We start from the raw sequence: 144,179 nt of genomic DNA on the forward strand, positions 1-144,179 counted from the left end.
AGGGTAGTTCAGGTGTATGTGAAGTAGGAACTTACATTTCAAGGGAAAGGAGTCAGGCCTCTAGCTGTGTGCACTTTCTTTCCTGCTCTGCTACTAATCCCTGCGCCTTGGATCAAGGTGTTAAATGCCTCCCCTAAGATTTGTGAGGAGGGAACAATCCCTCAATTACATTGAAAGTATCAATGTCTGCCATTAGCTCAGCCATAAACTTAGTGTCAGACAGCAACTATACACTCACTCTCCACCCTTTCTGTGCTCTTTGCCTACTAGGGCAAGCCTGAGTGTCAGTGGGGAATACTCTGACCTGTCTTTGGCAAAAACATGTGTTGTTATAATGCATCCACATATGAAGAGTGGCTTTGGAAAGTAGTCGGGTAGAAAAAGCTTTGTGAGGGGGGCAGAGTAAACATAAACTATTTTTCATTGTTGTGAAAGACACCAAAAGTAACCAGGGTATCTATGCAAAGCAATCTTGTTTTACGAAAATTTAATTTCTCCTTGTGGTCAGAGGTTCGAATTTCGGAGAGTCTAGTCAGCCTCTTATCCTTCTGAGTTCTCTCAAATGAATACCATTGAGCTTGGAAACAGTAACCTTATGCTAATCCTTGCCGATATACCTCAAGTGGTGAACATGCGCTTGTAAAAATACATGTTATGTGTGCATGTGATTACACGAGTGTGAGCACAAGTATTTGTGTATGTGTTTGTCACAATGGCTGAAGCAGCACCCAGCCTTTCAAATGGAGTACATTGGTAGAAACATTGGTTTGTCAGTCATGAATAGTTAAATGGCTTCTCCAGTTTCGATATTATGTGCATTTGGTGAGGTACGTGTGTATGTCAAATTTAGAGGAGTGCAAAATTTTAATAATTTGTGTTAGACCTCGCCCTTTTTACAGGGTCATCCCCAAACATTTTGCCTTCCTCCTCCCATTTATTCTGACCCTTTTTGTTGACGTTAGCACTCTGGGCACTTTATCACTGCTTATCAGTGCTAAAGGGCATGTGCTCTCCCTTCTAAACTTGGTATGATTGGCTCACACCTGATTGGCACATTTAATTTACCTGTAAGTCCCTTGTACGGTGGTATTCCTATATCCAAGGGCTGTAAATTAAATGCTACTAGTGGGCCTGCAGCCCAGCTTGCGCTATCCATAGAGGTAGTCCTTCAAATCTGTCTCAGGCCTGATACCACAGAGCCTGCGTGCGCAGTTAACTGCCACAGGGACCTGACATCTAATTTCCCTTGCCAGGCCTGGAACTCCCCTTTTACTACATATAAGTCACCCTAAGGTAGACCCTAGCTAGCCCTATGGGCAGGGTGCTGTGTATGTAAAAGGTAGGACATATGTCTATATGTACTACATGTCCTAGTAGTGACAAACAGCCTATTTGGTTCCTCACTACCGCGAGTACTGCCTCTCTCATAGGATTGCATTGGAAATGCCCTAATATATGTTTAAGTGGTATTGGCTGATCTATGAGGGGTGGCGTAGCTATGTTTGATATGGTTATAATGGTAGTGAGAAATGATGCTTACTGGTTTAGGTGGATTTTTTATTACCATTATAGAAATGCCGTTTTTAGAAAGTGAGCATTTCTATGTGCTTATGACTCTGGTGTTTTGCAGCTTGACTCCAATCCATGTCTGGGGCAGAGTGACAGCTAGGCTTTGTGCATACCTTTCAGACAGCCTGTACACAGGGAGAGTGGAAGTGTCACAAGACTGCATCTGCATATTGAATGGTCTTCCTGGGCTGGGAGAGGAAGAGGCAGGACACACCTGCATTTGTAAAATCTGTGCCTTTGCCTCACACAAAGGGCTCGTTTACCCCCCACTGATGCCTGGAGCTGGAGGAGAGAGGGGACATACCTGAAACCAGTTAGTGCTGGTTGGAACCCCCTCTTCTCCTTTTGTGGAGGCTATGCAAAATGAGTATAGGTACAGGGGTTGTCCCCCACATGGGATACAAGAAGAGAACACTTTTTAGGAACTGGGACTGAATCTCTGCCAGAAGGACTGCTGGACGGCACCAAAGGACTCATCTGGACTGCTCTTCAGTTTGTTGCCCTGCTGCCTGGTGTCTGCTGGGTGGCACAAAGGACTCATCTGGATTGCTTGTCTGCTTGTTGCCTCCCTAACTATCTTCTCCCTCAGTGTGGGGTCCCTAGCTCCTGTGGAGGCTGACAGGAGGAGCCGCCATCTTGGAAAACTTGCTTGGTTGTGCTGACCGGCTGGTGACTATATTGCAGAAGGTACTGCCACTCTAACCAGTGACACAATGTGCTGGCCAGCCTGACTGCCTACTACCCTAAGTGTTCTCTAGGGAGTGCTGCTCTGGCTCTCTGGCTGTAGAACATAGCGTGGGGAGCACTGCTACGACAGCTGCTGGATGCCCCACGGACCCTAAGGAGTACTGAGGCACTAACTTTCCCTTCAGAGCTAGACACCAGGGGTCAGACATATTGCAGAACAAGAGAGTGTCAGGGAGATTAATAAAGGTCCAGTGTACGGCCTCCCAAATAGCTAAACACATCAAAAAGAGTACACAGTTCCTAAATATCAAATGTAAAGGCACAGGTTCAGCACCGACAATTCTAGTACTCAGAAGTACAAGCCCTCAGACATCCATGGGATGTCATGCTTCATCTTAGGGCCCACTCCACGTCAGACCGGCACTGCAATGTCTTATGGGCCCCCGAAGGGGACACTTTGCCGGAGATCTTTAACAACAGTGTGTGCCAGGGTAAGGGTTAGGAATATATTCAAACCTACCCTTAAAGAAAGGGAAAGCAGAAGAGAACAAAGGAAAACAGAATAACATTGGCTCAAGGGCCTCCTAACAGTTAGTTTTAATTGAAGTGGAAGGCCTTGGACAATATTAAAAACAAAAATGGGGAGTGAGTACGGAATAAGGTTCCCCCACTCTCAAAGAGTAGAAAGAGGAATGCTCTTAAGGACACTTTTCTCTACAGCTAATATGTGATGTCAACATGTTTTGCGCCCTCTTTGTCCCTATGGATCGTGCGGCACTTCTTCAGGACCAGCAATCGCATAAATTCTTCTGCTGAGCTACATACCTCAATGGGTTATTAGAGTGTGGAAGTTACTTATATAAACACTGCACCGTGAATGGCCTAAATAAGTGAACCTGTATAAGGAAAGGGCAAAGTGTTATGTATAAACATCATCAGAACACCCTTGTCACCTATTGAAAATATCCGGTGGTGTTGTGATAAACAGTGTCACAGGTGTGGACAACCAAAACCATGCACCATTAGGCACAATAATGTACTCCTTACCCTCCCCTCTTAGGGAACGAGTTCCTTGGGATCAAGTGGACCTTAGGACTCACAACTCTGAATAAAGAGATGAATGAGTATATGTGTAAATAGTCACAATCATAATCTGGGATCAATAATAAATACAGTGGTAATCCATTACCTCGAATAAATTCCCCAAAGTTACATAATACCGTGAATGGAGACTAATTGACAATGGTAAACACAAACAGAAGTCATGTGGTGGAGGAAACAGAAAATTTGAATAGTAAAAAGAGTCCAACCAAAAAGGCGGGGCAAAAATATGCAAGAACGCCGGTGATAAAGTTTACACGAAAAAGTAGTAATACATTGAATCTTCTGATACTATTCTTTCTCATGCCCAGAACAACATAGGTCAATGTCATCATTTCTCAATTTCTCTGCAAATAATTGGACAGAGACAGCAAGTGAAAATATGAGAGAAGAAACAATCCGGTCGCCACCGGAGGCATCAATATGCGCGGCCACAGGTCTTGGTGTCATGAAGGTATGTGACCGTAAAGCTATATAAGATAAACGTGAGTGAAGGCATCGCATAAGATTTAGTATATACAGCGTTTATCAATGTAATCGCAGGGCCCCCACCCATAATCATATCAGGAGCGTTTCAAACTACGGAGTGTACCGGGTTTGGCAAGGAAAAACACAAGGCAGGGAGGCACTTACATAATCGATGTGGTCCCGAAGCCAGAGGCCTACTCAGCGTGCGCTGTCCCAGAAATGGTAAACGGGACACCAGCGCATCAATTAAGAGGTCTCTGGCGATACGCGGACCAATAGGAAGAGGGGAAAAACCTCTGAGACAGGGGCAGGACGAGAATAGTGACGTCCGAGTAGCTGAGTAAAGGAAGGACTAAAAAATACTCTTTTTGATGTGTCAGACATGTTGCCACATCAATGCCCAGGGGTGTTAGCTCGGTTCGTATTGTGCCTCTGTCGGGCACGTCTTCCCATTGACGGAGGATTCCTTTGGGCCCGCGTCAGCTGTCCTGAGAAGAAGAGTCCAGCCTCTACGACGGCGGCTAGCCCCAGCGGGTACAGCGTGAGCCACCAGGGAAAACCAAAGGCGATCTTCCTCTGCTGCACTCGGATGTAGTTTCTTCAGTCAGTGCCGTGAGGCGGGGGTGGGGGCAGACCGAAGGAGGTCTTCCCCACACCAGCTCCTAAAGTTTTTAAGCAAACCACCATACATCCACTAGTAGGATTTGCCAGATCACCTCCCATCCGGATTACCCAATTTCCTATGTTAGGAGCACAGGAGCTCCTGAGCTAGAGATAGTGGACTCTGCTACCTACTGTATAATCACTAAAAGAAGCTCTGTAAGAGGTGCTGTGACCTTTGGGCAGAGGGTGTTCTGTGATGATCATCATATATTCTGAATGTCCGTTTGTGTTTTGCCTTCATTAGAGAGGCTGCCATGCTTTTCATGACCTGATCAAGGCTACCTTTCCTGCTTGCCCCATTGGGGGAGAATATGCGTGCTTTCAGGGCCTATTTGGTATGCATTGGGAGGGTTTGCCTGTGATCTGCCATTTGGGGGACGTTTTTCTTCTAGGTGCCGTCAGGATTATGTCATGGTCATCATACTACTGTGTTTATGCTGACATGTACCTGATGGGAATGGTTCCTCTTATGTGCATCCATGATGTGCCTTTGCCTTGCTGAGAATGTGTTTATTGAGCCATGTGCATTGTTGGTAACAATGTTGACCTGTGTTGGGGGAGTAATATTCTATGACAGTGGTTCCCAACCTGTGGTCCGTGGACCCCCAGGGGTCTGTGACACATTCCCAGGGGGTCCGCAGGCCTAGGCTGGGAGGAAGACACTTCTCCAGCTGAGGTCTCTGACAAACACGTGCGTGTGTGTTTTCATATTTATTCCTTCCTTTGTTGAGCAGTTCTAAACGCACTGCAAAGCACCTTGTACTACAAAAATAAAAATGTCAAGCTAACTATAGTGATTAATGTATCTGCTGGAGAGAGATGGGAGTTTCGTGCAGTGGCAGTTTTGACTCAAAGGTAGCGCAGATGGTTAATATGAATATGCCTGCTGCAAAGAACGTGTATCATGCAAAGAACAGTATTTTATGTGCATGGCACAGTGTGTTACTGCTTTTGTCACAGAGATTCTTTTGTTACTGTGCAGTTCATAATCGTAATCTAGCACAGTGAGCTGTGAACTGCCATTAAAGAGCTGCATGCAAACCGCAAGGCACAAATTAGAAAGTTTTTTTTTCCTATTCTTTTATTTTCCTTATGCTGCTAAAAAAGGTTTGCTTGTGTAGAAATACATTCTTATTGCTAGCGCAGTGCTTAATTTGTGCTTTTTGTTTCCGGTGCTGAGTACCGGCACTTATTTTTGAGGGCCGGGGCTTATTCTTCTCCCTCAAGCATTTGCTGCGAGCAAAAGACACATATGGGAAAGACGGAGGAGGGGAAAAACAAAAAAGTGTCACAAAGGGAGAAAGCAGAAAGCTGCTAGAGTGAGCTGATGCTATCTTGGCATCTTTGATTGATAAAGTGCTTATACTGACGTGCATTTTCGGTGATAATGACAACCTGACTTCTACTTGTTTTCGCAGACTACCAGTAACCCATGTAATGTTCTGCCAACTGCTTGTGTAGCAGGGTACTACTGATATATGTTGTGTTTAGTCGAGTGATGTCTTATGCATTACAGTTTATTTTTATATAACTTGCTGTTGTGTTTCCTTTGTGGTGTATTTATTGTGCCATGTGTGTTGTGCGTGTTGTGCAAACGTGTTACACATTGCCTCTGTGATAGGCCTGACTGCTCGTGCCAAGCTACCAAGGGGGTGAGCAGGGGTTATCTTGGGTGTGTAACACCTTCGCTGTGACTAAAGTGGGTGGGTTCTGCCTATCTTAGGTCATACCCTAGCCAGCCAGAAACCCCATTTCTAACAATTTGCTTTTGCATAATTATGTGAAAGTTTGACAAAATTATGCAACATGGAAGTCCATCACTTTGCACTACATTTTAGCACAAAATGCGTCCCCTAGTTAATTTTTGACACATGGGCTCATTTTACTCTGATAATACTGCAAAAACCCCAAAGCACCTTGAACATCAGCTGCTCATGTTCAGTTGTTCCTGTTCATTCGTGGTAAATATTTAGGCGAAAGCTTTTAGCGCCCCAATGGCACATTTATGGTAATTGTTTCTGAAACTGTCACATAATTACATAAATGGGAGTCATAGCGTAATTTCATGTAACAAGCATAACATAATATTACCAAAACTAATCAAATTACGCCTGTGCAATTTATACTTTGTCCTGGCCTAATGGCAATTAGGAGTAGAATAGTAGAGGGCACTGTACGTCAAGAGACTATTGGCAAAACACCTTGTGAGACACTGATTGTTATGTGTTGCTATGAATTTGTCAGTTTGCTGCCTGGGGCTGCTCTTAAGCCTGCTCTTGCTGCCTATAGCTCACCCCCTCCTCAGCCCAGTCTACTCTTGCTAGGCTAAGACTAGTACTGATGTTACCCTCCTTGGGCTAAAAAGCTGTGTCGAGGAGCAGACCTTGAGTGGACAACATTGTCCACCATTGGCCACTATCATCCACCATTTCACTCTGGTCCTTTCCTGGCTGGCTTTTCAATGGTCAAACTCTGATCTTTGATGTAGACTCATATAAACTGATTTAGTTCAGGCAAAAGGAGAGTCCACTGATCTGCCTCCAGTACAACTATATCTAAATTGTATTTAAACATTTAAACTTGTCTTATGGTGAATATCAGGTAGGACTGAATGCATGGCTCTCTACCTACCTTCTCTACCAGTGCTAGTAGTAGCAGAGTCAAGGCAACAGAGATGAGATACTATTTTTACTTTTTGTACTTCTTTAAATTTAATTTTGTACACATCTGTATTCCATTAAGTCCCTTCATAATTGTTTTGCCTGTGACATTGCATTGTTTTTTTTTTTTTAATAGGACCAGATTTAAAGAATCTATTTGAACAAAGTGCACATTTCAGTGACCAATGCCAAACACACAAGATAGTTCTGAAGTGGCACACTGTAAATGCGAATGTGCATACATACTGGTGAACGTGATGTGAATGTGGCATTGCATTGTGAAACACTTTCATGTGCTTAACTTATCGTATTGTCTTGCATGTGTTCCTTCTACAACTGGACTTTATAGTATGTTATTTCTTAGGGATGTGCAAAGTTGTTGTTGCCTGTGGGTGAGACTTTCTGTATAATAATGACACCAAGAATATTCCTTAACTTCACAAGCTCCAAACTAATTTCTCTAACTTTGCTCATTCAAACCCATGCCCCAGCACCACTACAAGTCCTTTTTAGTTGGGTAAATTGTGTTGCTTGAAATCTCAGACTCACACCCCTCAAACATTATTGATTAAACTACAACCCTGATTCTGTTTGGTATTATATTAGCCATTTATACACTGCACAAACTGAATTGTCTTTATTGCATTCTGTAATAGGCACCAGTGCCATGGACGTGATCATCAAGAAATGGAGTAGGTGCATCAGCACTGGGGTGATGCGCCTACTACATCTAAATGATGGGTGTTTTTTCTACCAACCAAGGGTCATGAAGGGTCCTTGCCTCATTTAGAGCCCATGGCACACTTACTATTCAACTGATTCACTGATTGTTATCCATTTTATTGACTTCACATGGGTGACAGGATGAGTTTGGCATGGCTTGAACCTTTGTTGCTCAACTTCGTGAGCTATCCTACATACAGTTATGAAGTCATGTTATTGGCTTATAAAGGGGATGCACCCATTTCATACGGGATGGAGATAGTGACTACCTCCAAACCCAGTTTGAAACTGACCTAATTTGACACTGTTGGGTTTGCCAGTGACTCCCAAGAGCTACTATAAAGTGCAAGAGATTGTTAGATGTGTGAAAATGTTTCCATTATACCATTTTCAAGTAGGATCTAAAATTACTCGAAATGGGCAGGATGGAATAAAGAAGTGAAGAAGGATGAAGTATGCATTTTGAGAAGGCTTAGTCCAAATGAGTTTCCATCATCAGTTTGATTAACTGTCTGTAATACATGTAGCTCCTTAGCCAATTTTTAGGAAAACTGGTCTGAAATGTCCACTGTATGCCACCATTTTATAAAGACGTCCCAGAGAAGGTAGGTCCCAGTAGTCTTTGAGAGGTACACCACAATAGTATTGGAATATTTCATTAGTGTAGCTTCAGTATATATGGCTATTGGTTAGAAATCAGTGCTATGAAATTCACTGTTTTGTACAAAAATGTGGAAGGAGAACTCCCTGAAACCACCGCCAAAAACGTGGGGCTGACGCAAACCTATCTATTCATGCCATCACTTTGCAGGTTTACCAGCCCTCGCTGTTTGATGGTCAGTCTACTGCTAACACCGAAGACACTGGGCAGCGCAGCTCTCAGTATATTGTTAGACCTGGGTTGAGACTACCTAAGAAACATTTATGGATCTGCACTTATTTTAATTTCTCTCTTTATCTTTTTGCTAACAAACTAGGCACTTGGAAGGCCTACAACTACGTTTCTCACTAATCTATGTAATTCCCACTTTTAGCAGCCTCAACCAATTTACCTTTTATATCATGGCCTTCTTTTTTGGACATTTTGGACCTTCATGTTTACAATTATTTTCATGTGGGGCCGACATGTCTGTTCCAACTAGCTCAAACTTTCTAAATATCCTGCAGTAAAGCAACTTCCACACCAGGCATGGGCAGACTAAGCAACGTTTTCCAGTTGAAACAATATAAGAGTTGAGGGAGGATTTTCAATAGTACATTAACCATTCTCTCATCATCCCACTAAATTAATTTATTTCCAATTTCAATGAAGTACCAGCTGGGTCCTGACAATGGTCATGGCTTGGTTCTAAATAAGGGGTATATTCTCTCACTCTTCATGCATTCAGAATTAAGGGAGGATGATGACTCTTCACCCATTGGTCAAACACCTTATCCAGCATTTTGTTCCTACGAGAACTAAAAATAAAATGATATAATATAGTCTCATTGTCTCTGTTTTTAAAAGTGCTACTTACAACTATCTAAGTTCTCTTATCATTCTTCTGTGATGGGTTCATGTGTATCAGCAGAGCCTTGGGTCCCACTTGGTGCTATTTGGTCTTAACAAAACATGAATGCTGTCATTATTACACATATTCAACTTCAGTCAGATTCCTATTTATCAAATACGTTTTTAATGGACATCTTTCATGTAATCATTTATTTCAGAATACTTATGAAGTACAAAAGTACGAAAAATTTGTTTTTTCAAAATAATTATACCAAATACAAAGGGGGTGATTCTGACCCCGGCGGTCTTAGACCGCCGGGGCCAGGGTCGGCGGGAGCACCGCCGACAGGCCGGCGGTGCCCCGCAGGGCATTCTGACCGCAGCGGTAAAGCCGCGGTCAGACCGGCAACACTGGCGGTCTCCCGCCAGTGTGCCGCCGCCCGTTTGAATCCTCCAAGGCGGCGCAGCTAGCTGCGCCGCCGAGGGGATTCCGACCCCCCCTACCGCCATCCAGTTCCCGGCGGTAGGGGGGGTTGGGGGCCCCTGGGGGCCCCTGCAGTGCCCATGCCACTGGCATGGGCACTGCAGGGGCCCCCGTAAGAGGGCCCCTACGAGTATTTCACTGTCTGCTTGGCAGACAGTGAAATACGCGACGGGTGCAACAGCACCCGTCGCACCTTCCCACTCCGCCGGCTCGATTACGAGGCGGCTTCATCGTGGGAAGGACGGTTTCCCCTGGGCTGGCGGGCGGCCTTTTGGAGGCCGCCCGCCAGCCCAGGGGAAACCTCAAAATACCCACTGCGGTCTTCCGACCGCGGTACGGTATTTTGGCGGCTCCCGCCGGGCGCGCGGTGACCGCGCCCGGAGGGAGTCAGAATGACCCCCAAAGTGTGATATTTCATCATAGTACAGTTGAATACAATAAAATCATTCATGCCTCCATCTAAACGAAAATTGATTCTTAATATAGGAAATTCCCTGTCTCAGCCTATTTCCTATGTCAGATGAGTGACAAAGAACATGACATTTAAAACAATGTCGCCTTAGGTTTTGATGGAGTTTTATTATTCTTCCAAAATCACTTTCTTCGGGGCTAAACTACATTTTCTTTGGCTCTAGGGAATGTTGTAAATCACCACATTTTAAGAGTCACTGTACTAATGAAATAATATAATACCCTTACTTTAGTATACATATGATTTATACAAACAATAACAGTCCATCTTCCACAAACAGACAAAATATTCTAATATAGGTCTAGAACAATAAAGACTAAGGGACTGATTTAGATATTGGCATACAAGTTACTTCGTCACAACAGTGATGAATAGCCCGCCTGCCAAATTTAGATTTCTGCGTGTGGGATAACATGGCCCTCAATATTGTTCAAAACAGATGTCAGTCAATGTATGCAAAGTTTCACCAAATCCTGCTCTGAAATCAGAAGGTAGAGCCATCAGGCTCTCAATGTCTCTTATTCATTTGAACTGAAACTTGTAGCATGAACAAAATGAGCATAATTAATTAATTTTTCTCAAGGTTTAGTTTCAAAATTGGAAAGCATAAAAGACATAATTCAGTGAGGATACAGGCAACAAAGATCTTACGAAAACCTTCAATATCTTGTTTTTTGTTGCAGACAGGTACATGAATTTTAACAGTATTTGATAACCGGCTTGCAGTATAACAACTTGGCCAAGGCGCATAAAATTGAGCACTTATTGAGGTATATCAAATCTAATATAAACCTTAACTTTAAATCTTGACAAACATTATTCCAATTGTTCTAAATGTTATTGTGCTCTAGGTATTGAATCCTGCTAAAGAAGGATAATAGCTCAGAACAAACGCTTACTGGAATAAGGTGCATTCCACAAGTTATCTATTTGTAAGATAAACATATGAAGAGCATTCTGAATATTCTGATACAGGGAGAGATTAGAGAGTGTTCTTCTGTCAGAGACGTAACTAGCACAATTATGTTATTGAGACAGTGGGTGGTGTGAAGAGAAGGTTGCACAACATGAGACAGCCATAGAAAAATGTATAGTCAATTTCCGTAGAGATGCAATTCCTATGCATCCACACCAGGCAAGAGCAGACATATCTAACCCTTTGCATTCTGCAAGATTTTGCCAGGAAACATTCACAGATGGATTATACTTCATATTACCTAATGACCATGAATCAGGTTTCTATCACGGTTATGTGACCTCCTGTAATAACTTGTATTTGATAATTTAATTGCTAGGAAATTAACCTTTCAACCCCTTGCAGTTTATATATAATTAAAAGGGCACCAATATTGCAAAAAAACATAATTGAAGTTGCTGTCATCATGCAGGTGGGGGACCAGAAAATTGTAATTTTAATTAAATCATGGAAACTAATATGACAACCCAAACGTGGTGTGTTATTAGCTTTATACAAGCATAGGCCTTTATCCTACTCCCTCAAAATGGCTGCCTTATGCATAGCATACGGCAGCCTTATTAAAGCTCGACTGACATAACTCAGACATTCTACCAGTGGGGCTAGAACGTCCTCAGCACAGTAAACAGGTGTGCACTACTGCCCTGAGTGACCCAATTGAAACTGATAGCCTGACAGTTTACCAGCCCAGCTAATACACAAATTTATCATGCATGCTTTGGCCTAGTCGAGCCCGCTATAATTCCTAGATCTAGAAATGGTTCTGTGACCTGGAGGGAGGCACCAATCATGCCCTCTTTTGTTGACATGGAGCTATTGTCCATGTCCTCGGTTGTTAGTGTGAAGCAGTAGTAGTAGCAGACTGAATTTTGTAAATTTATACTCCTGAACCGACTTTTATTCTCTCTCAGAGAAAAGAGTGGCCAACCGACCTCCCCCGGGTAAATACTCAGCTTCAATGTGACATTGAGACCCTACCAGTAATATACTCTAAATCTGTTGAGTTTGTGTATGTGTGGAACATACATGACGTAAAGACATTCTGAGCCACGTAAATATGTTTTCTGAGACCAGTGGGATCTATTTTAGATGGTCACTGGTTTAATTTGGGACAAGACAGAGGATGAAAACAGTTTATACAGGCAGTGGAAGTTTATTGATTGCAATTATATTGAAGTGGGGAGGGATGGTGTTAGGGCTTCATGTAGAAATCCTATGAGGTCAGATTAAATTTTTCTGAGCTCTTTGGTTTGGGATATGGAAGGAGAGTGTAGGTCAGCAGATTCTTTTGTTAAACTTGAAGAAGTTAATATACAAGGTCTGTCCTTCTGTCTGTACTGACTGCTACTTCAGGAAGGCTGATAGCCAGGTGCAGAGTCTTCACGCTTTATTGTGCCTATGTGTTTGATACCCCTGCTGGGACCAGTATCATGCCTACCTGTTGTGAGAGTCATTGCCTGAACTACAGCCAGAAAATCACATTTTAAATTGAAACCCGTGAATATAGGACCCTAAACAGTGAATCTGCATCCCCTATTATGAAAATGAACATAAAATGGGACACAAACCACATAACTTTGTTACAGTTCCAAATTCTTCTTGACCAAGGAAGGTACTTCTCCACAGAGTACCTAAACAGCTGCTGTGAAGTTGGGGATGGTGTCTGCATGACAGCCATTCTGCCAGAGGTCAGGGAGCACCATCTGTAGTGTGCACAATTTGCTGGAGAAGCTGTGGGTTTGTCAATGTGCCTAGGATCCTGCCTGGCTGTCCAGAAAGGGAAGGAGAGTGCCTGGTTATGCAGGAAAAGAACACTGACCAGAAGGAGAACATCATCCATGTTTCTGGCCTGTGGTGCACCCAGAAGCCAACTCCCAAGTGGGAGCATTGATGATACTAATGTGATTCATGAGGGGGTCATCTGGTCTTCCAGAATGTGGTTTATGTAGTCAACTGCATAAAGACATTTAAAGAAAATGTACAAGGTGTCATCCTCCACGCCTGCCACGTGGCATATTCCCTGGGAGGCCGTTATTTCTGATGAAGCAGAAGACAAGCCACTGCCTAAATGCCACATCTGGTTAAGACGAGAACCCATTGATCTGGCCTGCTGAACTGATCCCATTAGAGGCTGTAGTGAGGACTGCTACTGCTGTCGAATGCAGCGGTCGAAGACACTCATGGTGCAAGCCCAACAAGCAAACGGTCTAGTGCCAGACAAGCTTAGTCTCCACTAAACTGGTAACATTAGACACAATCTTAAAAGGCTGAAAAACTTTATCAGAAAGGTATTAAGATAGGACTACCATAGGAAGTTGCCATTGCGGGTGAGAATGCTTTGGGCTTAAGATGTGTTTGAAATGACATGTAAATTGCAGATGTGGCGGTGGTTTAATCTAATCCTACCTAAGAATGAGTCATCGGGAAGTCACCATGTATACTGGGGGACACTGCTGAGGTCCCCTATATCTATTTGTATAGTATACTGTTGTCTTGTGACTTTCTTTTTCTACAGGATGAGGAAGGGACTGGACAGTAAATTATTGTTTCTGCTGTTTGTTTCCTTGAACTCTGAGGCTCTGCCCCACCACTACCTCCCTGAGAAGCATTTGGCTTCTCGCCCTCAATACCAATGAGAGTCAAAAAGTGTACAAAAAGTGTACTTGGACTAGTTTATGGAGCTGTACTAGCCCACACCCCAAGGTACCGGAGGCAATGGTCCCTAATAACCATTTATAGCCTAGTTCCCCTCGCTGCCCTCTGATCTACCCAAATGGGTCTGGCACATCCATACTTCTTACTGCATGAATTGCCACCTCAGAAACCAGCATGCTTGTTCAACATTCGAGTAGACCAAGTGGCAGACTCGAATCTTGACCTCCGCTTGTATTGTAGCTCATAATCTCAAGAAGTAGGGTCTGCCACGAGAGCGACAGGAAGCAAGCAGGTCAGTTGTTTAACTTTCCATCCAGGGAAGCTGAGTCTGGGCCTTTTGGTAGCAGGAGACTAATGTATCCTTATCACACCTGGTTGTATGTGTCAAGAAAAATATTTGAGCATCAGAATTACATTAAATATTCAAAGCTTGAAGAGCTTGGGTTAGGTTAGGATATAGAAACTGAAATGTGTGTACCAGAACATAAGCACGGGTACTGGAGCAAAGAACTCGGATGCCAAAGGAGAAACAAGTGCAGCCATGATGCAATGGGTTCCAGCAGAGGATCCATGGATGGCAAAAGAAGTATAACCCAAGTAAGAACACTACAATAACTCTCCCTCTGCAGCACCAGGCATGTTAAATTGCGTTTTAATATATATCAGGGCATCATGATTTGCAGGAGCTGGCTAGAATGAACTGTGATCAGGCCAGACACAGAATCAAAGTTTCCCACCACCCATATTCTTGTTAAGGACCATGAATCTTCTGAATACGTTTTCACAAAAAACCTTTGGGCCTTATTTAGGTCTTGGCGGAGGGAATACATCATCACAAATGTGATGGATATCAAGTCTGCCCTATTACGATCCCCATAGGAAATAATGGATTCATACAATGGCGGATGGGATATCCGTCACGTTTGTAACAGAGTATTTCTCTCCACCAAGACCTAAATTAAGCCCTTTGTCTTCAAAATAGTGGACAGGTCGATCAACGCCATTTAAAAAAATCTGTGGGCAGCAAGAACAACCTTAGCTCCACAAACGCTGTCATACTAGAAATCTTTAAGGGTTATTGCGTACTACAAGAAATTCCCTGAGGGACCCTAGAGAGGGAACCAAGGTAACAAAGTTGCCTGATGTGAGTGGCAGCATATTAACAAGTGCGAGAATACTCTTCTAACCATAGGTATGAAAGAGGGATCCATAAATAGTGCTCCAAGCCATGGTCATGACTGGTTACCAGCTAGCCAGACCCTTGGAGCCTAACCTGACAGAAAGCACCTCTGCTCCTTCTAGAAGGTGGGTTCTCACGCACTTCAGTCACGAAATGGGGTGGGCATGTGGTTCCTATTTACCCACACAGTTCTCTTAACTAAAATCCAGGTACATCAAGCAATGCATCTCACCCCACACCTCAAACCTCTTTGAGTCAACAAAGTCTTCCACTTTACAAGTGCTAATTCAGATATATGTGATATGGAAACGAGGCATATATGCAGAAACAGTCATCTGGCTAATAATAGTACAAATGAGCAATCAACTGTATTTTCAATACAGCAGGCACACCAAGCTGCATGACTACTCAATTTAGTGCATTTTTCTCAGTGAAAGGTTGGACGAATTTTCCGTGAAATCCCATAATGACAACACTCATTACTCCCTATTTGCTTGTGTTCTGCGCATGCGACCCTTGCATAAGCACATACAAAATGTATTAATTTTTGCACATTTAAGCAGCGGTATTACCATTGCATCCTTTGCTTAAGATCCTGGAAATTGGAGAAAGCAGTTGCATGAACAGCAGAGAAATGCACAGTCCGTGCCTAAAGCTTAGTAGAACAATAGTTAAGATGTTTTGGATCATAATTTAGGTGCGTCAGCAGAGTTTTCGTTACCAGCTATATGAGCGTGTCAGTTCTGTGGTGCATCAGCAGAACTGTGAGTGAGAATACTGAAAAAACAAGTGTGCTTCAGGTTAAAACTAATTAATGGGGATTCTTATTTTGAAGTTAACAGGTTTAGCTTTTTCTCCAAGAAAACCGGTTTTTAGACAACATTCTTAGCATGGGTTTGGACAACAGTGGATTACGTTTGACAGGCTGTGTTTTTTAGGAAGTGGTTTCATTTTTAGCTAAAGTAGTTCACAATAGATTTGTTTGAGGTAGTTTACTGGTAGACAGATCAGTGGCGATTTGTCAGTTGATTAGCCGTGGAGGTCTAAGTGTAGTGAAGAGTCTCCAGTGGAGGTAAGGGAGCAGTACCTGAATTGACAAACCATCAGCAAAAAGTAGCTACATTATAGTTGGTGACAGTATGGGCAAGTGTAGGCAGGAGAGCACATTTTGCTAGCAGTATTCCAAGACCTTGAGTGGGACCCTCTGATGTTGTGAGAGCAAAGCACCAGTCAAAAGTGGAAGTACCTTAGAGGACACAGCATGCACGATGTGTACAACCTTCTGGTCTGCAGCGGGTGACACCTTTGGTACGACAGAGTCACAGGGGAGTGGGCAAAACATATGGAAATATAGTTGAATAGTATCCCTACAACTCTGACCAATTTTGCTTCTTTTATTCTTAGTGTAGTTTTCAAAATGAATAGAAGTGGTGTCATCTGTTGGAAGAATCTTAAGTCAAGAAAGCAATACCATGGGTGTGATTACAATTAATCTTCCTCCGTGTCAGCTGCATGTACAGTGAGACGCATGGTCAAGGATGATAGAAGCTATCGTAAATGAATTAGGTATCTCAGAACATGTCCCCACATAACGATATAAACAGACCAACGTTAGTCTTGAATTTATGCACAAATATCTGGAAAACATAACACTCCTCTAAATCCTTGGACAGTCACATAACAGCTAGCAGGGTGAATGAATAAACTTGATAAAAGTGAGGAAATAAATAGGATTTATATGGGATTTAACATCTCTGTGCACCATACTTTCGAATGACTATACACAAGAAGAACAATATATTGCTCAAGTTTTAAAAATCTGTTGAGAAATTGATACACACGCTTGAAAACAATCTTCAGAAATGTGTAAATGTTTGACTCCTGGGAACACTACAGGAGATAATATCTTATACATGTAACAGATGATGGGTGGTTTTATAGAAGGCAGAGCAGTCTGAAACAATATTAGAGAAATGTTGGGGTTGGCAGAGTGCCTGGCTCAAAGATTGTTGTAATCATGTAAGGCTCATTGTGTTAGGTCCAGAATCCGTCCCAAACAGAGTGAATCGGGGCATGTTTGGCCAACTTGAGACTAGTTGCATTAATTGGGAAGATTCAACATCAGAGACCCATGAAAGAAATCCATATTAGGGTTCCAAATGTATTGAAAAAAAGCTGCACTTCCTCCAAGGGAGTTATCCAAAAGATGGTGAACGTGCGGGCCTGCTGCGAACACTCGCATAGCATTCTGGAGGCTGAATTGCCATCTAAAGGTGAAAGGCTGTGGCAGAATAGAACATTTTCTAGCATATACAACAAGAATTTTAGATTCTATTAAGTACACTGAGGCGAGGATTATGCTTTCTCTAGCTTTACTACTCCAAACAGCAGCCAATCAAAATATAGTAAACAAAAAACAGACATTTCACAAAAGGCTTTGAACCTCACCTCAATAATACACCAATCACATATAGTTTTCATGTACAAGAGAGCCACCATCTTGATTGCCTCTCTTTGTTTGAAAGATTAAAAGTCCAATTTAATCAGAAAGAAGTTCATAAACAACAGGAGCTGAACCATCCATCTGGATAAACGGAACTTCTCTTGACACCGGAGACCGGCAGCATCAGGAAACAAACCTTCCTCAAGACTTCATTCTTATTTTGAATTGGAGCCTAAAATGAGATAGTAAATACAGCCCAGTGTCCCTAATAATGAAAGCAACAAGGGTGGGCAAAACGTGACTGAATACAGTAATGAACCAAAATTACATCATCAAAGATGACACAACAGTTTACCTGTCCCACTGGGTGGTATAATCCTCGCCTCCGTGCCTTTAATAGAATCTAAAATTCTTGTCTCATATGCTAGAAAATGTTCCATTCTTTGTCAGGGCCAGAGGCTTCTGATTATGCTTGTTCAAAGTTGACTTATCACAACAGTAAAAGCATGCACAATAGGTTTATAGTAAAAAGCTTTAAATACAGTCATAATACCAATCTGTAACACGTAAAATATGTTCTAGTCTTGATTCTAACACAAAAGCATTAGAGGCCATAGCTCCACGAGCAGAATGAGCTCCATACATAGGAACATCAATACCAGCTTCTGCAATGACCCAACGACCAACGACCTAGGGTCACTGCTGAGACAGGCTTAAAAGGTTTCTGAAGTGCTAGAAGCAAAGGACACAATGGATCTTCTGACAAGATACTGTACATAAGTCTTTAAGCATTTGACTATGCATCATTTCTCATTATAAGGAAAAGCAGAATTATCAATAGATCTTGGCATAGTCTTTGTTCTCTTGGATATGATAAAAGAAACACCTTCAGGAGAAAAAAAACCTACCTGCTAAATCCAGAGCCTTCACATCTGATACCCTCCAACAGAAAACTGAGCAAAGGAGCATGGTTAATTTATCAGAAAGCTGTTTCATGGATAAATCTGCATTATTCGGCCAAGCATTAAAGATGGACAGAACACAATTTACATCCCATACTTGAGCGTATCTAGGTTTAGGAGGATTATCAACTCTAATGCCTTTGAGCAATTTGCACACCAAAGAATACATACCCACTGGATTGCCTTCAATATATTCATGACCTGATAAAGCTGCTAGAAGGTGTTTACAGACCTGTACCACAATCCAGAATACACACAATCGAAAAGAAAATTCAGAACATCCTTCAGGATATCTGAGCCCATGAGACCCACATTCCATTGATGGTACAAACCCATCCATCTGTTCCATGCTGAAGAGGATCGCTTGTGGGTGGATGGATCCCAAGTTTGTTGAATAAAAGTGACAGCTGCTGTTGAAATGCCTTCTATCTGCCCATGTCTCCCGATATCTTCCGGCCATGAGTACTAACTTACCTTGAAGAAGTAGAAAGTGCAGCGACCCTACTGGATCTACCAAAAGGTTCAGAAAAATGTGAAACAGAAGAGGAAGAGAGACCGACAATTTCAGAATATCTGGGAACCACTGCTGAGTCTTCCAAACAGGAGTTACTAGAACCACTGTTGCCAATTGTCTCCAGAGCTGAGCCACAACTCTGGGGATCATTGCAATCGGAGGGAAGGCATAATTAATTTGCCAGGACCAATCCTGCAGGAAAGCATCTGTAGGCAGCACTGCAGGGTCCACTTTCCTCTGTAAAACTTGCTTAACTAACAATTCAGTCTGGATGGAAAGAGATCCACTTGGCATGGCCCGAGTGATCGAAGGATCATCTGAAAAACGTGGAGTTTCCAGGTGCGTGAGCCCACCAAAAATCTGGAATTCCAATCTGCCACAATGTTGTCCTTGCCCAGAAGATATTCCGTCATGACGGTAATCTTCTGACAAAGACAGAAATGCCAAAACTTCTTAATGATGTTTGCCAGGAGACACGACCTGGTTCCTCCCAGACAGTTGATGTATTTGACCGCGGACACATTGTCCATCCAAAGGAGGACGCAACAGTTGCTTTTTTCAGGAAAGAGGGACTTTATTGCAAAGGACCCCAAAAGAAGTTCCAAGCAATTTATGTGCATAGCAAGTTTGTCTGAAGAACATCGACCTGTGGTAGAAAAGTCCCCACACATTTCTTCCCCACCCCAATGGCTGGCTTCAGATTCTATGACGATATCTGTGATGGTCTTGAAAATAGCTCTACCGTTCCATGCTTCTGTGTGTTGAAGCCACCACTCGAGTTCCTCGTGAGCCTTAGGGGATGATGGAACTACACAATTGTATGTTAAGCCTTTCTGAAGATAATAGATCTTTAATCTCTACAGTGCCTTGTAGTCCAGCGGGTACGGAAAGACCACCTAAACAGAAAAGGCTAGCAGACCCACAATCAGAGCTAAGGTTCCCAAAGACACCTTCTGTTTGCACAAGCCGTCTTCAATTCCCGCTTGATAGATTTTATTTTTGAAGTCGGGAGAAGCAACTGTGTCTTGAGTGAATTGACTTGAAACCCTAGGAATTCTATTTGTTGAGACAGAATCCTTATTGACTTTTTGGTATTGATCACAAAGCTTAGCTATTGCAGTAAATGTGTTGCCTGAGAAGCAGATTTTTCTCCTGAACCACCAAAATCATGTTGTCTGGATAGATGATCATCCAAACACTTGTTTCCCTGAGATGTTCGACCAATGGTTTGAGAAGCTTCGTAAACACCCAGGGGGCCGAAGAAAGTCAGAAGAGAGGACACAGATATTCAAACCATTTGTTTCGCCATTGGATCTGAAGAAATATCCAATGGGGGGGCGGAGAGGAGGGGAAATGGGGACTGTGACATAGGCATCTGTGAGACCTAGACACACAGTCCAGTTGTTTTCTTGAAATACTTTTAGAAGAAAGTGAAAACCTTCCATCTTGAAATGGTGGTACCCAGTGTTCCCTCTAATTATTTTCATGTTTGTGCTTTAGTGACTTCTTTCTGTGTGCACATTTTGTGTTTGTGTGCGCAACTGTGTGAAACTAGCAAAAATGATACAACTTTCTATTGAGACTAGAAGGGACACTTACCCAAACATTGCAATTTTACAGGCACACCACTCATCCTGCACTGGCAATACACTCTGAGAACATGGACTCAGGCATAATCCTCACCCAGCACTCACACAGCACATCACTTACCCTACACTTATAAAGACACACCACTTACCCTACACTCACGCTGACACATTGCTTACCTTATTTAGACGCTTTGCTAACCTTGCAGAGATGTACTTAGAAACATACTGAACCTCTGCATTCAGGCGCATTGTTCACTGTACACAAACAGCGACACACCACACTTTCTGCTCTCACGCAGACCAGACTCACCATACACTCACACATGCACGCCACTCATTCTAATAAGCAATCCCTTAACCCTGAACTCCCAATACAACACTCACCTGCCTCACATTACTCACACTGCATTCATACAGGCAAGCCAATCATTTTATACTCACAAAGATACACCTCAACCCTACACTCACAATACACACCATTCAACCTGCACTCAAAATACACTTTGCTTACAGACTGAATATTTTTCATTCTCACACAGGCAGACTTCTGACCCTAAACTCACACAGCTTACCCTGCAATTATACAGACAATCCCTTTACCTAGCAGTTCTATTGACTTGCACATCCTCCGAAATACTCTGTACACATCACTAACCCTGCACTCACTGTAAATTGACAATAGCACACCCCTCACCCTCCACCCAAGACGTTGCTTCCCTCACACTATACTCCAACAGGTATACTACTCACCCTGCCCTCAAACATGCACGCTGCTCATGTGCACTCACCAAGAAGCAACTCTCTTCCTACACTAAGATAGACATACCCGTCCCCTCTGTACGTAGAGGCACAGACCTAACCTTGCACCCAGGAAAAGTTTTTGTTAAGAACTAGACACAGAATAGAACCTGCAAAGCCCAACCTGTAGGAGTGGAAGTGCTGCCAAGAAGAAGGCAATATCACCCCTTGAAATGAAAGTACAGGGTGGCTTCAATATAATTGGCATAAGGAAGTACAGTGTCAGCGGGGCAAGTAGGTAGTTTGAAGGTAACCTACCAAACTATGGGAAGAAAGCATTACACAAAAGAAGAGACTGTGCTGGGATGGAGACTGCCTGGTGGGACACTGGTGGCAGAGGGAATTGTGGCTGAGAGCTGCGCAGAGAAGAAAGAGACTGTTTCCCATCTCTGGCAAGATGGGCGGAGCTGCTACCTGTTACATTTACATATCAGAGGCATTGCCTGAGCTCACGCACAAAGCATATCACACTAACATATTGTGTTTGCAGACAGACTGGAACCAGGAAATGAAGGCAGGCAATTCAAGACACTTCTGTAGGGGAAGGCTCTAGACGTTTCTTCCTCTTCAAAGTGGGCACCAGTTATAAAAAGAGGATCCTCAGACCCACTCTTCAGACCACTGTTGGACCTGTGGTACTACAAAAGGACTGCCCTGCTGCCAGAGGACTGTCCTGCTGCAGTGACAGTCAACATGAATCTCCAACAATGGCTGTCCGCAACGCCTAACATTATCTTCTCGCTACCTCGAAGACTGACCATGACGCCCGGCCTGCTCTTCGTGCTACAGCGATGACCATCAACAACACTCTCCCTGTTCCTTGTGGCCTCCTCCACCTTCAAAGAAACTGTTTGACTGAAATTTAGAACATAACTTTCAGCTAGAGTAACCTGGTCCATGCATCTAGCCTATGCTCCATCGTGGTTGGCCTCAACTTGAATCGTTCACACGTTCTTGCTTTCTTGTTTTAGGCTTTGTGCTTATCTTAAATTTTTGATATTGCAAATCTCCAGCTTTACTGATTGAATTTTTCTAAATTGGTATGGGATTTTTCTCGTGTTGTGTTTTCACTTCATTTCTGTTTGTGTGCTGCAAAAATAAAATACAAATTGCCTCTAAGTTAAGCGTGACTCAGTTTGTGCCAAGGTACCCAATGATTAAGCAGGGGTTAATTTAGTGATTTTTGTGGTGCACAAGATTTGTGGCTGTTGCTTGAGAAGAGTTCACACTCCCCTTAACAAACAGCCTAATATCTCACACATGTACTCAGTGTTCCCTGGGGCCCAGGCCCCCCAACCATGTGTAGTGCCTCACCCAATCATTGCAAACTATTTAACTTCAGAGTCAGTATTACAGTGCTGTGAATGGTGCAAGAGAAGCAAACATTAACACACGAGGGCTCACCTTTATCTTCCCTGATTTCACCATGGCTGTTCAGGAGAAATGCTGTGAGTATTTACCTCTTAAACAGAAACTGCATCAAGTAGGAATTCAGTTTGCTACGTTGTACCTGGAGCAGTACAAAATCACCCACTGCACAAAGTCACTTTATTTTCCACTCGGCAAGATACATCGCCCTTATTCAAGAAGCTTATACAGGAAACCAGTGGGAGATCGTACCACTACTTGGTGGTGCCAGATTTGGGACAGAGATGTATAGAACAGGCTGCAGTGTGGACTGCTTCAGCTTAGTTCTAGTGCAGGTGTAGTTGTGACCAGCTGGCTCAGTACCACAGGTTCCCCTGTTGAGCACTGATGTAAACATGGTTTGAAACAGAGTCTGCATGATTAGCAAACTGAGGGATCTCTATAGTGGTGCTACCCTGTTTAAGCACTTCTACCCTGATGGTCTATATGCCTTAGTCTGAATCTCAGCCATATGATAGTTCACACCATTAGTTTTGTTGATGTCTATGATGTCCCATGGAGGCCAACACCATATAGATGCTGTTCACCTTCTATCCGTAGTACCAATTACTGCGGCATGTTCAGCCTATATGCCCAGCAGGCACTGTCCTTTTAGGCGGTGTTGAAAGGTTAGCTCTTTGAATGCAAATCCCTTCCTCTCATGTAAGCCCACTATTGTTGTTAGGAAAATAACTGAACTTAAATATTCTGATGGTGTTGGGGTGAAATTCAATGGCATATTGAGTGGCTGGTGTGGGTGGATGAATCGGTGTTAGAGCTGTACTTGTGACATGCAGACCTATTGTGAATGTGGTCTGACTATAGGATTTTGGCAAACTACTCCTCCTATGCTCTTGTTATGACCTTGCTAATCATACGTGGACTCCTGTTCATACTGTTACATGAAGATAACTGCCTAGACTGGTATCATTTACTCTAAGAACGTATTGGTGGGAAATATTTAACGCTCATCAATACATATGGCCCTAACACAGACGATCTCGAATCTGGCAGATCTGGAATAAATATCTTACTCTATCTCCCTAGACAGTACTGTGGGGTGGGATCTTTAACGTAGTCCTTGATAGACTGTGAGTGTTCAAATGCTGAAATACATACATACCATGCTGACGCTAATTCATTCACTCAAATCATGTACACGCACAGACTTACTAATATATGGCAACATGGATTCCCCACCACCAAAGAGGGTACACACATATTAACTGCACATGGGTCCTGTGCAATACTTTACTACCGAAAAGGTTCACATGATACATATAGAACACCTACCATGCGCGTTCTCTGACCAATTCAAGCTCAATCGAAACACCTACATCCAAACATCATGGGTTCACTTGGCATCTCTACTAGAGTGAGATATTCAGGAGCTAGAAAGACAATACATGCATGATTAGAACCAAGACATCAGAGCTCGCAGAAGTCCATAAGGCTTTTTCACCCACCGACCTCCTCGAGTGTAAAATGAGGTGCTGGAACAGAGCACTTTTCCTTCCTAATTTAGAGAAACTGTCCTCATTACCCTCTTAAAACCTTCTAAATCACCAACACAAACTGACTACTCTTGCTTATCAACACTGATGCAAAAATCAGCGAGAAGCCAGGCACATCTTTCCCTCTTGTTCCTTCCTGACCAGGCAGGTTTCATTCTGGGAAGATCAACAACTCATAAACTTAGGACACTCTTTGCCTTGCTGCATTAACTAAACCCTGATGAAGAGCTAGTAGTGGTATTTTTAGACGACACAAAGGCTTTTGATTCCTTGGAGTGGCCCTTCCTATTTGCCATATTGTGTCATTTAGGATTAACAAGTTTTGTTAATTTAGTAGGATTACTATACACAAGCCACACATTTCCCTGAGAGAAGGGCACCTGCCAAGGGTGCCAACAGTCCTCTCTATTGAACACCTTGTTGTCAGAGACCGTAGCCTGCCAAATCAGACTGTTTCACGGACATAGAGGTATTTTCTTTTCTCCCTGTAATATCATTGTATCCCGTTACACAGATGTCATTACTCTCTGTGCAGGTTGGCCCACAGTCTCGACCTGGTTATCAGGGAATTCACTCTCTTCAAAGCATCGTCAAGTATAATAATTAATCAAATTAAGTCAACTATTTTCCCACTCACAAAGGCCATTTGGACCCGTGAGTTGGACTTCCCATTAACATGGTCTACAGGCTCTGTCAAACTTTTAGGTATATGGATTTGTAAAGATAAGGCCACAGTACTTAACAGAAAAACAATGGTGTTACCATTGTAAAAATAGAGTACCAAATACATACATGGAATAAATTCTCAATATCGCTAATTGGCAGGATCGTACTGATCAAAATGATCATACTCCCCAAAATACTCCACCTCTTCTACAGTTTGCCTCTACCTCTATCACGACAATTCCTCACACACTTCAATCACAAATGTCCACTCTGGGAAACAGTAACACCACTATACGAACAAGGGGCCATATTTACAAAAGCTTTTTCCCATAGACACAGAATGGGCAAAATCCTTTGGTACATCTGGCCCAAGGTTACTTGGCAGCTACAGACTTTGAAATGTATTATCAGTGCCCCCAGGGACACCTTGCTCACTACTGGCTGAGACCACACCCGTAAATGGCCCACATAGCAGTAGAGCACGGCTTAACACATCCTGTTCCTCTTGGGGCAATGATTGGACAACTACCGCAGGGTCAGGTATGGAGATCAATTCTGTGGTAAGCACTCAGCTGGCATGGGGGGGTTCAGCAAAAGCCTGGTGTGTTAATTATTGTACTCCCGCTCAATCTATAACCCACTTTCCACTGTCCCTTCTCACTAGTGAAGGAACTCTCTGCTTGAGACTGCACAGATGGGGAGTTCACTCGATGGTCAGTGCCTGGAGTGCCCCACCTATGGAGATGTGTACTTGATACGTTCACATACTTGCTGTGAGGACCGCTATGCCACAGTCGCTCAAGAGTCTGCATTTCCCAGTCCATATTATTATTGCCTCTACCCGAAGACAGAGACGGAAGCCCAGATGGTGGTACCAGGTGCTAGAGCAAAATGGGAAACTGACCTAGGAGATCAGATCTCGGATCACGACTGGTTATATTGCTGTAGTCAGCTGGGGGCCTTGTCCGCTAACGCCGTTTACACCTAGAGGTAATTGTGTATGTAAAGTAGAATATGCCCATTTACCACTATCAATTCATATGGTCCGGAGGTTAAGCGTTTCTTGACCACGTTCTGTAAGATCACATGGGATCAATGCATTGCATTATCGCATTTGGCACGAACAATTTTTGTAACAAATATATTGTGCGGCTAACACTTTTTCCTGCATTCCATTGGCGATTACCTTAGTGTCATTCGGCTTTGTAAGCATGTACGCTGTATGCTGTTTGTCTTTTTTTTTCCTGGTGAAATTAAAATTAAATAAAAAATATTAGAGGCGCGTTTTGCAAAGTATAAACTCACAAAAGCCTTCGTTGAGATTAGAGACAGAAAGGCAAACTGATGTTCAGTCATACCTTTTTAATACCTTTGCAAATTAAACTCTGGGGACTTGTGAACCAAGATCATTAACCCATTGTATAACATTTTCAGGCTAATTTTAACCCTTTATCTGCACAAGAGAAACCAAACAAGGGAGCCCACTTTAACCTTTCATGTTAGCACTTATTTTTTCTTTACATTATATTGGGGGCATTTATAAAGTGCAAACTGAGCCCCAGATAGCAGCATGATGCTGTACACAAAAATATGTAGCAATCATATAAGGACAGAACAACATCTACATATATTTATAATAAGGAGAACTCAGGACAGCATATGTATATTATTAAGTGTATAAATACAGAAAAAACACAGTGTTACAGTGGGGTGAGGCAGGCAAGGAAAAGGATATTTATTACATGAGGGGCTATAATATTGTGAAAAGGCATGATTTGCTACATTTCCTGAACAGCAGCACAGAAGGAGCACTTCTGTTGTGTAAATGGAAGTCATTCCATAATATTGGCCCATTATAAAGCATTTTGGTGTGGGAATTCATTGGAAGTCTTTTGGATTTCCAGCCTTGCCAGAGATGTGCCTGTAGAAGTTCAAGTGCACACCAACACACAGAACACTTGAGCATCTATCGGTTTCCATCAGGGCATGTAATCGGAGCTCATGAATTAAGTCGGAAACCAAAAATACAAATGCTCATTATTTTCAGATGACTTGATGCTCACACCGTCCTCCCAGCAAGAATACAACTGAGAACTACTCAGTTTAGTGAACGAATTAAGGGGCAGATGTAGAAAGCCTTTTGCACATCGCAAACTGCGAAAAACCCAGTTTGCGACGAGCAAAAGGCCTAACGCGATGCACAACCTCAAATTGTGAGTCGGTACCGACTCGCAATTTGAGGCTGCGACTCGCAAATAGGAAGGGGCGTTCCCTTCCTATTTGCGACTGCATTGCCATGCTGAGTTGCTTTGTGACCGCGAATGCGGTCGCAAACCAACTCGCAGTTACCATCCACTTGAAGTGGGTGGTAACGCATTTGCAAAAGGGAAGGGGTCCCCGTGGGACCCCTTCCCCTTTGTGAATGTCGACAAAAATGTTTTTTCAGAGCAGGAAGTGGTCCTATGGACCACTGCCTACTCTGAAAAAACCGAAACCAAATGGTTTCGGAAGTTTTTTCATTTTGCAGCTCGTTTTCCTTTAAGGAAAACGAGCTGCAAAAAGAAAAAAAAAGCTGCTTTATTAAAAAAGCAGTCACAGACATGGAGGTCTGCTGACTCCAGCAGGCCACCATCCCTGTGAGGGCATGGACTCGCTATGGGGTCGCAAACTGCGACCCACCTCATTAATATTAATGAGGTGGGTCTTTGCAACCACATAGCAAGTCGCAGAAGGTGTCTGAGACACCTTTCTGCATTTGGTTTTGCGAGTTGCAATTTGCGAGTCGCTGTGACTCGCAAATTGCAAGTCGCAAAATTATACTTACCTACATCTGGCCCTATGACTCTTTTTCTGCTACTTATTTACTAGATAAAATTCACAATTCTTACAGTTTCTAAAATAGTAAATACAAAAAATGAAATGGCCATGTCGATGAGAGACATAGCAACTGGGCTATGTAGGAATAGGGGTGCCAAGGAAAGCATTCTCTCCTTGTTAAGAAATTGAAAATGTAGTGATTGCAGCTTTTATAACACAGACACATGGAATGCTGTTACATCACCTTTATTACCTGGTCAGACTTACCAGCAGACACGCGCATCAAGATGTTGGTGTGCAGTGAACACACAGCAGAGCGCCTTCTCCCTCCGGTGCTCACGCCCGCCTTCTCCCACCCACGCACACCTCTTCAATGCAGGCGCCATCTTTCCTGTGCCATGGAAATGGCACCCGGGCCGGCAGATGCCAGGACGCAACGTCACCTCACCTCACCCCAACGCTAGCCCCACATAAATAGAGACGTATCATTCCAAGACAGCAATGAGTCCTTCAGAAGTCTTTACAGATCGTCATCCGATAAGGCAATTAAGGGAGAAACAGGAAAAGCGGTAGCTGTCACTATCGTGTCACCAATATCAACTTACCTTGCTGTGTCTTAGATGCTCGAGCTTTCCTCTTCTCGTTGGCATTGCATTTCATCTTGCTCAACCCAGGACATGAGAAGGGTTGGTAAGAAGCTGTGGGATTTCAGTACTCAGCCGTCTTAGCTACACATGCGCCACACTGGTGGTGTCGTGTGTGTTGTCTGTAATCTCTCAAGGCCTGACAGAGCACAATGTGCACAGACAATGTGGTGGCTTTGGCCACCTCCAGCACCTAAGGTTTAGCCATAAATCTCTTAAGGATGCAATTTTCCTGTGTCCACAAGGTGTTATTTTCTGGTGCTTGAAGTCCAAATAGTTCCAATAGTCCAAACATTCCTTGAGCTCCTTTCTATAGAATGGAGGTTCACTTTTGTATTTGACTATGGAAGGAATGGCAAATATGTTATTGCGTACTGTGCTGACAGGAGTGCCCTGTAATAGGAATGGCCATCATGTGGGGAAATCAAAAACATTCATCAATTGTCACCAATAGATACTTTCCTGTGGCAATGGGTCCAGAATAGTCAAAGGCAACTTCCGTCCACAGATTCTCGTTATCAGTGTTAAGCTTCTTAATAAATGCATGAGTGGGCAGTTGTTCAATAGCATGGTACAACAGTAGCTTTGTTGTGCCTCTGAGCTACAGTGAGGAGATTGTGCCAATATCTCACACTAAACTAGTTCTGCAAGGATTAATTGAGAGAGATGTCTGTGTTTACATACAATATGGGATGGCTCTTCTCAGATGTAGGAGTATTTAGCTCATTTCAGTCTGAAAATGCAGTTGATGAGTGTACAGGCCTTAATGAACCCATTCTTTACATATGTTAAAATTGCACAAGGACGGGCTTAGATTAGTTAATTAGGAAAGGTCAATATGTTTCAGACGCCACTGAAATCTGGCGATTTCATCTGGACACAAGGACAGGTGTAAGGAAATGGCTCCCTGTTGCAGTTACCCCCCACTTTTTGCCTGATACTGATGCTGACTTGACTGAGAAGTGTGCTGGGACCCTACTAACCAGGCCCCAGCACCAGTGTTCTTTCACCTAAAATGTACCATTGTTTCCACAATTGGCACACTCCTGGCACACAGATAAGTCCCTTGTAAAAGGTACCAGTGGTACCAAGGGTCCTGTGACCAGGGAAGGTCCCTAAGGGCTGCAGCATATGTTGGGCCACCCTAAGGAACGCCTCACCTAACACATGCACACTGCCATTGCAGATTGTGTGTGTTGGTGGGGAGAAAAAGACAACGTCGACATGGCATCCCCCTCAGGATGCCATTCACACAAAATACTGCCTGTGTCATAGGTAAATCACCCCTCTAGCAGGCCTTACAGCCCTAAGGCAGGGTGCACTATACCACAAGTGGGGGCATAGCTGCATGAGCAATATGCCCCTACAGTGTCTAAGTCTATTCTTAGACATTGTAAGTACTGTTGTGGCCATATTAAGTATATGGTCTGGGAGTTTGTCAAAAACGAACTCCACAGCTCCACATTGGCTACACTGAATACTGGGAAGTTTGGTATCAAACTTCTCAGAATAATAAACCCACACTGATGCCAGTGTTGGATTTTTGAAAAAATGTACACAGAGGGCATCTTAGAGATGCCCCCTGTATTTTACCCAATTGTTCAGTGCAGGACTGACTGGTCTGTGCCAGCCTGCTGCTGAGAGATGAGTTTCTGACCCCATGTGGTGAGGGCCTTTGTGCTCTCTGAGGACAGAAACAGAAGCCTGCTTTGGGTGGAGGTGCTTCACACCTCCCCCCTGCAGGAACTGTAACACCTAGCAGTGAGCCTCAAAGGCTCAGGCTTCGTGTTACAATGCCCCAGGGCACTCCAGCTAGTGGAGATGCCCGCCCCCTGGACAAAGCCCCCACTTTTGGCAGCAAGTCCAGGGGAGATAATGAGAAAAACAAGGAGGAGTTACCCACCAGTCAGGACAGCCCCTAAGGTGTCCTGAGCTGAGGTGACCCCCTACCTTTAAAAATCCTCCATCTTGGTTTTGGAGGATTCCCCCAATAGGATTAGGGATGTGCCCCCCTCCCCACAGGGAGGAGGCCCAAAGAGGGTGTTGCCTCCTCAAGGACAGTAGCCATTGGCTACTGCCCTCCCAGACCTAAACACACCCCTAAATTCAGTATTTAGGGGCTCCCAGAACCTAGGAAATCAGATTCCTGCAACCTGACGACGAAGAAGGACTGCTGACCTGAAGCCCTTCAGAGAAGACGGAGACACCAACTGCTTTGGCCCCAGCCCTACCGGCCTGTCTCCCCACTTCAAGAAAAACTGCAAAGCAACGCATCCCCCAGGGTCCAGCGACCTCTGAAGCCTCAGAGGACTACCCTGCATCTAAAAGGACCAAGAAGCTCCCGAGGACATAGGCCCTATTCACCAAAACTGCAACTTTGCAACAAAGAAGCAACTTTTAAAGACCACAGGTTTCCGCCGGAAGCGTGAGACTTTCCACTCTGCACCCGACGCCCCCGGCTCGACCTGCGGAAAACTAACTCTACAGGGAGGACTCCCCGGCGACTGTGAGCCCGTGAGTAGCCAGAGTTGACCCCCCTGACCCCCTACAGTGACGCCTGCAGAGGGAATCCAGAGGCTCCCGCTGACCGCGACTGCCTGCTTCAAGGAACCCGACGCCTGGAAAACACAATGCACCCGCAGCCCCCAGGAGCTGAAGGAACCAAACTCCAGTGCAGGAGCAACCCCCAGGTGGCCCTCTTCCTATCCCAGGTGGTGGCTACCCCGAGGAGCCCCCCCCCCCCCGGCCTGCCTGTTTCATTGAAGAGACCCCCGGATCTCCCCATTGAATCCTATTACAAACCCAACGCCTGTTTGCACTCTACACCCGATCGCCCCTGTGCCGCTGAGGGTGTACTTTCTGTGCCTGCTTGTGTCCCCCCCGGTACCTTATAAAACCCCCCTGGTCTGCCCTCCGAAGGCGCGGGTACTTACCTGCTGGCAGACTCGAACCTGGGCACCACTTTGACCTCTGCACCTGACCGACCCTAAGCTGCTGATGTGGTAACTTTGGGGTTGCCTTGAACCCCCAGCGGTGGGCTACCTTGGACCCAACTTTGAACCCTGTAAGTGTTTTACTTACCTGTGAACTTAACAATTACTTACCTCCCCCAGGAATTGTTGATTTTTGCACTGTGTCCACGTTTAAAATAGCTTATTGCCATTTTTGCCAAAACTGTACATGCTATTGTGATAATTCAAAGTTACTAAGATACCTGAGTGACATACCTTTCATTTAAAGTATTGTTTGTAAATCTTGAACCTGTGGTTCTTAAAATAAACTAAGAAAATATATTTTTCTATATAAAAACCTATTGGCCTGGAATTGTCTTTGAGTGTGTGTTCCTCATTTATTGCTTGTGTGTGTACAACAAATGCTTAACACTACCCTCTGATAAGCCTACTGTTCGACCACACTACCACAAAATACACATTAGAATTATCTCTTTTTGCCACTATCTTACCTCTAAGGGGAACCCTTGGACTCTGTGAATGCTATTTCTTACTTTGAAATAGTACATACAGAGCCAACTTCCTACATTGGTGGATCATCGGTGGGGTCGAAGACTTTGCATTTGCTGGACTACTCAGCCAATACCTGATCGCACGACTAAATTCCAAAAATTGTCATTAGAAACCGATTTTTGAAATTTGAGCTATTTTTCTAATTTTGTAAAAGTCCTGCTAGGGCCCTGTATAAGTCCCTGTTAGCATTTCCTTTAGAGTTTAAAAGTTTGGATTTAAATTCTAGAAGTAGTTTTTAGATTATTAAAAAATAATCCCAACATTTAGAGAAATAATGTCTAGCACAGATGAGATGGTGGTAGAACTCAACCTCACCCCTTACCTGCATCTAAGGATGTCAGAGTTGAGGCGTCTCTGTAAGCTAAAAATGATAAAAACTGGGTCCAACCCTACCAAAGTACAGCTCCAGGAGCTTTTGGCAGAGTTCAAAAAGGACCACCCCTCTGAGGATAATCCTTCAGATGGGGAAATTAGTGAACAGGAGGATGACTTCCCCCCTCCTGTCCTAAATAGGGAGAATAGGGTCCCTCAAACCCTGACTTCTCAAATCCTAGTCATAGAAACTGGTTCTTCCATAGGGGAGATCAGTACCGCTGGAAGCATTGAGGGCAGCCTCAATGAAGATGACTTCCTGTTAGCCAGGATGGCCAAAAGATTGGCTTTGGGGAAACAGCTCCTAGCCATAGAAAGGGAAAGAAAAGAGATGGGTTTAGCTCCCATCAATGGTGGCAGCAACTTAAATAGGGTCAGAGAAACTACTGACATGCTAAAAATTCCCAAAGGGATTGTAACAAAATATGAAGATGGTGATGATATCACCAAATGGTTCACAGCTTTTGAGAGGGCTTGTGCAACCAGAAAAGTAAACAGATCTCACTGGGGAGCTCTTCTTTAGGAAATGTTCACTGGAAAGTGTAGGGATAGACTTCTCACACTCTCTGGTAAAGATGCAGAATCCTATGACCTCATGAAGGCTACCCTGATTGAGAGCTTTAGATTCTCCACTGAGAAGTACAGGATTAGGTTCAGGGGGGCTCAAAAATCCTCGAGCCAGACCTTGGTTGATTTTGTAGACTACTCAGTGAAAACACTGGATAGTTGGGTAACTGGAAATTAAGTGCATGACTATGTTGGGCTTTATAATTTGTTTATGAAAGAACACATTTTAAGTAACTGCTTCAATGAAAAGTTGCATCAGTATCTGGTAGACCTAGGTCCAATTGCTCCCCAAGATTTGGGAAAGAAGGCAGACCACTGGGTCAAGACTAGGGTAACCAAAACTTCCACTGGGGGTGACCAAAAGAAAGGGGTTACAAAGCCTCCCCAGGAGAAAGTGGGTGACACTAGGAATAAAGAAAAAGAGTCCTCTGTAGGCCCCCAAAAACCAGACCAGGTGGGTGGGCCCCAAGACACAACCCAAAACAAAGGTGGGTACCAGGGTAAGAACTGGGATGCAACTAAGGCATGGTGCCACAACTGGAGACAGAGAGGGCACCACACCAAGGACACTTCTTGTCCCAAAAACTAACCCCCTAGCTAAATCCCAGGGGTGACCAGTGTAGCCATTGGGGATGACTCCTCAGATGAGGAGGTCTTCATAGCCTTGAACTGGAAAAAGGGCACAACAGGTGAGTTGGAGATTCCAGAGGGAAGTAGACACTTCCACCACCTACTGGTGAATGGAATCCCAGCCACTGCCCTGAGAGACACTTGTGCCAGTCACACTATTGTGCATGACAGGCTGCTGTTCTCAAACCAGTACATCCCAGGTGAGACTGCCAGAGTAAGAGTTAGCCCAGACAGGGTCACTGATAGGGCTGTGGCTTTTGTGCCCATAGAAGTGGGTGCGACCTTTAGCTGGAGAAGGGTGGTAGTCAGTACAGAACTCCCCCTTGATTGTCTCCTTGGAAATGACTACCCAGAGGTTAGTCAGAGCCCAAGAGAGGAACTGGTCCAGTGCCAGTCCTCTCCCAAGAATTCTGGAGGTGCTACCCCTGCAGTAACTGCAAGTAGGCCCCAAAAGAAAAAGAAAGGAAAACAGAATAGGGAAGGTGGATAACCTTTCGCCAAGGTTCCAGCAAGCCAAGGAGATTCTGCTCCAGTAGGGGAGAACTCCAAAAATGGCACTGGTAAAGTCCAACCTGACCCACAAGAAGTCCTGGCTAGTCAGGCAACTGTTAAACCTGAGTGGGTGGCTCCTCGGTTAACAGAAGAAAGAGTGGAAGAAGGGTGTTTACTACAAGATCTAGTAACCCCCCACTCTCACACAGCAGACAGGCACCCTGAACCCAAAGAAGCCTGTAACGTAGCTCCTTCCCTTGCAGGTGAAGAGCTAAAGGTGTGGTTCTGGGCACTGACAGCTGTCAGTGGCCTCTGCTGGGTGTTTGTCTTTATGGCTGCACTATCCTTGGCATGGTGGTCTGACCCCATGCCAAATAGCAAGTTAGGCCCCCTGACCCTGTTGGTCATGGTGGGGTTACTCCAGCTCTGGGTAACCTCTTTGGGTAAGCTAGGGGTGACCCTGGCTAAGATAAGATTAGAAGAGGTGGATACCTCTAACCCCAAACTAGAGAGAATGGGTGAAGACATTAAAAGCACAGACAAGAGGCAATTCAGACTAGGGCCTATCACTGTGGAAGTGGGTCAGTTCCCCAGAAGGAATGACCTGAACAGGAGGATGTAAGGCAGAGTAGGCACTGCAACAAACCAGCCTATTTCCTCTACTCTTCCTCGCCTGACAGACTAGGAAGACTCTCCCAGCTTTGGCTGAGTCTCCTGTCCTGTGGGCTGGGGGGGTGGGGGGGGGGGAGCTTGTGTAAGGAAATGGCTCCCTGTTGCAGTTACCCCCCACTTTTTGCCTGATACTGATGCTGACTTGACTGAGAAGTGTGCTGGGACCCTGCTAACCAGGCCCCAGCACCAGTGTTCTTTCACCTAAAATGTACCATTGTTTCCACAATTGGCACACCCCTGGCACACAGATAAGTCCCTTGTAAAAGGTACCAGTGGTACCAAGGGCCCTGTGACCAGGGAAGTTCCCTAAGGGCTGCAGCATATGTTGTGCCACCCTAAGGAACCCCTCACCTAACACATGCACACTGCCATTGCAGATTGTGTGTGTTGGTGGGGAGGAAAAGGCAACATTGAGATGGCATCCCCCTCAGGATGCCATGCACACAAAATACTGCCTGTGGCATAGGTAAGTCACCCCTCTAGCAGGCCTTACAGCCCTAAGGCAGGGTGCACTATACCACAGGTGAGGGCATAGTTGCATGAGCAATATGCCCCTACAATGTTTAAGTCTATTCTTAGACTGACTGGTCTGTGCCACCCTGCTGCTGAGAGACGAGTTTCTGACCCCATGTGGTGAGGGCCTTTGTGCTCTCTGAGGACAGAAACAAAAGCCTGCTCTGGGTGGAGGTGCTTAACACCTCCCCCCTGCAGGAACTGTAATAGCAGTGAGCCTCAAAGGCTCAGGCTTTGTTTTACAATGCCCCAGGACACTCCAGCTAGTGGAGATGCCCGCCTCCTGGACACAGCCCCCACTTTTGGCCGCAAGTCCAGGCGAGATAATGAGAAAAACATGGAGGAGTCACCCACCAGTCAGGACAGCCCCTAAGGTGTCCTGAGCTGAGGTTACCCCTACCTTTAGAAATCCTCCATCTTGGTTTTGGAGGATTCCCCCAATAGGATTAGGGATGTGCCCCCCTCCCCACAGGGAGGAGGCACAAAGAGGGTGTAGCCACCCTCAATGACAGTAGCCATTGGCTACTGCCCTCCCAGACCTAACACACCCCTAAATTCAGTATTTAGGGGCTCACAGAACCTAGGAAATCAGATTCCTGCAACCTGACGATGAAGGACTGCTGACCTGAAACCCTGCAGAGAAGACGGAGACACCAACTGCTTCGGCCCCAGCCCTACCGGCCTGTCTCCCCACATCGAGAAAAACTGCAAAAGCGACGCATCCCCCAGGGTCCAGCGACCTCTGAAGCCTCAGAGGACTACCCTGCATCTAAAAGGACCAAGAAGCTCCAGGGGACACGGTCCCTGTTCACCAAAACTGCAACTTTGCAACAAAGAAGCAACTTTTAAAGACCACATGTTTCCCGCCGGAAGCGTGAGACTTTCCACTCTGCAACCGACGCCCCCGGCTCGACCTGTGGAAAACTAACTCTACAGGGAGGACTCCGCGGTGACTGCGAGCCCGTGAGTAGCCAATTTGATCTCCCTGAGCCCCCACAGTGACGCCTGCAGAGGGAATCCAGAGGCTCCCCCTGACTGTGACTGCCTGCTTTAAGGAACCCGACGCCTGGAAAACACACTGCACCCCCAGCCCCCAGGACCTGAAGGAACCGAACTCCAGTGCAGGAGCGACCCCCAGGCGGCCCTCTTCCTAGTCCAGGTGGTGGCTCCCCCGAGGAGCCCCCCCTTGCCTGCCTGCATCGTTGAAGAGACCCCCGGGTCTCCCCATTGAATCCTATTACAAACCCGACGCCTGTTTGCACTCTGCACCCGGCCGCCCCTGTGCCGCTGAGGGTGTACTTTCTGTGCCTGCTTGTTTCCCCCCGGTGCCCTACAAAACCCCCCTGGTCTGCCCTCCGAAGTCATGGGTACTTACCTGCTGGCAGACTGGAACCGGGGCACCCCTATTTCCATTGAAGCCTATGTGTTTTGGGCACCACTTTGACCTCTGCACCTGACTGGCCCTGAGCTGCTGGTGTGGTAACTTTGGGGTTGCCTTGAATCCCCAACGGTGTGCTACCTTGGACTCAACTTTGAACCCTGTAAGTGCTTTACTTACCTGTGAACTTAACAATTACTTACCTCCCCCAGGAACTGTTGATTTGTGCAGTGTCCACTTTTAACTGTACATGCTATTGTGACAATTCAAAGTTCCTAAGATACCTGAGTGAAATACCTTTCATTTAAAGTATTGTTTGTAAATCTTGAACCTGTGGTTCTTAAAATAAACTAAGAAAATATGTTTTTCTATATAAAAACCTATTGGCCTGGAATTGTCTTGGAGTGTGTGTTCCTCATTTATTGCTTGTGTGTGTACAACAAATGCTTAACACTACCCTCTGATAAGCCTATTGCTCGACCACACTACCACAAAATAGAGCATTAGAATTATCTCTTTTTGCCACTATCTTACCTCTAAGGGGAACCCTTGGACTCTCTGCATGTTATTTCTTACTTTGAAATAGTACATACAGAGCCAACTTCCTACAACAGGTCAGCAAACAGTGTCACCTAATATATTCACCTTGACCCACACTTAAGTAGTCATAGGAGGTCAAACCCTGAATCCTCAGGTAGATACAAGGTTGTGGCAGTGGGCCTTATTTCACCAACCATGTGCTAAAAACACCAGGCCAGAAGTCTGGGGATACTGCTGTTTGAACTTCACAGCAGAGTATGGCAAAAAGGGCCAATTGTAGGAGAGTTGGTTCCTTTTTTCATGGAAGATAAAATACTCTGGGGACAAGGGGCATCACCTCAAACTAATCTCCTACCAAAAATTATTTACGGTGTCCAGAATGTATGTGCTTTGGGTAAAAACTCCATAATCTCTAAACCTAAAGAAATCTTGATTTGCTTTCTCTGATGTCCTAATAATTCTTCAAATTCCATAAGGAAATGAAAAGCCTTTGACATCATTTGAGACAAGGAATTGGTTGAAAACAACCCAAAAGAGAAACAGCAAAATGGGCCAGAATTAAAGCGCAGACCATAGTAGAGATACTTTCCACATTTACGAAAAACAAGGGTTTTCCAATTGGTGAATAACTATTTTTACCAAAAATTAGTAATGGTGTAAAAATATAAATTACTTTAAAGGAGTGGCGCCATATTCCTGCTCTCTGAATTAATTTGTCTTTTTTAGACCGTATGGATGGGATGAGTTAGGCTCAAGCTGCACTTTCAACAAGCATAGGCACAGTCAATAGGTCTGACTTTGATTTGAATTAAAGTGCTTCTTCGTTGACTGGCAATTTTGTTTGTCTAATTGTGTGGATTGCTGAGTAGGTAAATGAGAAAATGAGTCCCAAGGTAGATGAGTGGATGGATTAGTGATAGGATGTGTAGTAAATGGAGGACTGAAATAGGGTATGCAAATGAATCAGTGATTGTGTGGGTGGATGGGTGAATGTGTCAGGGAATATGTGAACGGATGATTGGATGAATAATGGAGTACATTAGTAGATTAATTGGTAGGACAATGGTCAGTGCATGAACAACTACAGTCACGTTGGTGGCAGGAGGCTGTTTTCCACCCCTGCAGCTACTGCCCCCTCACCCATTCATGGACCTATTCATTTATCCATTTCAAGAGACATCCCTTTGAGGTAACTGTTGGTGTACTGTTCAGGCTTGTTCACTCGAGGCACGAATCAGTGACATGGAATGCGCACACTGAAGAATTATGTACAACCTGAGACATGAATCACACCATGCTCTCATTTCTACTACCATTTCTCTTAACTCTTTTCTGCTGAAGGCAAAGAGTAAATAGGGCAGTAAAGCACAGGAAATAGAAATAGCTTATTATTGCACGCTGAAAGGAAGGGTACTAGTATGGAACCTTGTTTAAAATATGTGACTCAAGCAACTCTGTCAGTGCAAAATTGCAGATGACCTCGCAATTTTAGAATTTATCGCAGAAGAAACTTACTGCATGCTCAGGTGAGAAACACTAATCTACTGTGCATGCTCAGGGAAGAATGCAAGCACTGGACATAAGCAGGCCTCTAGGACCTCATTTAGATGTCAGTGGAGGGAATGCTCCATCACAAACGTGACGGATATTCCATGCACCGTATTACGATTCCCAAAGGATAAAATAGGATCGTGATACGGCGGTCAGGATATCTGTCACATTTGTGACGGAGTATTCCCCTCCGCCGACTTCTAAAACAGGCCCTCAGTCTTTACAGTTAATTTCAGTTTGTTTTGTGGGAATGCTGTTTCACAAGGCACATTTTTATGATCAGTGGCTATGTTCTGCCCATGCAGATTCACTCCTGCCGTAAATCACTGGTAATTATCTAATTCTGTTGCAGGCCTCTTGGTATATTTTCTTCGGTCCATAGCATGGAAGAATAAACTCCAACAGCAATTTGGCATCGGTGAACATGCAGCGATTAGTCCACTGATGATGCACATTTATTAACACACACTCTGAGCAGTGGCGGCTGCTACCATCCTAAGGTGGTTGGGGAGGGGGTGGTGTTAGGGGGAATAACAATGAAAAAACATACCTGCCGCTCTTGGTCTCGCTGCCAGCCGCCTTAGTGGTCTCTCCTCCCGGCAGTCACAGGGTCACAGGTTCACCACCCAATCCAGATGCTGTTCTCATGCTATACCAAGCGTGAGAGAAGCGCCAGGGTTGGCCTGAGTAGGCTAATCTGACACTCGCTCAGGCACAGGGAGCCTGTGCCATTTCTCCACCCAGCTGTACAACACAGCTCAGGTTGAAGAAATGTAAGTGCGTTTGTCGGTTTGGCTATCCTAAGATAGCCAGCCAAACAGGCATGCACACTTACAGTGCCCATCATTCCTCCTCCCTGCCATGACCCAGCCCCACCCTACATTCCATGGCTCAGTCAATCAGTGGAAAGTAAAATGATAATCAATTGTTTTACTATCATTTCATTTTTCTCTCACTGACTTTGAGCAGGGGGGGTGACGCTCCTCCGCTGTATGAAGGAGCAGCCCCTGACTCCTGGTAGAGATGATAATCATTAACCCAGGCTCAAAATTAGCACCTCAAGCAACTCTGATCAGGCTGAAAAATTACTCGCTCAACCTTTTGCTGCAACTTGACAAGTGAGGTTTTAGGGTGTGCTTTCAGGCACTCTAACCAGTGGTGGCTAGTGGAACTTGAAAGGGATGAGGCACCTCTTAACATGAAGGAGCATTTCACTTAGTACATAAGTTTACATCACTATAGTGAGACATTTATTAAGTCTGTTAATAAATGCCTCTCAATATAGTGATATTAACTGATGTACTAAAGTGAAATGCTCATACATGTCAAAAGTATACAATAGACTAGGTCATTTTTGAATATGTGAGTTCAGGATGCTCAACTTATGCAACTATATTAAGGGCCATTTATTGCAACTGCTAATGAATGCCTCCCAATATAATGAGGTAAACTGATCTAAAGTGAAACAAGCCTTTATATTAAAAGCATACAGGAGTCTAGACCCTTTTAAATATGTCACATTAGGATGCACACATGCTGAACTCACATATTTAAAAGTGCTCTCTTGTTTGCTTTTAAATGCCGTTTACATCGCTATGTTGAGAGGCACTCAATATAGAGATATAAACTGATGTACTAAAGTAAAACACCCACAAAGGAAACACTTTTAAATACATGAGTTCCGGATGTGTGCTCTGCTGTGCCAACCTGCGGTTTGTTTTTATTGTTTCAAAAACAGTGAAAACGAACTACAGACTGGCAGGCATTATGGATGTCCTCCATCCCCACGGCCCCCCTTACCTGGAAAATGCTGCTCTGGAACATGCATGGCGGGCCACAACAGGGTATGCTGCTGCTGCTCTAGTGCAGGATGGGAGGCTTCTTAGTGCCAAGTGTGCTCTCTTGGCCTCCAATGCACGAGCAGGCATGTGACCCGAGGTCACAGAGTCTCACGACTCTGTGACCTCGGGTCACATGCCTACAATCTTTCACAGGTGTCGAGTTGGGAAAGGGTGTTGCTTGCTGCCTGTGAAAGTGATTGACAGGCATTCCCGGGAATACAGGGCTTATGCCTAGATGCCTGGGACTGCATGTAAATATGACGCTGCTGGCGTCATGAATGGGAGGTCTTTTCAGACCCCCGAACAATGCAGGCCAGGGCTGGCACTAGGTCAGACCTAGCCTGCAAAGGGATTTTTTAACAGGAAAATGCTGAGGGACACATGCTCAATAGAGCATATGTCCCACTCGAAAGTGCCTGGCTGCCTGACTCTCATCGCCAGGCAGCCAGGCACTTAAGCAGCACCCCATGGGCTTAAAGCCCTTATTTAATAAAAAAAAACAAAAAAAAAAACTTTATGTTGATTGTAATTGCAAAGAGCAATTGCCATCTATATAACTTGAAAAATGAGTTGGGCGGCACTCTGGCGCCTTTAACTGTCAGCCACTGCTGACTCCAACATTGACTTAGGCGGGAGAGTCCTGTCTTTTTTAAACCTCAAAATCAGTGCCCAATTTAAGCCGGTGGTTGTAGGTCCGGCCCACTGGCACTGTTTTATGGGCACCGGGAAATATTTTTCATCACCTGCATTTGACCCAGAGCAATAAAGAGAGGCAACTAAGAGGAATGGAGGAGGATACAAAAGGTGGAAAAACAGAGAAAAATTTAAAAAGCCGGAATAAATAAAGAAACTGAAAAAGTGAGATTAGAGGTAGTAGAGAGGTAGAAGACAGAGACATGAGGTGTCATCACTACTAGAAAGCCCTGGTATTAAGCCCGACACTTGCAACTTAAGCACTGCTCAGAATGACATTATTTAAGCTTTCTGAGGCCTTCTGAAGCTCCATGTTTGAAGCACACTGCAAGGGCACTGGAACGAGGAGTGCTGGAGGTAATGCAGCACCCTAGATGAGCTGCTTTTTAAAATTTTTTTTCAATTTTAAACGTATACTGGCATCAAAAACAGCCTGAGGATTTATCAACAGCAGTCCAAACGACATTTGGAGATCCAGCAGTTTATACAATATTTACAGCCATGTATTGGTCGTCCCTCAATAATACCACTAGAGTTAAATTCCCAGAGCCAAGAAACTGTTTGAGGTGGTCGAGCTGTAATGTGTCTCTAGAACATAATGGTGGATGAAAAAAGGGTAAATACTGTAAAGAAAGGGGGCCACTGCTAATTTTTCGACTTCCAACATAGGGGAAAAAACATAAAAGTGTTAGGACCTATGACACTCTGCCCTAAGTTACATACACAACTTAAATAGAATAATAACTAGGAAAGGGCAGACACAAATGTGCAAAGGAATACTGCTTGTACATATGTATTATTTATTATCTGTCATATATTAGTTGTATAAACGTAGAAAAACTATTTATTAAAATGAGACACAATATATACATATACATTGGATTCATATTCTTTTTGCATCCACATTCACCCACCACACTGAAACCAAGCTAACCAAACGGTTATGTGCAGAAATGACAAGAAATCAATTTCAAAAACAATTTTTATTTCCATAAACAATGATATACATTATAATCACTTCAAACATGATGTTGCGTATATTCATCTCCATAAATTCTCTTTATAGCTTATCTTCATATTAGAATCTATCAATTATTTCACAAGATGTCATATTATCTTTTAGATGGAATCACAATAATCAGTGATTGGATCATTATTTCTTCTCGATGGAAACGCAATAATCTTTAATCAAATCGACGTGCGTTTCGGTGCAAAAGCGCATTCTTCAGGACATCCACCTGTTAGCCATTCCCCATAATTTGGATAGCGATGTCTATAATGATGTATTTATGGGTAATGTATAATTCAATATGAACAAGTACCCAGGCACCTAGACCTCAAGGGATGGTGGACCCATGGCTGCAAAATGTACAGGAACAGCTCAGAGTGCTGTAACAATTACTGGACGGGCATTTACGAAACCCAGCCTTTACTGCAGTTTAAATGAATCATGCGTCCTTGAAGTTCAAACTTGCTCCCCATACTGCAAAGCCTGCATAAATGTTTGGCAATCCCCATGCTCCTGGTGCGAGGCCAAACGATTATATCGGCTCAAACACTTTTATCGGCAACTTGATTGACGTCAATGATAATTGCAATTCCAACTAGAAGATATTATGACATTTTATGAAATAATTGATAGATTCTAGTTTTAGGCCATGCTATTCTGGGCTGCCAGCCAGTCCAAACCAGCGTGTTTATAAGGGATCTGAGCTGCTCAACCTCCGTAACCTTAAAGTTGAGATGATCAAAGAGCAAAAAAAGCGAGGTAACTATTTTAACACAGACATATATTTTTCCTTCAGCCTAGTGACTGTGTCTGTGGTACAGTGCAGTGTGAAAAAGGCATGAAAAGTCAAGGATATTCCAACATCCACGTATACATAAAATACCTGTTTACTTTACAAAGTAAACATTAAGGTTTTTCCAAATAATCCTGCTACATGATCCTGCTACATGCAATGCACGCAAGACACGTTGACTCAATTCCGAAGTTTGATGGGAACAAGTGTTGGTTCAGACAACACAAAAAAACATTACATTTCTTTTACGTGGTACATACAGCTGTAAATAAACTCTTTAAACACTCTTCGGTACACTCCCGCTATAAGTAGCGGTTTGATTTTTCACATCCTCTAATCCTTTCGCAATATGATGTTAGGACCAGCACTCGAGAAATTGTTCCAGCATATCTAGCACACTGTGCTTTGCAATTTTTTTTTTACAAGACGTGTTATGTTACTTTTCCTAGTCTGGTCCTGTTTTTCAAAGTAACTCTGTTTCGATCAATGAACTCTGCCCGCATTCTGCTATAAAATGAATAAAATTATCAGCAGACAGTCTGGCCAGAGCTATATTGGAGCCTCAGAACTGCATTTTTATGGTCTTGCTTAACAGCGCAGCTGTCACCAGGCAATTTTGCACGCATCATTAGAGAGGGACCTCCGGCTTCACCAAATGTTGGGAGTCAGGAGAACATGTTTTGATTGGGCAGGGAGGTGTGCTTCCTCAAAAAAAAGGGCTTGCCCTCAACACAGCTCTGATCGTTTTGTTTGGTTATCCAGCTCCTGAGCTTGAACTTTCAGGGCACACACAGGGCATTGTAATGCTATTAAAGTGTCTTTGATGACTAGATCATTTATATTGTTTTACTGTTGCTGCAGCACAGCTGGGAGGAGAGCAGGCATTAACCTACATAGATGTTTAGGTCTTGTTTAAAAGAGTAACTATTACCTGACCTTTTAACATACACCTATATAATTCTACAGTTCTTTACTTCCACACAAATACATATCCATTCCCAAGCTATTTTCTTGCAATGCTTCACACTACCATATACCATTCCTTTAAAGCCAGACCTACTGGCATTACCAATGCTTGTAAGTAGTACATGGCACACAGGCGCAAAGCAACCAAGATGGGTTGGTTGTGAAACCCAATCACACCTCTTCCCTTAAGACGTGTCTCACCTGCCAAAAGTGGCAGATTTGAGTTAGGTATGCCTAAACAGCAGGAAACCGCATGATAGTGCATTCCTAACAGTAGAAATTTGCTGCTGCATTCTCATTGGCGAAACATTAATCACCAGTGCATGCTAAAAGGATACTTAAAGCTCAATAAAAGTCACGCTGTTTCATGAGGCATTCTGTTTGTTCGTTTTTGTAGCAATTACCAAAACGTGACCTTTGGGTCTGTTGTCTCTCTAGGTGGCCGGCAAGCCTACAGTCAGATCCTCTGATCTACAACTCATATGGACGAGGCTGAGCCTCCCAATGGAAGCCTTTGAAACAATTTTATCTGCTGGTCGCTTTTCTGACCAAACAGAATGGATGAAGTTTCTGGCCCTTGCATGCTACTGCGTGGGAAAGGTAAGCTTTTGTATTTAATTCACACACATAAAGCATGACAGACCGCCTACAAAGCCATGGAAGGCCACACCAAATTAATTTCTTCATTTATGGATTTTTTTGAACCTGGTATCAGCAGGCTGTGGGATTTTGTTTTGTTTCCTGCGAGCACCGCGGTGAGAGAGGAGCTTCACTTCATAGCAGAGGCAGAGTGTAATAGAAAACTGGCATTTTGCCCGACAGGCCTGTTTTTCTGACAGACTCCGTTGGGTGGAACACTGTCAAACACAAGTCAGACATTGCCTGACATACGACTGATTCTACCAAAGTCTCGCTGGACTTTAGTAAGCATGGCCATGCAGGTAAGACCTGCAGGTCTATAACCTCTGCTTTGAGCATGAGAGATAGGGAGTGACCAATGCAATGAGAGAGGGAGCTGAAGGGTGAGGGCGGGGATCACATGGGAATTAGTCCTCTGTAATGGAATTTGAGATTCTCAAAATGTTCCATTCCTCCAATGATAGAATAAATAGATTAATGGTATATTTATGGAGTATGGCAGGTGCCTAGAAAGGACCTCCAGGTGCCAAAACCGGCTAAGGAATGATAGCAGGGGCAGGTTAATTTGAATGGGAAAGACACGTGTTGGGTTTTTTAAAATAGCAGAAAGGAGTCCTTGTGTCCAAGGGAAGAGTGTTTAGATGTTTAGCAGACAAATAGCAGAAAGAAGAGCTCCCAGAACATGCACAGTGGAATCTGGTGGGACAGATCAGTTTATCACCTAAGGATCTCAAAACATGTGAAGGAGTATATGGCTGAATACGTTTTTGGATACAGATAGGTTCCAGATAGGACCAATTCAGGACAATGCTCTAAAAGTAACTCAGAGAGCTTTTAATATGATCCGCTTACTTATGGGGAGTCAGTACAGCTCTTTAAGATGAGAAGGGATAGCTTGTCTGGGGGAAGGTTCAAAATCATTCGAGCAGCAGAATTCTGGACAGTCTGAAGGTGATGCAGCAGGTAGTTGGGAAGTCCTAGGTAGAGTGACTTACCTGTCCTTATAAGAGCATGGACCACAATCTTGTGTGTTGAAGTCTGGAGATGTTTGACTACTTTCCTGAGTGCTCTCAGTAAAGAAAATCAAGTTGCAGATACTGTGTCGACCTGAGAGGTGAAAGGTTGGTATGTTTAGGGAAAATGACTGAAATATTATGAGGTGGAATCGAGTCCCATTCATTTTAAAGTTAATCCCCTGAAGACAAACTTTTTAAATTATTAACTTTTCCACTCCTATGTATCCTTTTCTGACTTCTTCCTCATCTACTCCACTCTCCTCTTCTACAACCTCATTCTATTTCTTTTCAGTGTTTATATGTGTAGGAGGCATTGCCAAATGAATCTCCTGTAGGCATTGTCAATTTCAGCATATTAGGAAACAAAGGCAGGAGGAAGCAGTATCCCCAAGATCACCTTTAATTCTGGCTGTCGGGATTAGAAACCATGAATGCGTAATTTTGAGCAACATATATATGTGTCAGTGGTGATAACAACCAAGGTAGCTGTGTTTCTCCAGTGGAAATACTTACATACGTAGTTTCAGGAGATTTGCAAAGGCACAGAAAGTCTCCACAGCTTTATATGAGATGGTTGCACTACTGAATATCGATCTCCAGAACATTGACCTACAAGAATATTGTGGACAGAATATAGACAAACAAACTATCTAAAGGTGGGTGCATCTAGGGAAGTATAGATTTACTAGTCCTAAATGCACATCTAAATACCATGAATGAAGAGTTATGTGTTTATATATATAATCTTATCATATGTGTGTGTGTGGGTGTGCATATATTATATATTTGGAGCTAGGCATAGAAAATCTATACTTTTTTACCTCTCGATATTTTGGTTTCAATAATTTGTCCTCAGTATTCTGTGCCATATATTCTGATGTCGATATTCAGGGTGCACACCATATGAGATTGACTCCTTATTCATATTTGTGATAAGAGAAGCTGAGTAGTTTTTTAAATGAACGTCAGTCTCTTCTAGCATTTTAAGTTTGTATATAATGAATCAGAAACTAGCCACATGGCCAAGGCCAATTTCGTAGCAATGTTCAGAGGGAACCACGTATTACAATGTTCCAGAAGGTCAGCCCAGTGGGAACATTGTAAAATCCCTAGGGGGATGTCACTGCCATGGCGGTGGCGTCCTCCCCGTGAGTTTGGTGGTCCCGCGGTGGGACCACCAAACTCCTAATGAGGCCCTAAGCATGAGGAACTGGGATGCTGGTTGACCGGGATGTGAGCCTGCAGCAATGATTGTGCCACCCACAGAAGTAGCCCTGTAAACATGTCTCAGACCTGCCACTGCAGTGCAGTGTCTGTGTGCACAGTTTTGACTGCCAGTTTGACATGGCAAATGCACCCAGTTGCCAGACCCAAACCTTCCCTTTCACTGCATGTAAGTCACCCCTAAGGTAGGCCTAAGGCAGCCCATGGGCAGGGTGTCATGTATTTAAAAGTTAGGACATGTACTGGTGTTTTGTACATGTCCTGATAGTGAAATACTACCAATTTAGGTTTTCACTATTGCAAGGCTAATCTCTCCCATTGGCTAACATAAGGAATGCCTTGAAATATCTTTTAAGTGTAATTTCCCATTGGGAGCAGATAGAAATGTGGAGTTCGGGGTCTCTGAACCCACAATTTAAAAGTACAACTTTTGGTGAAGTTAGTTTTTAAATTGTAAATTAGAAAATTCCACTTTTAGAAAGTGGGCTTTTTTTGCTTAACCATTCTGTGCTTCAGCCTGGTTGTGGAATACACGTCTGGGGCTGTCACGGGCTACTCGTGGTTTATGTATTTGGCCCACTGGAACTGCAGAGTGGTCTTGATTCTTGTAGGTTCTGCCTTCACAAAGGTAAGGGCGGCCCTTTCTGGTAGCCACGGGGCTGCTGTCAAAGAAACGCCAAAAGCCAGTCCGTGCCCTCCAGAAGGAGTCCCAGAGGAAAAAACCCCAAAGGGAAAAACCTCTATAGCAGGAACTCCCTGGAACAAAAAGAAGCAAAAAGGTAAGTCTTCCAACAAGAAAAAACAATACTGGAAGAAGCTGGAACAAGCGAGGGAAAAACTGCAGAAAAAATAACAGGAGTCACACACCTTATATATCCCAAAACAGGAAATGACCTTCAGGAAGAAGAAAGACACCATATTGGATTGGGAAAGAATCGTAGGAACAGATAGAGAAAAAGCGCCAGTTTGAAAAAGGGTCCTAAGGCATGCAGGGAAAAAGAAAGGCATTCTGAGAGAAAGAAGAACATGGCTGCTAAGTGTGAAAATAAGAACAAGAGGAAAAGGAGAAAGAAGAGAAAAAAGAAGAAAAAGATGAAAGGGACAGGCTGCACCAGGTAAGTGAGGGGTTGGGGGGAAGGTGCCCACGTCTAAAATTGAGAGCACGCTGCACCCAAGACTCGCTGAGGCCCCATGCCCACTTTGGGGCCTCGTGTGAGGAAATAAAGAACAGAAGGGGCGCAGCACGCCATGCCGTCAGGAACCGCAGCTGCGCCCAGAGCTGAACGCTCGGCTCGCACCGGAGCCTGCCACGGCGCGACAGGGGCAGGATGACAATTGGGCTGTGTGTGAAGTGACTCTAGACAGTCACACAAAGGGAGCTGAGGTGTGCCCCGCAAATCCTGATGGGTCTTCCTGGGCTAGAGTGGTGGGAGGAGCTGACACTTGCCCTTGAATAGGGCTGTGCCTGTCCTTCCACAGAGCACTGTCCAACTCCATAGAGTGTGCCTGGGGCCAAGGCAGGAAAGACAGGGTCTTGTGCACTACTAAGACATGCCTTTGAAGTTTCCCTACTTAAAAGGCAGAAATGAGTATAAGTACTGAACCTGTGAGACCACAACTTTATAACACTTCTGGACTGAGAACATTCCGCCAGGAAGAAGAGCTATATGCCATAGGAGAGCCTGCTACTCTGCCTGTTGCTTGTTGTGCTGGCCTGATGCTTGCTTCTTCTGTCCTGGGAGTGAAAGGATTGGACTTTGCATTCTACATTCTGCTTTACAAGGTTCTCCAAGGGCTTAAACTGAGCTTGTCTCTTGTTAGAAGTCTCATGACATCAAATACTTCATCTGAAAGTGCCTGGACTCTTCTAATGAGAGTCCTGACTGGCCATGTGGTGTCAACTCCAGTCCCTGGGCCCTTGGAAGCGTAAACTGGTGTCCTGAAAAAGAAAATCCATGCACTGACACGTCACGGCAGAACAATCTATGCAGTAGCTGTCCAACAGCTGAAGAACTGATGCAGCACATATCTCGCAACAGCCCAGCTCCATCAACACATCGCGTCTGGATTTTCAATGCATCGTCCCCAGGGTGTCAATTTCTCATTGACCCCGTACCACAGTAAGGAACCGAGGTTGCGTGTCCACAAATCAACGCATCGCCTTTCCTGTGAGAAAATAATCAACGCATTATCTCCCCTGCTAGTAAGGAACCAATGTATCACCTCTCCTGCGAGGAAAGACTCAATGCATCACCTCCACTGCGCAGTAGGGAACCGAAGCAACACTTTGCTTTTCGGCACCTCACCTCCCCTGCGGTCTGTATCGTCTTTGTTTCTGAGGCATTCCAGGTACTTTGTGCTAAAAAGATACAACCATTGATTCCTATGGATTAATACTCATTGAAACCTTTAAAAATTGATACCTTTACTTGTGAATGTTGGATTTTTGATGTTTTGGTCTTGTTTAATTCATATAAATATTTGCTATTTTTCGAGATGTGTAGAATCCTTTTGCGGTGTTTTCACTGTGTTACTGTATGTGTGTACAAATACTTTACACATTACTTCTGTGATAAGCCTGACTGCTCGTGCCAAGCTATCAAGGGGGTGCTCAGTGGTTATCTTAGTTGTGTGGCTCCCCTTACCCTGACTAGAGTGAATGTCCCTTCTTGGACAGGGTGCAAACCACTGCCAACTTGAGATCCCATTTCTAACAGGACATTGCAGCCATGAATTTGCACCTCTGAACTGAAAAAGAATCAATTTTTAATCTAGTGGCTTGGCTTCTTATATTTATGCAGCCTGGAAAGTCATGCTGCTGCGACCTCAAGAATGGGCTTATATTTAACTATAACTATAGACTGACATTTACCTATATTGTTCACGCTGTGAAACCCAAAGTTAGCTTTGTTATTCTTGTTTGAACTAAGGTCCGTGGCCAGCCCAAATTTGGAATAATTTTTAATATTATGATAGCTTCTCACTACAATTAATGTGTTTTGAATGATATGGGAATTTGCACTACATATACATTTGAAGGCTTAGAGGTAGGGAAATGTAGCAGTCTTACAAAATGTACTAAAGCAATCTATATGAGCTTTTAAACTGTTGTGCATGTAACTGGGCAAACTTTGTAATATGAAAGTAATACTTTTTAGCTAAGCGCATTTGCACTGTTGGAGGACAATAAAGTTATTCTAGATGTCAAGTAGCTTTAGTTAATTCTTGAAACAATATGTGTGGTTGTTAAATTATAAGGTCCAAAATCTACCAATGGAAAAAGCTTTGTGTCTGAGCATTATGGGTTGCCTAAATATATTCCAAGTTTAGTGTGAATGGGCACGATATCAACAGATCTTGGTGCAAGAAGGCTAGCACAGTGTTCAGATAGTTGGACTATGTTGAATCCTTGTCCTCATACCTAAACAGTTTAAAGTGACCCATACAGGAAGGTTGTACCATAGATTGTATAGCGAGCTGGGGCTAGAGATAGATGTAATTGTATATCTGGTAGCCTACTGTCCTTTATTTGTGTATTTTATAATGATGGAATTTTGTTGGAGTGGGAGAAAGAGAATTACATTTATTTATATATTATTTGGTTGTTTTAATACTTTGTAAAAACATGTATTATTTTATAAAAATTGTTAGGCAACTGAATTTGTAAGGTGATATTTTAACGTCTGCAGTACTGTGGATTTGGGGCTTACATTTGCAAACCGAAACAATACTTTGAATTCAACTGATATCATGTGAGGGCCACTGCACCACATTAAAATGAAACTGCAGGTTGCATATATGCTTATCTACTATGTTATTTCATCCTTCTGCTGACTCAGGGCCTGATTTAGATCTTGGCGGATGGAATACTCCATCATAAACGTAATGGATATCCCATCCACCGTATTACGATTTCCAAAGGATACAAAGGGATCGTAATACTTGCGGTTGGGCTATCCATCCTGCTTGTTTAGTTTAGTTTAGTTTTATGTATTTAGAAAGCGCGTGGCTACCCTAGGGCATCCCAGCGCTAAAGGTACACAACGACTCTCGGGAAGACCAAAGAAAGCAGATTAACTACAAAAAAGTATAGTTTTCAGCTTCTTCCTAAAAATAAGTTCTGATGGTTCATGGCGAAGTTCAGAGGGCAGGGCATTCCAGAGACGGGCAGCCTTGATGGTAAAAGAGTTACCTCCTCATGATCTCTTGACACAAGGTATATAAATCTGCTGAGTAGATAATGATCTCAAGTGTCTGGAAGGAACATAAATAAAAATCCGCCTTCTAAAGAAAAGCGGGCCCCTCTTATGTAAGGCTCTATGGGTAATGCATATAGATTTAAAATGAATCCACTGTTTGATCGGAAGCCAGTGAAGTGCTACAAGAGCCGGTTTAGCAGAGAGGTGCCTGGGGGAGTTAGTAACAAGTCTAGCTGCTGCGTTCTGCACAATCTGCAGCCTCCTTATTACGCACTCTGGGGAACTAAGATAAAGAGATTTCCCATAATCCAGGTGGAAAAGAACCAGCGCTTGGATAAGAATTCTTCAGGCTGTAAAAGGTAGAAGATTGAGAATCTTCATAAGAGCTCTGAGAAGGCCGAAACAGACAGAAGAGATTCTTTTTACTTGCAATTCCATCGTCAAACGAGGGTCAAGCAAGAAGCCTAGGCTTTTTACCTGCGCCTTTGGAGGAGGCAGACTATTAAAGGCCTCCGAATGCAGTACCAAAGGAAAGGCAGGAGGGCCGTTGCCTACAATCAGTACTTCAGATTTACCATCATTAAATTTGAGTTTAGATTGGGTCATCCAATCGCGATATCCTTCATACAACAAGCCAAATTAGCGGAAGAAGAATCCCCAGTACTATAAAGGGATACCACTAATTGGGTGTCATCAGCATAGGTGACCATTGAAAGATTATGGGGAGTGACTACTTTAGCCACAGATGATAAATAAATATCAAAAAGAGTTGGACTCAGGGAGGAGCCCTGAGGGACTCCGCAAGTGAGGGGGACAACATCAGACAAAAAAGAACGATCCAAAACTTGGAAAGATCTTCCTATGAGGAAAGAGGAAAGCCAAGAACGGGCCATGCCTCCTAACCCTGTCTTAGAGAGTCTGTCGCAAAGGAGAGTCTGGTCAACATTATCAAAGGCTGCACTAAGATCAAGAAGGATGATAGCAGCATGACCTCCTTGATCTAAAAGTTGACAAGCAGACTCAGTCACAGTAAGGAGCGCCAACTCCATATTATGTTGAGCTCTAAAGCCCATTTGAGTAGGGTGTAGGAGCTCATGACTCTCAAGATAACTGGTCAGTTGCAAATTTACATGTTTCTCCAGGATCTTAGCTAAGATAGGAAGGAGAGCAATAGGTCTGTAGTTATCCAAAACGGAGGGATCGAGCTTTGGCTTTTTCAGAAGAGGTTTTATAATAGCATGTTTGAGGGACTGGGGGAGAATGCCTGAAGACAAGGAGTTATTAAGTATTTTTGTCAGTGGTGAGACAATAATGTCTGCAGCCCTCAAAAGAATAGAGGGAGGGGCAGGATCCAGGGGGGAGCCAGATTTATTATTAGAGAGAGGTTTAAGAGTTAGAGCATCTGTGAGGGGTGAAAAAATAGTTAACTTAGTCCCAACAAGAGGGGGGTTCATAGCCTGCTCCCCCGACAGCTCCTGAGGGGGGGCGCAGAGGAAAACTAGAGTATATTTTAGTAATCTTATCTTGAAATTGAGCTGCTAGTAAATTACTGTGATGGAGTATTCCACTCCGCCAAGATCTAAATCAGGCTCTGATTCAGCAGAAGGATCAAATAACATAGTAGAAGGAAATCCGAAAAGGGCTTCACTGAATGAGAATGTATTAACTTGACATATTCTCAAAGATGACAACAAGAACCTACTTTATATGACCAAACACTCTGATACAATGCTACACCGAACTTCCAGAGATTCACCGAATCCAAACTCCAGATTTGAAATATTTCCATCTGCAACCTAATCTGACAAGTCACTGACATAATCAAACCTCATGCGGCAGGCATTGTTTCTTTTCCTTGCACCTACAGAGAGGCAAATAGATCAAGAGAAACTTCTTTAGTTGAATTTAACACCTGCAAACTACATTGTTAAGCAATCATGGCTCTGACTTTCCTCCACATTGTGAAAGCAGATATCCTTGAAGTCATATATTTGGTCTGGCAATAGGTAAGACCTTTTGATTTTATTAAAGGTAAATATAAAATTTACTTAGAGGGCAGTTCAGCTAGTCCTCTTCATTCACTGGTCTGTTGTTGGGTAATTCACATGTTTCTTCCACTCACTGAAGCTTACAGTATTGGCAATGGGTCAGCCTTCTTTTGTCTTTTGACCCAAAAATATTTGTACTTTTAGCCAATGTTTTTTTTAAATATTAACATGGGCCCAGAATTATCTAATTTTACAAAACAAGCTTTGACAAAGCCAAAGGTTTGGCAGCCAATGTCAGACGTACTGGCTTTGCTAATGCTTGTTTGTGACATTCTGTAGGCCATCCGTTACGAAGTACAAATGTCCTCAAGCAATTACATTTAAAAAGGAATATGCTTAATTGAACTGCAGGTGTGCATTGACTCCTTCTGTATAAATCATATTAGGTGAAGGAATTATTATCATTAGTACTCCATATGAATGAAGTTGAGAGACTGACAGACATGTACTTCAATGTGTAAATAGGTTTTATTATATAAAGATATTTTAAATATTACCATGACTTAAAAATACTTTAGCTGATTATTGATCTGAAAGATAAAATACAGAAAACATAGACATGCCTAACATCTAGCTTCCAATGCTTTCATTTAAATCCTGGCTGGCAAATATTCATTCAACACCAGGCATTCACAGAAACTTGCAGTGGAAGTAAAGGGACCACCCGCAATTGGAACATGGTTATACAACAGATATAAACAGTTCTTTTATTTTCACTCCTGAACTAACAAACTATTTGTTATAAATAGCAATCTTTGCTTCCAGGTCTTAAGGAATAACAATGTTGTTTTTGCTTTGGACATTGATAAAATTACCTTTTTCAGGATAATGTTATCATTCCCCTTTGTACATTTCTTACATTCAACGTAAAATCAGTGCAGTCTTATACCCTTTGAGAAACATCCCTCACCACATTTGATTGGTGGATGTCTTAGAAAAAAGTTGGATCCCCATTTTTTTCTTTAATGAACCAAAGCTCAATTTCTAGCGAGCCTTTTAATTTGCATATCCTTGGGGTTTGGATCGTTTTCCCCTTTCATCATGTATATTTAGGCATACCTCATTTAAAAAAGTTGATTCTTTATCTAGTCTCCATCCAGTCATGGTGTACTTCTTGCAAGCTGTTTATGATGGGAGCCTACATGAATAAACAATCCTGGTTGATCTATAGATGGACTTGATTTTCCCCACTTCCAGTTGCTACTAAGCAGGTTTCCAGGATGTCCTCCTCAAGCTCAGGCGATTCCCTTCATCTGTTTCCTTGTTCACATCTAGGAATTACATTTTGCACAAAATATTGAGGTAATATTGGCAAAATAAACAAATATGTATTAGACATATCTTCTTGAAAAATGTTGGAGATGAAAATTTACTTGAGATGCTTCTGCAGTCTGACTGTAAAATAGAAAAACTAAAATATGTATCTTATGTTCAATTTAGGAGAAATTGATGTATGAAATTGCATCCGGTGCATTTTAGCGGACCAACAGTACATAAAAAATGTTGATGGTATTCCTCCATTCTAAATGGAAATTAAAATAGTATGTGCTTTCTGATAATTATTGCTTCTTTTTTTTACATTTCCTACTGATGAAAATTACAAGGCTTATTTTAATTCAGATTTTTAGAATTTAGTTGACCTCATAAGGAGTATATCAGCAGCAAATATTTAATTTATTGGACTTGCTTACTCTCAAGGGCCAGAGGCTGTGAAGGTCTGTCAAGCTTCTTTCTTGACTGGCAGCGGAAAGGGCCACTTTATGCTCCATCAGTTAATAGAACATTAAAAAAGTCTCTTCTTAAGAGAATTACATTTAATAGAAGGACGTCACAAAGAGCAAAAGACCAAAAACACAACTGGCAACCCTTTAGCTCCAAAATGAAGATACAGATTTATGTACAAGTGAATAAACAAGACATCAAGCTTTTCTGGAGATCAGAGCAAAAAAAGAGCCAAGCAGGGACTCTGATGAAAGCCTTGCATACACAAACAAGTTGAAACCTTAGTTGAATTAGGAGTCGCGTTGATATAACAAAATCACAATTGGTACATAGGAATCCCAATTATCTTGCCGTACAGTACAATCACAGATACTGTTTCATACCTTTAATAGTTTGTTCTGTATGCCTGTTAGATGGGAGTCATAACCAGAGGAAAGAGCCTGTCCACCTCCTAATGTCTTACACACAACCTTCCAAATACATGAAAGACACTGAGTTCCTCTTTCAAAAGTAATGGCAAAATCAGGCAATCAATGAAGACAAAACATGTCTGTCAAACAATTGAGCCAATGTTTCTGCTGTAGGTAACTTGGATAGGGGAAAAAGTGTGCCATCATTGAAAAGGTGTCTACATCAAGCAGTATTACACAATATCCTTCTGAAAGCAGTAGATAGATTTGAAAACCTATCGAAAACATTTGCCAAGATTTTAAGGAGTAATTGGTAAAACAAGCATATATCCAATAGACTTGGAATGTGATGATTTATGTTAGGCAAAAGGATAGCTTGTAAATCTAGATGTAACTTAGGACCTGATTTAGATGTTGATGGTCTTACAGCCAACACGGTCCCAAGTACCCCGTCAAGCTGACGGTGGTACGGCCAACATATTTAGATCTTTGGCAAAGTTTACACCGACGTGCCAGCTGTATCCCACAGCCGACAAAGCAGACTCTAATGCTGGAGAGGAGCATTCCATTGCAGTCCTGACGGTGATAGCGCGTCAGAGCCTTGATAAGTATACTTACAAGGAGACACGCCTAGGTCGATGAACCTTTGGACCACGTTCGGGAACTTCCCAAATCAATAGATCAATGGCTCAATTAATAATCACAATAACTAATCATTAAGCTGATCAATAACATTCAATAAGAATCAATAGGTCAAACACACCATGACCTTTCAGCCATGAATAACCACACTAATTTAGTTGAATGTTAAGATATTTATTTCCCTATTCGTTACAATCTAAAGTCATTCCTATTAGTCTCATTAGCAATTCATCTCATTAGTAATTCTTCGGATATTGTAATTAGAACACAATTAATCAATGCATAGAGAATATTCATTCAATATCAACACACCACAGTAGTACAAGATTCAACAAAGCAAGAACTCAGTCATTTGTCTATTTGTGTAGAATATTTGTGAACACCTTAACTAACCTCGAATCAGCATCAGCATGTTGGGCTTCATGCAAAACAATTTAGCAAACACAAATTTGGAAAACATCTAACTATGGCCTCTATCAAAAGAGCAGTTGGTACCTAGAGAGAAAAGGCAAACAGACAATTACAATTTTGCATCTGATAGTTACCCATCGAACGAATCAGCAAACAGCGTCAGTCTTCGTCCTCAGGACATCAGTCGATTCACCATCATCATAGATAGGGCAGGACAAAGTCTCAGTATGGCATAGCCAAAGAATAAGGCTCTTCCCTCATATGGAGGAGAAGTAAGTATCAGGTAAGAACTTAGATAGAGAATGGGTAAAATATCAGAAAGAATAGACGGCAAAGTCTCATGAAGGATAATGGCAAAGTATAGCTTAGAGTGGAATGTCCAATAATAGCCGATTTCTCCTTGGGTCATGCGGTTAAATCAAAACTGTTGAACTAGCCCTTAATTCCCCATTGGATAATATTTGGTGCATCATTATCTCTGTCCAATAATTCTCTCAGTTGAATTTTCCACAAAACACAGTTCTCATGTCGTTGATTGGCTCACGTTATTGACGTCCTCATCGGTTGGAATGTCAGGTAAGAAAAGTTACACTTTATGCTCCAATCAGTAGTTCCATTGTTTCTCCTACTCCAGGCAGCCCTACACCTGTTACGAATTACACTGTTGCATTCAGCAAGAATGTCTCCTTGAGCAAGTCGGGTCCCATGAGAAAGAATTTACTACGGCTACACACAAATATCTAGCTTCTGGAAAAGTTCAGTTTTGTGTCCTTCAGGAAAACAGCACATTGCATGTTAGAAAAACACAGTTTAATATGAGACCAGGCAGCTAGGCCCAGACCCTCGTTAAATTAAGGCCTAATGCTCAATGAACACACCCCTAATACATGACTCTAATTATGATATGCTAATACAAATTCAAAACATTAGTACATAATTAATTAATCATTAATACGTTTTATTAGTCTTCGTATACATTGGTAGCCACTCCCCGTGGGCACATTTCAAACGCATGCATTATTTTCTACGTTAACACATTTTCTATGCAGCTTCATTACACAATATATTGCAAGCTTTTCATGTTAATATTGATTTTAAAAGACACACTCCAACAACAGCAGGATCCCACCAACCATATTTGGATTATACAGTCCTGCTGGTGGTTTAACAAAGGTGAGTACATGACGGTGGGAAGCTGTCTCACAAACTGTTCAGAATTGTACTATGGCAGTGGCCTTTGGGTGGATGCCAGCAGCTCACACATGATGTGTATTTGACAATTGTGAACACCTACACACTATAAAACATACTCCATTTCAGTCCATCATCCTTTGCCATTCCACTGCTGACCACCAATCTGACGACAACCTTGCCAGTGAACAGCCATGTTATTTTATGTTTTCAATTCTCCCTCTTTTTTAACTTTTTCATTTTTTCATTAGTTTACAAATTACTTTAGTGGCACCAGTATATTTTTAATTACCGCTACGGCAGGGAGGAGGAATCCACATTTTGCAGAGCGAGAACTGACTGTCATGGTGGATGAAGTTATTAGAGTAGTGCCACAATTGTTTGGAGCAGAAGTACAAAATACAACCATATCTCAGAAAAGGGAAATGTGGGCCAGAATAGTCAACAGCGTAAATGCTGTAGCTAACTATCTGTGCCCACAGGAGGAATGTAGGAAGAGGTGGAACAGCCTGTGTGGGGAGAGTCCAATCCCAGGCCCCCAAGCGTCACCTGCAGGCCCAGATGACTGGTGTGTTTCTCTTAGCCCCCCCATTACAACTCTTTCCCTGGGAGGAAAAGGTCTTGCAGACCCTACATTCTGAAGACCTGACTGGAAACCCTGATGGAGTAAAGACTGGTAAGTTGCACTTAGCAATGTCTCAACAATCACAAAATTGAGTCCTTGCCCTTTAGTTGGCTGTTTAGAATGTTTCAACACCCTTGTCAAAACATATATATCTAAACTTGAGACCACAAAATATAATGTGTCATAGCAATTACTAGGATCATGGTCGTATCTTTCTTTTTAACAATGAGCAATATGTTTTGTCAGGTTGTGTTTTTTACCCATGAATCATCCCTTGCATTGGCCTAGTCCCTTGCTTTCTTTCAATGTATGTTGTTCCCTAACACACAGGTCCTAAACTCCATTAATTTGCATATGAAGGTATAGGCCTGTAAGTGGTATTTTCACCTATTACCATTATACACATATGTGTGTACATGTTGTAACAATGTTGTTTTTGCTTTGGACATTGTAAATGTGTTTTCATCTCCACTTTAGTCATTTAAATAGGTATGTGTAACTCACTTTTTAACAAGTATTGTGAATGGTGTTAACAGATAACTACAACTACCATGATGCCCTGTTTGTGTCCTCTTCCCACCAGCCTTTTCATTGTGGGGTCCCCGCCCTGAAAAGGCTGGTGGAAAGGCAGTGCAAAGGGCCACGAGGGGGGCCCTGCATTGCCCATTGCATGGGCAGTGCAGGGGGCCCCCTGCCAGCACCCTCAGAATCGAGCACTGTCTGCTATGCAGACAGTGCGCATTCCAAGGGTGCTTGTGTACCGTGGCATTGGCCTCAGCTCCCTTTAGGGAGCCAAGGCCAATGCCATGGTACTGTTTACGCCAGTCTGAGTGGCAGAAATGTCATAATATGTTTCCACTGGTCAGTCTGGTGGAAACATTGTAATTCTACTGGGGGGAGGCCGCTGGTATGACGGCAGCCTCCTCTCCGCAGCTTTGGCGGTCGGATCAGTCATACCACCAAAGTCGTAATCAGGCTCTAAATCTAGTCGCATACTTCAATGCATCCATTCCATTGTGCTGATTTTTGCTGTATGTGTCTCAGCAGTATTGTCCAAATCAGGACATTCTAGCATCTTCTAAAATGCCAGTAAAAAGGTATCAGATGTCTCCAAACAGGAATACAAAGTCATTACTAGAGGAGTTGCCCAAGCCGTAAGGAGCTGCTGATGTAGCATGCTGTCAAAGATTGAACTCTGTGAAGGTCTGGTAAGTTTCCTTCCAAACTGCTTGAGGGAATGGTGATTCCTTGCAGTAGACATAATGCCACTCAACACTTAGTGATACACATGAAAAGTGCCAAGTGTCTCCTTAAGAGGGTCCGGGTCAGGAGGAGAAAGCCACAAAAGGAAAAACCTCCTTGGCGATCTTGTAGTTCTTGATTGAAGATGAAGATTTATGCAGAAGTAGATAAACAAGATACCAAACTCTCCATGACACATGGCTGCGAATAGAGCCAGGAGACAATCCTATGGAAAACCTCCAAAAGAGCAAAAATCGGGTGCCAAACTAGAAGCATGTGGGCTGTGAACATGACAAAAAAAGAATGGAATTGTGTGGCGTATTTATGTATGATTGAAAGATGAACTGACATCATAGGTAAAGGCTAAACGTAACTGTGAACTGCGAACTTCAGACAGTAACTTCTAGGCCACCATCTTGGGAAACTCAATTTATTAGACTTGGCCAATCACTTTTGTGGTGTCAAGTGGGCACATAAAGAAACCTGTTTGACAACATTCCTCTGGTGCAGGGCTCTGTAGCAAAAAAACGCTGCCTTTCCCTGACCACATTCTACACAAGTTGTGGAATCCCTCTGGATAACCACAATTACGGAGACACCAGCATAGTCTAGGCCACAGAAACCACCAACCATGTCTCAAGTGTGAACTAACAGGCATTGCCTGACTGTGAGATAAGTGCACTATCTTCATCTCAACATTTGCCACTTCACATAAATTCCGGACATAGATGTGACACCAACTTAGCAGCTGTTTCAGGGCCCCTCGAGTTCTGAATGAGATGCTGATTTGCCATGTTGTTATGGTAATACTTTATAATTTGGGCTTCCCATATACCGTCTTCAGGGTCTTAAAGTGGTTCAAAAGCCTGCTGTCCATCTGCTATTAGGTCTCCCCCAGCACGTTTCTGTTTCCACTCATCTCTTCCAAATTCACTAGCTGCCAATTGCCAAACTCTTTTTCAATGCAAATCTTTCCTGTTTGTGGGTACAGGGAAAAATTCAATGTGCCTGTAGAAAGTCAACGTGTTTTATGTCATCCTTATGTACTGTTGTTGACTGCTGGGTCTTAAAACTCTAGCTGAGAATAATGTCTTGTTTACTGAGGCTCATTTGCAAAGCCCTAGTACAGAAACAAACAGTTTGAGGAATTCAAATGTGTTTATCATACCCTCTGCACATACACTCAGTGCTTGATGAAAACCTTTACAGCAATTCATTCTATCCAACAACACTTGATCACTTGAAACAATATGTAAAACAAGATGACTAAAGTGTAATTTCACTAATGCAATGTGCAACTACATTTTATGAAAACAGTGTCTGAATGTCCCTCCAAAATCTAATCAAATATCAGTAGGTATAAGAGTAATAATGACTAGTAAATAAAAATACAGCAAAGAAAAAATGCTCTCTTTCTAGGTAACAAAACTCGTTTGGTCACAAACAGCATATGAGTAAAACACACAAAGACTGGGATTGTATTTCCCATCCCAGCATTACCTTGTACATGGTGTCCCCAAAACTACCCCATACTTGCGGCATCTCCGCATTTTACTATAGGTTCTGCTAACAGGGATTTTGTAAAGATATACATGACTGCTGGTAATCCTGTCAGAGGACCGCTATAGCTAATTCTAGATTGTCATGCAAGTTATCCTTCTAGTCGTGCATTTTAGCAGAAATAACAGATCTTAGCTTGTTTCTCCTATGTACACACATCATCATACACTCACTTTGTATGTAGACTGGAGATCATTTATTGATCTTACATTTGATATCAGTCTCATTCATGAATTTTATTTTGCCTCATACGAGTAGAGCATTGAAACGAATTAGGAACATGTAGCAATATCCTGATAACATGATGTCAGTTGAGAAGAAATTAGATGTATATGACCTGTTGCTAGGGAAACAACGATTGCATTTGACCATGTGATGACAGAAATAATTCCCGATAGACTTTCAGGTGGATATGTCTCATCTTTCACAGCAGCAGACAGCCACTTTAAAACCAACAGCAGCTCCTTCACTTTTCCCCCTGATTTCTAGTTTGCACTTTTCCATTTCCTTGCTCTGCCCATCATCTCAGAATCAGAATACTGGGTTCTCAGTCATCACTTCTCTGCAGATGTTCCTTCCTTAATGGACAGATCTTCACAAGGTTACAAACCTTAGCCCAAGGTAAGGCATGTCAAGGTTTCCAAATTGTAATTCCTCACTCGTTTGTTTTTACAAAGCTATATAACGTAGACTCATTCAATATTAATGGCAACTTTGTTATGTCATTGATACATTTTTTAAATCAATATTATGATGACAGCACTTTAACATAGTAACTAATACAGAAAATGAAAACAAATCTAAGCATTCCTTCTTAACAAATCAGGCGTTTTGTTCTCTAAAAGTCTTGGCAGGGAGCATGTGCTGAGAACGTTTGTTTTTACAGTTGATGGTGTAGGGTAGAGGCTGGCAAAGCACAAGCTTGCTATATTGCACTATGCATTATCTATTTTCAATATATTAAATATGACGTAAACCTGGTCCAGATTTCTGATTATAAGACCCTTCATATGTCTAGATTTTCTATGTAGGATTTAACCAGTCAAGCAGGATAGCAGGGACATCAAGAATCTTGATAATAAGATAGCATTAGAGACAGGAAATATCACTCCCAAGAATCTGAGCACAGGGGTAAGGAGAAATAGAGCAGTTTATGCACTATAATATAAATGTAACTGCATAACAGTTCTGGAATTTAATGTAACTATTACATTTGCTTATGATTATAGAGTTTCAATTAAATTTTCAGTACAAATAACGAACCATAGAATGTTATCATTTATAATATATTGCCTCAACAGCAGATCTCATTGCAATCAAAATTATGCCCTGCGTTTACCAATCTGTAGCAATGATCATAACATTTTATTTTATTGTACTAATATTTGTGTATCACTTCTGAAACCCTTGCAAGGCTTCAAACACTTTCTGGTGACTCCCATTGCATTACTCATCTAGTGCTTTACATCGTTGGCGAGATCAGAAGCCTTCAAATGTTTGTTTTGGGCCCTAGCCGTCCTTAATGTGAATCATAAACACACATATATTTCCCAGCATTCAGTTACAATATAATTAGCAAATACCATTCTTTATTTGATCACAGTTTAAACAAAACATAAAACATTTTATATACTAGAACCCAATAATAATAATATGAAACAATGGACAAAATTATTGTGGAAACATTTACAATTTTTACTGGGGAAACAGTAGTGCAATGAATAAGGCATTTTATAACAGTGCGACATGATTAATGAGGAAAAAGAAAAGTAAGCAATATTAATGCAATTCTGGGAATTGCTCAATGAATCCTATGTAGCAGGTTAAAACTCTCAATACGTTCCTTGACAATAAGAAACAGGATTGTGATTATTAATATATTTTAAAATTGAAAACATGAAACAATTCACACCTAAACATGGCATTTAATGTAGTTCTATAGTATGTTTAGTTCTGGACATAGATGCACTTGAAAAATGATGAGATACCCATTCTATATAAGGATGCCTTACCAAATCGAGGAGTAATTAAGCTGGTTTTGATACCTAATGCTCTTCCCACAGAGTGCTAAAGCCTGAAGGAACAGAGACAATCCCTTTCCCAGAGGTTACATGACAGGAGCAGCTGAAGACGGTGGCCGTGAGGAGACTAATATTACAAATGCACAAACCTGTTTCATAAAGAATACTATGGGGGTCATTGCGAGTCTGGCTAATGCGGCAGTCCGAGCACCACATTACAGGGAACCGCCAGCTCCACCAGGATTGAAGATCCCAGCGGTCTGGAGGTGGTGGCGGTCCTAATCCACCCTGATCCCCTTTTCCACCAGCGGTTTCATGGCGGTACCACCACCAGGAAAATGCTGGTGGAGAACAGAAGCACTTGGCATGGGCAGTGCATGGGCCCCCCGGCCAGCACCCTCGCAATGTTCACTGCCTGCTTTTCAGACAGTGAACATTGCGTGGGTGCTGGCGCACCTTGCAGGCTACAGCATTGCCGCAGGCTCGATTACGAGCAGGAGACAATGCTGTAGCCTGTTTCCCACTCGGTCAGTGGGCGGAAACTCAGGTTTCTGCCTGCTGACCTAGCGGGAAACTCTTAATGGGGCTGGTGGGGAGGTAGCCTGTGCGACGGCAACCTCCCCGTCGGAGTTTCGGTGGACGGTAAAAACTGTCTGCCAAACTCATAATGACCCCCTGTCTGTTAAGTGTCAGACACTAGTGAAGGCTAGCATGTAGAAGAGTTTGCTTAGTCATTTGACTCTATAAAACAGAGGCAGGTGCAGATGTGATTGAAGAAGAGTGCAGCTGATGTAGTGCGTCGCAACCGAACTCCTAAACTTCATAGATAGTGACAACATTTGTAGTACTGTATATAAGGTTTTTAAGATTGTTCACCAGTCCTGAGAATATCTTGGTGCCTGTAAGTGTAATTACGGGTTATGAAGGAGGTATTTGGACAAAATATCGGGTCATAAATATCGAGTGACACTAATATCTGTTTTTCAGTATTGTTTCATAGACATATCGTGATGCAGGAATATCGTTGATGAAAATATAGATTTTTTAAGGTAAGTAATATTGTTTTTAGGAATATCGTTGTTATTAATATCGTTTAGAATAATGTAGTTGTAAAAGATATCAATTGTTATTATCTTTAACTTTTTAAATAATATTTTAATAGAATATGTTATATAATATTTGTGTAATTGTTGTTAATGTTTTTAAATATAGTTTGTAATTTTAAGTTATTTATAATTTTAATTGAATTGTTAATAGTAATTTATAGTAATTTAGTGGGTTGTGAGGCTTGTAGGGGTACAGAGTGGGAAGTCAGTTAAGTATAATTAATTAATAATTCAGTTTTAATTAATATTAATGATTGAATTGATAGTTAATTATGTAAATTGTGTAAAAACAATTTTAAAGTTATATTTTAGGTGATGGTTGTTGGGTTTGTAGAGGCATAGGGTGGGAAGTTAATTAAGTAAAAATTGATTATTGTTCATTATTCATTTATTATTAATTTATTAATAATTATTTAACTGATGAATAATTATGGAACTTGTCTAATTATTATATTTTAAAGTTATTTTTTAAGTGTGGGTTGTTGCGTTTGTAGGGGTATAGGGTGGGAAGTTAATTAAGCAATAATTGATTAATAATTGTTAATTGATTTATTATTACTATTTAATTGATAATTAACTATGTAAATACTGTAATTAATATATTTTTAAAGTTATATTTTAGTTTTGGTTTGTTGGGTTTGTAGGGATATAGTGTAGGGAGGTAATTAAGTACATATTGCATTTTAATGAATTATTTATATCAAATTATAATGTGTAATTGGTTTATAATTATGTACATTATTTACTAAATATATATTTTATGGTATATATTAAGTGTGTGTTGTGTTTTTAGGGGAATGGTGTGGGAAGTAATTTAAGTAACGGTTAATCAGCAATTAATTATTCATTTGCTATTAATTATTGTATTTATTACCTAATATGTAAATTGTGTTATTTTTTTAAATTTATTTGTAATTTAAACTTGGGCTTCTAGGTATGTGGGAGCATAGTGTTGGAATTCAATTAGGTAATTAATTAATAGCATTTTTATTTGATATTACTTTTAAAAATAATTATAATTATGTGAACGATTCAATTGTTTTTTAAAATGTATATATATGACTTTTATATTAATAGTGTATATATTTGTATTCAATTAACATACATGTATTGTGTTTGAAGTGAAGTACTTTCTCTACTGCTGCATAGACTGAAGTGGGAATAGTAACTTTTACCCCTCTTGAGCCCAAAGCTTTCCCTACGGTTGCACTGACTGGAGTGGGAATACTAAATTTTACCCCTGCTAGGTCAAACGCTTTCCCTACTGTTGCAACGACTGGAGTGGGAATAGTAAATTTTACTCCTACTGAGTCCAATGCTTTTCCTACTGTTGCACCAACTGGAGAGGGAATAGTAAATGTTATCCATCCTGACTCCAACGCTTTCCCTGCTGTTGCACCTATTGGAATGGGAATAATACATTTTAGCCATCCTGAGACCATTGTTTTCCCTACTGTTGCTCAGATTGGAGTGGGAATAGTAAATTTTACCCCTCCGAAGTCTAACACTTTCCCTACTCTTGCACCGAGTTGAGTGGGAATAGTATATCATTTCTAAAATGTAATAGTTTTGTTAATATTGTTTAAATATATATTATTAATATGTGTTTGCGTATTTAGTTTTTTATTTTTCTATATAGAAATGTGTTATTTTTTAAGATTGTTTTTTAAATGTATTTTTTCTATTGTTTACGTTTTATGTATAGTAAAATGTTTTACTAGTTTTTTCAAGTATATTTGTCATAGTTATTATTTTTATATATATATATATATAGCCAAAATTCTCCAACTCTAAGCGCTCCATATTTTGCAGAGTAAAGAGATTTACTGGCAATTAGTTTGTGTATGAAAAAAGACTTTTATATCAATGGCTTTTCTTAGAGATATAATGATTTCAATTTATACATACCATGTAATATATTCATCTTATGTATTTTGCCCACTTGGGCTTAATAAGTCAAAAATATGTGCAATAACTGTTCCAATATGGCCATAACCTTTTTTGTTCCTCATGGTAATGTGTAACGGAACTGTGACATTAAGTTTGGGGTATAGGTGGATGGCAGATTGAACTCTCTTCACAGTAATATTCAGCCCACTTGGGCAAGAATAAAATGTGGAGGGATGCTGTTTGAACTGCCATCGCTATTATGAAGTTGCCAAAGTTGCCATTCAAAGATGGCTGCAAGTGTTTTTGTCTCTGCTTCGATAACAATGTTCTGTAGTTTGTTTTCAATGTCGATTGGGGTGTGAAGCACTGTAATATAACAGAAACTGTCGTAGTGTATGCTGCCTGTGATCAAGGAAACTTTGTTTCCGAAACGCGTTGGGTGTTGTGTGTGCCATTAAATATTCATATCAGCAATCATTACATGACTGGGACTTTCTCTTTACTCTGCGAAATATGGAGCGCTACAAGTTGGATGATTTTGGCTGTATTTTGAGGGGGTCACTACCCCGTCCCGGTCTGCCGCGTTATGGAATAAGGACTTAGCTGCTTTCAGCTGACGGATGTACCTATATATATATATATATATATATATATATATATATATATATATATATATATATTCACACACACACACACACACATATCTATACTTATATATATATATATATATATACACACACACACATATATATATGTATTCATATATATATATATGTGTATTGCCACAGATTCCAACACTCCGCAACTCTGCAGCGTACCAGACAATCAGTTTAATCAGTGTCCTCACATTAGTCAAGCACCCAGGTGACACACCCAATGCAGTTTGGCATGCAATGCCTTGCTCACAGTAGCACATTGTGGAGTTCTTGTATTTTTGTCCGGACACTTCAGAATCTGTGGCAAGTAAAACATGTCGGGAGCATGACCCACACATGAACCACCATTGTATGGTCTGGGCAGCATCAAGGCCTAATGTGGATCTTCATATATATTTATATATACCTGTTATAATAGCACATTAAAAATAGAGAATCATAATATAAATTAAAATGAATATGTTTAAATATAGTGTTACATTATACATGCATACATAAACATACTCACATAAATATATATGTGGGTGTGTGTTTACATAAGTATATGTTTATATATATCTTTAAATAGCATTTAAAAATATTTAAATAACAATATATTAATTTTATAACTAAAAATATTTCATTTTTTAAAACTATATATATTAAAAAATGATATTTTGTATGTATTTTTTCGATTGTAGTGTAAAACGTATTTTTTTCTATATTTTTGTATTTACCTTTATATGTATTAAAAAACAATATTTTTGTGATCAATATTTTTGGCACAATATTTTGGTAGCATGATATTTATGGTTTTGATATTATGTCTGTGAACCGCAAAGGAAGCTTAACATAGTCAGATGAACGGTAAGTCAAATGGATGCTCAGATACTGCTCTTCGTTAGTACTTCTGGTTAAGACCTGCTCAATGGATTAGGCCTGTCCAATGGCGCTGCCTACTACCAAGGATTAATGATGATGTGTGGCTCATGGTCACAGGAGTTCTTGTTTAACTGCTGAAGCTAATTTTAGAGCACACAACACACCACATAATTAGAATCACCCACTGTGTTCTCTTGACAGCTTTTTCTTTTGTTTCTGTGTTGTTGTCAAATTGGCATCTTGAGCATGGAGGACGGCACGGGTTATGGCGTCTATTTTATGTGTTGCTAACCACAACTGCCAAATTTCAGTGGTTTTGCACATTAGAGCCAGAACCATAAGTCAGTTTTCACCTGTAGATTTTTCAGTGAATTTTATTGTTTCTTCATTACATACTTAGGGCCCCGATTACGAGTTTGGCGGTCAGAAAACCCGACCACCAGACCCGTGGTGAGGAGACCACTACGGAGCTGGCGGTCTCTCCATGGGTCCCATTAACAGTTTTCCACTGGGCTGACCAGCGGAAACCAAGGTTTCCGCCGATCAGCCCAGGGGAAAACATGCAGCGACATTGGACTCGGCTCCACATGGCTGAGTCTAATGCCAGTGCACAGGGGCACCCCATAGCACCCTCGGAATGCGCAGTGTCTGCACAGCAGACACTGCATGTTCCAATGGTGCTGGGGAGGAGGGCCCCTGCACTTGTTCTCCGCCAGCCTTTTCATGGCGGTTGAACCACCATGAAAAGGCTGGCAGAGGACATGGTTGTAATGAGAACAGCGGCTCTGTAGCTGATTACAACCACAGCCGCAGAGACGGTGGTCTTTTGGCAGCACCGACTGCCAATCTTGTAATATGGCGGTTGGACCACCACACCTGCGGTGGTCTGACCTCCACTGCGAGTCTGCAGATCTTCTGATCGCCAAACTCCTAATCGGGCCTCGATTTTCCAAACTGTGCAGTGAGCACTGGGGTTTGGCCCAGTGCATGGCATTTGTAAGGTCCTGTGTCCAACTCAATGCAGGCGGCCAACCCTCGCTGCTCACGGCCATAGGCTATGTGCAGTGGGTGTTGGTCACAGCGCCTGGCCTACAGTCAAGTTCTGCGCCCAAACGATGTGGACAGACAACCCTGTGGATGGAAATGCAAGCAAGTTGCCCATGCTTCCTGTATTCTTTGTGTTTTTCCCCCTTTTTTTTAAATTGGAACAGAGCAGTATGTGTGTATATCATGAAAATGTGTGTATATATACATATTGGAGATAATTACTGAGGAGAAGTCTGTCATAATAACCATTATAAGCAGAGGTAGGATCCCATACTATAAAATGTATTGTGAGTCTGTTGTGCAAGGCCTTTCTGTGGTGGTAGCTTCATATTATAGAGGTAAAACTAGTGTTGCCACCTCGGAATAGGGTGGCAGTGTACTGGATGCAAGATAATAATTAACTGGATCAATATGGGTGAGCATTAATGGCGTTGCACACATAGATCACACGACTTAGTATATAGCATTGCACATTTTTTCACCACTCTACCTCTGTGTACTGAGGAATACACCTTGCCTAGTGATGAGCATATGCACGGGTTTGACCCTCCTTATAAATGGCATGCTGCAAGCGTTCTCTTGCATAGCTGTAGGCAGACCTTGAAAGGTGACACCCTTCAATACGTATTCACTAAATCAAACACACACATATGATAGTAACAGTTTGACACAAGTGTGGGTGGTACTCACATTCAAATGAAAATCTGTCCAGAACACACACACACACGGAGTGCGTAGTAACAGTGGTTCTTGTTCAATGTTAAAAAGGCACAACACCGGCCAGACATTCTGGGTAATACAGAAGATATCAGAGGCCCTTAAGTTCGTCATTGCTATCAACTAAGGAGCCGGACATACACAACAATTGGTTCAAATAGTATTGCACATATAGACACACACATACATACACACTCACACTGAGCATACCATGACCTTTAGCCTAACTCACCTCTGATGTGGATGTTCCTCCACAGGCCACACCATCCCACTTTCCAGGTCCACTGGTTAATGCATCACACGTATCTATGAACCTCCATGTAGGAGGAGAAAATGGGCATCTATTCATCATGAACTGTAAGTCATGCAAACCATCATCAGTAAGGGCACTCATCTAGAAATCTACACCAGATACAGAGAGACAGTCTTCTACACACCAGGCTACTTTGGAAGACCTCTAGAGCACAAGGTCACATTCCCACTCTCACTTATGCGGCAATACCACACTCCAGCACTGTCAAAGATAACAGCCATTACCGGTGAAAACAAAGTATTTTTTCAATTATGTCTACTAATGTTAATAGCAAGTAGAACGTTTTTCAACTCCACGTTTTTTCCTTGTGTATGTTGTGTTTACAGTTTTGTGCATCTGGCTTATGTATGAATTTGATCAAACCTTGTTTACTGGGAATAAAAAAAGGTGCATCTCAGGACATTAGTACACTAGTGAAAAAATGTATCTCCATTTTTGTCTAAGGAAAAGCCGTTTCAAATAAACTATGCACTCTGAATACTTAGATAACTTTGAAATAGAAAGAAGTCAAAGCAACATAAACACAAAGCTCACTACTGTCAAGCCTGAATATGAAATCAGAATTTGTGTACTTTTAAAGATGCTAAGCTCTTCATTGATGACAGGATAGTTGTATTTGTGAAATAGATATGAAGTTGACATTCTAAATCATAATTCATAATGATCCTGGAATGTTTGTTGCTGATCTTGGTTCCTTGGTGCCAGAAAGAGCTTACTGGTATGGTTATCATTTTTTACTTCTGTAAAGGTATTTCATACTCTGCATCTAAAAAGCTTTTCACTATCTCATTTTGACTGCTATTGAGGCCTGAGTATGTAAACGATCTGCTTTCTCATCCTGCAAGATCTCTGTAAATTGGCTGATAGAACTGATGTATGAACCGTTTCATCTTCAAAACCCTCTGTGAAATGAACGTGTGGATATAAGGTGATTAGTCCTGGTTTATGCAGAAGTATTTCTCAACACTTTATGAGTTCTGCGACCATGCTTTTGAAGAACAAGGCTATGTTTAAGGCAGTATCCTAGCTAGCCTCTGGAATATCCTGATGTGCAATTGTTGTGTATGGCTTCATTTGAAAGCCACTCTCTCTAACATAGGATTTGAAACCTGTTTATTTACAGTTCAGACATCACAGTACTAAAAAAAATAACGTTATTTTTATTCGTTCTGACCTGGGAGCAGAATTGGTTTTTTTTAAGGTGATCCACCGCCCCCCACAGGCTTCTGGGGAACCAGGAGAGGATGTAAAATGGGGTGGTGGTGGTGGTCTGCTACTATCCCACATTTTCCTCTCTCTTGTCACTGCAGATTTGGGGGTGGGGTGCCTGTGGTGCTCTTGCGCCACCTCCCCATCAGCCTCACATGTCTGCAGACCCTTGGCTGGCAGGGAATTGTGGTCTATGTTCGCAGTGGCTGGCCCAGTGTACCAGCTCTACATTCTCAGATTGAGAGCAAAGAGCGCAGAGAATTCTGGGGGAGCATTTGAGGACAACAGGTATATTCTTTGTAAACATTGGGATGACATCAGAGAGGGTGGTGGGGAGAGTGGCAGGAAATCGGGCATTTTTTGTATTTTGGTCCATGGAGGGTGAATGGGTTAATATGCCACGTGGCAAGGTAATTATTTCGAATATCTGAGTGGAGTGGGACAAAAGCAATGTGTCGTGATTTGCAGGTCTCACAAAGTATGTATTATTTTTAAAAGTACAGCTAGAAGAACGAGGGCTGAAAAAATGCTGTGCATTTTCCTTCTACGCCTGTGCAGCTGTTAAGTGAGATCAGATGAGCAGCGAAATTTGATTTTGAGAGGGTGGAGAGACATACACGGGATAACATTGTAGAAGAGTAGCTGGCATGAATATGTGGTTTTCCTCCTTGAGAATGCAAGTGATATCACAGCTAACTCGAGCTTCGCTCTGCTTATTTGATTTTACTTTGAACCTCTCAATGAAAACAACTCTGTTACTGACAGTTACCGACCTAATTTTATTAATACTTGCCACAAAAGACCATATAACAAAGAAAGTTTAAAAGCCTGATAGATTTCAATTTGGTTATTTAGCATTAGTTTCTTATAAACTATGAATTCAAGTTTACATACAATCTGTGTCTCTAAAGGTAGCCACATTTAGTACTTATCAAATGAGATGGCAGTTTCAACTATTTCGTCCTACAATATGTTCTGAGCTGTATAAATCCAGGGCTGAGAGACAGAGGAGTATATAGGGAAGATCAACTTCCTAATCACTGCCACCATCGACGTGGAAATATTCCACTTACTAGAACAGTTGGTATACGTGTGTCAGATAGCGTGCAAGAGCTGTGAGATAGAAGGGGCAAGTGTAATTCAAGAATTAACTGCAAAGACTTTGCTGTTGAAACTCAGGGCCTCATTTTGAAGCTGCTTCTGCCACCGGTGTGTCACTTTTTTTGACGCACCAGCACCAGTGGCCCATATCTACAGGGCCACACGAAGCCACTTTGCGTGGCTTTTCATGGCCTTGTTTATATGGAGTAAGGCAATGCATCGCAAGTCGCTGCGTTGCCTTACTTCGCGTCAAAGAGGCATTCCAGGGGTGTTGCGGTAGGTGTTCCCACGCAACACCCATAGATTTTGACGCATTCCCAGGTTTACAAGATTTGGTAAACCTGGGAATGCGTTAAAAGCCTACGCCTCCACAGGGGTGGCGCAGCCAGGAGAAATACCTTTATTTGTCCTCGTTTTATTTTCTCTGTGTGCTGCACTATGCAGAGGAAAACGCCTCTCATGATTGTTTTTGTGCAGGTAGGTGCCTCTTCCTGCACAAAAACAAACATCCTTGCACCACATATACCGATGCACCGTGGTGAAGGGGTGCCTGTATTAGCACATGGCAGCCCATTGTGGGCATTCCTACCCTTTTCTTTTTATTCAGGACATCACACCAAGAATCCTTGTGGCACTGCCCTGCACCAAAACTTCACAAATGAGGCCACTGGTTTTATTAGAATTATTTGCATGTTGTCCCTGTGTCCTGCTATTTGATGGAGTTTTGTTTTGACCAATGACTTTGTGTTTCACCACTGCGCATATTAGTTGCTCAATGTTCACCAGTAGCACATGGTATGTTTTGTTCAGTTGAGCCGCCTATTGGCTTTGACATGGCATTAGCCATTACTTTCTGTATTCAGTTTAGCCGTCTATGGGCTTTGACATTGCATTAGTCATTACATTCTGTATTGTGCCTATTGGCTTTGACATGGCATTAGCCATTGCTTTCTGTATTCAGTTTAGCCGCCTATGGGCTTTGACATTGCATTAGTCATTACATTCTGTATTCTGCCTATTGGCTTTGACATGCTGTATCCAGTCTAGCCGCCTATTGGCTTTGACATTGCATGCCTATTGACTTTGACATGATGTATTCAATTTAGCTGCCTATTGACTTTGACATGCTATTAGATATTCTGCCTATTGGCTTTGACATGATATCATATATTACATTTTGTATTCAGCTTAACTGCCTATTGGCTTTGACATGATATTATACATTGCATTTTATATTCAGCTCAGCTGCCTATGGGCTTTGACATGATATAAGACATTGCATTTTGTATTCAGCTTAGATGCCTATTGGCTTTGACATGACACTAGACATTGCATTTGATATTTAGGTTAGCTGCCTATTGCCTTTAACATGACATTGCATTTGATATTTAGGTTAGCTGCCCATTGCCTTTAACGTGGAGTTAGACATTGCAGTTGAGAATAGTTCTGTATTTTTCCAAGCTGTGTTTTTGCACCAGAGAACCAAGATGTTTTGCTCTCACAGTAGACTAGACCTGATAAGAGAGAGTACATGGGCGTTGTTTCTCTTCCCTTGAGCTTGGGAACAGGAGTAGTCTTGGAGACCTGGCCAGTCTCCAAAGGGCTTGCTCAGTTTCCCAGGTCTGAGAGGAGGGGGCACACCTTTGTAACGAAGGTAACAGGCTGCAGAGAGTCAGATTCGAATCTGCCGGACCTCGTGCTGGAGCTTGGCGCCAGTTGCCAGCATCCCGTGTGGGTAGATGACACTCTTTCTCGCGGCTGACAGGGGTCCTCAGCTTGCAGACCTTAGAAAGATGTAGCTGTAAATAGTTCCCACACGGTGAAGTATTTGTTTTGCTTTGCATTCAATATCTTATAAATATAACCTGCTGTGTATATTGCAAACTGATATATTTTGTTCGATTAACGCGGACTTGAAAGCTACTAATTCGTCATTCATTCATAAACATTGTGGTTGGGGAAGAATAAAATAACAATAAAAGTCTTCTTTGACCTCAGAAGTGCATTTCTGTTGTGTTATGTTAGTGCTTAGAAACTAAATAAGAGGAAAGCACTACAATTGGTACCTGGAGTCGTGGGGTCGGTCATTAAGAGGTGATTAAGAAGGGGTTTGACGAGTTAGTAGATTTCTAAGTGCACACTTTAAAAGTGTAATTGTTTTTTTGTTGTTTGGAGAATTACAGAAATTGTTTTCTGTTTGGAGAATCACAGTAGCACGGCAGACCATGTCTGAGAATACATGTGTTGATGAACTGCCTGATGGTGCTAAGAAAAACTGTGAATTGTTTTCTGTTTGGGGAATTACAGAAGAAAATGCATGTGTAGCTAAAAGGCCTGATAATGTTTTGAGAAATAATTCCTGTTGTATATATGTAGAAAACGTGTGTTTTGGAAGTAATGATGACAGAAAGGTCTGGATACCTTTATCTGCTTACAGAGAAATGCAGGAGAAATGTAGGAAGTTGGAACATGAAAATAGGAATTTACGTGAGCAAATTAGCCAGGATACGATCATTCAAAATTATGCTGAAAGTTATAAAAATGAAGAATCTTTCTTGTCCCATTCCAGTAATGAGGGGGTTAAGACAGCTCCGAGCTGCATTGAGTTTCCGTGTGAGCCAGGGTTTTTGGCAGCCAAAGTGCATTCCTTAACTGATAACAGGGACGAGAGACCAGAATGTGATTTACGAGTTACGTTGCAAAATGCACAAGTAAAACGAAGGATTTTAGAGCAAGACACCCCGAGTTTCATTAGCTTGTTTGATTTTTGGAAAAAGAATAGCCCTCATTTGAGAGAAATCCTAACACTTTTGTACATGGTCACTGTGAAAAATAATATGCAGCTGCGCGCTTGTGATTTGGCAAATGAAATAATGCAGACTTTAGGTTTCTGCGCAGTGCAAGAAGGAAATACTTATGTACATTTAAATCATGAACAAGGAAAGAAAATAGTGCCCCTAGCTAGAATCATACAATGGATCTGGTACTTGCAAGACAGGGCTAGAGTACCACAGATAAAAGAATTATCAATGAAATTGTGTGCACCATTTGAATTCGTGTCCACTGAAGATAAAAAGCATGTTTGTTTTACTAATGATTCATTGACTGAAATGTTGTTTTCTGGCACAGGAGAAGGAACAGCGTTGTATAATGTGTGTCAGATTTTAAAGCAAGAGCTACGTGAGATGTGTCATTTTTACGCTGATTTTTGGTTCTTGGATAATGTTTTAGCCACATGGCTTGTACCTAACTGGTTCAATTACCTTGCAGATGTTAATGAGAAAAATGCAGAGAGAGAAGTGTTCACCCAGAATTCTGCCTTAGTGGGGATGGCTATGTGGGTGCCCCAGAAATGTGAAAAGGCCACTTACAGGTGGGCAGAGATGAGAGAGATGCCCATTCCCCTAGATTTGATAAAAACTGTGCAGCACGCACAAAAGCAATCTGTCATGCAAGCAGTCACAGAGCAGGTGGGGAGAGGAAAGTTACCAGAACAGAAATGGCAAATTGATCAGGTTTTAGGGAGAGTGATTGCTGCAAATTACCAAGGAAAAATCGAAATTATGCTGATACCTAGAAAAGAATCTGATTCATTCATACAAATTGGAGACAGAATGGCCCAATTTGGCAAAAATGCAGTGAATGGAGGTTTGGTAAAGAAGGAGTCTGCCCCAGCCCTTCTGACAGTGCAAGAAAAGGGAAGCTGTGGTGCAGCAGATAAAAACCTCAGTACTGATGTGTGGGCTGAAGCCCCAAGTGACCCTCCAGAACCTGCAGAGAATATAACAAAGGGCCCCAAAAACGTCCTGCTGATTATAAAACAGGGAAAGAAAGAGGAAGGGTGCAGTTTAAATGAAAAATGTTATTTGCAAGAAAAGTCATACTTGTTTCTTTTGCAGATCCGACCACGTTTCGCCACTGTCCCTGAGTGCGCTGTGTGGTCCCCCTTCCGGTGTGTGCGTGTGGGGTCGGGGAAGGGACCGAACCCCCAACCTGAACCTGGCTGAGTAAAGTGCCAGCACCATGGATCCATTTTGCGCAAACTGCGCCTTCAGTTCAAGTTCAACTTGTTTGCTGTGTTTTTTTTTTTTTTTTTTCCCTCTCGTATGGAACTCTGACTTTTGCTTACCTTCCAGAAAACCTTTCAGGTGGACCGTGCACCTTTACATGAGCAGAACTCATGCCACATCAAATTGCTAACACTGTTGAATTAGAGACTCATTCAGAGAAAAAAAAAAAAAAAAAATTGCCCAGTCTTTTCTATGTAGATGTATCTGATGTGAAAGGTTATGAAATCAATGTGTTAATTCACTTCTATTGCTTTACAGGGATTGCTTTGATCATAATGTTTTTTTTGTGCTGATGTTTTTTTTGTTTTTTTGAAATATGAGATATGTGAAACAAAAATTCATTGGTCAAAGGGCGGAATGTCCTGCTATTTGATGGAGTTTTGTTTTGACCAATGACTTTGTGTTTCACCACTGCGCATATTAGTTGCTCAATGTTCACCAGTAGCACATGGTATGTTTTGTTCAGTTGAGCCGCCTATTGGCTTTGACATGGCATTAGCCATTACTTTCTGTATTCAGTTTAGCCGTCTATGGGCTTTGACATTGCATTAGTCATTACATTCTGTATTGTGCCTATTGGCTTTGACATGGCATTAGCCATTGCTTTCTGTATTCAGTTTAGCCGCCTATGGGCTTTGACATTGCATTAGTCATTACATTCTGTATTCTGCCTATTGGCTTTGACATGCTGTATCCAGTCTAGCCGCCTATTGGCTTTGACATTGCATGCCTATTGACTTTGACATGATGTATTCAATTTAGCTGCCTATTGACTTTGACATGCTATTAGATATTCTGCCTATTGGCTTTGACATGATATCATATATTACATTTTGTATTCAGCTTAACTGCCTATTGGCTTTGACATGATATTATACATTGCATTTTATATTCAGCTCAGCTGCCTATGGGCTTTGACATGATATAAGACATTGCATTTTGTATTCAGCTTAGATGCCTATTGGCTTTGACATGACACTAGACATTGCATTTGATATTTAGGTTAGCTGCCTATTGCCTTTAACATGACATTGCATTTGATATTTAGGTTAGCTGCCCATTGCCTTTAACGTGGAGTTAGACATTGCAGTTGAGAATAGTTCTGTATTTTTCCAAGCTGTGTTTTTGCACCAGAGAACCAAGATGTTTTGCTCTCACAGTAGACTAGACCTGATAAGAGAGAGTACATGGGCGTTGTTTCTCTTCCCTTGAGCTTGGGAACAGGAGTAGTCTTGGAGACCTGGCCAGTCTCCAAAGGGCTTGCTCAGTTTCCCAGGTCTGAGAGGAGGGGGCACACCTTTGTAACGAAGGTAACAGGCTGCAGAGAGTCAGATTCGAATCTGCCGGACCTCGTGCTGGAGCTTGGCGCCAGTTGCCAGCATCCCGTGTGGGTAGATGACACTCTTTCTCGCGGCTGACAGGGGTCCTCAGCTTGCAGACCTTAGAAAGATGTAGCTGTAAATAGTTCCCACACGGTGAAGTATTTGTTTTGCTTTGCATTCAATATCTTATAAATATAACCTGCTGTGTATATTGCAAACTGATATATTTTGTTCGATTAACGCGGACTTGAAAGCTACTAATTCGTCATTCATTCATAAACATTGTGGTTGGGGAAGAATAAAATAACAATAAAAGTCTTCTTTGACCTCAGAAGTGCATTTCTGTTGTGTTATGTTAGTGCTTAGAAACTAAATAAGAGGAAAGCACTACACCCTGGTACATCTAAGACTTAGAAGCTGATAAACAAGACTTTGAAGTGGAAGTACCACCAAAAGATTGGATACAAGATGCTGGTTCAAAGCACAGTGGTTTGTGGAGATGAAGTGCCCCACCGGTACATCCACCAGTAAATTTAATATATTAAAAAATCGAAATTGATTTAGGCATGATTCTTTGAAAATATTATGTTATGCTACAGGAATTTGTAAAGTGAGACTAACCCACCGAGGGGTATCCAGGTTCTGGAGCAGGTATGAATGTCATCTGCAGGGTCTAAATTGAAGAAGCAGGTCTTCAACTTCTTTTGGCATTCTGGAAGTGAGGAGCAGACCCGTAGGTGTAGCGTAATGTCATTCCATGTTTTAGGTGCGAGGTATTAGAAGGCTTCCCTGCAGATCTGAATTCTCAGAAAGGTTTTGTTGAAGGTATTACTATGTCTTGATACCTTACAAAGTGCAAAGAATGCACTTCTCTTAGTAGCTGGCCCTGTAACATAAGGAGACATGTTGTGAAGGCTGAGACCTCAAGGAGCATTTTGGACAGAGGAAATATTGGTAAACCCTAAATGAATTATATCCACGTAGAATGTATTATTTTGCTTTATGCTACCTAGAGGAATGTGTAGTAAACCAACTTTCAGTAAAAAACAACACACTCAAGTTATGCGCACAGAGAAGTAAAGAGCACAGATATCCATGCTGCAAATGTGTGTTCATTATGAGCTGCTTTTACATAAAGTATGTTAAAGTGTCTAAAGTTTTCAGGGTGCTGGCAACAGAATGAAAATGGACACTTGAATACAATTTGATGGACTAGAGCCATGCTGACCTGGATTGATCAGAGCAGATTGATTCCTCCTACTATAAATCCTCTCTATAGGAGAAGGAAGGTATTTGAAGTTACACATATATTGTTCCCGAATATTCAACTTAAATTCTGACTCAGAGGAGTATAATAGCTTATTTTATTGCTGCATTGCTTGTAGAAATCTAAGTATCAGCTTGACGTACTGAATTAGAATCCTGGCAGGTCTGCCCCTTCTCTGCCTTCCGAAATAAACTGGAATGAGTGCCCCTGAGTATTTATGATAAGAAATATTATAATAATGGTAGACAAAACCAACACCCGTGCTCTCCGTCCAACTAATGCACCGGTTAGCCTCTGGTACAGTTTTTATGTACTCAAACAAACATTTAATAAACAGTTTGGGAGGTAATTTCTGTCAGCGAGACCACCAAAAGAGCTTTTTAAAGCCACTCTATTTTTTCAATGATAATGTCCACGAAACAGTGCATTGTGAGAAATTGGGTTACTGGTTGAGGGGGTGAACCCTACTCAAGCAGCAAAATCAGCCTTGTTCGGGTGAGCACAAGCAAATCCTAAACTAACCTATGTTCAGCCCTCAGGTAGCTCGGCACAGTGCAGTCAGGCTTAACTCAGTGGCAGTGTGTAAAAGATTTGTGCAACACTTCAAACAGTAACACAGTAAAACACACCAAGAAAGGATCCCCCAAAAGATTAGAAAAATAGAGTATTTTTTAAGACGTAAAACAAGACCAAAACAACCAAAATCCAATCAGCAGATCTAGACATATGCAATTTTAAAGATTTCAGTGAAAATAGTGCCAAAAAGCACAAAGCACAAACTGTAAATATCTGTTTGCACCAGGCTGGGACAAAGTCACAAGTTCAGGCAGATTGCAGTAGAGTTGGGGCCTGGTGCAGGGACCAAGTTAGGCCCGTTGAACAAGAGTACCTCAAATCCTGGTTCAGAGCGTTGCGAGGTACTGTGCCTAGGATGCGTCATGCAGCCGAGGTGATGCGTTAATTCCAAGATGCTGTGAAGCTGCAATGCGAGTTTCTGCATTGTTTTCGAGGATCCCTTTGATGAGGGCTTGTGATATGCAATCCAGCAATTTTAGGATGTGCAGTGCAGCCGAGGCCATTCTTCGCTTCCAAGGAGATGTAAAGCTGCGATGTGAAAACCTGCGCTGTCATCTAGGTTGCTGTTTGCAAAAGATTTGCGATGTGAGGGCCTGCAATGCTTCTTACAGGTGGTGATTCTGATGTGGACTGGGAGGTTGCGGAGTCCTTGTGCCAAGACAACCCTCGCAGCAGAGGCGACGTGTCAGTTCTGATCGGGATTTTCTCTGCACAGCAGAGGAAATGTGTCAGTTCTGCAGGATTCCCATATGGGCTAGCAGAGTACCTTTAGGCCCACTTCCAAGAATCCATGCCTGGGGTGGCACTACTTGATAGGGTAGGGCTCACAGGTGCCCTACCCTATCAAGTGCTGGGTTTAGGGTTGTTGGAGCCTTCAGTCCCTGAGGCTCTAGTCAGTAGGCCAGCCAACTAGCCCTTGGTGTCACTTCGGGGTCCTTGGCTCAACAAAGGCAGGCCCAGTCCTTGTCACTGAGGCAAAAGGACAGCAGGTCACCCACCCCAGAGCAATGACCTTCAGAACAGCAGTCTAGCAGAGTGGGAATCCGTACAAGCACCCCAGCAGTCCTCCTTCCTGGCAGATTATCCACAGGTCCAGAAGTGTAGTGGAGTCGGTGTCTGAGGTCCAATGTTTATATTTGGGCCTTATTTTGAAATGTGAAAAGCTTCTAGAGGTTTCCCCTTGAAAAGCACAGGCTTTCTGCCTCCCCTGCCCAAGCTCCAACCAAACTACAGGGAGCATGCAGCTCTTTGTGTGGAGACTGGATGCAGCCTATTGAAGTGTTATTGGGTCTGTTCCCAGCTCTGCTCTCCCATCCTGCCAGTGAAGTAAAGTTAATCAAAACATTTCGCAGGCAATACATGTGTTGGCTGTAACACTGTGGAAGTGTCACTTTTTTAATGAGCCATTTAATAGGAAATAAAAGCACCACAAATGTCCACATTTATGTGTGGTTTTTTAGATGAAAAAATCTGATTGAACGAATCATGTTTAATTTCCAAATGTAAACTTAATCAAAACATTTCCCACGCAATACATCTTTTGGCTGTAACACTTTAGAAATGGCACTCTGAATCAAAAACACCACATATATCCATGTTTATGTGTGGTTTTCCAGATCAGAAAATCAAATTGAACGAATCACATGTAACTTCCAAATGTAAAGTTAATCAAAGTAATTCCCCTGTGTACACAGTTAAGAAAGTGACATGCCTGTGAAACACGATTAGGCTGTAACACTGTGGAAATGGCACTTTTGATCAGCCACATTATTGGGAATGTAACACAGTGGAATGGTACTTGTGGAATCAACCATATTCTAAACTGTTTCATAGACTTTACTTGAAATAAAATGTGTATCTTTAAATAGTTATTCTGTTGGACTCGGATAAAAATGATCTCTCAAACTGTTTATTAAATATTTATCATAATTAATATCCCAAATCACACAAGCCAGAAAATCACATTTGCATTGCTTATATCACCATTTTCTGTCTTGTTTGTTTATAAAACGAGAAGATTGAAGACAGTTGCAGATATCACTACATAAACAAAGTACTATTGCATTTAATAAAACAAAATATAGTTATTGGCGGCATCATAATTAAGCAGTATTTTCCATGGTGGAGGGTATTAACAGGTAGATAACGAGAGTGTGGGGTTGGGGGATTAGTCAAAGAGTCCAAAGACAAATCTGTGAGTCCTACTCCACCTAGATCAATAACTATCTGGGTGTGCCCTCTCCCCCGGAAAATATCACTATTGTAACATAGACCTTTACAATTCGTGATGAAATTTGGTAGTCTGTTTTTTATAGGACTATTTAGGTGGTAGGTTACAAGAAGCATACCTGTTGGGTTCTTTATTTTGCTGATAAGGGTTGTCATTTTGGTCTACTGAATTCAATTGCAGTGAAAGCCTCGTTTTGAGGGTCACAAAATGGGAACAAATATAAAGGGTGTTAACAGATTTCAGTCACAATGTAAATCATTTATTGGTAGATCATTCTAATTGTATGAATTTTTGTGTGTTCTAAGGTGATTTTACCAAGTGAAAAATGATGATCCTCTGCTGTGTTGATGAACCATGTTTGGGAGAAAATTGTTTTCACATATGATTTTCTCATAGAAGTTATGGAAAGTGCTCCAGTAGCAAATACATTTTCGACAAATTCACAAATGCCTTATTGAGCCATGAGAGAAACAAATTCTGACATGCCGAGTAAAACATGTACTTCCAACAGCAGCAATCTGTCACTTAATTCTGCAACGTTCCACTGTAGCTTCACCACGTAATAATGATAACGAATGAGTTCATTTTGTTAAAGAAATTATGGTATAAATTGTCAAACATCTTACTGATCTTTGTTAGAAAAGATGGCTGGCATACTGAATGAAACATATACTTCTACTATCATCAGCAGTATGTCAGTTAACTCCTCAATGATTGACTATATCTTCATCAGAGTTCTAATGAAAAAACTAGAGTGCTAACATTCGGTATTTAGGACAAATGTGAAGCAGTCCAGAATGCCTTTTTGTTGAAATTTGAGTTATGGAATTTAAAGCCTCTTCTGTGGTGCAGACTGAAGTAAATAAGCACTGCAGTTTTAATTTAGATAAGGAACAAACCGGTTAAAAGGGCAAGAACAGGTTTGTATTTTAGTCCTGTGAGGCATAATATGTTTAACAGAGGCTAACTATAGTTAAAGAGAGTGGCTCCCATCTATGTCCACCATCCCCTTTGCACATCTGCTTACTCTGGCTACTCATTTTCTCTCACTTAATAACTCGCTAATTTTAAAACAGTAACATAGTGGTAGGCATCAGAGTTTTTTTTAATCTTCAATTTTAATTTATGTGAGTAAATTCTTTTAAAGGTGGATGAAGACACTTGCAGACTCATATTTAAAGTTCATGGATTTGCGATCCCATGGTCAGCGAGACACTTTGAAGTAGTTGCTGTTCGAATATTTATTATTTACTTTTTCTCACTTGTTGTTGTCAATGGTTGCATCTCCTTGCATGAATGTTCACTGGCTTCAAAATATTTTTTATTGCAAGTTAAATATAAGGAAATTATAAAATACATTTAAAAATATATATTTATTGTCAACAAAAATGTTGTTTTACCTACAGTATAAACTGACTACTTTCTAAGTTAGTTAACTAAAACTTTTGTATATATACAAAACTGTAAATCAGACCGAACATGGAGGCTCCTGTTTTAGAACTCAGTGAAAAGTGTGACAGATTACACATTTTTCAGACTAGGATCAATTTAAATATCCAATACATACACATGGAAAGAAATGTTTTTAGAGTCTGGTTTATTTTAGGAACGTGTGGCAGCTGGAATAATAGATATTTTGGTGTATTTATTTATCTTTCAGCGCAGGAAAGCAAATAATTCTAAAGCTGTATTCTCCGGCAGCATGTCTCCAAGCGCAGGCACATTTTGTCAGCTAGGTGAACATTCTAGTTGTGGAGGAGGGAAAACAGCACCACTACCACCTTTGTGTGTGTAAAAGGCCGCTTTATTGGAAACAGGTGCACTCACAAAACAATACCCTTGGCTTCCAGCCTCACAAAACTAAAACCTCACTATACATAAATTCACCTAACCAAAACGCTCCCCCATCCCCTACTCTACCCTTCCACCTCCCTTCCCCTTAAACTTGCAGATCGTTAATCCTGTCACCCTTAGCCGTCAATTACCTTAACAGTCATTTGCTGCCGTCTATCTCTCGAACCTGCAAGTCTCCAACCCCTATTGCCCAATTTGTTATCTTTGTTTCCCTGCTGCAGTCCACCCCCATTCAAATCTGAAATTGTCTTGGCATATGTCCTGTCCATCCGTTATCGTTATCACGTGAACAGTCTCTGTCTCCGCCTGCACCTGTTCCAAGCGATGACTTACAAACCATAATACCCCGCACACCCATGTCTCAATAAAATGAAACCTTTATGCCTCTCCTCCCCAAAAGCTCACCCCTCTTAACCGGTAACCCCATGGGAGGGAGGGTGGGGGAAAAACCAGCAGCGCACCAGCCACCATGTCACCACTTAAAATGGTGACCCACACAAAATGGCTCCCCCTTTTTAAACCTCCCTTCCCGCCTACCAAAGAAGCCCGAAAAGTGCCCAAACTGCACCCGTGGGCTGTACCACCCTCCACAATCTTCCCGGGGGGAGACCTCTCGTCCTCGGCTCTCCCCCAGGACCTATTTGTGGAGGAGGGAAAACAGCACCACTACCACCTTTGTGTGTGTAAAAGGCCGCTTTATTGGAAACAGGTACACTCACAAAACAATACCCTTGGCTTCCAGCCTCACAAAACTAACACCTCACTATATATATATTCACCTAACCAAAATGCTCCCCTCCCCCTCCCTTCCTCTTAAACTTGCAGATCGTTAATCCCATCATCCTTAGCCGTCAATTACCTTAACAGTCATTTGGTGCCATCTATCTCTCAAACCTGCAAGTCTCCACCCCTATTGCCCAATTTGTTATCTTTGTTTCCCTGCTGCAGTCCACCCCCTTTCAAATCTGAAATTGTCTTGGCATATGTCCTGTCCATCCGTTATCGTTATCACGCGAACAGTCTCTGTCCCCGCCACCAGAAAAGGGAGGGAAAATCCTCCCTTTTCTGCCCCCCCAGCAGCCACAGTCACCTTAGTCTGTGCCAATGCCGACAACCGCCGCAGTCTCCTTATTCCGTCCCAACGCATCCATTAGGATTCCTTAAACAACTCTCTTAAAATTTCCTTCAGCTGGAGCAGGTACAATTCCATGCCCATAAAGGAGAAGTGTATGCCATCGCTCTGAAAAAACTCCTGATCTTCAAAACGGAAGTCCTTGTGTTCTAAATAGGTCATTCCTTTTTCGAGGCAATACAAACGCATTTCCTTATTGATTTTCCTACGAGCTTTCTCAATTGCACCGGGCCTCCGTGCCCCTCTCCACAACCTGCGAGGAATAAAAGCTGTCCATACTACGTGGCAGCCATACCACTGCCTCTGAATTTCATACAGGTCCTTCTTCATATCCTTCATAATGTCCAAACCTGTCCTCCGCACCAAATCATTTTCGCCCAAGTGGATGAGCTCCACATCAGGACAAAACCCCCATCCTTTGACCCGCTGCAAAGTTCCCAACAACTTCCGCCAAACCATACCCCCTTTTCCTTCCCAATGAACGCGGTACCTGTCCCTGTCCAAACCCAAATTGTCCCCGATAACCGTCGTCTGTGCTTGTCTCCAGGCCCACTTGATAAAGGAATGTCCAACGACCCAGATGGAGATGCATCGCACAGCTGGTCCGGGCACTGAACCTGCAGCAGGAAAGAAAAAAGTTACTACTCCAACGCATCACAAGCCCGTCTCACATACCTCTTACAGGCATCTGACCGCCACCTGCCTAAGGCCAACAAGTCTCCATGCTTCCAGCCCCTACAGCCTGCCTCCGTCACCATACTGATCCTAAAGGAATGAGTCCCAAACTGCGCTGCCTCCAACCCCAATACCTGCAACCCTGCCCTAATCACTGATAACAGCTGATAGGCGGACACTGCCCTGCAATGCTTATGACAAAAAACCATTCCCCCTAAATCCCGCGAAATAGCCCTCAACCCTATTGTTAGCTGGAGCAGGCAAATACCCGAAAACGGGTACGCTGCCAAGAACACATACCTACCCCTGCCTCTCTGATCTGTCTTCGATTTCCATAAGTGAAGCCCCACACCCTGTGGTCCAATGCAAACATCATCCCACTGAATCCCCCTGTGTGATGCAGACCCCAACAATTCCGACACACGGAAAGCCCCAAAAAACATCCAAGACATAAGAGTGCGAAATAACAAACACTCAGCCTCATTAAAACACACCTCCCTCATTGTCCGCAGGAGTCTTTTCACAATGTTCAAAGTGATAGGCTGCCTTAACCTCCCCCCCTTGTCGTCCTCCCTAGCCCAACCCTCCAATATCCTCTTCCCCAACTCACCCGCCGAAGGAGCATACCCCCAAAAAAGCTTCCCCATGAACGCAATACCAGCAAGTTTCCCTGCAATAGATACCTTGGACAAGCGGCGACCTACTAAATCCATAATGAAGTTTACAACATGTTCCACCCTGTCCTTCTTCGCCTGCCGTCTATGAGCCCCCGATCTCAAAAATTAATACTACGCCCTGACATACGCTTGTCTGGTGGAAGGGGCCAAGGAGTTCACCACCAACCGCAGCATCCTCTGTCTCCTATGGTCCACAACGTCGCCAGCATCGCCGTCCTGCATAGTGCCTCGTCCGCAACCAACCCATGGAACCTCTCCCACTGTGAACTAGACAACGCATCTGCAATGTCATTGTTGACTCCCGGCACGTGACGCGCCCTAAAGTAAATATCACGGCGCAAACAGTCCACTACAAAAACGCGCAGCAATTGAAGAACCTGCACATCTCTGGCTGACTGTCGATTTACCACCTGAGCAACGGCGAGATTATCCACTCGAAACAACACTAGTTTGTGCTCCATGAGGTGGCTCCAAACCTGAACCGCTACCACCAAAGGAAATAGCTCCAAAGATGCAATGCTGCGCCCCCCCGACTGCCACGCCTTCGGCCAATCCTCCTCACAAAACTTTCCTTCCCAGTACAGGCCAAATCCCAACGCCCCCGACGCATCCAAAAAAATTTGGACATCCCAGTCGAACAACGGCCACGGTTGAATGGGGATTCCATTAAAAGACTCCAAAAACACACTCCACAACCGCAGATCCTGTTTCACACCCGCACTCAATCTCACATGATGGTGAGGCAAACTGTGTCCAGACAAATCTATCCCTAGTCTTCTACAAAAAGTCCACCCTGCTCTAACTACCGTGCACGCAAAATTCAGATGTCCCAACATCACCTGGATGTCCTTGACCGTCACCTTTTTTCGATTGTACCAGCGTGAGCATGACTGTTCGTTTTTTCTCAGGCAACCGGGCCACCATGGCCACCAAATCTAACTCAATACCTAAGAAGGCCAAGGCCGTACCGGGCCTGACTGTCTTTTCGGGGGCCAGGGGTACACCCACGTCCCCCATAATGTCTTTAAACTGCCCCAGTACTGTTTCACAGCAAACAGAACCGCTGGGGCCCGCAAAGAAGAAATGATCCAAGTGATGGGTCACCCACTTGTGCCCCGTTACCTCCTGGAAAATCCACTGCAAAAAGGTGCTAAAGCACTCAAAAAGAGAGCATGAAATGGAACAGCCCATTGGAAGCGCCTTATCCACATACCACCTGTTCTGCAACTGAGTTCCCAGTAATTCAAAATCGCGAGGATTCACCAGCAGCAATCTAAAGGCCGATTTTATGTCAGTTTTTTGCCATCAATGTGCCTGGACCCAACGACACCACCATTGCCATGGCCACATCCACCGACGCATACGACACCTTTGTCAACTCTTCTGGAATGAAATCATTAATAGAAGAGCCTTCCGGCCAAGATAAATGATGCATGAGGCGAAATTGTCTCGGTTCTTTTTTGGGGACACCGCCAATGGGAGACACAATAAGATTCGGAAGAGGCCAATCCACAAAAGAACCTTCCATGCGGCCCTCAGCCACCTCCTTCTCCAATCTGAGCTGCACAAACTCCTCTCTCCCACGAACAGAACGCAAATTCTCCGCCCAACAGCGCTGTCTACGCCCAGTATATCCCAATTCAAAACCATGCATAAATCCGTTAAATAGCAACTGTCCAGCCTGTTTGTTAACATACCTCTCTGCCCAAAAGCAAAGTCTCTCCAGCCTAACTGTAGTAGTAGATTTTTACCAAATGATTCTGGCTGCTCCTAGCTCGGCTTTGTCCCTGTTGTCCTTGCCCACTTCCCCGTGCCCTGCGTCGGAGGTTCCCACCCCACCTGACCATTAGCAGTTAATAAGGGGATGTCTACCGGCGCATTTTGAGCACTCGTGCCGAAACCTGCAATATTCGCGAGTGCAAAGTCCCTTATTAAAGTCCCAACACGCTCCTGTATTGTGAGGTCTTCCCCCCCGATGCTGCAGACCCTCCCTTGGCACCCGAGGTTGCCCCACCCTGGGTGGGGTGCTCTCGAAAGGGCCGTTAGGTGATAGGCAAGCCACTCGCTGTGAAAATAGTCTTACCAAATTTGGAAGGTCCCATTGTGTGTTGCCACAAATCCGCGTCGATTTTCCCCCACTGCACCTCGGCGTCCGCTGCCATACGAGCCCTAAGTTCCTCGTTATATTGGACCCAAGCGTATCCTCCATAATTGATTTACGCCTTCCGAATCACATCCATGTATTTGGAGAGCGCCACTGCCCTGTCGGGAAAGCGCTCACAATATACACTGGCAAAAATCAGGAATGCAGCAGTCCAGTTCTCAATGGTCACTGGTACCTTGGGGCGTTTCGCCAATACATATTCTTCTTCCTTCGAGCCCTCTTTAGACCTGACATAAGATGCAACAATTTTAAAATTTTGACATACTCCCCTTTCCAAATGTTTTCTTTTGTGGCCAACATTAGATGTGCCCCAAGTGGCTTCGCTGTGCCCATGTAGGGCAGGCGCTTAGGCTTACCCATCCCCTTCTCATCACATGCCTTCTCACCACTTTTAACGGTCTTCTCCCCATCCCCTGCGCTCCCTGCTCCCTCCTGCTCTGGACCCACCCCCGCATCCTGAACGTATTTCCCTTTGTGCAGTCGCTCACCCGCACCATCCGCATGCACTTCAACTGTGACAGACACCATTTTTGGGTGCACTACCCCCATACTTTTACCTTTTTGCAAGGACAGGGGCCGCTCCTCAACCTTCTGTCCTGCTCGTCCTGTTTCCAAGCCGCTGTCTGCACTCTGCAAAGACTGACAAACAGGATTAGACACCCCCTCTTTTCCACCCCACCAAGCCGCTTCCTCCTCCTCCCGTAACTTCCCTTCTTCAATACTGTCATCGTCAAAATTCAAGTCTTCATTACAAGCGGTCTCCATACATTTGCTCAACCAATCACCTTCCCACCCCCTTGCTTTCTTAACTTCCGTCACCGATCCTGGGAATTGCACCATCGGCCGACGGGAAGCTGCTCGTGACTTCCTTGAGAGCTCGGTTTTGCCAGGCCGCCGAATGGCAGGCGTCACGCTACCGGAGGGCGCAAAACCCATTCCGGTGCGCTGCCCAGTCATACCAACCTTAGCCTCCCTATTATCCATAACCTCCTTCCTGAGTCATTCCGTTCCTCACCTTGCTGATCCTGCCAAAAACGGTCCGATGTGCTGGTGAGCCATTGAGAAAAAACTTGCCCATCTTCCCGACACCAAAATTCCAGTCCCTCCGATCCTTGCCCAGCTGACCAACCCGCACCCTCCCCCTCTCCCGGCTGCGGGGAACCTGAAACCGACTGCTGCGCACTTTTCCCGTAAGTTCGCCACGGGGGATAACCTTTAAGGTGATCCCATCCTCGCCGACCTCCAGCTCCTCATCGTCCCCCTCACTCCACTCAAACAGGGGTGCCAACCGTTGTGGCTCCATGTGCTGCGCCGTCACCGCACCATCCCCACCTCTCCCCCTCTCCCCCCTTGACTCTACCCCATCCAACTCTCCCTGCCGTGCCTCCCCACACCGTCCTTTCCCCACTATCTCCCTAGGGGGCGTCACCCCCATGTCCTGCAATTCCAGCTGGGACCCCCCACCCTGGGCCCCCCCACCCGGTGCTCCCTGTGCAATACTAGCCCCGACCCCTCTGTAATCCCCCACGTCAGCCTGGACAGGCACCCCACCCTCCCCTTTATCCCCAGCCAGCCTCCTACCTCCCCTGTCCCTACCTGGCCCGGAAAGCCTGCCAGCCATCCCCCGAGCGGGCGCCACCCCTCCCCCGCCCGCCTCGACACACGCATAATGCACAACCGAGCAGCCATATCAGCAGGCTGCCTCGGCGCGCCAGCATACCTTCCCAGGGCAGCCCTCACACCATAAACCCTCCTCCCCCGCCCACAATCCCTCACCTGCTGCTCTGCCTTGTGAGAGATACGCGGTGGGGAGCAGGCCGCTACAGCCGCAGCCACACCGCTCGCTGAACGTCGTGTCGGGCGGGTGCATCCCACCACTCCTTCGGCCAGGACGTCCAAGCGACCGGCCTCCCGCAGGAGCCGGAGAGCTTCCGCTACACGACCGTCCATCGCCAAGACTCAACCGGTAAGTCAAAGCTAAAGCCACGACAACAACAATACGTGCCCAGCAAGAGTCCGCACATTATTACTCGCCGCCACCGTCGACCACAGTCCGAAACAGGACTAAATCACTGCGCCAAGCGCAAACAGGACAACGCCTCGCAAAAGAAAAAAACAGCAGTGCACCAGCCACCGTGTTACCACATAAAATGGTGACCCACACAAAATGGCTTCCCCTTTTTAAACCCCACTTCCTGCCCACCAAAGAAGCCCGAAAAGTGCCCAAACGGCACCCGCGGGCTGTGCCACCCTCCACAATCTTCCCGGGGGGGAGGGGGGGGGAACCTCTCGTCCTCAGCTCCCCCCCCAGAACCCATTTCTTTTTTAGAACAGGCAGCTATTAACAGACGAATGTCTTGTGATATCTTGTTGGATACTGTTCTGCTGCTTGTCTCAGGGACTAGCATTGAATAGCTTATGTACATATCTACCAGCTAGAAACAAACCACAATGTAGCATTTTTGATAGTGTGAACCTGTTTGATTTACAATTAATATTAATGTACCACTGTTACTGAAAATATTACTAGCTGTAATATTTTTAGTATTATAGTTGTATATGTTATTGTTACCATAGTCACTGTCATATATGTATGTGTATTTTGTTGCAATTCTGACCGTTTTATTTTTAATAACCAACAGAACGCTGCAACAGCACTGAAGCTCGCCTTCAACATTTTATCTACTAGTCAAAGAAGCCAATCACCTCGTATTCCTTTCAGCACCTTTCAATTTCTTTACCAGTACCTGGCTTTAGTGGATGGAAACATTTCACCTGTACTAATTCACAGATCACTCCGTTATCTGCAGCAAGAGATGTAAGCAGTCAGCATTGGATTACTTTTTCTTAGGTTTTCTCCATCAACTTTGGACATCATTTAGAGACTGGCTTGTGCTCCACCAGCCAGCAGCCAAGTGAAGCTTTTACCTGGGCCCCCTTCCAAGGGTGGATCCCTGGCCACCACATTTAAAGATCCCCATCTGTCTGTTGGGGATCTCTTTGATAAAAGTGCAACCAGTGGTGATGCAGATTCACTTCCAACAAAGCTGAACACCAAACAGGTTGCTATGCTGTAGTGGGCCACACTGCATTGTGTTTTTTTTTATGTTTTCAGAGACAAATCCCCAAAGCAGGAATTTGATTGTAAATGAGGAAAAACAGAGGGACTGTTTACTACCTTGGCGGGTGGGATACTCTGTCACAAACATGACGGATATACCACCCACCATTTTACAAGTTTCATAGGATATAATGGAACTTGTAATACTGCGGTCGGGATATCTGTCACATTTGTGACAGATTATCCCATCCGTCAAGGTCATAATCAGGCCCAGAGTCCCTGACGTAGAGGTACTCCCACTTTGTGTCAAAGTCATATCGTTATTTCAGTACCCAGACCTCTGTGCCTCATTGGGTGCCCAAGAAAGGGGAAACATAAGTAACATACATATCATCTTGGCAAAATGGTGGCAAATGGGCAGTCAGATCAAGGATTTCCACAGCAGAGCCCCATTTCTGATGGCAGAGCCAGCTGGGGTCTTATCGCTTATATCCCAGTAGTTCCAGTGCCTCTGAATGTGACAGGGGAACTGGGGCTCTGACAGAGCAGAAGCTCCACCAATTTATGGTACAGCTCCCACACCGCCTAATTCTAACTGACCTACGCAGGGCCCTTAATATGGGTGCGCAGAAAGGATACAAGGTTAATTCATAGGTAAAGGTATGAATCTGCAGCCTTAGTTACTACAAGGTTTTGGCACCATTATTAAACAGGGATGCTACTGAAGTTCTTCAAACAACATTTCCTATTGACAGGAACCCCTACCTAAGGTGAACATGTAAGACTGTGTGTTTGCCAGAAGTGAGATCCAACAGCCCACTAGTTCTGTCACCATTGCATTTCAAGACTTGTAAGAAAATATCACACATTTTCAAAAAGAAGCATCAACAGATAGCTACACATGTTGTTGTAAAACCACACATTTGACAGCGTGTCCAGGATTCAAAGCCATATTGCAGACCACAGCATACTGACTCTGTTCTGATGCAGAACAGTTTGATTTTATCCAGCTGCTTGCCAATAGGACATTTCAAAATCAAATCATTGTGGTAATCCAGGTTTATTCAACTTCTGGTGTGTGCTTCATAGAATTTTATATATCTTACTGCCATGCATAGCTATCATAGAATAGATACTGTGAGCTCACTGAAGAACCAGACATTATAGTAAAAAATGTTGCTTCCGATAAAAGAAAGCTGCCAATTTTAACACAAGCATACAAAATCTGAACGTACACTGTACACAGTGTGTACACAGTGTGTACACAGTCTGTATCTTAGACAAGCACACACGGAGTGACAAAAAGCATATCTGCCAATATGTAGTGCGCCATCACATATGTCACACCACCAAAAAGTAATCTAAAAGTGCAATAACCCAGAGGAAAAGTTAACTGTAAATGTGGAGTGAAGTGTCTACCAGGGTGCTGGCATCAAATACATGAGCGTAGATGTAAGACAGCATGAAAGAACACAACAAAATCATGCACAAAATCAGATATGATCCTTTTGGCAGAATAAAATTAGACACCCCAACACTGCTTCAGCATAAAATGAGGGACACTTTGACTATTGTCACTAATGGGTCTCTTCACACTTACAGTATTAATCCGAAAAATCACAGGATGGACTTTCGATTCAAGGGATAGTAGAATCAGGGGCTTAACTTGCTCAGTAAGATTGGTGAAGGGGTGCGTTTCAGATTTTTCCAACAATCACGCTGGCATACATGTAAAACTTCCTGGGGAAATCCGACAGACACATCACCACACCCAACTGAAACACATGTACTCAACTATTTACCAGAAAATACATTTATTAGGTGGTAGTAACACGCTCCCTGGAGCTACGGCCATGAGTAGAATAGAATAGTTTCTAATGCCTTTTTGTTTTTCTCACCCCCTTTTTGTTTTCAAAAAAGTACTGGTGATTTATTCTCTTCAGTAGCCCATTTCTTCAAGTCTATGGACCACATTTTGATGGAGGAATCCTCCAAGGCTTTCCAGGCCAAGCCTTTTCGTCACTTTGCTAATACACTGGCAAGCATTCATGGCTGGGAGCTGGGCAAAGTGGTGTTACAGAGGCGGGGGAAGTGTGAACAAAATAAATTAAAAAAAAACCCTTACCTTGAACCTGCCGCACAGCCGCTTCTCTGGTCTCGCTGGACTGAGACTCCCAGCCTGCCCTGTGGCCAATCCTAACACTGCTCTCATGCATGAAAGCAGCATTAGGATTGGCTTGAGCGCCCTGGATTTCTACTCCCAGGCAGACTGAAAGCCTGCGCCTGCTGTCTCCAACTCGCAACACAGTATGGAGAGAGCTCAGCACGCATGTGTGTTTGGCCGTTCTGAGACGCCGGCCAAACACACATGCGTACTGGTAGGAGTGCACGCCATTCCCCCCAGTGCCTGTCATCCCCTATAGTCCCACGCCTTTAAAAATAAAACGATTGTTTATTATTGTTTTATTTTCAAAGTTTTGCAGCTGCTGCCTCTGGCGGCGGGCGCCACTCCTCCGTCATAGTGGAGGAGGCACCGGTGCTGACAAGGTATATAAACTTACAGGTGTCTTCCCACTTTTTGGATCTGGGTATTAGTCCCAGAAGTACTGGCACCGGGGTCATTTCTATTTTTTGTGAGCTTAAACACCGTCTTCATCACCGTCTTGCAAAGGTAGACTACTGCCTTACAATCTCACACAATTCATGGGGGGTGCGACAACTGAATTACATCACATCGTATAGTACACAGCTCTCTAGCTAAAATATGTCTGTCCGAACTGGGAAATTCTCGAGGCAGATTTCACAGCGGCAAGAGGAAAAGGCTGAACTGATGTAAATAGCAACCGTTGTGGTGTCGTATGAGTTGACGTCACTCGACGCCTGGTATTTGCGGGACACTGTGGAATGACTAGAACGTGGGCCAAACATAAAGGCAAAAACAGGAACTGAAAATCCTCTTCTCAATCGTATATGCATGATGGGTTTGCTACTTTGCTGGCCTGTCACATGCACGTCTAGGTACGTGAAAATACTTGTGATAGATGAAGATGCCGGTGTGTTTGTGCTGCTAGCATACGATACAAGGAGTGAGCTTTTTTCTTTTTTTTATAAATTATAAGGATCTTTCAAAACCTTCGGGTAAAGTGGGAAATATAGGAAAGAAACCAAGACCTATTCAGTGAGACAAAAAGGACACGTTGCGATAAATAAACAGGAAGGGATTCTTGTGTAACTTTATTTGCCTTTTGTCTGCTACCTGGTATCATGTGTAGTCCTAGAATTAACTCATATTTTCCCTTTTCTCCACTCAGCATTGGGCTGGACGGGCTGATTAAACTGTCTGACTTCATGAACAACCCGAGGGTGACGCTGTAATAGGGATCTAAACGCCACAATGCTTCAAGGGTTTTATTACAGAAGATGGAGACATAACAGACTTCTTGCAATCGCTTTGGAACTGAGCATGGTCAACCACATTTGTCCGAAAGATTGCGCACACAAATAAAGGATAATTTAAACATGTTTTATGTGCAATCTGTTCAAATACGACAAAACGTTAATTAACAAATGGTTCTCTGTTTGGGATACTCATACATGGAAAAAATCCACTTTGGTCAATCCCAGAGCCAAACATAGTATGCATGTGGTATATTAATTGCAGAAATCCAGCCAAATACGAATGGAGGGGGAGACATTTCTCCTGATCCTGGATGCATATATGGAAAAGATCTGCTGCTTTGATTTTCCTTTTTTACACTTCTTATTCTTCAGTCTGTTGGTGTCCTTGCTGCAGGCATGGCGATAACCAGAAAAAGATAATGAGCTTGTCTGAAATATAAACACAGGTGCTGGTTATGATGGCTTGGTAAATCATTTATCTGGCTTGGCAGAAGGTGCGGGGCAGCCTGGGGAGCCAATGGAGTTCCATCTGGGTGGAGGTGAGGTGATCATATTTCTTCATTTCTTTCTGGATAAGATGTGCTGCATCGTGCAGGATGCTGGGATGCCATGGAGCAGGCTGATACCAATGTCCAGAAAAAGTTCTGTATTTGTTTTCTGAAAGAAACCCGTTCACTTTTTTTTAGAACAGAAAGCTGGTACCAGGCTATCTTTGTTTATTTTACAATGCATTCCTTGAATGTGAAGTTGGTGTCCAGAGTGAATCCAGGTGACTTGCAATTCAGTGAAAGTTGGAGTTCAAAGCCATCAAGGTTAATGTCATTGAGCCATGTTTGTATTGTTCATGTTTGTTGTGTTGTTGACAAATAACAGGAACTCTTTCATGGTTGGTTTGAGCTTCAGGTAGGTGCTGGACATCCAGCTTTGGATTTGTGCAGGCACCATGAAAACAACACAACAAAATCATGTCTGAGGCTTTGGATGTTTAACGCAGAGGAGACTTTCAAGTAGAGTTGTGTATTATCAGCATATTGTTAAATCCTGATACCATTATTTGTGAGTAGAGAATCAAGATACTCCAAGTAGAGATGGAAGATGACAGAACACTTTATAGACCCTGGGGAACTTCACAGCTGATGGAGATCTTTTGGGACCTGCTAGGGGCCCATGTGAACCATTTGGTGTTATTTGGAAAGTTAGGAGGAAAACCAAAGAAGGCCATTGCTGGTGAATCCCATTTGAGACTCCAGGGTGTGTATGAGAGTGGGATGGTTGATTTTTTTGAATGCAGAGGAGAGGTCCAGCAATATTAAAAAGCAGAAGTTATCTTCGTCTTTTGTCAGAAGGGTATCATCTATGATGTGTGCAATAGCAATCTCTGTGCTGCATCATGATCTGATACCAGACTGGTAGTCTTGCAGGAGAGGGTTAGCAATAATATCATCTTGGAGTACAGCATGTTTTCAATGATCGTGCTGATGAACGGTAGGTGAGTGCTGTGCCTGTCTAGTGTAGGTTTCTTAAGGAATGGGAGGATTGAGCCTACCTGGAGAGCTTTTGCGAAGATGCCTTGAGTGATGGAGACATTGACAATGGCAAGATGGGATGAGAAGGCATCCCCAGAGAGTTTTGATGAAACACAAAGCAAAATAATTATATTCATAGGAAGTGACTTTGATGGAGTTGAGTATGTCAGTGAGATCGGCAAGAGATATGGCTTTGAAGGCTGACCATTGCGGAATCCTATGAGAGAGGGTGGGCATAAGAGATGAAGCCTGCTTGTTGTTGTTGTTGTTATGTTGAATCTACTGTATTTCTTTTTACTGCAGAAGTAGTTGACAGCATCACACTTTTCTGTGGCATGAGTGAAAGGTGGGTCTGGCACAGGGTCAATGCAGTGCCTAATTGTCTTGAAAAGCATTTTGCTTCTTTCTATTGGTGGCCTCATTGATGATGTTGGTATAGCTTTGCTTTGGATGATATAATGAGCAGTTTGCATGTTACACCGAGGGACTTCAGAATCATAAGGCCATTGGGAGTTCATAGCCGTAGAGCACTCGTATCTTTGTGTTTGTTGTTATGAATAGGGGTATTACGACTGTTCGCTTATGTTCCCCTTCTCTCCAATTATTGTGTTATGAGAGTTCATAGTCCTAGACATGGTCTGGGACCCAGGCCTGGAAAGATCCTCTCAACACACGAATATTGGAAAAGCTATGTCTAGGCACATGAGTGTCCTCCTCACACATGGTGTTTCTCCCATCCTATATCTACTTCTATTGACATGTAAGAATTTATAAAAGTATTTATTGTGCCTCTTGTCCAAGATCTTTATGCGCAGACTCCAACCAGCCGATAGGCCATAGATCTTTATTTCTGACCATGTTTACATACTGACAGAGTAGGTAGAAGGGGAGAGGTTAGGTACATCTAGAATGTGGAGCCTGTTTAATGACCTGTCAAGAGAATAAAACTCTTATTGCAATAACTTATAACAATTTTATGGCAATGAAGCTAACTTCCATAAGGGGTCATCTGCAGGCAATGAGAACCAACAAAGCTTAGTCAACTCTCCTTAGAATTCAGCAAACATTCTATGAAAATGGCAATAACGTGATAAAGCTCCTGGCAATGCGTCTGCAAGTGCAGTGATCCAAAGTTTTCATAGATGAATTGAAGGACCAGGAAGGGAGGCTTTTATCATTAAAGGAAAATAAAAGAATATTGTTTCTAACTGGAAAGCTGAACTAGCCAAACCAATTGACATGCAGGAAGGTTTGGTAGTCATAAAGTGAAAAACGACTTTAGGAGATTTTCGCTGCCAGGACTTGTAAAACCTAAGTACACATGCCCTACTTTTTAAATACAATGCACCCTACCCTCTGAGCCTTTAGGGCCTACCTTAGAGGTGGCTTACAAGCATTAAAAAGGAAGGTTTAGGCCTAGCAAAAGGTCTCTTTTGCCAGGTCGAACGGACAGTTTAAAACTGCACAAAAGGCTGTAGTGGCAGGTCTGAGAGATGTTTTACAGAGCTACTTTAGTGGGTGGCACAACGAGTGCAGCTGCTCGCTAGTAGCATTCAATTTACAGGCCATCCAGCAATTATTGCCATTTACTAGGGACCAACAAGTAAATTAAATGTGCCAATTAGGTGTAGTCCAATTTTACCATGTTTAAAGGAGAGAGCACAACACTGTAGTGCTGATTAGCAGGGTTAAAGTTCACAGAGTCCTAAAAGCCAACAAAAAAGATTCAGAAAACAGAAGGGCGAAGGCAAAAATTTGGGGATGACCCTGCAGACAGGACCAAGTCCAACACGACCCACCTTCTGCCAAAAACCAAGGTAGACTAATCAATGCATTGATGGGCTTCCCTGCTTAGGTGACAGAACATGGACAGAGGCCTGTTATTCAGGTGCACTTGTCAGTTCCATGCCTCTCTGAACTCAGTCGGTTCTTTCTCTCTACACTCTCCTGAGCCACTGCAAAGAAAAGGCAGATGAAGTCAAAAATCTGGGGTGACCCTGCAGAAGGAGACAGGTCCAGCACTGACTCTGTTGGAACCGTAAAAATCTAGTACAGAAGTTTTTCAACTGCATTCACACAATTTAATGGGAGTAGTCTGCCGAATATTTGGGCTTCAAGCTGATCGGAGCAGTAAGGGAATGTTATGCGGCCAACTAGCTAGCACTAAGGTCCCATCTTGCAGCTAACCTTGCCAAATTGTGAATATATTATGTACACAATAGGGAGAATCAACATGATGACTATTTTATAATGCCTGTTGTATGTGTTGCAGCCCCAAGTGCAAAACAACTTCAATGCAGTAACTCATCATTCAATATAAATAGACATGAGTGTCAACTACAGTAGAGTAATAAAATCCTAATCCCTACATTCCTATTTTTTTTTTTTTTTTGTGTGTAACGTTTCTTTATTGTATTTTTATGTGCATCGCTTGTGACTAACATCCAGATTAGTGAGGAATCTCATAAATAAAACCCAACATGTACATTAACCATGGCTTTCAGACAAAACGTATCCCCTCACCTCCATTCTCAGAGAACTATATACAAGTACACCCCGCGCGCCAGAGTCCTACTGTGCTAGAGATTAGGAGGAGGGGAAAAAGAAAAACAAAACTACTTTACGAATCCTTGTAGCCTGCCTCCCGTCCTCTTCTGTAGCACAGAGCATTCTTACTACCCCTGGCCCATGACAGTACATACATCTCACCTCAACTCAGTTGTTCTGTCTCTGTCACAACCCATCTGGCTCAGAACCCCACCACCCTAGTCAAGCCAGCTAACCTCGAAGGTCCTTTATTTCATGAGACATATATCTAGTTCCCCCATATGTCCTGGAATTTGCCAAGTTTGTCGTTGACGCTAGCTTTCACATGCTCATAGGAGGGCATTTTATGTATTTCTTGTCTTCAGTCCTCTCGTGTGGGGCAGGTACTTGTTCTCCAGAGCCTTAAAATGCCAGTTATTAGTGTCCGTGTTCAGGAGCAAAATCAGTCTATATCTGTCACACTTTAGTGGGTCCTTACCAGGCTAGAGTACTAATGCAATTTGGCGCCATTCGCTTCTCCCAAAAGAGTGGGATCTTCGCATCCGATCTTCAAAAGCCTTGTGTAGTAGGGGAGTGATAAGTTCTTTGGTCGTGTTATAATACTCTGCCGGATACCCATGGGGGCCTGTGGCCTTTCTGTTGGGAAGGCTATCACAGCAGCTACTTCCTCCTCCAATATGTCGGCCTCAACAGTTTGCTGTTGTTCTAATGACAGTTTGGAGAGTGTGTAGTTAGACAGGAACTCATCTGTCTCTGCCCGAGTGTCCATGCCATTAGAAAAGTATAAGGAACTATAGAAGTCCCAAAAGGCTGCCATGCTATTAGTGGGTGGGGAACGTCACAGTGGTCCCATTAGCATCTACAAATGGCTGGATGGCCTATTCTTCTACCTGTTACCTCATCTGAAGGGCCCGAAGTCTCCCTGTCTTTTCCCCTCAGTCATGGTGTCAAAGATGGAACAGGGCTGTTTCGGCCTGGGAGGTGTTTAAATTCTTGAGTTTGTGTTTGACCTCCAGCAGTTCCCTCAGGATTTCAAGAGAATATCAGAAGGAGTAAATTGCCATCAGTGATACCAGTCATGCATCCATAGTCAATCTATGGCAGCTGCCCTTCTCTTCCTGCCTGCTGTGTCTCTCATAATCTCTCCCTGGACATTTGCTTTACTTCTACCACATAAAAACCCTGGTGAAGAGATTGTCCCTTTATTGTCTGCCAGAAATACTTGAAGGAAGAACCTGAGCCTCCGCTTATCGTCTGAAATGTTATAGTGGGATGGGTTCCGTCGCCAATGGCTGCCTTCTGGTTTTTGTAGGCCCTTGTCTCATCATTTGAATGGCATTATGATTGGAGACCCGCCGTCGACTTAATGGCCATGTCAATGGCTAATGCCAGAAAAGAGGTTGATGCCAGGAAGTAATCTTTGCAAGTTTACGTGCCATGTCTGCAGGAGATGAAAGTATAGTTCCTTTTCACTGGGTGCTGTCAGCGCAATGGATCTGTGAGGGATAAGTCTGCCATCATGTCTCCCAACCAAACCCTATGTGGGCCTGGGCAAGATGACGAGTGATCTCATTTATCCAGGAATTAGTCTAGAACTATATTACAATCCCCACCTGGAAGAACTTTGGTTTTAGGCTGCTGGTTTAGGATAGGGGCAGCAGCATCAAACGTGAGGTGTTTCGTGGTAACCACAATGTATATGAAAACCAGTAAGTGCACTGTCTCATGTAAAGACTTAGGGGCATATTTATACTCTGTTTGCGCCGGAATTGCGCCGTTTTTGTTTACGCAAATCCGACGCAAAGCTAACTCCATATTTATACTTTGGCGTTAGACCCGTCTAGCGCCAAAGATCTTGGAGTTTGCGTCATTTTTTAGCGTGGACACCTACCTTGCGTTAATGATATGAAAGGTAGGCGTTCCCGTCTAAAAAATGACTCCAAGGCATGTGCGCCTTATTTAAACTCCCGTGCAAAAATGACGCACGGGAGTGGGCGGGTCAAAAAAAATGACGTCCAGCCGCTTTTGCGTCATTTTTTAACGCCTGGTCAGGGCAGGCGTTAAGGGACCTGTGGGCTCGGAAGGAGCCCAGAGGTGCCCTCCCATGCCCCCAGGGACACCCCCTGCCACCCTTGCCCACCCCAGGAGGAAGCCCAAGGATGGAGGGACCCATCCCAGGGAACTTAAGGTAAGTTCAGGTAAGTATTTTTTTAAATATTTTTTTGTGGCATAGGGGGGCATGATTTGTGCCCCCCTACATGCCACTATGCCCAATGACCATGCCCAGGGGACAGAAGTCCCCTGGGCATGGCCATTGGGCAAGGGGGCATGACTCCTGTCTGTGCTAAGACAGGAGTCATTTCAATGGGGGTTGGGAGTAAAAAAAAAATGGCGCAAATCGGGTTGAGGCCAATATTTTGCCTCAGACCTGACTTGCCCCATTTTTTGACGCCCAAGCTCCATTTTCCCCTACGCCGGCGCTGCCTGGTGTGGGTCATTTTTTTTGACGCACACCAGTCAGCTGCGCCGGCTAACGTCATTCCATAAATAAGGCGCCCGCATGGCGCTTTGGAATGGCGTTAGCCGGCGTTAAAATTTTTGACGCACAACTGCGTTGGCGTAGTTGTGCGTCAAAAAGTATAAATATGGCCCTTAGCGACCCCACCACCACCACCGGTCCCTCCAAACCTTGTGGATATGTAGTGGTAGCTTTTTCAAAATCAGTATGGCCACCCCGCATTGCTGATGTATTTTCATGGAAGGAGTCCCACTTTCACCCTGGGTTAGTTTACTGGTATGATATTCTACCCCTACTCTATCTCTCCTGAGTTTTTGACTTTCCAGGTCATTGAGGTGGGTCACTTGGAGCAGGGCTACATCCAGCCTGTTAACTGCCCATAAATCAGTATTTTTTTTGTTTTAGGTAGTGGATGGAGCCATTCACATTAAGTACGATTGTGGATAGTCTAGTGCTGCTGGTCATCTGTGGGCTGGCTGTGTGGGATAGGTGCAGATGCGATGTATGATGGACCGAGAGGACCAAGAGAGAGCTACGGACGATCAATCCATTACAATGGAAGAATACTGTAGGAAAGGAAGAGGTGAAGCCTCTTGTGGGGCGTAGAGGATGTAAATGTGACACTGATGTAGGAATGAAAAAAGAGGGGTGTTCCCAGTCTACCAGAGGGTCAGCTTCCTAAGTACAAAATACATGGGGTGTGGAGGATAGCTAGTAGGAGACGCTTGCAGTCTGGTGTACTGTGGTTCCCACTGACTAGGGAAGAGTGCAGAGGGTCTGGAATTAACCCCTTCGCTGCCAGGCCTTTTCCCCCTCAGGTGCCAGGCCTCTTTTTGGCTATTTGGGGCAGGGCGCGCTTAGGCCCTCATAACTTTTTGTCTACATATGCTCCCACGCCACATTTGCGTCCTTTTTTTCAACATCCTAGGGATTCTAGAGATACCCTGACTTTGTAGGTTCCCCTGAAGGAGGCCAAGAAATTAGCCAAAATACAGTGAAAATTTGTTTTTGTTTTTAAAAAATGGGAAAAAAGGGCTGCAGAAGAAGGCTTGTGTTTTTTCCCCCTGAAAATGGCATCAACAAAGGGTTTGCGGTGCTAAAATCACCAGCTTCCCAGCTTTCAGGAACGGGCAGACTTGAATCAGAAAACCCAATTTTTCAACACAATTTTGGCATTTTACTGGGACGTACCCCATTTTTGTTCTTTCAGCCTCCTTCCAGTCAGTGACAGAAATGGGTGTGAAACCAATGCTGGATCCCAGAAACCTAAACATTTCTGAAAAGCAGACAAAATTCTGAATTCAGCAATGGGTAATTTGTGTAGATCCTTACAGAAATTACAACTGAAATAAAAATATATTGAAATTGAGGTGAAAAAAACTGCTTTTTTTCTCTTTGTTTTACTCTGTAACTTTTTCCTGTGATGTCAGATTTTTAAAAGCAATATACTGTTACGTCTGCTGGACTCTTCTGGTTGCAGGGATATATAGGGCTTGTAGGTTCATCAAGAACCCTAGGTACCCAGAGCCAATAAATGAGCTGCACCATGAAGGGGTTTTCATTCTATACCGGGTATACAGCAATTCATTTGCTGAAATATAAAGAGTGAAAAATAGGTATCAAGAAAACCTTTGTATTTCCAAAATGGCCACAAGATAAGGTGTTGAGGAGGAGTGGTTATTTGCACATCTCTGAATTCTGGGGTGCCCATACTGGCATGTGAATTACAGGGCATTTCACAAATAGACGTCTTTTTTACACACTCTCTTATATTTGGAAGGAAAAAATGTAGAGAAAGACAAGGGGCAATAACACTTGTTTTGCTACTCTATGTTCCCCCAAGCCTCTCCATAAAAAATGCTATCTCACTTGTGTGGGTAGGCCTAGCGCCTGTGTCAGGAAATTCCCCAAAACGCAACGTGGACACATCACATTTTCCCAAAGAAAATAGAGGTGTTTTTTGCAAAGTGCCTACCTGTAGATTGTGGCCTCTAGCTCAGCTGGCACCTAGGGAAATCTACCAAACCTGTGCATTTTTGAAAACTAGAGACCTAGGGGAATCCAAGATGGTGTGACTTGTGGGGCTCTCACCAGGATCTGTTATCCAGAATCCTTTACAAACCTCAATATTTGGCAAAAAAACACGTTTTCCTCACATTTCGGTGACAAAATATTGTGGAATCTGAGAGGAGCCACAGATTTCTTTCTACCCAGCATTCCCCCAAGTCTCCCGATAAAAATGATACCTAACTTGTGTGGGTAGGCCTAGTGACCGTGACAGGAAATGTCCCAAAACACAACGTGGACACATCAAATTTTTCCTCAGAAAACAGAGGTGTTTTCTGCAAAGTGCCTACCTGTGGATTTTGGCATATAGCTCAGCGGGCACCTAGGGAAACCTACCAAACCTTTAAATTTTTTAAAACTAGAGACCTAGGGGAATCTAAGATGGGGTGACTTGTGGGCCTCTCACCAGGTTCTGTTACCCCAAATCCTTTGCAGACCTCTAAATTTGGCTAAAGAAACACTTTTTCCTCACATTTCGGTGACAGAAAGTTCTGGAATCTGAGAGGAGCCACAAATTTCCTTCCACTCAGCATTCCCCCAAGTCTCCTGATAAAAATAATACCTCACTTTTGTGGGTAGGCCTAGTGCCCGCGACAGGAAATGCCCCAAAACACAACGTGGACACATCACATTTTTCCGCAGAAAACAGAGGTGTTTTTTGCAAAGTGCCTACCTGTTGATTTTGCCCTCTAGCTCAGCCGGCACCTAGAGAAATCTACCAAACCTGTGCATTTTTGAAAACTAGAGACCTAGGGGAGTCCAAGATGGGGTGAGTTGTGGGGCTCTCACCAGGTTCTGTTACCCAGAATCCTTTGGAAACCTCTAAATTTGACTAAAAAAATACTTTTTCCTCACATTTCGGTGACAGAAAGTTCTCGAATCTGAGAGGAGCCACAAATTTCCTTCCACCCAGCATTCCCCCAAGTCTCCCCATAAAAATGATATCTCACTTGTGTGGGTAGGCCTAGTGCCCACGACAGGAAATGCCCCAAAACACAACGTGGACACATCACATTTTTCCACAGAAAACAGGAGTGTTTTTTGCAAAGTGCCTACCTGTGGATTTTGGCCTCTAGCTCAGCCGGCACCTAGGGAAACCTACCAAACCTGTGCATTTTTGAAAACTAGAGACCTAGGGGAATCCAAGAAGGGTTGATTTTTGGGGCTCTCACTAGGATCTGTTACCCAGAATCCTTTGGAAACCTCTAAATTTGGCTGAAAAAAGACTTTTTCCTCACATTTCGGTGACAGAAAGTTCTCGAATCTGAGAGGAGCCACAAATTTCCTTCCACCCAGCGTTCCCCCAAGTCTCCTGATAAAAATAATACCTCACTTTTGTGGGTAGGCCTAGTGCCCGCGACAGGAAATGCCCCAAAACACACCGTGGACACATCACATTTTTCCACAGAAAACAGAGGTGTTTTTTGCAAAGTGCCTACCTGTTCATTTTGGCCTCTAGCTCAGCCGGCACCTAGAGAAACCTACCAAACCTGTGCATTTTAAAAAACTAGACACCTAGGGGAATCCAAGAAGGGTTGACTTGTTGGGCTCTCACCAGGTTCTGTTACCCAGAATCCATTGGAAACCTCTAAATTTGGCAAAAAAAATACTTTTTCCTCACATTTCGGTGACAGAAAGTTCTAGAATCTGAGAGGAGCCACAAATGTCCTTCCACCCAGCGTGCCCCGTAGTCTCCCCATAAAAATGATACCTTACTTGTGTTGGTAGGCCTAGTGCCCGCGACAGGAAATGCCACAAAACACAAAGTGGACACATCACATTTTCCCACAGAAAGCAGAGGTATTTTTTGCAAAGTGCCTACCTGTGGATTTTGGCCTCTAGCTCAGCCGGCACCTAGAGAAACCTACCAAACCAGTGCATTTATGAAAACTAGAGACCTTGGGAAATCCAAGAAGGGTTGACTTGTGGGGCTCTCGCCAGGTTCTGTTACCCATAATTCTCTGCAAACTTCTAAATTTGGCTAATACAAACACTTTTTCCTCACATTTCGGTGACAGAAAGTTCTGGAATCAGAGAGAAGCCACAAATTTCCTTCCACCCAGCATTCCCTCAAGTCTCCCAATAAAAATGATTCCTCACTTGTGTGGGTAGGCCTAGTGTCCGCAACAGGAAATGCCCCAAAACACAACGTGGACACATCACATTTTTCCACAGAAAACAGAGGTGTTTTTTGCAAAGTGCATACCTGTTGATTTTGGCCTCTAGCTCAGCCGGCACCTAGAGAAACCTACCAAACCTGTGCATTTTTAAAAACTAGAGACCTAGGGGAATCCAAGAAGGGTTGACTTGTTGGGCTCTCACCAGGTTCTTTTACCCAGAATCCTTTGGAAACCTCTAAATTTGGCTAAAAAAATACTTTTTCCTCACATTTCTGTTATGCCGCGGCACTCGCTGCGGCGCTCGCCGCGGCTGCGGGCTCAGGTTGCCGCGGCACGGCACGTTAATTCTGCCACAGCCGGCGCCCGGGTCGCGGAGAGCGCCGCGGCCGGCGCTCAGGTCGCGGTAAGCGGCGCGGCCGACGCTCAGGTCGCGGGGGTTGCCGCGGCTCGAGCGAGAGCCATGGAGGCTCCAAGGAGCCGGTCTAGGGGTCGCGGCACTCGCCGCTTCCCTTATTTCAAGTTCTGCCATAAAGGCAGACGCGGCAGAGCCTCAGACCCCGAGGGGGTTTCAGGCCTGGCCGCATACAGCGCATTATGCGCTTAACATTTATTTTTCTTGCATGTCCATTACCTGCCCACCACTTACCGATGTTCCTAGAACAAACCGAACCCTTGCACTTGGGGTACTTTATACTTGCCTTTTTTCTTCCCAGCATGCTGACCACTTCCTCTCTGCCCAGCATGCATTGTTAAACGCACATACCTAATTCACTATTGTTTTCTTTTCCCCAATCCAAGATGGTGGTGTTCTACTTCCTGTTTCCTATTTCCTGTTCAGGGGTATATAAGGGGATTCCAACTACTTGTCCATTGCGTTGCAACACTCCTTGGTGGTAGTCACGCTCTGATTGATTTCCTTCTGCGAATCTTGTGTGTTCCTGACCTGCCTTGTTTTCCAGCCTTCCTGATCTTCGGTCCTAACGCCCTGGTGTCCTCCTTTCGTTTCAGGGAGTTCCTGTGGAGGTTTTTTACCCTACTGGGGTTTTTCCTCTGGGACTCCTTCTGGAGGGCACGGACTGTAGTGGTTCGCTCATACCAAACAGCACCGTGGCTACCGGAAGGGGTCGCCCCTACCTCGGCCAGAGCAGAACCCGCCGGAACAAGGGCCGTTCCCCTACGCCTCTCAGCTGCGACGGTAAGACCATTGAAAACCGTGACAATTTCGGTGACAGAAAGTTCTAGAATCTGAGAGGAGCCACAAATGTCCTTCCACCAAGCGTTCCCCGTAGTCTCCCCATAAAAATGATACCTTACTTGTGTGGGTATGCCTAGTGCCCGCGACAGGAAATGCCCCAAAACACAAAGTGGACACATCAAATTTTCCCACAGAAAGCAGAGGTATTTTTTGCAAAGTGCCTACCTGTGGATTTTGGCCTCTAGCTCAGCCGGCACCTGGAGAAACCTACCAAACCAGTGCATTTTCGAAAACTAGAGACCTAGGGAAATCCAAGAAGGGTTGACTTGTGGGGCTCTCCCCAGGTTCTGTTACCCATAATTCTCTGCAAACTTCTAAATTTGGCTAATAAAAACACTTTTTCCTCACATTTCGGTGACAGAAAGTTCGGGAATCTAAGAGGAGCCACAAATTTCCTTCCACCCAGCATTCCCCCAAGTCTCCTGATAAAAATAATACCTCACTTTTGTGGGTAGGCCTAGTGCCCGCAACAGGAAATGCCCCAAAACACAACGTGGACACATCATATTTTGCCACAGAAAACAGAGGTGTTTTTTGCAAAGTGCCTACCTGTTGATTTTGGCCTCTAGCTCAGCCGGCACCTAGAGAAACCTACCAAACCTGTGCATTTTTAAAAACTAGAGACCTAGGAGAATCCAAGAAGGGTTGACTTGTTGGGCACTCACCAGGTTCTGTTACCCAGAATCCTTTGGAAACCTCTAAATTTGGCTAAAAAAATATTTTTCCCTCACATTTCGGTGACAGAAAGTTCTAGAATCTGAGAGGAGCCACAAATTTCCTTCCACCCAGCGTTCCCCGTAGTCTCCCCATAAAAATGATACCTTACTTGTGTGGGTATGCCTAGTGCCCGCGATAGGAAATGCCCCAAAACACAAAGTGGACACATCACATTTTCCCACAGAAAGCAGAGGTATTTTTTGCAAAGTGCCTACCTGTGGATTTTGGCCTCTAGCTCAGCCGGCACCTAGAGGAACCTACCAAACCAGTGCATTTTTGAAAACTAGAGACCTAGGGAAATCCAAGAAGGGTTGACTTGTGGGGCTCTCGCCAGGTTCTGTTACCCATAATTCTCTGCAAACTTCTAAATTTGGCTAATGAAAACACTTTTTCCTCACATTTCGGTGACAGAAAGTTCTGGAATCAGAGAGAAGCCACAAATTTCCTTCCACCCAGCATTCCCTCAAGTCTCCCAATAAAAATAATACCTCACTTGTGTGGGTAGGCCTAGTGTCCGCAACAGGAAATGCCCCAAAACACAACGTGGACACATCACATTTTTTCCACAGAAAACAGAGGTGTTTTTTGCAAAGGGCCTACCTGTGGATTTTGGCCTCTAGCTCAGCTAGCACCTAGGCAAACCTACCAAACCAGTGCATTTTTGAAAACTAGAGACCTAGGGAAATCCAAGAAGGGTTGACTTGTGGGGCTCTCGCCAGGTTCTGTTACCCATAATTCTCTGCAAACTTCTAAATTTGGCTAATGAAAACACTTTTTCCTCACATTTCGGTGACAGAAAGTTCTGGAATCAGAGAGAAGCCACAAATTTCCTTCCACCCAGCGTTCCCCAAAGTCTCCCAATAAAAATGATACCTCACTTGTGTGGGTAGGCCTAGTTCCCGCGACAGGAAATGCCCCAAAACACAACGTGGACACATCACATTTTTCCACAGAAAACAGCGGTGTTTTTTGAAAAGGGCCTACCTGTGGATTTTGGCCTCTAGCTCAGCCGGCAATTAGGGAAACCTACCAAACCTGTGCATATTTTAAAACTAGAGACCTAAGGGAATCCAAGATGGGGTGAGTTGTGGGGCTCTCACCTGGTTCTGTTACCCAGAATCCTTTGCAAACCTCAATATTTGGCTAAAAAAACACTTTTTCCTTACATTTCGGTGACAAAAAGTTCTGGAATCTGAGCGGAGCCACATCTTTCCTTCCACCCAGTGTTCCCTCAAGTCTGCCGATAAAAATGATACCTCACTTGTGTGGGTGGGCCAGGTGCCTGCAACAGAAAAAGGCCAAAAACTTGAAGAGATTGAGGGGATAGCACAGGGAGTTGATAAGCACATATTCTTCTTTTATACATCTTTAGGCTGGCTCTGCTTTGGGGACCCACACAAGTGAGGTGTCATTTTACTTGGGAGACTGAGGGGAACACTGGGTAGTAGGAATTTTGTGCTGGAGCGGTGATCCTACAAAGAAAAGTCAGGAAAATATACTTTTTTAAGCAACATTTGAGGTTTGCAGAGGGGTCTGGGTAAGAAAATGTTGGGGGATCCATGCAAACCACACCTCCCTGGACTCTTTGCGGTGTCTAGTTTTAAAAAAATTCTGGGTTTGGTAGATTTCCCTAGATGAAGGCCGCACCCAGGACCAAAAATATAGGTGCCCCCAACCCCAAACACAGGTAGTTTTGTAATATATAATTTTGATGTGTCCACGTACGTCTGTGATGTGCCAAACACTAAAATTGTGAAAAGAAACGCACTTAGGTCATGTAAAAAAGACCCCTCACCCACCAACCAAGTTGATGGCATGCTTCATCATCGGGGTCCCACCTGAGACACTAGAGTGTCACAAGTGTGCTGCGACGCCTGATTACAGTGGAGCAGGTTTTGTCATTTTTAGCACACATACTGGTTGGATTTGGCACGAGGGTGAGTGATGGTTCAGTAGATCAAATTTTATTAACAAGAGATTTCACGAAAGTGAAATGCACTGTTAATAACTGAAAGGCCAAAAAACTGAACCAATGACTCACAGCTCGTGAGCTGTAAAGCCGTGTCAAGGCACCAACCGTTTTACAGTCCATTCACACACCTTTCATACATGACATGCACATGACCGTTCACGCTGCCAGCCACGGGCCCAGCACATTACAACACTCGCATCGACAGACAGCGCCACTCAAGGGCCCATCACTTACATACGCCCACATGCCTGATACAGCAGTCACACTAGCTTATGGGAGTGTGTGGACTGACGTATGGCTGGCACCACCAGCCAGCGCCACCCCACACACACCGCCAGCCAAGCGCCACCCCAAGCACACCGCCAGCCAAGCGCCACCCCACGCACACCGCCAGCCAAGCGCCACCCCACACACACTGCCAGCCAAGCGCCACCCCAAGCACACCGCCAGCCAAGCGCCACCCCACGCGCACCCCCAGACAAGCCCCACCCCACGCACACCGCCAGCCAAGGGCCACCCCACGCACACCGCCATAACTTTTCTTTTGTTTATAAACAACAAAGAAACCACTAACTAATGATAAAATAAGTACAAAACTAGAAACACAAAAGCTCTAATTAAATACATGAGAGTAATACCAACCGTGAAACTGAACATATGAAAATATAAAATAGGCAGTTTACGCTCACTGTATTTCCCAATTATTTCTCTTCGTGTGGTAACTTCTAAAACAGCCGGCCACACACAGCCCAGGCTTTGAAGGGCAATCGGGGCAGTACATCCGGCTCTCCCTCCGGATACCTCTTCGGGCACAAACTCTACATTTCTTAGTGGGAAAGTCTTTTTTGGGAATGGGAGGAATGTGATCTGGAAAGTGGTGATCTTTCAATCTAGCCACATCCTCCACCACTGCTACTCTAGGAACTCTTGCTTGTTCCACCACAATAAGGCTCTCTATCACTGACTCCTGAAATTTAACAAATTTCATTCTTGACTCAGGTGAACAATCCTTGAACATAATAAAAGCATTAAAAGTTGCCAAATGAAATAAATGTAGGGCCAACTTTTTATACCACACGTAAGACTTACGAAGAGCAGTGTAAGGTTCCAACCTCTAATCTACTCTATCAACACCACCCATGTGCCTGTTGTAGTCCAAAATGCACGCAGGTTTAAAGGGGAAGTACTGTCATCATGGATGGTAGATAGCATGTACACATCCCTCCTGTCTGAAAATTTCAGAGCTAGCAGCTCATTATTCCACAAAGCACTGCACTGTCCCGTCTCAAGTTTTTACCAGATAAGCTCCCTTGGATAGCCTTTCCGGTTAGAATGGATTGTGCCACAAGCAACAGTGTCCACTCTAAACAACTCCTTGAACAACTGCACTCCAGTGTAGAAATTATCTACGTACAAATGGTGACCTTTGTTGAACAGTCGTCTAACAAGTTTCCACACAATTTTTTCCCTAACTCCAAAAGTTGGCGGACAACCAGGAGGGCCAATACTGGAATCCCTACCAGTGTAGACCCGGAAATTATACACGCATCCTGTACTACTTTCTGACAGCATATACAATTTAATTCTATACTGTGCCCTCTTACTAGGAATGTACTGCTTAAAAACTAAACGCCCCTTGAAAAGGACCAAAAGACTCGTCCACACTTATCTCTTTGTCTGGAACATAGACCTCTGAAAACTGATGTACAAAATGATCAAGGACAGGCCTAATCTTAAAAAGATGGTCACAATCAGCGTGATCTCGTGGCAAGGCTAAAGCATTGTCTACAAAATGCAGCAAACGAAGAAGAAGCAAATAGCGATTACGTGTCATAGTTGCAGGAAACATAGCCGTTGCCATCAAGGGACTAGTAGACCAATAAGAAGCCAGTGACAGCTTCTTCATCAACCCCATCAAACAAGTCTAACCTAAAAACCTTTTCATATCTTCCAGATATGTGGGAATCCACTGAGTAGCTCTAGACTGAGGCCTAAGTCTGGCAGCGTTGTCCCTCAAATATTGCTCTGCATACAAATTAGTCTGCTCCACAATCTCTTCCAAAAATACATCGTCCATAAACAAGTGAAAGAAATTAACAGGCAAAAAGTTTTCTGTATTGACTCTACACCCTGGGAGACCAGTAAATGCAGGTAATTGTGGCTGCTCCATGTTTGGGGCAATCCAGGTGTCAGGTCTTCTAATGGGAATCCCTTCAGCCCCCGGTTGCAGCACTCTTGGCACATCAATGTCCTCCTCTAAAACAGCCCTTGATCTGCACTGAGAGTGGCTTCCTCATCAGAAGAATCCTCTCGGACTGAAAGTTTACCGCCAGAATCTCTCACTTCCTCCTCTGCCTCATATACAGAGTCAGTCTCCTCATCATGGTCTGAAGATGACTCAAAAAGCATGCCAACAACCTGCTGAGAGGTCACTCTGTGGCTAGCCATGATCCTTACTAACAACAAATGGAATGCCAACAACAAGCAGCACTAAAATAAGTAATAAACAAAGTGTAGCTTTATCACAGAGTTATGTACTATAAAACTATACCACTCACTTGCCTGAAAAAGCTCGCTACGCTGCACAGACACAGCAATCACCAATGATATCCCACTAAAAAGAAAAAAGAAAATTAGACATATGACAACACACATATTGTGCTCAAATCTAAGGACAATTTCACACACAATACTGCATTTAGTACACCACCTACAAACATGTCATTCATGCATGCCAACAATACTCCTTTGGAATAAATTGCTTTTACTTACCTAAAACATACAACTATGCAAACCGCAAGGATCCACAGCAAAGGAAGCAAAAGCTTTGAACTAGAACAAATAAACTGTTATAATCACAAATACAAATACTTCGCCAGTTGACAAACACCCCGCCACCAAGAACTTAGAAATTGTCCCTGGTGCCTAAGTGGCTTCTGCCCCCCTTGGGGGCAGATGGGCCTAAAACAAATAGGCCGATCTGCCCCCAAAGGGGGGCAGAAATGACCAATACTAGTTTTTCCCCCTTTGGGGGGGGGGCGACCCTTGCCCAAGGGGTGCCCCCAAACACACAAAACACACACACACCACTCAATCCCTAGCGTCTAAATATGGCCTATCTAGGGGGGGCTGAAACATATAAAAAATGATTGCCCCTGGGGCAGCGACCCTTGTGTAAGGGGTCGCTGCCCAAAAACATAAGGAAAATATAATCCCTCGTGGTCTAGTGGTTTTCGATGCCATCCCCCCGCCCCCAAGGAGCAGATCGGCTGAAAAAACGGCCGCTCTGCCCCCAGGGGGGGCCGAAACAGGATTTGAAATAGCCCCCCAGGGGACCGACCCTTGCCCCATAGCTCCATATTTAGCCAGTACCATCTGGCCACCTCCTTCTTCAGCGGGATTTCCAGGTGCCACTGATCTTCCAACTCATTTGTGCCTCCCAGCTCCACTTTTAAATCCTTCGCCCAGCTGATGATCTGAAGGTACTTGAATTTAGACAAGTTACCTCCTACCTCCCCATTCAGGTTTTCAAATGATCTAACCTCTCCATTATAGCAAACTTGTCCCTAATATAAAAAACCTGCTGCCTTTAAGGGGGTTGCCAATGCATCCTTTGTCCACTCCAGTGACCCTGGAGAGTCCCAAATAGGGGCCTTATTGCTATAATACGACAGTTTTGTGGCTCTCCTGATCGCATACCACATCCTTGCTAAATCTTGTAACACCTTAAATCTGACTTTCTTGAAGTACTTAGGGTCTCCAAACTTATACATAAAACTTGTCTGTAACTCATTATCCTCTGCCATTGCGATCAGAGCCTGCCCCAGCTCAGTCCGACGTGGGTTATTAAAGGTCTCCCTCGCATTCTTCAGAAAGAAGGCACATGCATAGTATTGCATATCTGGCACAGCCAACCCTCCTTTTTCTTTCCTCCTTCTCAGTTTTTTCCAGGAAATACGCACACCTTTAGATGCCCAAATGAAGCTGCTGATTTTTCCTTGAAGTTTCCTTAAAGAATCGTTACGAAACATTAATGGTATCGAATTAAAGATAAATGTAAACTTGGGGACAATCACCATCTTAATTAAATTAACCCGACCAATAATAGTAAAAGGTAGGTTTAACCATCTCTTCAGTAGGATAACCACTTCCCTCATTAACTTCCTAAAATGTGTTTCTACGAGTTTATTTATATCCTGTGTTATAGTAATCCCTAAATATTTAATCTCCTCCTTCTTAATTACAGGACTACGTACCTCCATATTACAAGCCATCACCTCCGTCTTTCGATTATTAACTGCATACCCCGAAATACTCCCAAAATCTCTCATCAGTTCTTCCAATACCAAATTAGTCTGGGTTAGATTAGAAGTATAAATCATCAGGTCATCTGCATACAAGGACACCTTCATAGAAAAATTCCCACTCACAAAGGGGAGAATTCACTGAACTTTCCTAATTCTAGTAGCAAGTGGCTCAATGTACAAATCAAACAGTAGCGGGGATAACAGACACCCCTACTGCGTACCCCTTTCTATCTTAAACGAGGAAGTGAGATCACCATTAACCAAAATTCTTGCAGAGGGATCAAGATACATTTTTTGTAACGTCCTAAGAAAATGGCCCCCAAGATTATAACCTTCACATACCGTCTTTAAATATTTCCAGTTAACTCTATCAAAAGCTTTGGTTGCATCAACCATCACGACTGCTAGAGGGGAGTGGCATGTGGTGGCCAAATTGACCGAGGCTACCAACCCATGTGTCAAATCCTGTATATGTCTTCCTTTCAAAAACCCTTTCTGATCAGTATGTATCAGCTTTCCCAAAACACCCTCTAATCTGTCTGCCAACATTTTTGCAAAGATCTTATAGTCACAGTTTAGGAGGTATATTGGGTGATAAGATTCACAACTCCTGGGATCCTTTCCTGGTTTTAAAATTATTGTGATAATAGCTTCCCTCCAAGAGAGGGGGGGTCTCCCATCAGTCACAAGAATGTTATTGAAGAGTTCTCTCAAAAAAAACATAATACTAATGCCCAAAGCTCTATAAACTTCGGCGGGCAACCCATCAGGTCCTGCCGCCTTACCTAATTTACCCAAGTTTATCGCATGCTCAAGCTCTACGATATCAATTGGCTCATTAATCGCCTTATTCTCCTCCTCACTTAGAGATGCCAATTCCAATCCCTCTAACCATCCCTTCACCGAACCTGCTGAAACTTCTAAATCCTCAGTGTATAATTCCTTAAAAAAGTTTAAGAAAGTGTCTTCCACCTCTTTCTTACTCTTCCTAACCTCCCCTAAAATTCCGTCCTGATTTTCTACCACCCGATTCCTAACTATACCAGTTTTTATCTTCCAGGCCAACAGTTTGCCGCTATTCTCACCATATTCAAAATGAGACACCCTATTGGCCTCACATCTCATTCTGATTCGATTATCTATAACTGCTGCTAAATACAAACAAGCCTCTTGATCTTGTTTATATAGCTGATTAACTTCTTCCTCCTCCAAATCCATAGCTGCCAATCTCTGCTCAACCTGCTGAATCACATTTTCTAGCCTACTTATTTCTTCATAGTACTTTTTCCTTCTATATGCAGCTGCGCTTATCAGCTTCCCCCTCAAAAAGGCTTTGAATGCATCCCATACTACCGAAGGCTAGGCTGACCCTTTTTTAAGGTAGAAAAATTCTTCAGTCCCTCTCCGTAAATCTGCTACAACCTCATCTTCCAATAATAACATTCTATCCAAAGTCCACCTTCTCTCTCTTTTATCCCCAAACCAATTGAGCTTCAAGGTCACCGCCGAATGATCCGAAAGATGAGCCCCAATATGTAAAACATCTTCCACAGCCTCTTTCATCTATTAGAAAATAATCAGTCCTAGATTGATGTCTATATTTTTTGTTGTTATGAATATAGCCTCTTTCACGCCCGTTCTTTTCTCTCCAAACATCATATAAGCCAAATTGTGACATCATTATTCGAACCTGAGCATGCATTTTCTCATTAATTCTTGACCTACTCCATGAAGACCTATCCAACTCTTAATTCAATACTACATTGAAGTCCCCCACCCATATAATCGGGTCCCAATATTGGAGCAATAAAAGTAAAAGTTTCTCAACGGAGCTATGTCATCCCGATTAGGACCGTAGTACCCCACTAGAGTAAATGCAAAATCATACACCATTAATCTCCCCACCACCGATCTCCCAGATTTATCCACCGGACCCTCAACAAAAGATATATTAGCATGGTATTTTATTATAATGGCTACCCCCTTATTACCTCCCGCATGATTAGAACTAGCTATATGCTGCACCCATCTACATGGTTGAAAAACTTCCACACACTCTTCCTTAGAAAGATGGGTTTCCTGCAAGATCAACACATCAAATTGAGCGTCCTTCAAATATTGTACCATCCTCTTTTGTGTGCTCTTCACCCGGAGGCCATTAACGTTCCAGGACAGGAGCTTCAAATCAATTCTCGACATCCTCCCTCAAGGGACTCACCATCCCTGTTAGACCTTGTGTTTCCCCACCTTCCTCTCTAACCATCACAACACCCAGGACCTTTTTTTCCTTTTTCCCTATACTACTCTCCACCCAGTGCTCCCCATCACCCCGTACCACCCCGACCCACCCCCATCCTCCGAATCCCAGGAGAACCCTTCCTATCTTCATAGACCGGCGTTACCGCCTATGAAGGGTCATCATGCAGGACTCAGAGCCTCCTATCACCATAACCAGCTAACCGATGTTAGAGGAGAAGGCCTATACTGCACCAGAACCTTGCTCTAATTTCTTGATCAGGTCATCAACATCATTACAATCATTGAAATTATACATCTTATTATTTGCCATTACTCTTAAGGATGCCGGGAACCTTAATTGGGCCGTTGCCCCTAGTCTTCTCAATATATCGATTATTTTCCCCGGCTCCCATTGCTTATTTAAAGTAATGGATGCAAGATCCGACCTAACCTCAAATGGGGCACCATTCACCGAGAGTGACTTCTTCAATGCCATCTCCAAAATACGTTCCTTAAGCCCATATGTAAGGAAGTAAACTAAACTTTTTCTTGGCCTGTCCCTGTTGGGGGGTGTTTTTGCGGGGACCCTATGTACCCTTTGAATATCTTTTGCAATATCGACTCCAGCATCCTCAAATTTTATTTCCTGGTTTATTAATTTTACCACAAATCCCTTCAGGTCATCTCCCTCCAATCCCTCGAGGACTCTGAGGAACCTCAAGTTATTTCTCCTTTGGTTGTTTTCCAAGGATTCCAGCTTAGCCAGCACCTCTGCTTCTCCTGATTTCAAACCTCCTATCTGCTCTTTATTTTCCTCCACAGTAGCCCTCAGATCGCCAACCTCTTCCTCCAGGGCAGCTGTCCGATCTGCCAAATCATCAATTTTTTGGCCAAGATCTTCACACAAATTCCTGATCGCCTCCTGATTAGATTTAGACGTTTTAAAACTGTCCTTCAGTTCCATGGCTGGGGCCTTCAACATATCTGTAACAGAGTCACTGGGTAGATTTACATCTGCACCCCCATTCAAAGGATCAAGTTCCCCTCCAACCTGTATGTCAGCTTTACTGACCCCCTGTCCTCCTCCAGTAGATCCGTCTTCCCCAAAACGGGTTCCAGGGATATTTTGCTACATCGAGTCCCCATTAACTGTTGAAATAGATATTTTCCCGCCTCCCGGCAAGGGCAGTACTACCTCTGCCCCTTGCACACTTGACATTTTCGGGGTTCCGGGTAACACCCTAAAATAAGTCCTTAATGAGGGGGTGACCTTTATTTTCCTATTTGTGGCAGAACCTAAGTTACTCAAAATACCTTTCCTCTTACCTAAATTATTAATTTGCTCTTCCTTACTCCTCCCCATAGTCTGTTTCTGAGAATTCTCGCCGGTTTCTACTTCTATCCGCTTTTTCGCTGCCTTCGCGCTCCGCGGGGAATAGGCTACCCACCTCTGCCACCCCAAACTCCTATCTTCCCTTCTCCTCTTCTGTCCCGGCTCAGAGCTACCCCCTCTGCCTTATCCACCATGAGACCTTGAGATGCCAGAGAGATAACGTTATTCCTTACTTGCAGTCTGATATTTATAAAACAAAAAGTACCTCCCACACTCCTTCAGTGTTCTTGCTCACTTCTTGCAGCACCAAATGTGGAAAGCGCCTTCTCACCTTCTCCTAAGACTTTTCCTTTGCCTTTGCAAATACAGCCGGTGCTGACTCTGCCACACCTCCCCTGGAATGGAATCCTTGCTACTGCCTCCCTTCCTCTGAGCACCTCCGAGCCGGCTCTCAGCAGGGGCACCGCCCGCTCCTGATCGTAAATGCTCCGTGCCCCCGCCACCTTCAAAAGGAAGAAAAAAACATCCCTCGGCTGAAATTATGGTCGCGCCGCCTCCTCCGACCCCCGGTTACTCGCTCTGAGCCCTGCTGATCCCTCCACGCCCGGCCCCTCAGCCAGCCGCCATGTTCTCCCCTGCAAATTGTAACTTTTGTATATTTTTGTTCCTTGACACTCGTCTGCTGAGCTTAAACATGTGACAGAAACTTTCCTAATGAGCAGCTGACAGAATATTCTCACTGAGGAAATGTGAGACGCCCTTGAAACTAAGTGCCAGATTTACAAGAAAGTGTCTCATCGGTCCTGATGCACCACTTTTCATGCGTGCCCCTACCGCCACCTAACAACACCTTGGTTGCACCGCATTTACGATACGACACACCATAGCGCATGTTAGGACAATATTGTCAAAATATTTGACGCTATTGTTGAGCTTTGCTGCCCTAGCGTCAAAAACTTTGACACTAGTGCAGCAAAGTGCAAGGAGGCCCATTGATTACAATGGGTGTGTCACTTTAATGCCTGCATTGAGCAGGCATTAAAAATGACGCCAAAAATGGTGCAGTGAAATCACATAGATTTCACTGCGCAATTTTTGCAGGCCTCCTAATGCCGGAACGCCCCCCGCATACATTATGCCCCAGGCAGGCATAATGTGGTGCAAGAGGTTGCAAAGTGGTGCAATGCATGCATTGCGCCACTTTGTTAATATGGCCTGGCAAAATTTGCCTCCTTGCGCCACATTAGTATAAAAAAATTACGCTAATATGGCGCAAGGAGGCCTAGGGCCTTGTAAATGTGTCCCTAAGTTGCAAATAAATGAACACCCTACTGAGTTGATTGATTTCCCAAAATCATGCTTCTGGTTCCCAACACTGAAAGTGAGGCGACACTTTACTATCAGATGCCGAAAATGTGCCAATGCACTAACGTGCATAAAATGGCTTCTAAACCAACTAGAAACATGAATCCTGGCTTGCAGACTCAGATCAAAGAGCACTCAAGGTTAGTATAACAACAAGATGTATATTTGATTGTAAAATATAATATAATTGTACGTTTAGATACACAGGTGCAAGAGAAGATCAGCGTTAAAGCAATAGGAATGCATGACTATGTTTTCACAGGAACTAGAGCAGAACAGAAAAAGAGCGGAACAGTCACCTCCATCATATTAGAACTCTTTTTTGCCTCCCGATTTACAGAAAAGTAAAAAAGATACATGTAATTTCTGGTCAATCTGTGTCCAGTTCGATTATTATGCCAAAAGAATATGTAGGCTGCTCGACTACCGTAAAGTTTCTTGGTGCTCTAGAACACAGCTTGCGTAGTATCAATGAGAAAACCTGAGTACAAATGTAATGATTAAAAATAAATGTTTCCAGTTTCTTCCTGAATGATAAGACAACTGACTTTGCATACAGTTACACTGTGAGCTTGTTCCATTGTCTTGTTGCAGATATCAAGAAGACTCTATCCACGAATGCAACTGATGTTACTATTCGTTATTCCAAGGAGGAATTGGCCTACAGACCAATGGGTGCAACTAGGCGAATAGAACTTACATTTTGAGACCAGGAAAGAATGGGAGGCTTTGATTGGAACTGGACAGTCTGTAACGAGTGTTCAAACTGAATTATTCTCTTTATTGGGAGCCAGTGAAGAGCTCCAAGAACACGTGTAATATGATCTCTGCATTTGTACTCAGTAACAAGAGGGCAGAAGTGTTCCGTACTAGTTACAGTTTTCTTTGTGATTTCTCAGGCAATCCCAGATACACAGCATTCCCATCATCAGCATTGATTGGATTATGGCTGTCATGGCCGTAGAATGGAATACCTGTGTAATATAGAGTAAGATGTTTTTCAAACGTTTTAATTGACAAAAGCATACATTTGCTACTGCTACATTTCTGATCTGAATTTCCACAGAGAGATTGATTCCATGTATCGATCTGGCTTTTTGTTATTCATAGTTCTGTCTTCGATGGAGGAAGTTACTTGCCATCCATTTCCATTCACCGATGAGAGTCTTTGTTAGATCTTCCTCTGGGAAGATAGTTGATTTGACTGCAGATTGAACATTTAAATTATAGAGGTGTCTCAGTAGACCTCCTTTGCTTCTGAGATGATCCTTCTGCTTCTGCCTAGTTTGCTGCATATAAGCAGATGACGGGGACTCTGGCCTTCACAACTATGATTCTACTCCCTCCGTCTTGAGTTACTGCTTGAGCAAGAGTGTCCACCAGTGGTCTGTTGGTTTTCGACTGGCTGCTCCCGATGGACGTCTGAGGATATATCTCCTCCCAGTAGTCCTGGTGGCGCCATAGTCGTCCGATTTTTTAACTGATGACGACTGCCTTCCTTTCAGCCACTGCCTAAGCGAGGTTGTACATTTATGATGTTTAACCAGCTTTCCAACCCCCAGACAATAAATCCTGCTTCAAAGATATCCTGGCCCCGTCTGGCTGCGTGACTTTCTTTGATGCAGCTGTCAGCTTATTTACCTGCTGATTGTTCACGCTCCCAGTTGACCAACTGCAGCCATTACTACTACATGAAAGCAGTCAAATTATTAACAAAGTAAAGACTACATTTGGTGTGCGTGAGACATGTGTCAGTTAAAAAACCTGTTTCTGAATATATTTATTAAACAATGTTAAAAGACGTTTTGAAATATACAGGCTGCAAAATGCTAGGAAAAAGATTGCACAAAATATTGAAAACACAATGCAAAACATAATGACCACAATACTTTGGTCCATTCTGTGGGTGCAGCGGAAAGCGCAGGGTGCACAATGCATCAGTTTAAATTTCTATGGTAAAAGGAAATGCAACTGCTACATTAAACAAAGATGATTTGCCTAACATAAAATCATCCAATAGTATTGCACAATTGGTTGGTGAGTGCTCCTCACACATGAATAATGAAATATTTTCTCAAATAATACATAGTAGATATAGATGATGACAATTATTTTGAGGACATTGATGACGACAATAACTAGGATGATGGCTCCGATTTCTGAATAGAACCTCCAGATAAAAATAACTAAAATTATCTCTTTCTTCTAAGTTTAAAAACTCAAACATTAATATGGATTGAACAGTGTATGAACGCAAATTAATTCACCGCTCCAATTCTACTGAATGGATTCCTACGACCATGTGGCTGAATATTTCAGGTGGACTTTGGCTCTGGACAAACAAACTATAGCCAAACTAAAAGGGGAATGTCCTAGACTCTCCTTGCCCAACAATATAATCTCAGCACTGGTCATAGACCCAAATACGTTAACATTTGTCAAAAATTTGTGAAAGACCAAAAACAAGGGGTGGACAAGGCCTAGTCCAACTGTCAGGACAAGGTGCTTGATATCATGTGTCTGTCATTTCCCAACCTAGATCTCACAGAATCAGCTAGATTGGAAAATTCTGTAATAGATGCGGAAGAATTATCCATGTAGACCCAAAGAACAATATGTCTCTTGGGAAATTGAAACCCTGCCATGGTTCATGAAAGAAGGAAAGGTCTTATTTGTAAGCTGAATCCTAAACTAGCTAATTTGGCTACTGTGGACGCGGGGCTGAAAGTGGATGAAATGTTATTTGTAGATTTCATTATACAGAAATTAAGTAAATACATTACTGCTTTTTTGTCATTAGACAAAGCCCAACAATACCTATGCAGAGGTTTTGGAGAACAGGATTTTGCCAGGGCCGGTAGTGGAGAAGCCGCTTTGCCAGCCGCGTCAACAGATATCAGAAATAAAGAGTTTCCTCCTCCTCTTTCTACAGCTCACAAGAATCCCCCTCCCAGTTCTATCCAGAAAGGGGCAACCACTTCTGAAATCACAGAACAAGACCACACAGAGGTTTAAATTCAAATGGCAAGTCAAAATTCTGGCCTTCATATTGTAGGGGGTTGTTTAAGATATTTTCTCCCAAAATGACAGCCTATTACTGCAGACGCTTGGGTGTTGTGTACTATTCAGGGTTATTCCATAAAACTTTCCACAACTTCTTTTCAGATTATCATCCTCCTCCTCTAAATTGTCTCTGAACCTAGAACCTTTATTATCCCAAGAAGTTTAAGCTTTTCTGCTAAAACAGACAATACAACAGACACATCCTCATGCTACAGGTTTTTTTGAAGTACTATATATCTGGTGCAGGAGAAAAATACCATAACACCCTGTGAGAAATCAAAGAAATATGAACCAATTTGTTGTCTGTCATCACTTCAAAATGAAAACTATCATTCATGTAAGAAACTCCTTATTACAAGGAGGTTGGATGGGCTGAATAGCTCTATAAGATACATACCTAACTACCCCCCTTCACCCGCAGTACACAAAATACCTACAATTCCAATCAAAAGACAAAACTTATCATTTTTCTTCCCTTCACCCTATCATCAATAACTTGGTGCTTTACAAAAGTCATGAAGAGAGTATTTGCATTTCTCAGATGTCAGGGCATCTGATTAATAACTTATCTAGACATTAATTTGCTGGGCCGCAGCCTTCATACTCCCCATTGCCAGATTCTTATCATACACTCTCTGCTACAAAATGTGGGTTTCATACTCAAGGAGGAGGAAGCTATCCTGATGCCCTCCAAACAAATGAATATTTGTGGATTTTTAATAAATTCCTAAACTCTTCACTTATCTCAGTCCAAAGTAAAGGCAATAAAACTAGAAAGTTTGTAAACTCTTCAAACTTCGTCCATTTCATTAAGAACTCTAGCAAGAATTGTAGGTCTCCTTGCCTATACAGACTATGGCCCTAATTAAGTGCCTGGCGGTCCTGGGACCGACAGACTTGCGGTGGCAGTCTGGCAGCCACCAAAGTGGCAGTCAGATCACCACATTATGACTGTGGCGGTTCGGTCACGGTTGGACTGCCAGCACTGCCATTTTTTGGCCATCCGACGGCCTGGCGCTGCTGGCGGTCCCATTTCATCAGGGTAGTGCTGCATGCAGCGCTGCCCTGGGGATTACGACCCCTCTCGACACCAGGGTTGACATGGAGGTTTCACCGCCATGTAAAGACTGGCAGAGACGAGGTGCCAGGGGCCCCAGGGGGGCCTCCCGCACTGCCCATTCATTTGGCATGGGCAGTGCGGGGGGCCTTCTGGCCAGACCCGTTGCACAAATCACTGTCTACTTTGCAGACAGTGATTTGCGCAACGGGTGCTGGTGCATCCAACACATAACAGCATTGCCGACGGCTGTATAATGAGCTGGGGTCAATGTTGTTGTGTGTTTTCCGCTGGGCCAGCGGGAAACTCATAACTGGGCTGGTGGGAAGGAGACTGCTCTGGCGGTCTCCTGAATGCAGGAGTTTGGGGGACGGCCTTTTCCTCCCACCAAACTCGTTATGTGGCCCTGTATTTCCGGAATTTCTTCATTTCTGAGCCCTTCAAATGTTAAAGTTTTGTCATCTCTGCAGAGGTCTAGTTTACTCAGATATTATAGATTTAGACCACGAGTTTCAAATAGAGCTTTATTAATGGCTGGACCTTTACGCATTGAATGGCAGAACAATGTTTGCTACTGCCTTAGATCTAGCCTTAGAGTCAGCTGCAAGTCTGACAGGGTGGGATGCCCGATATGGTTGATTCTTGACTGGAGGCACATGGTCACAAGAGGTGTGTGCCACACATATAAACACTTTATAGATGCTTGCAGGCTCTTTTGCCATTAAGAATTTTGCAGAAAAAAAGATAATTAGTTCCATTCTGCTTTGAAAGGCAAACCTCACAGCAAAATTATATAAATCGTCTTGAAGTAACATGGTAGAGATAGCAAAGAGTTTCTTGGAGTTTTGTCTTCTACCCAAACTCTCTGTGAGGATGGAGTACCTTCCTGGAAATCTCTGTCAATACAGTGGCAGATTCGTACTCATGTTATCTCCAAGACTCCAGCGATTGGAGACTACACCCAGCCATATTAAAATAAGTGTACCACAAATGGGGTCCTTTTGCAACATACGTTTTGCTTCACCACTGAATTCACATCTGTAGCATTTTTTCAACTGGAGGCTAGATCCATTGGCCTTGGCAACAGACACTTTCCTTCAGGATTGGTCTCTGGAAAACAATTATTATTTTTCTCCATCCATCATGATCAACACGGTATTAGCTCAGGGACGATGACAGAAATCATCACTGATTCTAATAGATTCTATCTAGAACTGGCAATGAGCTTTACAGTGTTATTGCCAACTTTTCTCAAACATCTTCTGCATTCCCAAGGCCACATGCACAGGTTAATATTTGACAGCACCATGATATTCACTGCTTGGAAGGTACTGAGGTAGCTTGGCCCACTCCAGGCATTTCAACCGGGAGCTACAATATATATGAGAATATCCTAGGCCCCATAGCAGCTAAGGCACATAAATGAACATGGACTGTTTGGTCAGGCTAGTGTTTGGAAAAATCTGTTGCTCCCTTTTCAACCAATATCATCGTATTTGTAAATTTCCTTGCATCACAAGCTAGTGAAGGTAAGACTTACTGTACAGTTAATGCTTATCGCTCCACAATTTCTGCAAACCATCTTATCAAAGGAAAACCAGTGGGAGCACATCCTCTTGTGTGAACAGTTACTGGGAGTATGATCCTTCTTTTTTCAAAATACAGTCAATTGTGGTATATTCATTTAGTTGTTAACTTGTTCGGAAATTTCTCAGATGACCATTCCATATTATTTAAGATAATTTCTGAAAAGGTAACAGTGTTGTTATGCTTAGTGTCAATAAAAGGTCTGTCAGATGTAAGAGCAGCAGATATTTCTGTGCTCCTTTATACACCTATAGGTGTATTTTTAATGTTAGAAGATGTACTAAGACAACTTTGATTTTCATATTCTATGCTTATTTTTTTTTTAAATTCAAAGTTTCCTAAATTGTGTCCAGGCAATTGTTTAGGAGTTTATTAATAAAACATTAGCAATTTCAGTACGTCCTCTGATAGCCAGCTCCTCATCTCATTCAGAAATCCCTACAAGCCAGTTTCTCCTCCCACTCCAGCTGGGTCGGTCAAATGGATTATGTCCCTGGTGGGAATTGATACTTCCTTTTTTCAAACCCATTGTTCCAGGGGAGCCTTGGCATCAAAAGCTTTTTGGGCAGGAGTGCATTTATAGGACATCCCAAGATCCGTTGACTGGTCAAACAATAACCTTTTTGTGAATTTTATTGTAAACCTGAGACTACCGCAACATATTTGGTAGTACATATGCTTTAAGCAAACATAATATGAGCTTCCTGCCTTTGCATAAGATGTAGATTTTCCTAGTGATAATGAAGGGAACTCTAAATTGTATTAAAAACATAGAGTCAGGTCTTATACCACCTCTTGGATCTCAATATTTATGTTCTCTCCCAGGGCCGGCTTTAGGGCAGTGCGACTGGTGTGGCTGCAGCGAGTGCTGACCTGGAAGTGGGGGGCTGACCTCAGGGCGGCACTGTGTTTTGGAATAACTTACAAAACTTGCAATTTAAACACCTGCTGAAAAGTTCTTTGTGCGTCCAGACTTCAGGAAGCAATTAAAATGCCAAGATAGCTCCTGTGATTAATGTTATTGCTAGAAAGATAGATCGGGGTTTTGTCTAGTGGCAGTTTTGACTGGATATAAAGTAGCACAGAGGGTTAATTTGCCTACTGCAAAGTACGGAACTATGTTTTAGGCAGTTAGCTGAGAGGATTTGTAAAGCCAGCCTTTACTAGTGCGTTAAAACAAATTAAATGTAAGTGACAGAGGTGTTATGGAGAGATGAGGGGCATTTTTGCAGGGTGGTAGTGAGGTAATCCGAGGAGGTGGTCATTGGGGAGGGAGAGAGGGGGCACCAAAAAAGATTTTCATACAGGGCGCCACCAATGCTAAAGCTGGCCCTGTTCTCTCCCTTTCTTTCTAGTGCCAGGCGTTCAGACTAATGCAAATGCACAGGAGATCTTCAGACTCCTGCAACCACACTTGGATCTACTCTTCTACTAGTCTGTCAAAGGATCTCCAGGATGTGCCAATATCCACATCATCTTATCAAATCCAGGACTATCTGTATGTTTTTTTCTGAAGAATATCTGACTTTATTGTTGATCTTTTCTATTGTTTTTCCTAAACCTTTTGTTGTTCAAAATACATAGGACTTATCGCTCAAGGAAAGAAGGCTGATTGCTGTTAAAGTGTCATTGGTGTTTCTTGATTCTAATTAGTATGTTTGTCGTACTACTGTTATACTCACATTGGGTTGTTGTGCTATGTTTTATAGGAAATGTAGTTTTCTTGTGAGCCTTCACTGCTGCTATTGAAATGAAAGCAAATTCCGAGAAACATAATACTCACCTCCATGTCTTTAATAAAATTCACAATTTCCTTCATTATCACAAGGAAAATCTATATTACAATGTTGAAACTCAGTGCCACTGTGTCAAAGCAAATTATCTGGGGGTTGAAACTAAGAGGGAAAACTGTTAGCCAGATATCTTAAAGAAAGAAAAGTCACAACATTATACCTATTAGATATGGAAAGAACTGATTCACTTAAAAGAACAAGCAATTTCCAGGGGTCTTCTCTTGTTAATGCAAGAGGTTACATATTAGGGAGCAAAAGATATCACAAAGCGTAACAGAGAACTACTTCAAAACCTTACTGGGAGGAACAATAAGTGCTGCAGGCCAACTAATGAGGCAAATGCAAAAATAACAAGGTGATGGATGGAATGTTTTAATTAATCTCAGTCACTGGCAATCGCTCAGGGTTTCATCCCAAATCAATCATCATCTTTTTGCCCACCATGCTGCCTGAATTTGGACCCAGTCATATGCATATCAACCTGACCCGAACAGAACAACCCGAAATGCCAGAACAGTTCTTCCCTGAGCTGGAACACAAGCAACCCAGGACCGGTTTCGCCCTAGTTAGGGCTCTTCAGCCAGGTATAGCTTGGTTCCAGTGGCACTGTGAGCCTCAATGAAGAGCCCTAACTGTTCCTTTTTGCATTTGCTGCGTTGTGTGTGCTGGGTATGCCCTGACGTGACAATGAGAGCAGGAGTCAGTGATACGTGGGAGTCAGCCTAAGTTTGAGTGTGTTAAACCATGAATATGTTTCACACCAGCCATTTGCGAGTGACATGGCAGGTCTGAGCACGGACACTAGGGTGAGGGTGGAACTAGAGTTGGGCATGAATGACCAAACTCCATTTGCATGACATGCTGGCGTGAGTAAGGGAGACTAAATGTAAACGAGAGGGACTAGAGTGCAACAGAATGAAAAAGAAAGCATATAGGACACCAAAGAAAGGCTGTCCCATTTCAGGGCCATTCAGCTGACAGTGGTAGGCACTGGATGAGCAACAATGCCGACTGGTGCATGAGGATGTCTTCGCTCGAGCCCATAGTTTAATCTGACCGGTGGTTCGTGGCACAAACACGTATTGCAGACATGCCCTAGATGTTTCCAACAGCTTTAGATGTTCATTAGCAGATATAGGAGTGTGTTTACTGGAGAGTTCGGGGTCTGACCATCTTGGTGACCCTGTGACAGTTCATGGTTGTGTTCCAGCATTTTAAACTGTACGTCGCAGACTGGATGATGCCGGAGTCATGTGCTCATGAAAATGATTGATTGCCTATCAGGGTCATGGGAATGTACCAACGGTTTCTCGAGTCATAATCGGGCCATATTTGAATCCAAAATCCGTTGGAGGAGCAACGCCACTTTCGGGTTAGGAGGCCTCGGTGTGCCGCTACATCTGTGCTGTCTGTGCAGTAATGCTTCTAGATTAGAATTTACTGGTGTGGGACTATCAGAAGTTAATTAGATTGGGTGTCGTGGACGGTGGTATCGCGTGTGCACTTCTGAAAAGAACTGGCTAAGTTGTCTGGTCATCGGTTCTGTCACTTCTAATAAGATGAAAGGAGGCCATTTCATTGTGAGGCACCCGGGAGAGGGAATTCATAGTAACCGTGGTAACAGTGAAATCTTATCTATAGACTTGTGATGATTCTTCCATGTTGTGTTAGGGCCTCTAATGCATCTTATAACTGGGCTGACACCTGTAGGCGACTGCTCGTAATCTACTAAAGCCCATATTTATACTTTTTTAGCGCCGCTTTTTTGACGCAAAAACGGCGCAAACTTACAAAATACAATTGGCCCGTATTTATACTTTTTGACGCTAAACTGCGCTAACGCAGTTTAGCGTCAAAAAATGTAGCGCCGTCTAACGCCATTCCGAAGCGCCATGCGGGCGCCGTATTTATGGAATGGCGTTAGCCGGCGCAAGCAGACCGGCGCTGCCTGGTGTGCGTGGAAAAAAACCACATAGACCAGGCAGCGCCGGCGTAGGGGGAAAATGGCGCTAGGGCGTCTTAAAATGGCGCAAGTCGGGTTGACGCTATAAAATCGTCTTAACCCGATTAGCGCCATTTTTTCGACGCCCAGACGCCATTTAAATGACTCCTGTCTTAGTAAAGACAGGAGTCATGCCCCCTTGCCCAATGGCCATGCCCAGGGGACTTATGTCCCCTGGGCATGGTCATTGGGCATAGTGGCATGTAGGGGGGCACAAATAAGGCCCCCCTATGCCACCCAAAAAAAATTGAAAAATAACAAAAATTATACTTACGTGAACTTACCTGAATGTCCCTGGGGTGGGTCCCTCCATCCTTGGGTGTCCTCCTGGGGTGGGCAGGGGTGGCAGGGGGGGTCCCTGGGGGCAGGGGAGGTCACCTGTGGGCTCATTTTGAGCCCACAGGCCCCTTAACGCCTACCCTGACCCAGGCGTTAAAATGTGGCGCAAATGCGGGTTTTTTTACCCGCCACCTCCCGGGCGTGATTTTTGCCCGGGAGTATAAATACGACGCATTTGAGTCGCCGTCATTTTTTTAGACGGGAACGCCTTCCTTGCATCTCATTAACGCAAGGAAGGCGTTCACGCTAAAAAATGACGCTCTTTGCCAATACTTTGGCGCTAGACGCGTCTAACGCCAAAGTATAAATATGGCGTTAGTTTTGCGCCGAATTTGCGTCGAAAAAAACGACGCAAATTCAGCGCAAACGGAGTATAAATACGGGCCAATTGTATTTTGCAAGTTTGCGCCGATTTTGCGTCTAGAAATGACGCACATGCGGTGCTAAAAATGTATAAATATGGGTCTAAGTTTGTGGCAATAGGACTTACTTTGCATCTCTGTGGGTCTGTGAGCTCCCAGATGATGCTGGATCAATCGCATTGGTTTATGCAGTCAGTTGTTGCTCATGGTGTAGAGGTCATTGTAAGCAGCCTGCAACGGTGTCAAGGCTGTTGCTGTGGGAAGCAAGGGCTAGAAACGCTAGAGGACGTACACGAAACTTACCCTTGGTTCTCCTGCACAGTCTAAACCAATTTATTGCCACTTTTTGTCTGAGCCCTTCCATTCCATGGATTGATGACTATATTTGCAACTATCAGTATCAGTTACTTAAGAATAAACCAAATCAGACTTTGCGGCAGGTTTTTTCTGTCTGTTGAGTGTTATACAGAGAGCCATCTCTGAACTGCTAGTGTCCTGCAATTCTTCTCTGTGCTAGATCACGGTATTGTCATCTTGTACAGGCCATGAGGGCCTCTGTGAGGTAGCTGCTTCCTTTGCGGTGATGGAAGGGTACACTGGGACCAGGTGTCAACACTAATCGTCTTTTCTCTGGACAATACATTACTTCTTTTTCTCGTCTGTGTTTTCCTTTAGAGTGGTCCTCTTGGGCCTAATTCACATGAGTAGGTGTGCGGGCAGCAGGAGGCTGCAGTTCGAGCAATACATTGTGGAAACAGTGTTGAGATTTCCCTTAAGGTGTGTTGGGAAGTGTGCTTAGAACAGTGTGTTGAGGCATAAGCAGGAATTTGTCTGCTGCCTCTCCTTACCATGTAATTCTGTTATTTTCTTAAAACCTAAGGGTACCAGGCACAAGAGGAACTGGATGCTCCATAGCAAAGGGCGGTCTATATCTTCTCGGTGAGGTCAGTGTGTGCAGAAGTTTGGGGCATATGCTATTCATTGTAGGTGCGGTCTTTATTAGCATTACGCTGCTCATTTCCCATCCCCAGGGCTCGACAAGTCTTGCAGTAGATGGCAGGAGATGATATGACAGCATTTGGTATACCCCTGGGAGATGAGGGAAGGTGCTGTGCTTGTTACACTCTGTGGCACTCCGTACAGTATCAGAATTTCGGAGCGTTTGTGTAGTTGCCCTCTTACTAAAGTTTCTTTTCCACATTAATCTGTTTCCTTTTCGGGCACTTCAGGCCAGGGGGTGGTGGTGGGGGAGGCAGAGTTGGGAGGTAGGTTTGTTAAGCAGAGGGATATGTAGATGGGGGTCTTTAGCAGCTGGGACACAAGTCTTGTAGAAGCCTTTCGCGGGGGGCTAGGAATGGTTGCACGGCAAAGTCTCTGAAATATCATTCATCTTCCAGAACTATCATTTGTCGTGGCACAGAGCGATCTACTGGTGGCAGTCATTACCTTATTCTCATGAGTGTTGTCTGCACCACAAAATGCAGCATGAACAGAAGTGTTAGTTCATTCCTCTCTTTTCCATGCTATTGCTTGATGGAATGGTGACATGCTGCAAGATGTCATGGTAAGTGGAATTGTAGAGCGCGGTTTGTCACCTGTGAGGTTATCCAGGCACTGAGCAGGTGTGCAGGAGTGAGACTGAGCCTGAGTTACAGGAAGTCTCTTCAGGTCCAGCATGGATATCGAATAGTTGGAGAGCCAGGTCTTCAGCGTCTTTTCAAACTCAAAAAGCAGCCCTGATGTGTTGGGGGAGGTTGTTCCAGGTGTTTGCTGCTATGAATGAGAACAAACAACCTTCAGTTTTGCTTCTGTGGATGCAGTGGGTGCGTGAGAGTGATGCTGGGTGTAGTTGTCTGCTGTGTTGGTGGAAGTGTAGGTGGTTGTTGGGGTAAGTGGGTTCTATGTTGTACAGTGCCTTAAATGCATGAGTGAGAAGTTTGAATTGGCAGCCTTTCTGGATGGGGGTCAGTGAAGCTCTCTGAAGTGTGGTTAATTATGGGTGTAGCAAGGGAGGTTGAGAACGAGTCTAGCTGCGGTATTCTGGGTGGTTTTGAGTGTACTGTGTCATGTACAAGTAGAAGAGAATGGGTGTTAGAAGTTGGGTGTCTAGTTGGCAGAGGTATGCTTCCTGTCCAAGTAGGGACCATAATCAGGGTATGTCAGACACACACTTTCAATTAACTTGTGCTCACCCTCCAGTAGCTTGGCACAGAGCAGGCAGGCTTAACTTAAGAGGCAATGTGTGAATTTATTTGTGCAACACACAGCAACACAATGAAGACACCACAAGAAGACTCACATAGGTTTATATAAAAATAGATTATTATATTGCCATTATAAAAAGACCAACATTTTAAAACTGCAATTAATACCTTTCAGGTTATGACTTTTTAGAGTTTGCATGTAAAACAGTGCTAAACACATTCTTCGTACTGCAAGAATTATAGGTGGTCACACTGGACTGGTGGTAAGTGACAAAATCCAATCCCGGGTCCTTCAGAGGGGTATTTACTCAGTATCTCAATCAAATAATATCCCCAAGTTACTAGGAAAAAGGCAGGGGGGCTGGAGAACGCCACTCAACCCAAAACAGCAGAAATGGCAAGAACTGCCCGTGAGAGAGCACCAGCCGGTTGCATGTCTCATGCAGGCCTCACTAATTCACAGTACAGTGCAGGAAGGGATTGTTGAAGTCGAGTGCCGGGCTGCCTGGAGGTCGGCGTAAAACAAGCTGCGTTGATCCTGGGGTGGAGACAGACTGATGAGCCTCACGGCCCCATGTCCCAGGCATGCCCCTGGTCTCCTAAGTAACGCATCACTGAAGTCGAACTAGGAGGTGCTGCTGTGGCATCCAAAAAAGGCGGTGATTAGACCACACAAACTCTAAAGGTTGGAGCATGAGCCTAATGTGAGGCGCTGATTCAAAATAAAGCAAAAGCTCTCACTATGTAACCAGGCAAGGCGCTTGTCGTTTCACAACACAAGGCTGGCCATCAGGCCAGCTCTGCTCTTTGTCAAAGTTCAGTTGCCAGACTCACGCATTGCAGAGTCACATGGCTGTAGTTGGCCCTGAGACTTTGGGAACAGGGGACAAGCCAGCAAGCCCTTGGAGATCACTTTTTGCAGAAGGGAGAGTCGGAAAGCAGCAGGGCAACAAGCAGAAAAACAGTCCTTCCATAAAAGCAGTCCAGTTGAGTCCTTTAGGCAGCCCAGCAGTTCCTCTGGCAGAGCATAGTTACAAGTCAGTAATGTCTGATTTGGTGGGGTCAGAGAAATGTGCCTTTGAAGTGGGGTAACCTCAAAGAATGTTTTTTGAAGTGCACAGAGATCCATTCTTCCTAGCCCTGGTCCAGACAACAAGTAAGGGGTAATCAGCCCTTTGTGTGGGGACAGGCACTTCCCTATTGAATTATGTGTGTCAGCTCCCCTCCACCCTTCCTGCGCAAGAAGGCACATCAGAATGCAGATGGATGCAGATGAGCCCTTTGTCTAACCCACCCTTCCTGTGTTTGTCTTGAAGGAATGAACAAACTGTTGCTGTCACCTACCCCAGACGTCTATTACAGACAAGCTGCAAGGCACACTGAGAAGTAAAAGCAGCGAAATGCCCACTTTCTTAAAGTGTCATTTATAAAATAGTTACATTTACATTATCAGTAAAGAGGATTTATCATTACCCTTCCAGTGATATGAAACATGATGTAGCTACTCCTTTCTGATCAGGAATTACAGCTTAAAAGTATATTAAGGAATTCCCAGTGCTGGCCTATGAGAGGAGCAGGCATCACAGTAGTGAAAAATGACTTTGGATGTTTTTCACTACCAGGACATGTAAAACTCAAAAGTATATGTCCTTCCTTTTTACTTACATGGCACCATGCCCTATGGGCTATCTAGAGTCTACTTTAAGGGTGACTTATATGTAATAAAAGGGGAGTTTCAGGCTTGGAAGAGGTTTTAAATGCCAAGTCGAAGTGGCAGTGAAACTGCAAGCACAGGCCCTGCAATGGCAGGCCTGAGACATGTTTAAAGGGCTACTTCAGTGGGTGCACAATCAGTGCTGCAGGGCCATGAGTAGCATTTAGGGGCATATTTATACTCCGTTTGCGCCGGAATTGCGTCGGGTTTTTTTACGCAATTTCAACGCAAAACTAACTCCATATTTATACTTTGGCGTTAGACGCGTCTAGCGCCAAAGTCCATGGAGTTAGCGCCATTTTTTAGCGTGGACACCTACTTTGCGTTAATTATATGCAAGGTAGGTGTTCCCGTCTAAAAAATCGACTCCGAGGCATGTGCGTCGGATTTATACTCCCGGGCAAAATTCACGCCCGGGAGTGGGCGGGTCAAAAAAAATGACGTACGCCCGCTTTTGCGACATTTTTTAGCGCCTGCAAAAGGCAGGCGTTAAAGGACCTGTGGGCTCTGAAGGAGCCCAGAGGTGCCCTCCCATGCCCCCAGGGACACCCCCTGTCACCCTTGCCCACCCCAGGAGGACACCCAAGGATGGAGGGACCCATCCCAGGGACATTAAGGTAAGTTCAGGTAAGTGTTTTTTTTTTTTTTTTTTGTGGCATAGGGGGGCCTGATTTGTGCCACCCTACATGCCACTATGCCCAATGACCATGCCCAGGGGACAGAAGTCCCCTGGGCATGGCCATTGGGCAAGGGGGCATGACTCCTGTCTTTGCTAAGACAGGAGTCATTTCTATGGGGGTTGGGAGTGAAAAAAAATGGCGCAAATCGGGTTGAGGTGAAAAAATTGCCTCAACCTGACTTGCCCCATTTCTTGACGCCCAAGCCCCATATCCCCCTACGCCGGCGCTGCCTGGTGTATGTCGTTTTTTTTAACGCACACCAGACGGCGCCGGCGGCTAACGCCGGCTAACGTCATTCAATAAATACGGCGCCCGCATGGTGCTTCAGAATGGCGTTAGCCGGCGCTAATTTTTTTGACGCAAAACTGCATTAGCGCAGTTTTGTGTCAAAAAGTATAAATATGGGCCTTAATTTACAGGCCATAGGTGTATGGTGTACAACTTTACAAGGGACTCACAAGTAAATAGAAAATGCCAATTGTGGATACACCAATGTTACCATGTTTAGGGGAGAAGCACATGCACTTTAGCACTGGTCAGCAGTGGTAAATTACTCAGAGTCCTAAGGCCAACAAAAAGATACAAGAACAATGTGAGGCAAACGGGTAAAGAGATTGGGGGAAGACCACCTTAAGGCTGTCATGTCTAACAATGGGGCTGAGTGATGAGTTTTGCAAGACTCCGCAGATGAGTTCCTTGGGCTCCAAGCTGAATGGTGGGAGTCTTACACACTGAGTTCTTCCTGTGAGGAATGAAAATATCCATTTGAGTGCTGGTCATTGTATTTTTTGTCATGACGACTTGTGATGAGAGTGTGGTGGGAAACAGTGTTGAAGGCTGCAGAGAGGTTGAGTAGGATGAGAGCTGAGGTTTGTCCATGGTCGAGGATGGTGTGGGTGCCATCTGTTGCTGCAATGAGGGCAGTTTGGTTGCTGTGGTTCAGACGAAAGCCTGATTGAGAGTTGTACAGAAGTTGGTGGAGCTTGAGGTGGCTGGAGAGTTGCTTTTAGATTGCTTTCTCCATGACTTTGGCTATGAAGAGTAGCAGCGAGATGGGGCTGTGTTGCTGAGTTTGCTGGGGCCTGCCGATGGTTTCTCGAGGAGGAAGCATGTTTCCAGCTCTCTGGGAAAGTAGCTGTTTTGATCGAAGTGTTAATGATGAATGTGAAAGCATCACTGATCATGGTTCCTCTAATGTTGTAGATATGGTGGGGGCACAAGTCTGTTAGTGCCCCCAAGTGCACCGTCTTCAAGATTGCAGCTGTGCTTTCGTTGGTGAGTGGGTTCCAGTCAGTCAGGTGTTCATCCTTGGTGGTTGTGGTTAGCTTGCCAATGAGGTCTGATAAGTTGGGCTGGTAATTGCAGTTGCTATAGATCTTGGAGATTTTGTTGTGGAAAAAAGTCGGAGAGGCCGTTGCAGAGTTCTTGTGAGGCAGTGATAGTGTTTGTTGCAGATACTGGGTTGGAGAATTCTTTTACGATTGAGAACAGTTCTTTGCTATTATGGGAGTTGGGTTCTATTCTCGGTGCCAAGGCCCTTTTCTTTGTTTCCCTCAGGTGGTGGTGGTGGTGGTAGTGTCTGAGTGTATTCTTATAGGTGGTTCTGGCAGTGGCCTCTTGGTTGGTTCCTCATTTCCTCTACAGTTGCTCGCAGAAGTGCTTCAATTCTCTGTGGTGGCTATTGTACCAAGTGGCTTGCTTGTTGGCTCTTCTTTGTTTGGTGTTCTTGATAGGTGTAAGGGTGTTTGTGCATGATCCAACTGTTCTATTTTCTTACATCAGTGTCTGGATTGTTGGTGGTGTCTGGTCAGTTGGTATGGAGGGTGTTGAGCCAGTCTGTTTCCATCTGTGCCTGGGGGTGCTGGGTCTTTCCGGTGTGGTGGGCTGTGTTGTTGAGATGGGGAAGTGCACAATGGAATGGTCTGTCCATGTTAGTGGGGTTGTGTGGCTGAATTTCACCTGGTGGCTAGAGGAGAACATACGGTCTACAGTGTGTCCAATGTTGGGCCCTGGATTAGCTGGGCGGTTCCGATGTTCTGTAGGCTTTTGAACAGGTCTGTGAAGTTGGGGGTCCATGAGGTTGTCCAGGTAGAAGTTGAAGTCGCCCAGTAGAACAAAGTCTTTGGACCTGATGGAGATGGAGATGATGAGGTGAGTGATGAGGTTGCTGAAACTGGTGTGAGGTCCAGGGGTTTGGTATGCAAGGGTTCCTTTGATTGTGGCTCTTTCATCTGTCTGCAGCTTAAAATGCACGTGTTCCATGAAGAGGGGTCTTGGTTGTGGTACTTGATGGTGTTCTTGTAGATGATTGCGAGTCCTCTGACTGGCTTGTGGAGTCAGGGCTGGTGTGCGATCTTGTATCCCGCCGGTATGACTGTGGCAATATCAGTAACAAATGCTGTAATAAGGCAAGTTTTGGTGAGGGAGACGGGGTCCTGTGTGTGGGTGTTGATGAGGTCCCAGACTTAGGTGGCGTATTTGCTGAGCATGCACATGTTGGGGAGCATGTATGCGAGTTATTGTTGTGGTGCAGGAGTTGTGTTTGGGTAATGAGTGCAGGTGTGTGATGGCAAGTGAAGTGGCAGTGAGTGCAGGAGAAAGGGCCTACAATGGAATGAGGTGTGGCACAACAGCAGTGGTCATGGTGGGGTCCTGGGTCAAACAAGCAGAGTGCGGTGGTGGTGTAGGTGCGCGGGTGGTTGGACCGGGGTTTGTGATGCTGGGAGTGGCCCAGGTGCGGATGAGCACAGACGGGCTTGCCTTTGATGCACATTTGGCATGCTCACTTGCACGGCTGTGTTGCGGCTGCCATTAAGTGGGTCCTGGGAGGAGCACAGAGCGATGGTGGACGGGGTGGGAAAAGGTGGAAAGAAGAGGCGAGTAGGTGCAGGAGAGCAGGTAAGGAGAGGGGGAGGCAAGAGGAGATGCGGGAGGGGGAAGGAGGGATTGGGAGTGTAGGAGGAGTACAGAGACAACAGTAGGAGCAGCCAAAGGGTCACAGGGTGGAGCAGAGTAAAAGAGGAGAGTGAGAGGTGCATGGAATGGAGATAAAGTAAAAGTGTAGAAAAAGAAAAGAAGTGGAGTCAAATGGAGCGAAAAGGCACAAGGCAGGACGGATTACAAAGTAGAGACAAATCAAGAAAAAGAGTCAAATGGAGTAAAAGAGGTAGAGGGAGGATCGGCGCAAAAGGTAGAGCCAAATCAAGTAAAGGAGGAGAAAGTAGAGTCAAAAGGAGCAAGAAGGCAAAGGGCAGAATGTAGTATAAAGCAATGACAAGAGGAAAGAGGATGAAAGAAAAATTAGATGGAAAGAGAGGTGGCAAGAGGCAGCAAGTGCAAACGGAAGCCGCACAGAGGGAGTAGACAGTAAAGTATGCAAAAGTGTTGAGAACCAGAGGGAGAAGGTGCAGCAACAGCAGTGACAGAAAGGGCGAGGATCTGTTAAGAGGACCAGTCTAGGTAGGTGCGAGCTGGGGCTTAGGCAGGTAGATGAGTTCTGGATAAGCAGATGTTTTGAAGCATTCATATATTTCTTACTATCTCTGTGAAGTGCTGCAGCACTTGCTTACATGACCTGCATGCTTCACCCTGTAGGGTGTGTAGTTGGAAGGGTGTTGTCTATGTTGTAATCCCATGTGGAAGTGTCTCCATGTTGTGCGTGAGGACCACTGAGGGGTGAGTTTCATGTGATGGGATATAGCAATAGTGGTGTTGTGGATGAAGAAGTGTGAGACATAGGCGTGTAGTACATGGTTTCCAGGAAGCTAGCAGCTCTGCTTGTTGCTTTATGATATTTAATATAATCATAGTCCCCTTAGCTGGTTACTGTACTGGGTTTAACTTTCTGAGATAATTTTGAGACATGTTGTTTAAAGTTCATAGTGCAAGCATGCTTAAGGTGGAGTGCGAAATGATGGAGAGATTTGCTGGAATGGAATGTGTTACTATAACCCCGATATCTGATTGTCATTGTGAGATGTCAAGAAGTGGTTATATTATGCAACTTGTTATGACACGCAGTGGTGGACTAAATTAAAGTCTTCCATTGGCCAGTGGCATGTGGCAGAGCTCTTCTTTTATTTCATGCCTGTCCAGTTAATGATGAGTGGTTTATTGTTGTGGAATGGGTACAGTACTGGATGATGACATGGCCCATAGCAGTTTTATCTTATGCGAGTCTAACAGGGTCAAGCAGTATAAAGGAATTATTATGCAGCCTGTATAAACCTCAGTTGACTGCCTGGCTGCTGTGTTTTATGCTGTTGTATTAGTAAGGGCCAGGAGGGTTCTATAGCAGTTGACATTACTTTATGCTACTCAGGCTGGACATTGTGTGCTGGAACCATGGTCTTTGCATGGAGTTTGCATGGTAGATGTAGGTTTCAGGTGCAGTGTTTCTGTCCTTCCTTTACTAGTGTTGCAGCAATAACCTTCAGTGCAAAAGGAGAGTGCAGCAGCACACCGTTGTGCATGGTACAGGGGCAATAGTAACAGGACTAGAGACAGATGTGTAGATTGCAGTGACATGCTGCAATCACCAGTGTCTCTCCATGAGTCCCAAGAGACAGGGATTGGTCATAATTTCCTCTTTCACCCTTCGAAGGACTGTGCCTCTGTTCTTTTGGCAGCAGCACTAGAAGGCACAACAGACACTGGGGTTGAGCCAGGATCTTGGTGGAAGTGCCACAGGCAGCATCATGATTCTTTCACTGCTTGCAGGACAGAGAAGTAGGTTGGTGCACCGGCAGGTGGCCTCTATTTCCCCGAGGGCAGGGGAGCACATCAGATGGGTCGAGTAAGCAATGTGGGTGTGGGTTGTAGCGGCGTCAGCTTCTCTGCCCCATGCTTGGCCAACAACAGAGGTACAAGGCCACTTCATAGAACTTATGGCTTGAGGCATCAGAATCCAGGGTGTGTGAGGTAAATATGAGCACAAACTGCAGGCCCGGCCATTGGAGGGGCAATATCACTTGGACTGTCTCCTCATCTTACAGATCATTCATTCTGTGTATCCAACAAGGACAAAAGCGTAAGCAGCATCTGCATAGGGTAGGTTGTATGTCGTCATATCTGGTAGAGAAAAATTATAGGGGCAGAGTGATTGTATTGCAGCCCCTGTAGGGCTTTATCATGCCTGTGACGTGGCAGGTGTTGAGGGGTACAGTACCTCGTCACTAATGAAGTGTTGCATGGTACAGATCTGTGCTGTAGTAAATTGGAAATTATAACACTAAGGTGAGGATAAAACTAAAGTCAGGCATGAGTCTTCAGACTATCCTGTAATTCAAACCCTCTCCTGACCTGGTGGCTCAGATCAGTGTCAGTGTTAGCCCTGAAGGCTAGGTGCTGTTCTGGTAATGTGCCCTCGTTGTTCACTCACACACCAAGAAAACAAGAAACCGCATATTCCCCCAAAATAAATGCTTCATCCAATTAAAAGATCCTTTAAGACAGGTAAAATAATTCTCTTGTTTATTTACATCATTTATGGATTTTTGAATCAATTGAGTTTTATTACTTTCAAAACTGTAAAGCACAAGAATATGTTAAAGTGTTTAATGCAACGGAAGATCATGAGATTGAAAGGCTGACCTATAAAACAGCGAAAAATCGGTCTACAGCACTCAATATCAATATGCTATCAATTGGTTACAGCTGTGAAAAATAGGGTACTTTTGCAGCATTATAAAGGATATATGTTAAATCCTAATATTTTAGAATTGTGCGGCTATAGTAGGGCGCGAGAAGGTCCAAAACGAATAGATAAACAACAACTTCCGTAGCTGGACTGGATCAGGGAATAAGTATGACTAAAAAGGATATAAAGTTCCTGAGGATATGAGAAAATGTTATTGTTGAACAATTATTTACAGATCATCTGTAGAGTTGTCACAATTGTCAGACAAAAGTACCAGCCATTTGTTCTTAACAGGCTGGTATAATATTTTATATAACTCCTCTCCGTTTTTTTAAATCGCTCTTCTGTTTTTTAACTATTAACTTTGGAACAATTTATTGTGCTTTGACTACTTTTAGAATCATTTACTCTAGTTTTTTGCAGCTTGCGTTGATATTCTAAAGGAGAATATCCTGGCTTTTGTTGATTTTCCCGAGTACCGGCCATCTCAGTAAACTAGTGTCTAGGAGGCAAACCTAATCATGGTGTCGGAGTTGCTTATCGTGCAGACAGTTTGCACAGGACTTTGTGATGTAGGTGCCGCCCTGCACTCTTACAAGCCGGTTGGCGCAATGTGTGCTCCCTTTTGCACCTGGAGCCCTCCCTCCCACCTATTCACAACGTTACTTATATATTACTTACCTCTGCTCAAGAGCTCTGCCTGAGAAATATGGCTCATCAATACCCAGAGGATGATCAATATGGGGGTCCTATGACCAACATAAAGAGGAGCGTCTAGTGGAAGCCTTAGATTTCCATGTGCAGGAGTCAGTTAATAAGGTACTGATAAGAGCTATTTGCCCCTTTGCACAGCTCATTTCTATTTTGGCATAGGGAAGTTTGGCACAGGCTCAGCGTCTCCAGCCACTGTAGAGGCTAATACATCAGAGCCTGCCTCATCTCATAAGATCCCTTTGAAAAAACTATTGAGTCTGTCCTTCTTGATCATGGACACGGATCTTCCACCAACCAGGGAGCCTCCACATCTGGTCAAGATCCTCAGAACATCAAAGACGATTCCACTTCACCTGACTCTGATGGTGATCAATCAACTATGCAAGCCAGTGGCAAATGAAAGCGAAAATCTCACAACACAGGAAAGTCCCCTCCCCCCCAGAGAAAGAATTTGCATTTAAATCCTGATACTATTGTGCATCCTAGATCATTTGCATGGATTCCTTGTCAACAGGTGACCAACTGTGTCCTAGCATGACTCAGAAAAGGGTTTGAAAAAGATGTTTGCATTATTCTGTAATAGGAATTTCCTCGACCTTCGCTGCCTGGGAAGGTATCTGATACCTCGGAATTGGAACCTAGCATGTCCACTTTTCTTAAAACCTATGCTAGAGACCAAATAAAAGGCATTGACAGGGCCTTGTGTGGGTGCCAGGACAAACTGCTGAACATATCAGGTCCTTTCACTAAAATACTTGATTTAGCAGTCCAGGCAAAAGAATCTCATGCAGCGGTTAATCCTAATATTCTCCTGAAATGGTCTCAACGGGCTATTTGCCCTCTGGGGAATGCCAACTGCGCTATTTCCATGGAATGATGCAAGTCTCTACTTATTTCGGTTGATCCCAAATTGGCTGAATTAGCTCCTTCTGACCCTGGGCAATCTGCTAATGGTCTCATGTTTGGAGACAAATTTGTCAAGGACTTAGCCAAATACGTGGCCACTTTTTGTGCACTAGACAAAGCCCAAACATCAATCAAAAACGTCAGTGGCCTTTTTACCAGGACCGGACGCTTTAGAGGTCGAGCGGCAGGCCATGGTGTTCTCCAGACCTCTAGACCCTATTACGTCGGCAGAGGAACATCTCGCTATTCCAGCTCTACCAGTTTCTACCCCTGAAATACTGAAGGGGGCAGAGGCCGTGCTTACAGAGACTACTCCAGTGGAGGGCAATCCAATCAAGGTGCCTCTTACTCAGGTAACAATTATTCCCTCAGGTGGGATTGCTTTGGGAGGCAGAGTGAGTTTGTTTGTGCACAATTGGCATCAAATCACGCAAGACGTGTGGGTTTTGGAAATGGTAAGTGCATTTCATCTGGAGTTTTATGGAACTTTTCTCCAGACCTCTCATCCTCTGCTCTCATTTTTTCCAGACAAGAGGGTATCTTTATAGATCAAGAGATAACATCTCTTCTTCAAAAGAGGGCAATTATCCAATCTCATCCTTACTGCAAAGACTTCATAAGTACAATATTTCTAGTTCAGATGAAGGGTGGAGGCTCTAGCCTAGCATTCAATCTGTGTCACTTCAATTCTTGAATTGTCTACAGGCATTTCAAGATGGAGGGCATTCACCTCCTAAGAGATCTACGGCAAGAAGTAGGTTAGGTGGTGTGTCTAAATCTCAAGGATGCTTACTTGACAATCCCTACCCCTATTTTTTCCCTCAGCACAGATTCCTTTAATTCTTCTGGTGCGGCCAGTGCTGAGAATTCCCAGCTCTGCTGTTTGGTCTATCCTCAGCACCTTGGTGTTTCACCAAGGTTATGTGTCCTGAAATCCAATGGCTCAGGGAGAAAGGGGGTTATCTGATTGTTTATCTAGATGACATACTAATCATGGCTCAACTACAACAGTTGGTCCGTCTCCATCCTTCTTGGACAATTCAACTCCTTCAGGGCATAGGATCTGTCATACACAGCTAAAAGTCTCATCTGATTCCTACTCAAAAGATAGATTTTCTGGGCTTTCAGATAGATTCTGTTTCAGTGCAACTCAAACACCTGTTGGCAAAGAGACTATCTATCAAGAAGGAGTTGAAGAAAGCATTGCCTGCTCCTTCGATTTCATTGAGGGTGCTTGCCCGTCTGGTAGGCCTCCCAGCTTCTTCTATCCAGGCCATATTTCTGTGGCCCTTACATTATCGGACCCTTCAACGTCTGAAAATTATTCATCTTCGTAGGAGTCTTTCCTACATGGAACAGATCTCTCTGTCCTAAGAGGCCAGAGTAGAAATCCATTGGTGGTTGACTTATATGGATGCTTGGATCGTGAGAGTGATTTTCACCTCACTTCCCAAGGTGATCATAGAGTTGGACACCAGCAGATGGGGCTGGGTGCACGATGTGGACAAGTGGAGACGGAGGGCAGATGTTGCTCGGAGGAACTCTAGTATCATATCAATTGCTTGGAACTTCTAGCTGGTTCGTTTGCAGTGAAAACACTTTCTTGTCACAAGGTGAAATGCTGTATCGTTCTGAAGACAGACAACAGTTCGGCGGTGAGATATAGCAACAAGTTGGGGGGGTACACCTTCCTGACTTTTGATGGAGATAGCCAATGATTTTTGGCACTTCTGCCTGAGTCATCAGATTTCCGCAGCAGCGGAATATATTCCAGGCAAAGTGAATGTCGTTGCGGATTGGAACTCTCAATTTCGTCAAGATTCCAGTGACTTAAGACTTCTCCCTCGTGTTTTCAATTTCTGAATCATCTCTGGGGTCCTTGCTTGTTGGACCTCTTTGCATCATGCCTGAGCACCCATCTTCTGTGGTTTTACAGATGGAGACCAAATCCTCTGGCGGTCAGCTCGGATGCTTTTTGGCACTCCTGGATGGGTGATATGAAATATGCATTTCACCCATTCTTGATGATTCACAGAGTTGTCTCCCAGGATTTTCAACAGTCAGTGGACCTAATTTTAGTAACCCCATATTCGAAGGTGCAATCGTGGTTCCCTGTAGCAATGGCTCTATGTTGTGCCTCTCCGGTTCAGATCTTTTTGTCCCCGAACCTTCTGTTAGATCCAGTGGTGTTCCCTCATCCTCTGATTCGGGGGGTACAGTTTTCCCTAAAGGCATGGAGACTCTTGGGGGATCTGAACAGGTCTCGGATTTTACAGACCACACTAGGTTATTTCTCTCTCAATTCTTGGCCCTAGTACGCATAAGCGATATGCCTCACCCCTGACATGATGGGCTGATTGGTGCAATCAATGATGTATGGATCCCATGGGTACCACAGCGCAAATGATAGCACATTTTGTATCCCAGTTAGCCTCTCAGGGTCTAGCCTATAGAACAGTGAATAATTTTCAGCAAAACATCCTCAGATAGATGGTAAACCAGTAGGTGAACCTCCCATGATATGTAAACTTTTGCAGAGTGTACGCATGGTAAGACCTCTTCTTTCCAAATACTCCACCCTTTGGGATGTTAAAGTGGTATTAACATTTTTGCATTCTTGGCCCGCTAATGAAGATCTTTCCGGAATATAATTATCGGCCAAACTGACACTTCTACTTTGTGGAGCAACCTCACTGACCTGGTCAGTGAACTGCTCTGCCTCCGCATAACTCTACCAGTAAGTGGAAGCCCGTCCTGACGTGAACTCTGACCTCTGTCAGAAGTTCGAGGCCCTCCTCCACCCACAGGCTTCTGCCTGCACCTCATCCCTGGTGCCTAGTGGGAGAGCTCTGCTCTTCTACTGGGCTGCCCTCTGCCTCTTTTCTCTTTTCTCCTCCTTTTTCTTTAGTGTGCTGTTTTTGTGCCTTTCACTTTGGCACTTGTCTCTTTCTTTGCCTCTTTTCCTTTTCTCCTCCTTTTTCTTTCAGTGTGCTGTCTCTGTGCCTTTTCGCTTTCTGCGCTTTCTTCTTCTTTTCCTCATTTTTCTCCTCACTCCTCTTATTCTCTCTCTCCTCTCTCTCACTCTCCCCACCGCTGCTGCCCCTGCGGCCCCACCCGCCTCCTCTCTCCCATTCTCCCCGCCACTGCTGCTAATCTTGCCCCGCCCCCTCCTCTCTCGCATTTTCCCCGCCGCTGCTGCCCCCATGGCCCCACCCCCCTTTTTTGTGTTGTTCTCGCTCCCGCCTCCCAGCTGTCCTCTCCTCCCCACATCTCTACTTAATGGCAGCTGCTATACGGCTGTGCCAAAGGCAAGCCCGTCTGAGGCCCGTTCCCCATCCAACCGCGACCAGCGCCAGGACCCCTAGACCTCTCACCCACCACCACTACACGCCAGCAGCACTCATCGCACTCAACCCAGGACATGGCAACAACTGTAAGCAGGCATCTCCAAGTAACACCAAGGGACCCTTCATCTGTCGCCACTGCAAATTCACCAGCCTCCATCACTCAAGCCCACCCTCGAGGACCCACAAAGCAGAACACAGCCTTTGATGTATCCTGATCAGCTCTCGCTCCATCCACAGGCACGCCATCGAACTCTGGAACCTCATCGACACCACATCCCAGGATGTCGCCTTCCTGACAGAAACATGGCTTAACCCCTCCTTGGCTCCTGACATCGCAGTTGCCATCCCAGACGGCTACAAGATCATCCGCAAAGACCGCACAAACTGCCCCGAGGAAGGCATCGCTTTCGTCCACAAAGAGTCCCTTCGCCTCTCCACCAGCACTGCAGACTCTACAACCAATATGGAACTCCTCTACTTCCAGATTGGAACCAACCCTAACACCA

General features: G+C 43.7%; 2 protein-coding genes across 3 annotated transcripts; both read left to right on the forward strand.

Moving 5' to 3' along the window:
- The first annotated feature begins 4,486 nt into the window (after nucleotides 1–4,486).
- ROPN1 (rhophilin associated tail protein 1) lies at nucleotides 4,487–94,425 on the forward strand. Its single transcript, XM_069224651.1, has 4 exons — nucleotides 4,487–4,823; nucleotides 44,464–44,625; nucleotides 90,485–90,660; nucleotides 94,215–94,425. Exons 1-4 carry the CDS (start codon nucleotides 4,800–4,802, stop codon nucleotides 94,276–94,278), a joined length of 426 nt encoding a protein of 141 aa, XP_069080752.1. The 5' UTR covers nucleotides 4,487–4,799; the 3' UTR covers nucleotides 94,279–94,425.
- LOC138285107 (uncharacterized) lies at nucleotides 72,584–77,554 on the forward strand. Of its 2 annotated transcripts, none has more exons than XR_011201521.1 (2): nucleotides 72,584–73,694; nucleotides 75,775–77,554. XR_011201521.1 is itself a non-coding variant. In XM_069224650.1 (2 exons), the coding sequence occupies exons 1-2, from the start codon at nucleotides 74,101–74,103 to the stop codon at nucleotides 75,884–75,886; spliced, it is 1,260 nt and encodes a 419-aa protein (XP_069080751.1). In that variant the 5' UTR covers nucleotides 73,708–74,100; the 3' UTR covers nucleotides 75,887–77,554. The 2 variants fall into 2 exon arrangements, 1 of the variants encoding a protein (XP_069080751.1); XM_069224650.1 differs by lacking the exon at nucleotides 72,584–73,694 and adding an exon at nucleotides 73,708–75,248.
- Nucleotides 94,426–144,179: the final 49,754 nt, after the last annotated feature.

The sequence above is a fragment of the Pleurodeles waltl genome, chromosome 3_1, assembly GCF_031143425.1.
Source record: "Pleurodeles waltl isolate 20211129_DDA chromosome 3_1, aPleWal1.hap1.20221129, whole genome shotgun sequence".
In the NCBI taxonomy this organism is placed as follows: Eukaryota; Metazoa; Chordata; class Amphibia; order Caudata; family Salamandridae; genus Pleurodeles; species Pleurodeles waltl.

Excerpts from the sequence above, each read along its gene's own strand:
- ROPN1 (XM_069224651.1), top strand. The coding sequence starts at position 4,800 with ATGCGTGCTTTCAGGGCCTATTTG. Across the intron at positions 4,824-44,463 it reads GTGCTTTCAGGGCCTATTTG|GTGGCCGGCAAGCCTACAGT; the intron begins GTATGCATTGGG and ends TTGTCTCTCTAG. Across the intron at positions 90,661-94,214 it reads CGTTATCTGCAGCAAGAGAT|CATTGGGCTGGACGGGCTGA; the intron begins GTAAGCAGTCAG and ends TTCTCCACTCAG.
- LOC138285107 (XM_069224650.1), top strand. The coding sequence starts at position 74,101 with ATGTCTGAGAATACATGTGTTGATGAACTGCCTGATGGTGCTAAGAAA. Across the intron at positions 75,249-75,774 it reads TGTGAAAAGGCCACTTACAG|ATCCGACCACGTTTCGCCAC; the intron begins GTGGGCAGAGAT and ends TTTCTTTTGCAG.